The sequence below is a fragment of the Mercenaria mercenaria genome, chromosome 12, assembly GCF_021730395.1.
Source record: "Mercenaria mercenaria strain notata chromosome 12, MADL_Memer_1, whole genome shotgun sequence".
NCBI lineage: Eukaryota > Metazoa > Mollusca > Bivalvia > Venerida > Veneridae > Mercenaria > Mercenaria mercenaria.
The window spans coordinates 26,119,724-26,263,902 of record NC_069372.1 but is presented as its reverse complement, the minus strand read 5'-3'; the positions used below and the strand labels follow the sequence as shown (position 1 = coordinate 26,263,902).

The following is a 144,179-nucleotide window of genomic DNA, read 5'->3' as shown; positions in this document are numbered from 1 at the left end:
ATATTTTAACAGTTATGCATGATTTGGGCCATTTTTGAAAGTATTTGGTTTATAGAAAACTGCAATAAACATATAAACATGTAAGTTTTTCAGTTAAACAAATACGCAGGTTTTCCTACTATTTCCGATAAATGTTACATTAAGGATCAACAAAAAGATAACATTTTGACGCTTAGTGAACCCATGATTTTTATATCATTTGAAAGAGTTGTGGCTGCTAAACAAGAGTAAATAAGGTGATGATAATATACACGATTTACTCCAGTCTTGTTTTCTCACTACGAAATGAAAAATCTTGCATTGTAATAACTGGATTTCTGTTGAAGTATCATTGAAAACTATAAAATGAAAAAAAAGTTAAAAAATTAAAAGCATATTTTTGTCATGTTATATCTATTTTCTTTTTCAAAAGACAACACACTTCCTAATGATATCAAATTTACATGAGCTTACCAGCTTACCAGGCATCAATATTTTGTATACTTTAATAGCACTGTGATATAGAACTTGCTTATTTGTGGACTGGATACCTAAAGCCAATTAGTCTAGTCACCACAGTTATAGAAGTACATCGTTTACAGAACAAAGTGGTTTACTTCATCGAAGTGTATTCAGTCAAATGACATTAATGTTAAAACTTGTTCACTGCATCTTGTCATACCTAATTATTTATGCATAAGCAACTGGGCCGCTTTGATTGGCCGAGAACGTATCATGTCTTAGGTGGTATTTTTGTTTATTCAATTTTAGTAACATGACCGCACGAAACCAATAAAATGTCAGTTGTCAGGTGGTAGCGCCTAATATTTTAACGGCCACATCGTTGAGCCGACCATGATCGTTGACATCGTTTTCCGTATATAAGTATTCCAAAGTATTTGAAACCATTGTTTAATCTATTAGACTCTTCCATACATTTTGCGTACAGTTTTTAAGATCGGTGAAATGTATGAGCATGTTTGTACATTAAATGACGTCACTACGATATTTTTAGAAGACATATGTTATTTTCAAAAATAGTGATTGTTCAGTTTCTTTGATTGTTTTGTTATAATAATTATATACTAAAATAATTATTTGTAAAGTCGTATTTTTGCATGTTTTTTTATCAGCTTTCTTTATAAGCATGAAAATGATACTAGATGTTAGCCAAATTAGATCTACGTGACCTCTTACGTGACATTCGACGCATCTATTTAAGATCCTGCATTCCTTCCTTTTATTTCGTGTTTCAGTATTCCATTTAAGGAAATGTAACTTATCTTATTTAAGGCTATATACGGTAGATAGCAAATTTATGTAAAATTATTAGCAACTACTGATTTATTTTTAAACGTTCATTGATAATTGATAATAAAGCAGCATCACTCATAATGACTTCGGTCTGAATAATATCGGTTTCAGGATAAGATATATGTTTAAATGAAGTTAAAGCACTGAATGTATTGAAACCGTTGAATAAAAATAAGCCTCGCATCATTTTATTCAACACGTTCAAAATATTCAGTACTGAAATTGTATAACTTTGATATATTAACTTAGCAAATTTATGTCGATTGTTTTTTGCAGCTCCCCGCTTCATTTGCTCAGCTTTTCTGCCTGTCCACGCATGTCATAAGTCTTAACAACAAATGTTATCTTGGCCTTTCAGATATGCCATGTGGTCTTGCATGCAACAAACTATCCTAATAAAAGGCAACCATTTTTTTCAGTTATTAATAAATTATTTATTGTCTTATTGTATATTAATGTTACAACCCAGAAGAGATCTGTAAATATGGCATCAAAACGTGGCCATCGCCTTTGGGATAAGATCAATGGTCTTACGTTTAGAAACGGTGTCTCAATAACGCTCAAATCTTAGCTATTCGAATACTCCATGAATGTTAGAATTACATGTAAGATGATATCTGATTCCCCCAGTGTTCTTGTATTTGTCCTTGTTGACCTTTGAGAAAGTCTTGCGTGACACTTCGTCTTTTCAAGGTAATTATTTCTGCCATCTCTTTAAGGCAGTTATAAATTAAAGGAAAATTCAGAAACTTGAAACTTGTTACTAAACTTTAAATCCAAGATCCAAAAACCTCTCCACAACAGCATCATCAAAATTTCCCATAGCTGAAATTTACTATCAATTTAACCTCTGTAGAGCAACAACCTCTCAAGAGAGGTCAATATCTGCTTTTCCCAAAGGGTGTTGCTCTGCAGAGGTTACACTGTACATTCATTAGTTTAAGAGTAAAGGACACTCATAAAGTTGATAAAGAGTTTTAGGATTAGCATTAAAATTTATCATTTGACAATTATAATCATTAGCTATTTGACATTTAACATCTAACAAAGTATATGGCAAATATGTTTGGTATATTTCATTTAGTATCTAGCATTTGGCATTCAGCCTTAAGTAATTAACATTTAGCATTAAATGATTTTTTAGCTTTTGGAAATTAGAAATGTACATCGGCGTTTCATAATTGTGAATATAGGAAAATATGTATGGAGGCTATAGAGACCATTGCGTCATGCTAATGGCAAAATGCTAAATGCCAAATAGTTATTGCTTAATGCTATTTGTCAAACGCTTAATGTCAATAATGGCTGTCAAACGGCACTTGTCAAACGATAAATACTAATTGTTAGTTTCAAAAACGAAGCAATAAATGCCAGTTGCTTATTGCTAAATGCTTACTCAAATATACTGTAAGTCTATGAATTGTATTTTACGGCGAATCGACATAAAAATGTCATGTATCTCCGAGAGGACGTCATATTAAAACGTACATTGAAAACAAATTGATGTATGCAAATACTTGAAACCAGATGCTGATTGTTAAATGCTTCAGATCAAATATCGACATTCAAAAATGGTAATTGTTAAAAGATGAATACCTATTGTTATTTGCAGAATATGGACATTGAATGCTAAATGCTTGCTTACTTGAATATATTGTTGTATCAGGATATAAATACATCGTTTAAATAGATATTGGTCTTCTTTACATTAAACATTACATATCTAAACATTTTATCTTTTCACATGACATGTAGAATATGCATTTGCTTCAATTCAGACAGCTAAACATTATATATTTTCAAACAATTAAAAGTTACATACACATACTGAAGAGATAGAGATCTTTTTATCAGATATTTAAAGAATTTGGCAATCAACGCTTAAGAAATGGCATATAGTATTTAGCATTAACATTAAGCTTTTAGCATTTGGTATATAGCATTTGGCAATTGGCATCACGCACCAACCTTCCTTCCATCAATATGTTTCTCTTAAAAATGAAATTTCGTTATCGTGATAATTATATTCTGTCGGTTTTTAGTAACGATAATGACAGACAGACAGATTATCATTATAGATCCTCGAGCACTTCGTGTGATCTGATGAAGAATCTTGTGTATTCTTTGCACAGTTTGGACCTGACGACAGTCTAAACATTTATTTCATTAATTGAACTCTCATTGTTACGTTTTGAAGGTTTTTCAGGCAGTTAAGAATAAACTTTTGGTTTATAGACGACCCTATCTTATCAAAGTCTTGTATATTCCTGCACCTTACGTGGCGATACAATGTTAAGTGCCAGTCAGATAACAAACACATAGAATACGTCATTTGTAATCTAACCAGTGTCGGATAATGCGGTACAAAGAAAATGGTGAGATTAAGGGCTGAGCTTGTTGGTTTCTCGGTATTTACTGCAGTGCTGTTTTAATTATAATATGGACATAAAGTACACTTTATTTAATAGATAAATATTTCTTTATTGTTTTAGATCGCCAACGCTTTTGTTTCTTCTTGGCAGTGGTTTTATCGACAGTCGAACGTTCAAGTAAGTAGAAACGATCACTTATAAATTTGTATTATTCTTATCTTATTTTGTGAAATGATAAATATATATACCGTGCATCTATATCAGTCTATATTTTATGAAGTAACATAATAGATACAGACAAGAATTCGGAAGCGCATTGTTTAGTAAGAATGACTGTCTGTAGTATGTCAATAACTGATAAATTTTAAGAATATGTCTATCAATTGAATTTTAAACAAGCACATACTTCTCAAGCGGTCATTCTTCATTTTAGCTTAAATACCACGTTCGGTCATAAGGTCGATTGTTTCACTCTGATAAGTCGGTTTGGCGGACTAGTAGTATGTGGATTTTTATTGCAATTACCACATCTTATATCATTATTAATGTTGTGTTTTCTACATCTGTAACACTCTAGTCCGTCAAGTCGTATTAACAAGTCTAGCGAACAGTAGCACAAGGAAAGGAAAACTTTAACAAAAGACAAAACAATGGTTATGAAAAGCTTTTATCTCTTAGTTGTCCCAATTTTGGATTAAAGATAGCCCAGTTCTAAAGATTATCAATATTTCTTAAGGACAAATAATTTATGTTGATCTGGTAGAAAATGTGACCTCCAGAGTATCAATTATTTTCTCTATATTATGACCTTCTGGCTAGTGTTCGACTCCGGATGATCATGTTTCAGACTTTTACCTATACTTATTTAAGTTGGATTTCAGGCAAAGTAGATAGAAAATATAGCCTTTATACTGTTGAAAATATTTTCCTATGACTTAACCACTTGAGCATGTTTTAGACTGAGGAAGGTCAAACTAGACCTCGTAATTATAAAAACAAGTTCTAACCTGATTTAAAGTAGATCAGGTGTTTAAATATGTACTCTAGAGTGTTAACAAGCTTTAACCTTATGAAACTGATTATTCAGTTTCATTCTATGCCTAGACTTCATAAAAACAGTTATTTTGACAGGCTGTCATGTAGATTAAACCAAAGTGGCCTCCAGATTTTTCTCCATCTATGATTTGACTGACTTGGTGACCTGCTATTGACCACAAATAAATCAACTTTAAACTTGACATAGCATTTTTCAAGACAATAACTTTGACCAGGTTTCAAGCAGATTATGTTGCAACTATAGAATCTAGAGTAGCAACAACGTTCTTCAATGATTAACATTATGTAGACAAGAGTTGTTGGAGGACAGCAAAGCTCGTCTACTCAAAAGCCTTGTCACCGAAAAGGATAAAATAATATGAACATAGACATAAACAAGTACAAAAGGGGCAACCGATTTGAGCCACAGAACATTTCCTCTTATGATGTTCATACATCAATAAATAAGCAAAGTTCACAAAGTGAAATAACTTCGAAAAAATGAAAAACAGATTTATTGAACCTGCGCAGTTCATGTTAGACAATCACAGAGAACAAGACTTAAGTGTATGAGGTTTCATTTCTGCCCTATTAAGGACACACTTAGGAGTCAATTGACATTTTTGGCAATTTTGTTTTCTTTTATCGCATATAAATTCACCATATTTTTTTGTATCAGATGCCAAAAGTTTAAATATTAAACCTTTATTCGATGAATTTCGACAGTAGATACTTGGCATGCATTTCCAATAACAACCTTCTGAACAGAACAGACAGACTAAATATTTAGTCACGTATTTCTGGAACATCAGCTTTTGATTTACTGAATCTCAATAAATATAATGGGGTCATTCAAGGCTCTAGTGGGAGCGTTATTGGGAGTTGTATTGCCTGATGTAATCGAAATTATATGGGTGATTTACATCAGGTAAATATAACTGATTTTGATCGGGCTGTCCTGGTGCAGAGGGTTAATTATTTGTGAGTAATTTTCACTTATGTTCATATTGCAGACCTATTTATACATGGAATTGAATAATGATTGTTGTCCATGCTTTTCTGAATGTGGGGCCTAAAGATTTAGTTCTCATTATACATTTTCTTCATTTTCTCAGAACAGAAATTCACAACTTGGTGAAGTGTTTTATGTGATTCAATTCCTTTAGTTATGAAGGATATTGCATAAAACTTGACAGGCTGTTCCCTTGAAGGCTATTCTATTAAAGAGTATAGAGATGGTACCTAAACATTCAATTTGCATCTGATAATACTTTCTGTTGAAAAATTAATACCGGAGTACCTCAATTATATAATGGTTTCATACTTCATTTTTCATGCTGAAAGGCAATATTTATTCCGAAAACTTTGGTCCTACTTAGAAAAGTGAAGCCAGTGACAGATAACTCTTCTAGGACTATTTAGTTATCTGAATAAAGTATGCATAGATTCTGATGTGTTTCCCAAAAATATAGTTTACTTCAAGATTTAAAAATAATTATTCAAACAAAAAAGTTGAGCATGGTCTTTCGTTTTCAAGTAAACTAATTCAAAGACAATTTGTTTCATTTATTAGTGCCGATAGTTTCCAGGTATGGTATGATCATAGGGAAAAAAAACATTATTCGCGAGAAAAACTATAAACAGTCTATATGAACTTTACGACGTAGAATCCCTCAATATTTTACAAAATTCGTTTGCCAAGAATAATCAAGGCCTCAAAATGTATGAGTTAAAAACAGAGCGATAAAGAAATGTATATTCTATCTCATGGTCATACTAAAACCATAGCAAAAACTGTGCCGGAAGAAGTTATTTTACTTTTTATGACACGCACCCTATGTTTACAAATGTATCTAATTTGCATATTGACCGAGGCAAGCAGAAACGCATTTACCTTGCTGAATCTGCCCGTACAGAAACTTCTGTTAATAGAATGTGACATTTTTAGTATAAATAAAACGGTAGAATAAGTTATAAAGAAATGACAATCGCCTTCTTCTGAGAACGAGCTATTGATAGCCTCGTTCTGACGACCCTTTCGCTAGCCAATCAGAGCTTAACTTACAACATGTTGCAAATCTATAGTTAGCCTTTATTTTTGATACTTACAATTCTTATGTCGAAGTATGTCCGATAGCCGATAAGCTCAGTCGGTAAGCCACTTGCTCTGCAACCGAGGGGTCCCGAGTTCGAGCCCTGGATTGACTACATATTTTTCTTACTTTTTGACATTCGAACAAGTTATCTGATTGGTTCAAATAAAAATAGATTTGTGAAAATGAAAATAGCAATATTGGAAATCCAAAATATACAGAAGACGAATGTGAATGGGTCGTTCTCAATCAAGTACTTTAGTCAGATTGCTACTCCACTAAAATAACGAAGCCGATGACGCTGTCAAAAGTTCCCGTATTTGCTGCACGGTGCTATGTTAAAATATTGCTAGTGTGAGATAAGCGATATGCACTTCAGTTTTGTACTTGATTTGTTGTTGTTGTCTCTGAATATGCAGCCTTAGGTACCATCTCCAAAAAAATCACAGTATTTTGATAAATGAACTCATTCTTGCACTATAATATCACTTTTAATTCATCGGAGAAGGAAACAGATATCTCAAATAATTGTTTTGTCTGTAACTATTTTTTCTGGCAATTTAGGGAAACTTTGTGATACATTAAAAGTTTGGCAATTAATGGACCTCCCATACTGCACACAAAATTTTGGCTTATTTTGGCTCTCTGGTGAGAGAGTTGAATCTGTTGGAAGACAACTATTTAGTTCTCTTAAAAGAATTATGATGCATAAAACGTTCTTAAAATAGTATATGGTAAAATGGAATAGTTTAACCTGGTTTGCTAAATAGAAAAAGGGCTTACCTTTGTAAAATACTAATAGAGTTATGGAACCTGTGCACTGCATGTAAAAACATCACAGTGTACAAGTGTGTGAAATCTGAGTCAATTCCAAAAAGGTTGTTACTGAGATACCAGGTTCAGCTTGCATACAAAACTTAACCAAATCGGGACGCGGACGTAGACGCCGACGAATTGGCGAGTACAATATCTCTACCTATTGTTCAAATAGCCGAGGTACAATTGTTGCCTGCCGTTGTAAATTCTGAGAAAGTTTCTTATGTTTTCACCAAGGTCCCTTTTAACCCAAGATTCTGTAAAATGAGGTCAGCCAGGCAGTATTCCGATATTTACAAAACAGCACCCACTTTCTTCAGTCTGCTTTGGTAGTCTTGCATTTGTTTTCAAGGTGGTTTCATTTACGACCAAAGTGCTTCTGTACCAACGCAAACTGGAAATCAACTACAGTTAACAACGACAGTATCCACAGGTATGTAGAAACACTTGTGATAAAAAAGGAAACTACAGTGAATTAAATTTGCTTCCATAACAAGTGAAAAACGGGTCAACGGATGGACCGAAAGCCAGATCTCTTACGAGAAACAAAATAAATAGACGGTGTCTAACCAAATGTCTAGTTATTCACTAGTAAAATACTGTAAGATGTGAACAAACTACAAGATATCCTGAACACGACAGCTCACATGATAACTAGAACGTCCTTATGATGTCACATTACCCGGGTGCTTCAAGGGTTATCAGAGAAACGTACATTCTTGTTAAGAAACCAAGGTAAAATGCCTCTGTCGTTCGTTGTGCTAAAGTCGGAGCTTTGCATACAGGCTATGGAGCTCCCTTTACATTAGGATGACAGATGACTATGTAGTCCATAATTTAATAAAAATAAAGAATATTTTCTTTTGCAGCAAAAATGTGTGAAGACAAGAACGGCATAGATTGCATGATACTTAATTCGTCGGTCAACATATGCGCTGATTTCCAAAAAGCTAAAACGATTTGTAAGGAATATTGTGGTCTGTGTAACGTCAGTAAGTGTCAATTACGAACGATTATGTATGGAACAGATAGTAGATACGGCATGTGTAGAGCATTTTCGAAAGTTACTTCTACCAGTATCATGGCAATTTTTTAGATTATGAATATATTTGCAACACAGCAGAAATGTTTCAGTTTTATGGAAAAAAGAAGAATAACGTATTAATTAACATTAAGGCGGAATTCCAATGAACTGCTGATACATGATTGAAAATCAATGGTAAATCATAATTAATGGATCTTTGTTGCAACATTTTGTATTATGATTGGCTTCTCTTACATTCAAGGAGCCAGGTCCTGAATTATTTGATAATTTCCTCTACCGTGCAATGTTCTCAAGCCAAATTTAGCGTCTGGCCATATCACTGGATCGTAAGCTGGTACAAAAAGGCACACATTGGCTGCTAATTACTACCTGTTCTTCTAAAAATACATATAAACACACGGCTAGTATGCACTAGCGCCACCACCATGAAGTGGTGATAAGGAAAGGAGCTATCAACAGTTTTAAATTGGAAAGATTTACATTCTGTTATATATTTTTATTGATAGAACTTGTTTCAAAAATCGGAGAATGTAGTGCCGTGTAAGGACACTTTTACTACAGGTTGACAGTAATTTCGTTAGAATATTATGTTTCAAAGAACTTTTCTCCTGATTCGTACGTTTTTACATTTTGATATCAGTCTGTATTCAAACTATATTACGATGCATAGACATATTATTAGAACATTATCGCGCATGCAAATTATCTAAATGTGTATGATACTTACACGCACAAATCTTAAAATTAATGAAATTTCCCTTAGAAGAAATATGACAGTACTTTTTAAAAGTAGCAGCGCTATCGTATCAGAGATGGCGCTATTCATTAGTGGTGGCGCTGTGGCTTATGGTTTGCGTTGTCGGTTTGTTGCGACTTTCAAGTTTATTTCTCATAAAACTCCTAAGTCTAACAGTCCACAGCTTATCATATCCAAAATGATAATGTGTTCACCAAATAATATTTTCTGTAACATATTTTTTCGAGAAATATATCATTACCCATACTCTAACTTTGCTGCATTGATTAATTATTTACTTCTAGTAACAGCAAACATACAACATCATCATATGGATTTTTTCAAATATTTCTAAAACACGTCTGCAATGGTTTCCATCCAACATTTCATTTTTCTTAAATAGAAAATTTAGTTTATACTAATTTGTTTTAGCTCGATTGTGATGAAAGCTTCAAGCTTATTGGAACCACTCTCAAGTCCGCTTCCTAGAAAAACCAGTACTGGTGTCATATGAGAAGTCATGGTCGTGACCCCCTTATCTATTTCGCCAGGGGCCTCCGTAGCCGAGTGGTTAAGGTCGTTGACTCAAAATCACTTGCCCCACATCGACGTGGGTTCGAGCCTCACTCGGGGCGTTGAATTCTTCATGTGAGGATGCCATCCAGCTAGCTTACGGAAGGTCGGTGGTTCTACCAAGGTACCCGCTCGTGATGAAATCTGGAAAAGCTGCTGGAAAGTCGCTATATGACCTATAATTGTGTCGGTGCGACGTTAAACCCAACAAAATAAATAAATAAATCTATTTCGCCAACTTGTTCGTACTTATTATCATCATTAGAACCGTCTCGCACCTTAAAATGTTTCTTGATTCGATAGTGAGTGGCTTATCACTTGTTTATTTTGTTTCCAGGGTGATTTCAGTTTTATGACATATCTTTTGACCAGTAAACAAATTTAGCTCTTTTCCATGACGATATTGTATGGAGACTGTTTTCTTGTTGTAGTACACGCCTTCTATGGTATACTTGTGTTTATTGGAAATAATCCTTTCGGAGAAAATGGCTTGGCAAGATATTGTTATTTTTTTTAGTTTCTAGGAGAGGTCAACTTTTCCTTTGTAGCTTAAAAATCTCCATCTTCATTAGATAAACAGTGCATACAGAACTAATATTAGTGATACTTGAGACGGAAATGTTGACAGCTCCTTTCCTTATCACCTCTTTTTGGTGATGGCGCTATGGCTTAGTAGTCGTGAAACTGTAACATTAGCTCACAATGAATCTAAATGGTGTTTTCAAACACATTCAGTTGACGGAAAATGGTGCCCCTGGGAGACATGGTCAGCTTGTGATGCCACTTGTGGAAATGGTTCTCAGGTTCGAAACAGACAGTGCACATGTCCTGCTTCAGCTAATGGAGGATCTTATTGTGCAGGTGATACCAGCATGACAAAGGAATGCCATTTGGAACATTGCCCAGGTGCAAATGTTTAGTAGTATTCATAGAACTATAATAGAACAACTAATGCCTCGATATGTATGCAAATATCAAAAGTATTTTCTTAAGTCAATGAAAATATACAGTCAAGTATTTTCAGTATTTGTTTGAACCTTCAAGGATCGTATAGAAATGTAAATTATTTATATTATCTACCATAGTTCATGGCCACTGGGCAAGGTGGTCGCCTTGGGGTAGCTGCAGCGTCACGTGCGGAATAGGACTCGAACGCCGTGACAGAAGTTGTTCTAATCCATACCCAGGACCAGATGGAGATCCATGCTACGGTGATGCAAGAGATGACCGTATATGCTTCACCAGGGCGTGTGCCGGTACTCCATATTTTTTTAGACTCACTATTTATTTATATTAATGTAAAAATATTTTGAGAAAATAAGCAATTGTGTGAATTAATGTCAGTTACTATGTCTTACATTATTTTATACAGATAGGTGGACGGATAGCTCAGTGGTTTGCACACTGGCTTTCCAATCCTGAGGTCGGTGGTTCGATCCCCGGCAGCTACTCGGGAATTTTCAGAAACGCTTTTCAGTGTTTCCCACCTAACTAGAGGTGTACTGGTCAGGAACCCAGGCAATCATTGCGTGTATCAGTGCTATACACCGGGCACGTTAAAGAACCAGGCTGTCTATTCGCAACGAGCTAGGCTAAGTTAGCCGGACAAGCCTGTATCTGATTTCTGATCTCTCTGTCGTGGGGGCTTTGTCTCACTCTGTCCCTCTGGTCAGATCGCTCTGTGTCTGTACTAGTAGAGGATGAATTATGCGCCCCGTGTGGCTGCATTTGAACTAAAGCGCCTTTGAACGTGAAATTGATCATGAAAAGTGCGCTATATAAATCTGGTATAATAATAATAATAATACGGAAATTTTCTTACGGCAACACTTACTTTATATGTTGTTGTAGCAACATATCTATAAAAAGACAAGTTCTCTTTTGAGCAGAAGGTGCATGGTCTACATGGTCAAGCTGGAGCACGTGCTCTGCCTCATGCCTAGGGGGACTATCAACAAAGACCAGACTGTGCAATAATCCACCGCCATCAGCATTCGGACATGCATGTGTAGGAAATAATGAGGAGACCAATGCTTGCAATACTATTCCATGCCCAGGTAACGTACAAATGTAACTTATACCATAGATGACAGATTCGAAATGCATCAGCAAAAAAGTAATCTTTAACCTTAAAAGTCATCATCATGAAATATGATTTTTATTCATCAAATATGAGTGTTAGTATTTGTACGCACAAGCTTTTTTTTATGTTTGCAACAAAGAAAACACGATTTAGTAGTTCTCTTATTTTTGTATTCGAATGTCCGGCAGCTTGTCCTATGAATCGAGTTTTATTTCTGGGCAATTAAAACACCTAATTCAAGTAAGTAAGAATTTCAACAATATACGTTTTTGGATACACAAACTACCAGTTAATATGACCACCATTTTTAAAATGACTGCCTGAAACTCAATCAAAAATATACATGTAAATAGTAAAGGGTGGTAATATGGCATGTCCTTTTGTCTGCCATGGCGCTGGACAAGGTTGAGCCAGAGGAACCAGACGGGAACCCGGCAAGTCTTATCATTGATGAAAGGTCCACCTGGAATCAGGATGCCGAGCCTCCGGCTTTCACATTCCCAGGCGGTCCTTCCAAAGCGAAATATTTTGGTACTTCCAAACCTGTCGCGACATGCACCAGGTTGGAATTTTCAGACTCTAACCTACCAACGGCCCTATTCAGGGCTACACAGATACTTCAGAAATGAAAGAACCAAAACCTTCATTTTCCGAAACATACTTCGAATCTCTGATGTCTTGTACCTAAAGCATACCGACGCAAGAAAGAAAGTTTGCAAGTTTATATTTGTTTTATGTTTTCAAGTACTCGGAATAACAAAGTGAATTTGTATATAAAACTTGCATATATATTGCACATATTTGCCGTACATTTGATCCCATCGGGCATATATGGTACCTTCTTGGACGCTGGCCATGAAAGCTTTTATGTTATTAACAACAGTCGTGGTCTTACAGTCCTTGTGGAAAAATGATGTTACGTGCAACCGATGCGGTCAAGAATCATTGATTTGACACATAGAAAAGGTGGAAACAATCAGTTTTAAAAATATTTTTATAAAAAAACCCCAGACAACTGAAAGTTTTAAAATTAAGAATTTTAGTTTTGACACCTACGTTTTTATGCTACTTTCTACAGAACAATTACATTTCGCTACAGAAAAACAAATTTTCCACTCTTATGTGAACAAATTATTTTTTCATTTTGAAGCAGTAAAAATATTTGAAATCGGCGTACTTTCAACGAATTTTATGTGAAATACCACGTCACATTCCATTAATAAAAATAGCACATCTATTTTTTGGATGTAAATAACTGTCATAATGTCGGGCCGTAAGAAACCGAGACAGAAACGATTATCAATTATGTGGAATAATAATTAACAGTTCGTAAACAGAAACATAAAGGTTACGGTCAAATCATCTTAGTATACCTAAATCATAGAACTACTGCTTGCGGTCGCCGTTCTTGATTGTTTTCATCCGAGAATTATTTGAAGTATTGGAAAACCGACAAAAAATACTGTACTTTCAATTTCACGTTCTCAAAATAGGTCTCGGTAATCTACGTAAAATTAGCGACTACAAAGTAACAAAAATGGAATTTAATTATAACAGTTGACATCTGCAGTCTGAAACCGTAAATGAAATGCATAAATTCACAATTCCGTGGAAGGTAGCTTTGACGTGGTATAAAACACGTCTTTCAACTTTGATTATTATAAGGGAACACACTGCATCTTGTAGGCAGATATATATCTCATTTTTTCACCAGTTTTTACATCTTTTTACACGAGTTGGTTGTTTGTTCTTCTATCTACTTCATGGTTTTTAGTTATATTCATTGTGCTCGAGGTATAGGCTGCACAATATGAGTCTATGAGGCTACACAAAACTGCTTCATTGTTTAAGACGGATAGGACCACGGACTGGGTGTACAATGAAATTGAAGAGACATATGTTAGTAGACTTTATTTCTAAACGTCTTCTTTGCAATTCGTAGGGTAGAGTGGCCTTGTCCACAGGATGGGATGAAATGAAATGACCTGTACTTAGTTCAAACCCAAACCAGTCGAGCTCAATAATCTATACCCAGACTTGTCTGTGTACTTCATTGAGCTAGAAGATTCAAAAAGCGTTTAGAACGACAGCAAACTACTTCAGAATAGATAATACCTTATATTGGCGGACAACATTATTTATTTTTTCTAAATTTCATTTAAAAGATACGACATTTAAAACAAACATACAACTCGGCAAAAGAATGTTTGTCAATGTCACAGCTTTACGAGAAAACTGAAACAGGGATGACATCATGAGTTTCTGTTAGTATAAAGGGACAGTCATCCAGGATGGTGTATCATTTATGCCTAAAAGTAGTACTTTACTCAGATATTTCGAGTAGCTACAAAGATAAAGAAGAGCAAAAGAAGCATCGTTTAGATTACAAGAAAAAGAAACAAAAATTAGCTACCAGAAACGAACGGCGGGAGCTTTGTGCAGAAAAACGCAAGAGAAAAGAATAACACAAATAAAAACGACACGATCTGACAAGCAATAACAAATTACTTAAACATTAGATCCATATTCTTACGAAAAATCAAGATTGCACAATATAATTCATACATATGACACACCCTATGACTTTACCTAAGATTTATTCAATGTGTTGGTACACCAGATAAAAATTGGGGCTAAACCAAGCCGAGTAATGAATTTCGAGCCTTTGTTGACCATCCCAGCTTGAAACTTGGAATACATGTATCATTTCACAATGTGTCAGCACTAATAAATGCTTTCTTACTTGAAAAAAAATCGAAAATATCTCAACTGCATGCCGGAATTACATTTCCGTGTTTAAAGGAGCTGGCAAAGACAGACGAAAAATATATCATAGGCCTGTACAGAGAACATGACTCAACGCTAAGTTCTGGTCATGCGGTTTAAGAGTATTTTTGTAAGACAAGTGAAACCGGGCGGGGCCATTCCCCATCCCAGAGGCATTATTTGAACAAACTTGTTAAATGACCACATGATAAAGCTACAAGCCAATATTTAATCCCTGGGTGTAATGGTTTTAGAGAAGATTTTTGAAATGTTTTTTATAAATGTCTACATGTGAACTCAAGAACGGGGCCAGTTTTGACCGCATGGGCATGGTTTGAACAAATGTGGTAGAGAACTAGTAGACAATATCACATGTCAAATATCTAAGCTCTGAGCCTTGTGATTTTTGAGAACAATATTTTAAATGTTCTTCTTTTAAATTGCCATGGCAACCAAAATTATGCATGGTTTGGAAATCCTTGAACACGTTTGGTAGAATATAAAAAGAATATCTTTGGCATGTTTCATTAACTTTCGTCGAACAGTTCCAGAAGCGGTGTCATTTGGAGAAATGTGTGGACGGACGGACAGATGATGGACAGTGACTGATCACAATAGCTCACCCTGCTCTGGGCACGTGCTCAGATGACCAAATAATACGCAGACAACATTATCAATTTTCACGCCTAGCAAGCTACAAGTGAACCTTTGTTTACCCAACAAACCATGTGAAAAGGTAAAGGTAAATTAATACATGTTCACAACAGGGTTGGAGATTATAACACCATCACTATGAGAACGTGATTCTCTGGATATAGGTTTGAAGTATTGTTGTAGATACACAGAAATGTCGTGTTTGTCTAAAAGCTCTGAAAGACAGGAGTTGAAATGAAATTGTTGGACGTAAGGATGAATGCCTCATATGCCTGAATCTGAACGTCCTTCAGATAACATCTTTTTAAATTGAGAGTCGGTTTTATACAAGCGAACGCATGCCGAATTTTGTTGCACTTGGCAGTTTTGCGATGAATATATCCGTTCCATGCTATTCCTGCGGTATGTTACCTGAACCCAAAGAAATGTTCGTGGACTAAAATACTACAATTGAATTTTGTACTTGGTTGTTAACAGACATCAATAAGAGATCCAATGTCATAGCTCACAATTTCCAAGGTTATGACGGACAGGCTTCTTTGCGGTTTATTTACAGTAATACCACCCGGATGATTATTGTGAATGGAAGGAAACTCATCTCCCTCAAAACCATGGAATCTGAATAATCGATTTATGGAGCTTTATCAGCCTTTTCCAATAAATTTGTTTTTTACCCAATGGCTAAATGTTATTTTCAAAGTGGAACAACGATACTGAATTCTTTCCAAAACTATGTGGGACCTTGTTTGGTCTTTGAGTACTACCATTTTTTGAGCAATGAAACCCGAAGTCAGTAAAGCCTTTTTGAATGGTGTCAGGAACAATAGTTCCATCTTTGAGGTTTTACAGGTCACCCAAAGCTACAAAAAAGGTATTTTCGATTAAATGCACATCTTGTTAGAAGTGGTCACGGTGATATGCAATATCTGTTGATTGTAAATGATAGCATCAATCTTTGTACCGCTTGCGTCACTTTGGCTTATATCTGTCACCGTGTTCACTGTAAAAAATCATTGCTAAAATGAGATTTGGTATTATCTCAGATGCAGGACATCTAAACACGATAACTTGCCGAGACAACTACCATAGAGACATCAATCCGTCATGCATTGAATTTCTGGGAAGTGCGTAAAGTTCCTATTTCGTTGATGGATACTGTTCCGAGACCAACTCTGTGTATATGAGTTTCTATAGCGTTGGACTTGACTCGTGTCTAATCTAAGTTTTTACCCCAGTTGGGATGTGAGGAATCGTTACTTGTTAAAGACCATGAATGCATTGTATCTAGAAACCTTGAAGTTTCACAAGAACAAGGTTTTCGCATTGGGATAAAAAAAAAAGTTAGACTATATTTCCATAAAGAGCAGATCACTCAAACACAGCCAGGGAGCTATGCATCGTAATGAAGGCTCGCAACAAAGAAAAAACGGAAAAAAAAACACTGAAGCATAAATATTATAGCAGACGGGCTGTTTCATCAAACAACAAGTACATTCTGATTACATGCAAGATGCTCTATTCCCTACACCCATTACCCATTATGGTTACCTGTCCTACTGTATTAGATTTCTTTTAACATGATGAGTTTATTGTCATCTGTTATTCTGAATACCTTTATATGTGTCAACACACCAGTGTTGTACAAAATGTAATTAGTATTTAATCCTGCAACTTTTATTAGATCGGATCTTGTACTTTGATAAAATTAATGTAAATCTATGAGTCTGATAAATACCATTACTGATAGTCGTCTGGGAAAGTGGACGGACGGATAGCATGAAATGAACAAGATATCAAGTATGTAACGCTAGGTTAAAAACTATGGTTATGAGTGAATTTTCGATGTCACACAGCGTGTAAGGTCAAACGTATTATCTTGGATAACAATACATGTACAACTCCAATGGCTGTTTAGAAGATGTCTAGAATATGAAATCCTTTTCCTAATTAAGGATTATCCATACCGTTTCAAAAGGCAAAGAAACAGAAAGGGCACATGAGAATTACAAAGACTTTCAGTTTAAAGCACACCAAACATGTCATTGTAGACCAATATAAGACCGTGTCTTACAGATTTCTTTATTGTAAAACATGTTATCGAACATGGCGACTGAGTTGTCTCTCAAAATCAAAGAGTTGACGGAGTTGTATGTGGGTAACATCACTCCTAAACATATGGATGATAATGAAACATTTAGCTTAGCGTTGATACCAACTGGAGCTCGCTGCCAATTCAACCAATATGCAATGCATTCTTGTTTTGTCGAGCATAACTGAATAAGGAAATCAGACATCAGGTCATGGGCACTGTATCACAGTGTTAGATTCTATTTGTCATTGTCATTTTCATTGGCAGCGAGTCGGAATAATTGTTTCCAATAACAAGTCAGTCCGACAAAAACGTTCTCCTTTGTGAAGTTGGTCAAATGCTAAAACAGAATATAATATGTTTTATTATAACATCTACGTCAAGTTCAGGGTCGGTAAGTATAGTTACTTTGGGCTGGTGTCTTTACAGTTATAGACCTTGAATTATTAAAAATTGCCGAAGTTTAAATCATATGAATCACATGGTAAAAATTTATTTCGAAATCAGCCATTTTGAAATTATTCTCTCCAAAAAATTACAACACAACCACAAAGTTAAAATTCCATATGCATATAAAGGTGCTAGTGTAAATAAATTTGTTATGACGGGCGTATATTGTGACATTCTGACACTCTTGTTTGTTGTTGTAAAAACGTTCCTTAAGCTAGTATAAATAAAAATGTAAAACATAATATCAATTTGTCATTATTACTGAAACAATCATGGAAGAAGGTGGTGTACTTTTTAACTTCTTTGTAATATTTTATCTCCAGACGAAATGAACCTTGGAAAACACGATTTATCAAATAATTGATATAATTGAAATTAAAACGCATGAGTTTCACATTGTACCACAAAAAGTTGTGTGTTGTCACAAAAATGGCAGTCCTCAGGCGCCTTGAAGCATTTTTAGTACACTGAATACAGTTTATACTTTTAGTAAGTAATTTATAAACAGATGAGTTTGTAAAACTTATTCTGAAAATGAATACATTTTGTATTTTTCAGGTGAGCCGACATGATTGGTAAAGTTTAATGTTTTAATTTACAACCGCTTTTTTTACAAAATATTGTAAAATTTATAAGACTTACATTGCATTTTTATCAATAAAAGCAAACTGGCTGCACAATAAATGGATGAAAAATTCTGCCGTAAGACAACCAGCCGATTATGGTTCGTGGTTTGATTCGCGTAATTAGATGAAAAGCGATGAAGGTATGTATAATCCAGTTAATATTCGCGATTTTTCCCTAGTAATATGTATGTTTTAATACAAATAATAGCCACGAGAGTGCCAAGAACTAGAAGTATACATTTTAACAGAATATCTAGATAGTAAACCCAAATTTCATATTTGAAAACGTCAACAATTACTACATATAGTTTTGGCAACATAAAATCAAAATGTTTATCTTTATTAACAGTACTGTGAATTAGGCATAAAATAGTATAACACTGTTAACATGTACAGCTAAACACAGCATAAATGTGTCTAACATAAAGAATGGAAGTTTGTGTTACCGCATGACATTTAATTACGAGTGATGCTCTACATATACAATCAATTTATAAATGAAGTAACATTCAAACATTTGGTGAGTATTTTCTTCATTGATGTAAACATCTAAAGATACAAACAATATTTTAGTGAAAAATGGCCATTGGATGTATCAAAGATTCACATTTTCAGATAATTTTTGGTTAGCCGTATTAACAGTTTTGGGACAATTAGAATACTCTATACTGTGTATCTAGTTTAGATTCGAGTTGTTACTTAATGTGTCAAGTTGTCTAAAAAGCAAATAGATCCAGAAGGCTCCGATCGTCCATTAATTTTGTTTTATTGAAAAGTTGTGCACGGGCATTGGACATCATGGTCCAGCTGGTCGACATGCGACACGCACTGCGTAAAGAAAAGGACAAGATCTTGCACAAATCCAGCTCCATCAACGTTCGGTCATACCTGCAGTGGAAATTCGGAAGATAAAGACAACTGTGACCTGCTCGCGTGCTCAATAAGTATATATTTTAGTAAAAACATTTACACATATATACCTTTTGTACATGAAACGCCAGTAAGTTTACCATAGATTTAATTTTACATACATTTTTACCAATGCATGCTTAAATATTTAAAGGATAGGAACAAAGGTATGGTTAGCCCTTCTAGAAAGTGGCCAGTTTTTTTGTGGGAAACGTTTAAGTGGTAATACAGCTAATATCTAGTTGTGCAAATGAACAGACAAATATGAAGGTAAACCATGTCTTACTGTATGTAGTCATCATATTGTATTATCAGAAGAAATAAACCAAAATATACATAATGATTTCGTTGGTATGGTATACAGACATCATTTGTTCCCTACTGGTTGAAAATCAACATTGGGGACTATAGGATTGTCTTATTCCGTCCGTCCACAGTTTCGTGTCCGGTCTATAGCTGTCATTCATCAAGGGATTTCGATATTGCATGTCACAAATATTTCCTTTGATAAGACGACGTGCCATGCGCAAAACCCAGACCCCTAGCTCAAAGGTCAAGATCACACTTTGAGGTCAAATATCAACAAGGCCTTTTACCTATCCGGTCTGTAACTCAACAACCCATGAACGGATTTTATTTCTTTTTACTTAGCACAAATGTACCCAATAATATGATGTGTCATGCACAATTTTCAGACCCCTAGCTAAAAGGTCAAGTTCACACTTGGCAGTCAAATATTAATACAACATGAACAGGATATGTTTCGTACCCGGTTCAAAACTTTGTCATCTATCAAGGGATTACAATATTGCTTGGCATAAATGTTCCCCAAAATCAGACAATGTGTCATGCGCAACACCCGTAGCCTTAGTTTAAACTTCAGTGTTACAATTGGAGATCAAATGTCAATCGTTTCGGGGTTTTTTACCTGTTCGATCCATAACTTTGCCATTCATCAATGGATTTTAATATTAGTGGGTATAAATATTCTCTTGGATGAGATAACGTGTCAAGTGCAAAAGCCAGACCCTAACCTAAGGTCAAGGTCAGACTTTGAGGTCAAAGTCAAAAGAGTTTTTTTCCTGTCCGTTCTGTTACTAAACAATCTATAAAGATATTTTAATATTATTTGGCACAAATGTACCCATAATAAGATGATGTATAATGCACTTCTTTCAGACCCTTAGCTAAAAGGTCAAGGTCATACTTGGCACACTTTACATGGCATGAACAGGGTCGTTTTCGTGTCCGGTCCAGAACTTTGTCATCCATCAAGGGGTTATAATATTGCTTGGCATACTTTTTCCTATAATCAGGCGACATGTCATGCAAAACACCCAGAGACATTGCTCAAAGGTCAGGGTCACACTTGAAGATCAAAGTTCAATAGCTTTTTCCTGTTCAGACCATAACTTTGTAATTCATGAAAGGATTTTAATAATAACTGAAATAAATATTCTCCTGGATAAGACGATGTGTCAAGCGCAAAACCCAAACCGTTAGCTAAAAGGCCAGGGTCACACTTGAAGGTCAAGTTCAACAAGATTTTTCTTGTCCGGTCTGTTACTCAACAGTCCTTAAAGGGATTTTGTTATAACTTGGCACAAATGTACCCGATAATAAGACGATATGTCAAGCGCAACATCCAGACCAATAGGTCCAAGGTCAAGGTCACATTGCAGTTAAGGCTTTTCCTTCAAGGTCAAAATCTCTGTCATCCGTTAAGAGGTTTCAATGTTACTTTGCAAAAATGTTTCCCATAATGAAACAACGTGTCAACCTTAACCCTCATTCAAATGTCAAGGTCACAGTCAGAGGTCATATGACAATAGGGCATTTGTTTTCTTTCTGATCTATAACTCTGTCATCTATAAAGGGATTTTTATATTACTTGGCACAAATGTTTTCCGTAATGAGACAATGTGGCATGTGCTATACCCAGATCCCTAGCTAAAAGGTCTTGGTTACACTTGAAGTTCAGAAGTTAACACTGCTATTTTCCTGTCCGGTTCGAAAAATATTTCAATAAAAGCTCATGTGCCATATGGACCTAATTCAAAAAAAAATGTTGGTGTATTTCTTCAGAATTACTTCACTCTAATATGATTATTTCTGACATTTTTTCTCATATTTTCCAACAAATTTCAAACTGAAATGTCATAAAAATTGAAATTAAATACTTTTTATATTTACAGATGCTCTAAGCATTAAAAAACTATAGATTTTTGTATATGTAAATTTAAATCCAAATGTTGTGTTGTAATATATTGTATATATAGTATAATATTGTTTCTACATCATTGACAAATATCAGATCATTATTTTATAATGCAGTCTGGAAATTTAGATGCCTCCCAGTAGGGTACTTTGTATTGCATGGCAATACTTTACATGTTTATAAATATGAGGCAAGACATTTAAAATGCAAACTTGAGCGCAAGTTGTTAAAATCCAAGATCAAGTAATAATCAAATATACAAAGATCATGTGCAAATGTAAACAGCCTTCTAATACGGAGCCTCGAATCAATCATTACTGAAATAAAATTGAGTCAAGTAGCCGTGACTGTCACAACTTGTTTAAGGTTACTAAATACCATGGTATTTGCGTATAAGACACGTAGATAAGACGTTGTCTTCGGAAACTTGGCATAGGTCCTAATAAAGTCACAAAACTACAAACCCTTATCCAATTTCCTATTCATTTTGAAGTTTTTGAAAAAGGTTATTGATAGATATCTGTTAAGAGCACCATCTAGATGATAACAAACTTCGGGACAGAAAATTTCATGTTTACTCAAAACTTCAAGTCTTTACACGACCATTGTCCTGCTTATAAAAAGGAAGTGCAAGATATTTACGGATAGTTTAGGAACCTATGATCTATAGACACCATGCCATTAATTGTCCCAACGACTCTAACCGTGGTTTACGGAAAACAGGAGCTTTGGAGCTAGACTATGACATACTCTCCCAATCAAAATTAGAGATCATAGCACTACTTTTAACCGTATGTTAAAGAATTTGGAACTTCATTGAAAATCTCTTTTAGAATATATTTCAGTTTTCAACGTATTCGTATGGTGAAAGCTGTGGACTGAAGATCTTTCTCAGGGGATTAGTTAAATCTCCGCTTGGGTCACTTTTGTTTTAGTTTTTTCTGATTAAGTGCGTTTAAACATTGTTCTAATTGTTTGTTTTACAGAACTCTACTAAAATTCATAAGTTTTACAAATTGATAAGGATATTGAACATTTAACAGAGATCAAGGATGAAAACTCTGGGAATGACCGATTTGAAATATGACTTTTTGACAATCTAGATTAGTTTACTTAATATATGGGTTTCATATAGATTGTATGTGTTTTCTGGTAAATTGTATTAGATATTTCCGTACCTTGTGTTTTTGATAGTATTCTTGTTAGATGTTATTTTCGTTTTGTCGAAAAACTTGAACCGTTTTAACACAAACAATAAATATTAATTTATAAAAGAACAATTGGGATTGATTTTAATTAGATCACGTCATAAGGTATCTATAAACATTTAGTTTATCTAAGTACGATTAATATTAAAGAGAAAACGTATTGTAGGTTGTCTAAATTTGCTGATTTTTGAAACTTAGGAAACATGATAATGGGTCTCTGGTTGGACGAAAATGACTCATATTTTGGGAATTAGTATGTCTATACATATTCTTTTTTATACATGTATAGCTTTTTAGTATTCTTCCTAATGCAAATGATAGTCTCATAACCTGAAAAACCCATTTTGTAAACTGACCGAGTAATCTTGTAACCATGGTTGATATCTCTGTTCGTTAGTTAAGTTTGGTATTATAGCAGAGCTACCGGCGCCGCTTCGCGTCGCATTACGGTTAGGTGTGTTAAAAAGAAAATGAATATCGAGTTGAAAATTCGTGGTACTTTTTGGAATCGGTGTTGTTCGGGTTTCTTCTAGTACACTATGCTCATAGTAATTTATCGGAGACAGTAGACGCTTGCTGTTTACGGATGATAAAAGCGTCTCGCTTACTGCTTTGAACATTGAATAAAAATGTAAATGAGCGTTATATTATAAGAAATTAGCGCTAAATATATTTTCTAAGTAGACAAATAAAATAAAATACAATATTTTCAATGTGAAACGTTTTCGTCACGCTGCCGTGACTGAAATTTATTGTAAATATATGTTTGCAAGATGTAACGTGATAGTTCCATTGTGGCCTAATGGATGGCGTGTTCGCTTTATAACCCAGAGGTCGGGAGTTCGGACCTCGCCAGAACCATACTTTTTTAACTTTCTATTTTTTTTTTTCACTAGCTTTTTATTGTATTTATCATGAATTTTGAAAACATTGTAACAAAAGTTATTCATGTAAAAATTTAGTTTTGTTTTGATGTCAGTTTCCAATGTACTGCCTGTACAGTAGATGTAACTTTTAAAAAAGTCTTTTTGGTTAAACTTAACATGCATTGAACTTTGAAACACACATATTGCTTTTTTCCCCTTTCACATATATTTCATCCTATATCTTAAAAATTACTCACCAGAGTTTAACTCTTGGAAAGAAACTATTGGCTATATGAAATGATGAGAATTATCAATAACATCAAAAAGGTTCCTACTACCATCCCTATTCTATAGAGCTAAAATATTAACCTTAAACTGTTAACTTGGCAGTTCAGTAAATTAAACAGGGCTTTTCAAGCATTTTGGCAAACAGTGTTTTACTCTGAGTAAAATTCTGATCATTAACTTTAAAAAGTGGTTTGTCTTTTGAATTTAATTAAAACAAGCTTGGTACATGTAAATGATTGTTTGTTATTTTGCCATACCAGACGTCTATCATAGCAGTATTTTTGCCTGAAAGTTGGACCCATTCTTCCTTGACGTTCCTAAAAGAACCGTAATTTGACAGTAATGCCATTAAAAATTATAATATTCATTGTCTACGATCCCTAGATTACGTAAATCTTGATCTCTATAAACTTTGGAACTGGAACATAAACTATTTACATTAAGTCCTCATTTCCAAACATTCACACGAAAAGAGACGCAATTTCTTAGGCTTTAGGCCTAATGTGATTATGTTTTGATTGGTTTCTATGATAATAATTTATGTAAAATTGTTGATGCAGTGCGTTTTATAATAAGAGAAATTATTCAAATACGTTTTCCTCTTCATTTTGGTGCAGATGTAAATCAATACCAAACTTTCTTTTGTTTAGAATATTTGTCGAGTTTTCACATGTCGAGATTTAATCTTAGTCTAAGACATAACAAACTTATATTGCATTCATAAATCATGATTTATCATAAAAACAAATAATTGTAATATATTTAATAGAACATAAACTTCCTAAAACGGATCCATAATTCCAGATGTTTGCAGCCACTGCAATAACACCACTCCTTATTTTTTTATGGGGCACTGGCATTTTCCAAGGGAGCTCTGCCTTTTAGGTAGCACTTAATTTTATATTATTTGTTTTTATTATTATTATTATTATTATTATTATTTTAAGATACGTTGGTGCAGTTTTAAGGTCAAATTTAAGCTATTGTTATGTATTATAGTAATAATACTAATACGCTCATTGGTAAGCGAAATCGACTATGGCAGTGCAACATAAGTATAAATGTTATTAAACAAATGTGGAAAACAAAATTATATATATTTATATATTCCAAGAGCAAAGGTTATAAGAGTCATACATGTAAATTTGGAAGAATTTAAAAGCTAATTTAAAGAAAATACGATACTTCTCAAGTGGTACTCAATCATCGTGGGAAATTATGAATAATACTGCTTGATTTAGCGTCCTGAAAGGAAAATTTAAACTTGAGTCTCTATGACATTGTCTTAAACACCGAAAACAATAAGCTATTGTATAAAATTTCAAAATTGAAGTTATAATACTTTATGACTCAGAGTCTGAAAACCAAAGAATTATTGAAAGTTAGTAGGAGCCCCGATATCTTGGCTTTTGAGCCACTGACCTTAAAAAAGCCATATTCATTTACTCTTCCTCAATGGGTACCAACAAATTATTGTGTAAGTAAAATTTGTAAAAAGATCTTTTTAATGTATTATTTGGAACTAAGCAGAATAGTAGATGTCTGAATGAGTCTGTTCTTGAAAGGTAAAGAAATGTGATATACACCCCTCACGCCCCTTAGTGCTGGCGTAAACTGAATTATACTATACAGACTTATACAGAGTTCAGAAACGAAAATAAATCGATTATACAGATTAAGATTTAAATAGGTTCAGGTATCATATCTTTCAACTTATTGTCCAGAAACGGATCCCGTGATATTGATCTCGAAAATACCTACTCCAAAATTAACAGGGATCTTTCTCAAGTAGTACTGTAAGTTATTGTTGTGATAACTATCATGTTTTCTTACTTGGAGTCCAGAAGCGTAAATGTTGACAGACCATAACATAAAACATCCGGTTTCAAAAGGTGGTTATTAAAAAGCTTTCACTACTAGCGTTACTGAAAATTTCATTTATAACATTCATTGAAAACTTTACTTGGCATAGTAGTCTGTTAAAAATATTGAACGTTTAGGATTTAGATTTCAATCTACATATCAAAGTAGATAACTGCTTGTGTTTATTGACCCGAATTTATTTTATGATATCTATTTGAACTATAAAGCCGTTCATTTATTTTCTTTATTACACGGAATCAATACATCTTTGTTTAAATTAGGGACATAGTCAAAGTCTTCTACATAGTAGATTCGAAAGAAATATAGTAAACACCGTGATAACAATGAAATGAAGATAAGGTTACGAATAGAATGGATACTTCATATTTGCCAAGCCGGAATTCAAATAATATTTTGCTATTTCACAGAGCTTCGTGTGAGGCTTAGAGGACTCATCCCTCAATTGGGACGTGTGGAGGTGTCTTTCGATGGCGTTAACTGGGGCACTGTGTGTGATGATAATTTCAATAGCCATGGTGCAAAAGTAGTGTGCAGAATGTTGGGACTTTCTACGTAAATATAAAAACACTTACTTACTGTTCTATATTGAAAAAAAAAACAATAGCTTTGAGTCACAGAGAGTATTGGGTGGAGAGAGCGGCCGAAGGAAAGTATATCCATGAATAATGTTCCAGAATCTCCATAAACTATTCCAATAATTAACATATTCTTAAGACTTCTAACTGAAGTTAGTTTTAAAGAAAATGTAATAATCTCGCTTTAAACCAAATATGCTATAAAATAGAATCTAAAAGTCCTAACTATTCCACATTCGACATATTCCTAATAAAAACTTTGTTTTGAAAAATGTTGCATGTATAATCAGGGTCCTTTTTCAACAAGAGTATCCTAGAATCTTCACAAGGTAAGCTTTGTGTAAAAGCTAGTCTATGCTAATGTTCGGCATAAGATAGACGGCGAGATCTGCGAAGGACATATACAAAATGTACCGAAATACTATCGAAAAGTCACGCAAAAATGAAACAACTTTCATTTACAAATGGGTCTCTCTGGGTTAATATCTTGCAATAGCTAGTTCTCTGCTTGCCATTGTAATTCTATTTGCTGGCACAGAAAGCAAGATGAAGAACCTCCATGGAATTTAAAAGCTTCGGTTTTTTCATTGAATTAAACAACTATGATCCTATCGTAATACGACCCGTTGAGACGGGCCAGGAAAGAAAGTATCTATTACTTCGCTCGTAGTAACCTGGTATTTTGAATGTACTAAAGATCTGAATGTCATTTAAACTTTATACTGTTTTATCAAAAGTCTGCGTTTCTAGCTCCAAGACTATGATATATCTTTTTATATTTTTATGATTGAATATAGTTAACTGAGCCAGTCTGTATCCTATGTCTAATATCATAACATAAGTCCTCTGTAAAAATCTCTAAAACAGACTGCCTTTTGTGTCTATGAAATGGAATTAGACAAAACAGGGGAAAAAATGTTGAAATATATTTATTATCAGTCTAGTGGCTAGTCTAGCGCCGATCGGTCTACGAGCTTATAATTTCTTATTTGGCATAATATATTTCTTTATGCATGGAAGGTGTAAAGGAATTAATAATTGGAAAGTGTGTCTCAAAATTACTTCATCTATGAATTTAAAATTTACCATATTTACATACATTACCTAGCACAAGTAATAACCACTGTGGCATAAAGGTGACATATGAATTCTATTTATTTATTGCAAAACTCGCGAACCAACGAAAATTTTTTTGTTCATTTTTTATCCTCCGCCGAAGATTGAGGGATGTGGATTTGCGTTGATAGTTTTGTCAGTCCGACTGTTCGTCCGTTCGTTCGTGCGTACATGCATCCGTCTTTCCGAAACTAAAATGATTCTAAAAGAATTTAAGCTAGGATCATCAAATCTCTCCAAACCTCAAATGATTATTAATTAGCACATGACCTTTGCTCCCTTGATTTGGTGACAAATAGGGATTTGTGATTGACTCCAAGTAACCCTAAATGGATCTTCATGAAATGTAGATCACTTTCGTCGGGATCGCTTCAGTAATTGCAGAGGTAATGCCCTTTAATCGTTTTACAATCCATAAAAGTATTCCATTGATGGACATTCGTCAAAGTTCACGCAATTATATATATATATATATATATATATATATATATATCTGTGTATGATTTGATTTTGCTTTCTTTTGTTTTGTTTTGTTTCGTTTTATTTTCCTAAAAAAGGAACAGACCTATTTGGTCGTCTCAATATTTTATTAAAGAAAAATCCCGAAACTACTTAAATAATGTGAGATTATTTTTGTTTGTAAATAAACTTTCATTTTTTTGACAATATCTGGAAGAAGTTCGACCTTTTTTGAACATTTAAAGCAAAAGATATACCTAACTAGATATGGACATATAGGTATATAGGTTCTGACTACAATTCAAAACAAAGTTACGATATCTGGTGCGGACTTCTAGATGCCAGGGGAGCTCAAATATGGATGTATGTTAGAGTAATCTTAAGTATATGAAGTCACTATCAGACTTTGACCCTTGTTGCATGTAAGGTACCTACAGATACCATTTATGAATGTGTAGACATTTTAGGAGTTACTGTCACATCGGCACAAGTATATGTCATACAACGGCTTTCAGTTTTAAATTCTTAAATTCATGGACAATATTTAACAATATTGTAATGTATCTACCTACTGCAAGTAAAACTTAATGTTTAATGGAAAAATATATAAAAATAGATTAAATAACTTGAGACATCTTTTTAAAATTTCATTTCACATGAGCAAATACTTATTATCTCAACTTTTCAAAAAGTAAAGCTATTGCACTCGTCCCAGCGTCGGCGTCGGCGTTGCCGTTGGTTAAATTTTTTGATAAAGTCAAATATCTCTGTTACTATCAAAGCTATGGATATGAAACTTAAAACAGTTATTTACTATTAAAGTCTTCATCAGGAAATACAATCCCCATAACTCTGGTTTGTATTTTGACAGAGTTATGCCCCTTTTTAACTTAGAATTTTTAACTTAAAGTTTTTACTGGCAAAGCTCTAATTCAGAGTCAAGCACTGAGAAAAGTCGAGCGCGCTTCATCAGACAGCTCTTGTTATATAACCTCTTTTATGTAAGTTACTCGAACATAACTTCTAACATGTCTTAATCTTTTTAAAATAGCAAATATTCTATGCCAATATATTGTAAACTTAAACATGAGTTTAAAAGTTGTTGTTATAGTATATACTGTACTGTTGCCTTAGGAGCAAGAGTTTTGTTATTTCTCAGACAAAAACAATGTTGAAGAAACAAAGACTTGTGGAACTAAATTAATTATCACTGTATGCCATTATCAGTATGTGGCGGTTAAGCAGAATTGAACATTTGAAGCATTTACATGGATATATAATATGTATATGCCTGATGGTCAATGTAAATTCTCATATAGAAGAATGCTATGTAGATATCAACAATATTAGAAGAAATATTAGTTCATTTTGAACTTAGAACTCGGTTTGGTAATTTCTGTACAAATAATGCTATTTCTAACTCCTGGGGATCATATTGCAATTTATCCAAATCTGTCCAGTTCACTTTTCATGATCAATATCGTTTTAGCAATAAGTATGTGTAATCGGACATGTATTTTCCTTTTTTTTTGCATGTGTTTCCAATATTGAATAGCCCTTTACTGTTAAACACTTTGTTAATCTCAGACAATACAGTGACGTTTTCCGTTTGAAACGTTCCTTATCTGATATCTGACAGCAATATATTATATATCTGCTACATCTCGTTACTCTCTAAATCAATTTTACAGATCTTCAAGTACTTCTTATACAGCCGGCGGAGGCAGCGGGCCAATCTTCCTTGATAATGTCGAATGTAACGGTTCAGAAAGTAGTTTACTTTACTGTAAACATAACCGATGGAATAGCGAAAACTGTGATCATTCCGAAGATGTTGGTGTTTATTGTGTGTAATGAAGTACGTAGGTCAGATGCAATTAAATAACATTACATGATATGTAGAATAAAGATTTCTTTTAAACTGCGCCCTCTTCTTTCTTTTTCATTTTTATTTTTAAGTATGTGCAGAAAATATTTTGTCCGAAATACTGTTTAGACAAATTGTAAATTGTATGTATAACTTATGATTTCAGAAAGTTATAATGTGTCTGTAAGACACAGGATGTGATCCCACTGGTACATTTGTCACAAATGAGGGGCAATAGTTCAAATCTTTGCAGTCTTAAGGGGGTATAGCCTCAACAAAAATATTACATAAAGGATTCATTATTCTAGGCCATGTACGTTTTGAGCTATTAGCATCACAAACAAACAATCCACTATTTTGTCTATTTCAAGGACCGTAATTCTGTAACTAGCGCTAAAATCAGAGGAAGAATGACAAGACTTTAGTGTAGAAAGTCACATCATGATAAAGACTCATTAATGCAAGGTTTCGTGAATTTACATGAAATACTATTTTTAACAAGGCACGTCATTAGATGAAAATGTGCATTTTTTACTATTTCAGTGGACATAACTCTTAAAACAGGTGGCGGACCCAGACAAAAAATAGGATGTGCGCAAGTTTATAACATGTTAGGTTTCATCAATTTATATGAAATACTTCTTGAGCCGTGCGCGTCACAAGGTAAAAATGTGCATTTTTACTATATCAAGGGTCATTACCTTAAAAATATGGGGCGGAGTCAGACGAAAAATAAGAGGTGCGAAAGATCAAATCACGATAAAGTGTTACGGTCGCTCTAGTATAGCCTCACGTTTAAAACCAATCTCTAACAACTGCGCCAGGGAGTCGACACTTTGGCTCAGTGGTTAGAACATTGACCTTCCACCCATGCGACTCGGGTTCGAATCCCAGCAGAGGCATTTTTTATTTTAAAATTCTCTACTCTTTCCTTTCTGTTACGCTTTGAAATGCGTAAGATTTTAAGCACTAGATAGTCCTATCCTGGACCATCTTACGAACATGTGTCCGCAACAGAGTGCAGTGTAAACACATTCCATACCCTTAAGAATATGACACCTTCGACTGAGCAAGGCCATGCCGGTACCTACACAATACGTCAAAAAAAGATGTTTCAACACCGCATATATAGGAGACCTAAACATGGCTGACATTTCAACGGGTTCGAAATCCGCATACACTACACTTTTAAGCGGCTATTAATATTGAGAACATTTGTCTCAATTTCTTGTTTCGTTTTCTTCCTGTAATAGCCACAGACGACCACCGAACAGAAAGAACTTTGCAACCTTTTTCTAAATAATCCCTTAAAGGGAGGTAATTCATCAGAAGAACAGAAGGCGGCCGTTACACATCCCCATTCGAAGGAAGTCATCATAAACTGTATGATGACGTAAAGTTCATGCTGAACAGATAATTCCCACATTCATATGTGGTAACTGATAATTCCCACATTCATATTTGGTACTTCAAATCCCACATTCGTTTGTGGTACAATCTCGGACGAGCCCCCATCTTACGCATAAGAGCGTAACAGAAATGAAAGAAGGGAGAATTTTAGAATGATATATCTTAACTGCTTCTGCTGGGATTCGAACCCGGGTCGCACGGGAACCAATACTTCAGTTGCCCTTCCGATAGTTAAAATTTAATGGGATTTATGAATAAGACATCGAACTCCACTCACACTCCCACCAGGGTTGTGCCTAATTATTTCATAAAATAATTAATTAATTACAATTATTTTGACAATCTTATCAATTAAATTACAATTAATTACTTAGTTTTTGGGGTAAATAATTAATTAATTACAATTATTCAGGAAAAGTAATTAATTATAACTAATTTTCATCAAATCCTGCCTTAAAAGTTTTACTGGTATCTTTTGGCAGAACAAAATGTTTCAGTGCAGGTAAGTGCTTGGTTTGCCTTTTATTAACCCAAAGTGAGACTAAAAATAATGGCGGACAATTGAAAATCTCTGGTAAAATTTAAATCAAATTAGGAACTAAAACAAACAAATTTGGATTAGAATTGCCAAAAATAGTGTTTTCTAAGTGGGACATATCAGTGCTGTGTTAAAAATGCCAAATTCAAATGAGAAAGGAAAAGTTAAGCAGAAACCGGATAAATCTGTAAACAATGGACAAAACAGTTCAGTGGACAGAACCGTGGGTGGGGTAATGACTAAAAATTTGAGTTCAAAGTCAGCCTAATAACATTGAATCCCCACTAACTGAAAATCTTCAGCTACCGATTATAAACAATACTCACGGTTTATTTACACCCAATATGCTCAATTGCCCAATAAGTGATGGTATCCAAGACGCCAACATTCGCTACCACCAGGGTCGTCCATACGTGGTCCCACCCTACCAAGGGCCTTATCCCAATGCTCAATCTTTCCAGCCGCCAAATCAGCAGCATCATTCTCAGATACAGTCACCAACACAAGGTTTGCAAAATAGTGGTATACAGCAGTCTTTCATCGTGGATCTCATAAATAAGTTAGATAATCGCCTTCAATAAATAGAAGAGAGTGTATCGAAGTTGAGCTTAATCCAGAAAGAAATTGGACAAGTAAGATCCGATGTTACAACCTTAAAATGTGAAAACACTGTAAATCATTCAAAACTGAACGAGATGGAGTCTTTTTGCCAATCTGTGAGCAATATTGCTGATGACTTTAATAATCACAAAGTAAATTGTTCATTCACTATATGCGACATCAAATATGAAAACAAATGTCTACATGATACGGTAAATAAACTTCAACAGGAGAATACACAAGTTAAGCAGCAAGTTCTCGATTTACAATGTAGAAGCATGCGTGACAATTTAATTTTCGTTGGTATAAATGAAAATAACGGGGTCGAAAAGGAGGACTGTGAACAGGTATTGCGTGAATTTTTAGAAACCCATGTGGAAAACGACTCAACTGTAAATACAAGGAATGACATAACAGTGAGCGACATACAATTTGACCGGGTGCACCGATTAGGAGACCCCGACAGAAAATCTACAAAACCAAGGCCAATTATTGCAAAATTTACATTTTCTAAACAAAAAGAAATAATTAGAGATGCGGGTGTTAGATTGAACATCAAAAAGGGAACATATTATATAAATGAACAATACCCACAAGAAATAGAAGAAAATCGCCGCAAACTGTTCCCGATTTTGAGAAAATATAAACAGGTTAAATCAAACAAATGCTCGTTAGTAAAAGATAAATCGACTGTAAATGGCTGGGTATATAATTTAGACAAAGAAATTTTCGAAAAACCAATTAATGCAAAACCGCCTCTCGCACCCGATCGTCAAATGGACATAAATTTCCGGCCTGAAAATTCGAACGCCAGCCGTTCAAGAAAACATTTTAATGCATGTATACCAGCATCTAGAAGTCAGTCACCACATATCGACTTCAGGACGCCCAATAGATATGATGCCCTGAACGCAGGCACCATCTTCAGTGCGCAATAATAAACAGAAAGCTGGATCTCCACTGGAGGACGACAATTTCAAGAGACCTCGGGATGAAACGATGAGTAAAACTTTGTTTAATGAGAATGAGGACGAGCCTCATTTTGATTCAACGGTTTCGTGTATTAATAATGACGATTACTAGGACAGGCGGGGAGAGTTACCGTTATATGACAATGTATTATTAGCGAATAGTCAGAGTTCTAATCAATGTGTTAAACGCTGTATAAATAAGACACCGGATTATAATCTGAAATTGCTTTCTTTAAATGTATGTGGCCTCAAATCCAAACATATTGCCCCTGAATTTAATTCATTTATTGAGAGATGATATTGTTGGTTTTCAAGAAACCAAAATGGACTCTTTAGATACGGTCAATTTACCAAATTTTAACATTTATTACAAGCACAGAAAAGTCATCTCTAAAAGAAAGTCCGGTGGTTCAGCTTTAGCTGTCAAACAAAATATTGACAAATACATCACTGTGATTGAAAATGAAAGTAAACTGGTATTATGGTTTGTTATTTCAAAGACATTGATAAATCATAATGATATTTTGTATGGTGTAGTTTATTTGCCACCAGAAAATTCCGAATTTTCCATCGATGATCCATTCACTGAAATTCAAAATGAATTTAACTCATTTTCTGATAAATTTTCTTCAGTGTGTTTATTTGGGGATTGGAAAGCTAGAACAAAAAATTTACAAGACTATATAAATGCTGATTTTGACATTTTTCACGAAATCGACCTAGATGAAGTGTATTATAATTTTCAAATGGAATTAGATAAATTCGATAAAGGCAGTGTTAGACTTGAACGAAAAAATTGTGACAATTCCTGTAACAATTATGGTTACAGGTTTATAGACTTTTTGCAGTATAACAATCTGTACTTACATAATAGTAGAACAAATGGGGACATAGAGGGGAAAACTACGTGTAAAGGGGTCAGTACAGTTGATTATTTTCTATGCACGTCTAGTTTATTTTCACATGTTTGTGAGTTAAAGGTAGCTGATTTTTGTCATTTGTTGTCAGATGTGCACAATCCTTTAGAGCTTTCACTAAACTTTAAAGTAGAAGAACAAAGTGATACAGAATTATATGTAAATAAGGTAAAAAACTTGGACCCTCTTAAGTCAAACTTATATTGTGATAACATTGATGACTCTATTGTACAAAATATATACACAAATCTTTGCCGCATTGAAAACTGTAATAGTGTTACTGAAAAGCAAATCGATGATGTTGTAGAACATCTCTCGAATTTATTTATAGGTAGTGCTAGTAAAATATTTGTTCAGTGTAAACAAAAGCTACATGTAAATGACATACAATACGATAAAGATAAAAAATGGTTTAATAAGGAATGTAAAGTGGCACGAAAGAACTTCCATCGGGCCAAATACTTGTAAAAATTGCGTAAAAATGATGAAAACAAATGAAACCTGCAATGTAAAAGTACATCATACAAGTCATCGTTAAAAAATGCATTTGCTAGTTATAAGAGGACAAATGCCGAAAACCTGAAAAAAATGAAATTTTCAAAACCTAAACAGTACTGGAAGATAGTGAATGGAAGAAAAACAAATAGATCAGGTGCGAAATTAAATGACTTGTATGAATACTTCAGGCAGTGTAATTATGCAAATGTTGATGAAAATAATGTTGATATAGATGTCACTGATGATAACATTAATCAGGATCTAAATCAATCCATTTCTATGGAGGAATAAGAGAAAACAGCAAAAAACTTAAAGAATAACAAATCAAGCAGTGTTGACAATATCTGTAATGAATACATTAAGGCCACTGTTCCGAAACTTAAACATGTACTGGTTAAACTTTTCAATATCATTTTTAAAACTGGAGTTGTGCCGAATTCTTGGACTGTAGGGAAGTTGTTCCAATTTATAAAAACAAAGGAGAAATCACAGATCCTGCAAATTACAGACCAATATCCTTACTAAGCTGTTTAGGAAAACTTTTCACAGCGATATTATATTCAAGACTGGAAAAATTTACATCTGATAATGATATCATAAACAAATTTCAAGCTGGATTTAGAAAGGGCTACTCCACAGTTGATAACATGTTTGTTCTTAGTACTTTAGTTGAATTGTTAAAGCACAGTAAAAAGAATGTATTTTGCGCTTTTGTTGATTTAAAAAGTGCTTTTGATACCATATGGAGAAATGGACTTTGGGCTAAACTTATTGTTGATAATATAAATGGAAATTTTTTACGAGTTATTAAAAATATGTATGACAAAGCAAAATCGTGTATTTTTTCAAATGGCTTTAACTCTGATTATTTCCCTTGTAATATGGAGTCAGACAAGGGGAAAATTTATCGCCCTTGCTTTTTTCCTTGTATCTAAATGATTTGCATGATTACATTAAAAACAGTAATTTAGTAAATGGTGTAAAATGTCATAAACATGGTATAGAAAATGATATTAACAATTATATTAAACAGTTTGTTATTTTATACGCTGATGATACGGTTATAATATCTGACTCAGTAGCAGATTTGCAATCAGCACTGAATGTTTATGAATCATATTGTGATGATAACAAATTAACTTTGAATTCGTCAAAGACAAAAGTTCTTGTTTTTTCAAGAGGTAGACAAAGAGCATATGATTTTAAGTATAAAGATGAAAGTATTGAAACTGTTTCAGAATTCAAGTATTTAGGTATTTTATTTAGCCGAAGTGGTTCATTTTACAATGCTAAATAAGAGATAGCCAAGCAGGCAACGAAAGCAATGTACTGTCTGATTAAAAAATCTAAAGCGTTATGTCTACCGCTTGACATGCAGATTGAACTGTTTTCAAAAACTGTAAAACCTTTACTTTTATATGGTTGTGAGGTATGGGGATATGGAAACTTAGATGTAATTGAAAGGGTGCAGTTGAAAGTTTTAAAGTATATTTTGAATGTGAAAAATTGTACGGCAAATAATATTGTTTACGGTGAAACAGGTGTTACACCAATATCAATTGACATCAAATCGAGGATTGTATCATTCTGGTCAAAACTTGTTAGCTCAAATGAAAGTAAGTTAACAGGGGATATGTATGCCATACTTTTAAGTCATTTCCAGGAAACAAATGTAAATAACGTAAGACATTATTTACGGATTAGAAATGTTAAAGATATATTGATAAGCAGTGGAATGATAAATGTATGGAAAACACAAACATTCCCAAATGGTAAATGGCTTTATATGACTATAAAGCAAAAATTACGTGATTTATTTCTAAATGAATGATATTCAAATATTGAAAATTCAAGTAGTTGTAAAAATTATAGGATATTTAAAACAAAATTTGGTTTTGAAGAATATTTGATCAGTACACAAACAAAATATCTTAAGTATATTGTTAAATTCAGAACGAGAAATCACAGACTGCCTATAGAAACCGGTTGTTGGAATAGAATCCCTTTAGAATTAAGGAAATGTACATTATGTAATCAAAATATTGGCGATGAGTTTCATTATCTCTTAGAATGTTCAGCATTAAATATTGCAAGAAAAAAATTTATTAAACCACAATACATAAGGAACCCTAATATCATATCATTTGAAAAATTAATGACAACCAATTTACACAATCATGTTGAATATAGAAAGCTATGTATGTTTATTAAGGAAATTATTAAAATATTTGAGTGATGTTTTGAATACAGTGATTTATGCTAGTGGTGATATATGTATACTTTTTGTCAGGCATTATTGTCATTACTAAAATTGAAATGTTTTTGGTTATATATATTCTGTTGAAAGGAATATCTCCCTTTGTATAACCATGTTAAATGTATAATATTTAGCCTCACTGATATTATATGTCAATATTGTATTTTGCCTCATATTATCATGTGTATCATGAAATTAGAGTAATAAATTGAATTGAATTGAATTTAGACGCAAACAAGACTAATAATGTGTTTCCTACAAGTTGGCCTCTGTAAAATGTGAGCTGACACTTCTGTATTCACTCAGAAATTCAGAAATCACTTTTCAGTAATATAAAATCAATTTATATTGGTAAACAGTTCTGTACAAAAGCAAAAACTTCTTTCCCTGTTATTTTTTCAACAGATTGAAAAACGGCAAGAGCGAATTACTATCACAACTGTTACATTATTTTATCAGTACAACATTTCAATACAATATTTTCTAAAGAAAAATAAAGCAAATGGCAGCCTTTGTGTAGCAACTACAATTTAAGTTATTACAGACCATAAATGCAACAGTAAGTGATGAAAGAATACAAAAGGTGTTGACACCTTGTTACTTAGAGAACAATAGGTATAAACTTAACAGTGTGAAGTTTCACCTGAGCACTAACAGCTGAAGTACAATAATTAAGAATAATTCGATTTAATTGACAATTATTGGCCAAATTTGAGTCAGTAATTAATTAACTACAATTACTTCAATTGACTTTTGTCTCAATTTTAAGTTACTTTCAATTATTTCAAATTTGTTAATTATAATTAATTATAATTAATTAAATTATAATTATAATTAGGCACAAGCCTGACTCCCACAAGGTCTACTGGAGGCCCACTTGAGTGATACTTACCCACATTTGAGTCAAGTGTGAGTTTGAGCGACGACTATGAATATATGGCCCTAAGCAATACTGTATTTGACAGGCAATGGCAAAAAAGCGAGCAATTTAACAAACTTAAAAAACATACATGTTAGTAAAACACGTACACATATTAACTGGTTCTGATCCTTTCTGTAAACTGAAAGGTTTTCCATAGAAATCAAGGAAAGAAAGAATATATTGAATTATGAATAAAGTTTCTGATTTTTCATATCAGCAGTGCTTGATATTGTTTATGTTATATAGTTTATCACTGTTGCATTTAATGAACATGAGGAGTGTTTAGTCTGCTTTACAGTATTTACCTAGGTAATCTATAGTTAAATACATGTATGAATTTCTTGTATTATATTTGAATTTATATTTTACCATTACCATTACTTTATAAAAACACTTATGTTGAAAGTCAAGTACCTGTTTAATGACTCGCTAACAGCCTATTTGACAGGACATGTAAAAGCTAGCTGCCTTAAGGTCTTCAACATCACTCTCAGTGGTAAGTGTCAAAAGATAACAATAGATTCTGTTATATATTTTGGTTAACAAAACTAATTATGTCACACCTTAATGGTTATTATAAATTTGCACTTTGGACCTGTCCCAGGTTTTAGATGTATAGTTCAATGCATTAATTTGCATTAGATACACTGAATGTTATTAAATATTTAATTGATTACAGACAAATAGTGCTAGTGCTTTAAGTAAAATTGTATTTATTTGTAATGTTTCATAACTAGATGGCCCATATATAAATTAAATTTTATAAGTATTTAGGCAGAATACTGGGCATACTTGAACACTTGGACTGTGTTTTATGTCCTTCTGTTTGAGGTTTGAGGTTTGTGGCATATCTCTGGATCTGATCTGTTTCACACCAAGTTAACTTGAACCTGGGATTTCCAGTGATACAGAAAATAATACCTAAGTAATGCTAAGCATTAGCATTAGCATTTCTACCTTTGGCATTAAATTAGCATTTTTAATGCTAAAATTGTGGCATTAATCATTACTTGGCATTATTTGAAACAATAATGCATTACTAATGCATTAGCATTAGCATTACTACAACCCTGATCAGCATTGGTGTATGTATATCACTGATATCGGAACTGAATTTTATTTTAAATTAGCTCTGATTCACCCTGTCTGCTTATTTACTGTGTCATAGTCGTTACTCAAACTCACACTTGACTCAAACTTAGGTAAGTATCACTGTTGGATAATTAGAATAGCCCAGAAACACTTACCAATCAAACTTACGTGGTGGAATCTGTCTCTATTACATGCAATTCGGGACCATAGCCAATTATTATGTTTTGCAACACCAGCGACGTCTGCACGCTCCAAGGTAAATCACTCTTGCTGTGTTACGTGTTCAGGCTATCGCCCCGTAGGCCATCCCAGACCGTACGCGGGCACTACATCACCTAAGTGGACCTCGATTAGACCTTGCGGGAGTGTGAGTCGAGTTCGAAAGTCATATTCATAAATTTCACTCAATCTTAACTTTCGGAAGGACAGGTCGAGTAATGGTTTCAGTGTACACAGTGGATTAACCGGATTATAACGGTTTATATGACAATAACATCAAGGTATGCAAAAGTGTTGACCATCATTTTTGTAGTCGGAAGTTGTCATCTTATTGCTTGTATGTATGTTTGTCCGTCCACCCGTCTATTTGTTTTATAACACGCCCTACCGTTCATTCGTCCGTCCGTCAGTCAGTCTACTCATCTGCAGTAAAAATAAATTTACACTTAAAAACACGAGTCTTATTTTTGCTATTGCAATCTATTATAATAACAACTGAATATTCAACTCTGTCCACGTATTTTTTTTTTTTGAGGGAGTGTTTGTTCAGTTTAGCAGTATATCACAAAACAACAGAAAATTTTAGTAAACGAACAACATCTTGACATTAAACATCTGTCCAATACATGTTTTACTGTTCTGTCCCATAGAATTGCATATTTAAAATATTCTAAATGAGTTGTCCCCCTTTAAAAAAGAATGTCATTTGTAAAGAAATAAATGTAAAAAATTGTCAAAAACGATGTTTTACCTAGTTATGTTAAGTTTAAACACTGGTACATTGTGGAAATGCATCAATAACGAAGAAATGTAACAGCTTTTCAAAACTGCCGAGTTTTTAAAGGCGCTGAACTGTCCAGAAGTGTGGCCCCTTCATGCAGTCCCTTTCCGGAATACAATACATATATGAGTATATTGACAATGGTTTGTAGAATAATATACATGTTTTATATGCTGTTTAATTTTCATGTAAACAATGCTTTCTTTCTGTGAACTGGTGATGTTCGGACTTTTTTCTCCGAAACATGAATCTAACTCTTAAACTATATCTAGGCTTATGAAATGTAAATATTTGTTACTATGACGTGTGTTTCTGGGAGTGACTGATGAGCCCCGTTAGGCTAGGTTTCGTAGATGTATATTTGATTTCCTATATATATTTTTATTATTTGCATCAATTTACTGTGTTTTAAATTGTTGGGTCTTCTTGCATTTTCGTCGTCCTCAACAACATGTATTAAAAAGGAACATAATGTATTTTACCAAAATACATTGCTCAAATATGAACTTTTACCTTCAAATTAATTACATATTGTAAATTTATCATCTAAACTTGTATTATGAGACCTTGAAAAACACTCTAGTGTCCCCAGGACCTACATCAACATTCACTCTATCTCGGGAGTTTGCTCGACTGTAACTCACCATTATGAATACAAATCGAATCTTTCCTGATTTCCTGAGTAAAGACGTGACCGTTAGGTAATTTATTTGAGTGTACTCAATGAGTGGTGTTGGAGTATTGTCTATGAATATAGCCCTTAGTTTATTTCTTTATTTCATCATGTTTTAAGAGCAAACCTCTAGACTTAAAGTTATATGTACAAGAACATTCAAACAAAATGGGAATATATTCATCTTCACACAATTTTCGTTTTTCACATTAAGGTCAAAGGTCAACATAGCTTTTGCCTGTCCTGTATGTATCTCAACAATCCATGAATATATCTTAATATCATTTGGCACAAATGTACCCCATAATAAGATGCTGTGTCATGCACTTCTTTCAGACAGACCCTTAGCTACAAAGTCAAAGTCACACTTGGCAGTCAAATATTTACATGGCTTGAACTGGGTTCTTTCCATGTCCGGTCCAGAACTTTGTCATTCATCAAGGGATTAGAATATTGCTTGGCAAAAATTTCCTTATAATCAGACGACGTATCATGTGCAACACCCAGAACCCTAGCCTAAAGGTCAAGGTCACCCTTGGAGATCAAAGGTCAATAGGTTTTTTCCTGTCCAGTCCATAACTGTCATTCATCAAGGGATTTTAATATTAGGTGAAACAAATATTCTCTCTTATAAGAAGATGTGTCATGTGCGTGACCCGGACCATTAGCTCAAAGGTCAAGATCACACTTGAGGTCAAGTTCAACAGGGCCCTTTTTATTTATTGTTCGGTCTGTAACTCAAGAGTCCATAAAGGGATAATAAGACGAAATGTCATGCGCAACATCCAAATCAATATTTAAAGGTCAGGGTCACACTGCAGGCAAGGTTGTTTTCATGTAAGGTCAATAATTCTGTCATCCGTTACGGTATTTTGATATTACTTTGCACAAATGTTCCCAAAATACAACGTGTCTTACGAAACACCATTAACCCTCACTCAAAAGTCAAGTTCACAGTCAGAGGTCAAATGTCGAAAGGGTTTTATCCTTTCTGGTCCATAACTCTGTCATCCATACAGGGATTTTAATATTACTTGACACAAATATTCCCCCATAATTAGACAATGTGCTATGTGCCATACCCAGACTTCTTGCTCAAAGTCAAGGTCACAGTTTAAGTTCAGAAGTCAACATGATATTTTCCTATCCAGTCAGTAAAATATTCTATGAAAAGCTCATGTACCATATGGACCTAATTCAAAAAAAAATGTTGATGTATTTTTTTCAGAATTACTTCACCACTTTTTTCTCATATTTCCCCACAAATTTCAAAATGAAATGTCATCAAACTTGAAAGTAAATATGTCCTAAGCAAACAAATCCAAATATTGTGTTATAATACATTGTATATATAGCACAATATTGTTTTTACATCATTGACAAATATCAGATCAATATGTTATACTTTGGTACGGAAATTTACTTGCCTTCCGATAGTGTACATCATTCACTTGTTTATTAATATGAAGCCAAACATATAAAACGAAAACTGAAGCTCAAGTCGTCATCATCAAATGTACAGAGATTAATGTGCAAAGGTATAATAGCTTTCTAATACAAACGCCTCGAAAACATTTATCAACTATCTCTGTAATAAAGTTTAGTCAAGTAGACGTGACTTGTCTAGAACAACTTGTTTAAGGTTACCAGACACCTTGATGTTAGCGTGTAGGACACGCGAATAAGACAGTGACTACAAAAACCTGGCATATATCCTAATACTTTCGCGAAACTATAGACCCATTTCCAATTTCCTATTCATTTTAAAGATTTTAGAAAAGGTTATTGATAGATATCTGTTTTAAGCGCCATCTAGATGATAACAAACTTCGGGACAGAAAATTAAATTTTTACTCAAAATATCAAGATTTTGCAGACCATTGCTCTGCTTATAAGAAGGAAGTGCAAGATGGTTACGGACAGGCTAGGAACCTACGATCTAAAGACACCTTGCCATTAATTGTTCCAACGACTCGAACCGTGGTTTACGTAAAACTGGAGCTTTACACACTCTCCCAATCAAAAATAGATATAGCACTACTTTTAACCGTATGTTAAGGATTTAGATACTTCATTGAAAATCTCGTTTAAAATATTTTTCAGTTGACATTTTAGTCGTATGATGAAGGCTCTGGACTGAAGTTCTTTTCTCAGGGCATTAGTTAAAACTCCGCTTGAATCACTTTGTTTTAGTTTTTTCTCATCTAGTATGTTTAATTGTTTGTTTTACAAAAATTTACAAAAAAAACAAATATTTTACAAATTAACAAGGATATTGAACATTAAACAGAGGTCAGGGATAAAAAGTCTGGGATGGCCGATTTGAAATATGACTTTTTGAAAATATAGATTAGTTTACTTGATATATGGGCTGCATATTAGCCTATATGTATTTTCTGGTAAATTGTATTAGTAACTAGTTTAATCGTTAAAGATTAAACCCATTTATTTTCCACATAGTCACCTACTAGCAGACATATTGTATAATACCGTATAATTCTAGGACCACTAGCAAGTCAGTTGTCTTTGAGTCTGCGAGCTATTTTTAGCGCACTATATAAGCAGGAACTCTTCCATTCTCGGGCCTTTTACGTTTGTGGAACTCAGAGCGAAGGTAGAGGACATATTATTTCACGATTATCCTTAAAACATTAATTACCTTAATAAAATAATAATTTAAAAATAATTTTAATTTTATTTATATATAAGACACCTAATCATCGCTGCTATCTTAACATGGAGGTTTAAAAATTTATTTTAAATCAGTTTTACTACAAGTTTAAATATTTCCATTCGTCCGCCGCGTGGTAGATCTTTCCTCGCGCTATTCAACAATTATGATGAATCCAAGTCAAGATATTCGAAACGCGTAATTCCTCATCTTAAAACTCTTTGCATATATTATGTCTATTAGTTTTTGAAGTTACCTTTCGATAATTTCATTTACATGTTACTGCCGTATAACGAGATGCCACCGAAACGTGCAAAGAGGGCTAGAACCAATATGCAAACATCTCCACTGTCAGAGCAGAGCGGATCAGGTGCTGTAGACCTACATCACAACATGCCGTCACCACCACCGTCAGAACAAGAATCGGGTGTTGTTAATCCACCACAGCCAGAACAAGGAGAATCAGGTGCTGTAAATCCTACATGTTATAATTATAGTTCAAACATTCTTTCCGCACATGTTCCTTTGGCTATTAAATGGGTTGGTCCACATATGATTCGCGTTCAGGTTAAAGAAGTCAGTTAATGAAACATTAAAATGGGAGACAATCGATCCCGTACTTTTGCAACCCATGCTTTCTGTCGGTGTATCGGTTGCGCCCCCTGTCTTGAAAAATTGTTTCACTTTTAATAACACTGAAAGAATACTGTGCGAATAAACAATGTACCTATGCTTATAAATGCATAAAATGCTGTTTTGGCAACCACCCGGCTTTACACTGCTATATAAATCAGGTCCAACAATTTCAGGGGCGTTATTTAAGACCTAACGGTTCTCGTTTCAGGCTCAACAACCCTGCTTCACAAAATTCAACATTTGCACCAAGAGTATCCCAGTCAAACAGAAAGATTATGAGACCTAGGTTTAACGCCAATGAACCTATCAAATTTGGAAAAAAGTTGTCAGATTATAATCAGGAGGATGCAAACTATTTAATGTCTGGGTTTAAATATGGTTTCAAGCTAAATTACTCGGGCCCCAGAATACCGATTTTCTCGTCAAATCTGGTGTCTGCGAAACAAAATCCAAATATTTTACATGGAAAATTAATTGAAGACAAAACACTAGGATGGATTATCGGACCTTATGAAAAACCACCGATTTCAAATCTCGGAGTAAATGCAGTAGGCCTTAACCAAAATTAACAGGTGGCTGGAGGCTTATAACGAATTTATCATTTCCCCCACAACAAAGTGTTAATGATTACATAGACCAGGAATTTCGTCATGTTAAGTTTGATAATGCTGTAAATATTGTACAAAATTTAGGGAAAACAGCCTACTTCTGCAAAGCAGACATTAAATCAGCTTTCAATTTATGCCCTATTTGGCCGGGTGATTTTGATTTACTTGGTATTAAAACAGAACAAGTTTTCTGGATACAGAATATGCTTCCCCAGGGATCAGCCTGTGCGTGCTATATCGATGAGAAGTTCGCTTCTTTTCTTGAACGGCTTGTAAAAACAGAATCTGGAACAAATAACCTAACACATCTCTTAGACGATTTCTTCATGGCACATGTAAATTTTGAATCTTGTTTACAGCTTTTTCATTCCTTCCAAAAGGTATGTTCGAATCTTTGTGTTCCTTTATGTCCTGAAAAACTGATAGGTCCAGTTAAAGTCATAACGTATTTAGGGCTGGATTTAGATGCTGAACACCAAACAATCCATGTCCCGGAAGACAAAATAAATACAGCAAAAAAATGAATTATCTCGTCTATTTACACTGAAAAAGTGCGGTTAAACGAACTACAATCCATTGTTGGGTTACTTAATTTTATAACTAAAGCCATCTCTACCGGTAGGGCATTTTTACATAGATTTTATGATGTCAAGTGCCAAGGAAAAAAGCCGTTTCACTTTATAAGAGTTACAAATGAGATGCGTGAAGATGCGAAAATCTGGCTTACTATTTTTTACCTGATTTTAACGGAGTAGCGATGTTTAATGACAAAGATTGGTTAGAAAACACATACTTCGAATTATATACAGATTCCTCTGGTAATAGAAATTTAGGATGTGGTTGTTACTTTCAAGGTCAATGGAGTGTATTTTAATGGCCAAATCACTGGGAGGCCGACATATTTCTTGATATTACATATCTCGAACTCATACTCATAGTTCTAGCTCTTCAACTTTGGGGAATGTTTATGAAAAACAAAAAGATCATGATAGGATCCGACAATTGGGCTTTAGTAAATATCCTCAACAGTAAATCGTCTAAAAATAAGCGTGTTATGAGCTTGATCCGGCCCTTAATGCTTTTAATATTACAGAATAATATTCAGTTTAAGGGTAAGAATGTGCGCGGGAAGCAAAACAGCATTGCTGATTCTATAAGTCGCTTTCAGTGGTCAAGATTATACCGGGAGTTACCGACAGACGCAGCAAAGCAGCCATGCAACATCCCAGAAACCTTTCTTGAATCTTCAGCCGGAAAAAGATAGACTTGTCACCGCGTCCCTATCTTTAAATACCCAGAAACAGTACAGCGCTGCCATCTCCTCGTTTAAAACTTTTTCTCTCTATCTGGTCAACAGCTTATATGGCCTCTCAATGTACAGCAAATCACTGACAATATAGCGTACATGTCATTACAGCAATATGCATATAAAGCAATAAATAGTTATATTTCCGCAATCAGCTATGTCAATTAACTTTATGACTTTGAAGATAACACGAATAAATTTATAGTTAAACGTATGCTTGAAGCCCTACGTAGAATCAGAGGCACAAATGATACAAGGCAGCCTATAACAATACACATATTACAAAAGCTTATCTCGGCGGCATTGCAATGTATCTGTCGCTCTCAGTATGAGAACATGTTATTTGCAGCTGCCTTTTCGTTGGCCTACGTAGCTTTACTTCGGATAAGTGAGTTTACGTCATCAAATAAACGGTCACGTGACTCTGTGTTAAGAAAACAAGACCTCATTATAGGCTCGAGTAAGATGCGATTGTACTTTAAATCTTCGAAGACTGATCAAACTGTAGTCGGGTCCTTTATCGATATCGATATAGATGAGCAGAACAGGTTCTGTTATGAACATATTCAGATATATCTCAGGTTTCAATCTTCGCGCGATGAAGCTAGTCTATTGTTCTGTCATTTTGACGAAACCCCCTTGACTTCCTTTCAGTTTAATGCTGTTCTTAAAAAAGCCCTCAAGTTCATAGGGTTAAACAACAAGAACATTAAATCACATTCATTTAGGATTGGTGGTGCTTCTGGGATATATCGGGATGGCTGTCTTGTAGATACTATAAAAAGTGCAGGCAGATGGAGGTCAAACGCATACAAGTCATATATTCGCCATTGATATTCTATGAATCCGACGCCGGCTCATATTGCGACTCCGTCGGCGGGTCACTATCATTAGTTTCGAGAGTATAAAAAACTTGTCCTCTGATACCAAAAACCGCTGACAGCGTAACCACTTGCCTTTACCCCATTTAATCAAATGACTTGTTGGAAAATAATAACTAGTTTAATCGTTAAAGATTAAACCCATTTATTTTCCACATAGTCAGCTACTAGCAGACATATTGTATAATACCGTATATAATTCTAGTACCACTAGCAAGTCAGTTGTCTTTGAGTCTGCGAGCTATTTTTAGCGCACTATATAAGCAGGAACTCTTCCATTCTCGGGCCTTTTACGTTTGTGGAACTCAGAGCGAAGGTAGAGGATATATTATTTCACGATTATCCTTAAAACATTAATTTCCCAACCCACCACTCCCTGCTGTTTGTGCGTTTGATTTATAATTTCAGGAATCAAGATCACCCAAACCTTCATCATGGCTGGATTGAGATCCTTCTTGAACAAACGAGGAGTTTACTTTACACTGTGACTGTTTTGCTAACGTTCGGTCATGTAGTTCGAAGGATTCAGATGAAAACACACTCGTGTATTACGTAGCACAGGAAGTGCAGGTTGCAGTAGTAAACTATAAAGACTCGGAGCTGTGCTCGTGTAACCGTTGTCGGTGCACGTGACATGGCTTAAACGAAAAGATAGACTGATTAATATTAAGTTTAATACATCAGTGTGTATTATATTGTATTTGACTGGCGAAAATTTAACATAACGTTGAACTTTTTGCGACCGACGTCGGAGCAAATCAAATTTAATATTTAACATTTTATCTTAATCAATTACCAGTCATGATGGAAATTTTCATGGCAAGCATTCAAAAAAAAAATAATAACGAAAATTGTAGAGCTTTTTATTACATACAGTTTAGTTATGCACCCACGTAATAAGACGTGTGTCAGTTGATTGACCTTGTTTTGAGCTAGTCATGTTTAAAGACTATCTTATGTCCTTCATCTGGGCTCGAACCAAAATCCGCTGACAGCGTAACCACTTGCCTTTACCCATTTAATCAAATGACTTGTTTGAAAATAAATATTTCCGTAACTTGTGTTCTTGATAGTATTCTTGTTAGATGTTATTTTCATTTTGATGAAAAACTTAGAAAAAATGAACAGTTTTAACACAAACAATGAATATTAAAGAACAATTTAGATTGATTTTTATTAGATCACGTCATAAGGTATCTATAAACATTTAGTTTGTCTATGTACGATTAATATTAAAGAGAAAACGTATTTGTACGTAGTTTAAATTTGCTTATTTTCGAACATGATAATTGGTCTTTTGTTGTACGAAAATTACCCGTATCTTGGGAATAAATAGGTTTATACATATGCTTTTCATACATCTGTAGCTTTTTAGTATTCTTACAAACGATAGACTCATAACCTTAAAAGCCCATTTTGTAAACTGATCGAGTAAATTTTGTAATCATGATTAATATCTCTGCTCGTTAGTTAAGGTTGGTTTTATATTTGTAGTTTTGTTCCATTTTAAAATATGTTAGTGCTGTTGTAAGGTCGAAGTTGAGCTATCTAAATTTAGTACAGTACTTACGCTCATTTGGTAAGTGGAATCGACTTCTGCAGTACAACGTTAACCAAATGAGGAAAGCGAGATTATATATATTCATATACTCAAAGAGCAAGGGTTACAGGCGTCATATATGTAAATTTGGAAGAATTTAAAAGCAAATTTAAAGGCAATACGATACTTTTCAAGTCAAACTTACTCATCGTATGAAGTAATAAATAATACTGATTGATTTATTGTCCTGAAACGAATATTTTAACTGGAGTCTCTATGACATTGTCCTTTGAGTCACTGACACCGAAAACAATAAGCCATTGTATAAAATTTCAAAACTGTAGTTATAATACTTAATGACTCAGAGTCTGGAAACCTAAACGAATTATTGAAAGTTAGTAGGAGCCCGATACCTTGGCTTTGAGCCACTGACTCTATAAACCCATATGTCTTTTCCTCAGTAGATACCAACAAATCACTGTGTAAGTAAAACTGTAAAAAGGTCCTTTTAAAACATTATTCGGAACTAAGCAGAAAAGTAGATGTCTGAATGAGTCTGTTGTTGAAAGGTAAAGAAATGTGAGTAAGTGCTGGCTTAAGCAGAATTGTATTATACAGACTTCAGAAACGAAAATAATTGAATTCAATTATACAGTTTAAAATTTAAAAAGATTTAGGTATCATATCTTTCAATTTATTGGCCATAAACGGACCCCGTGATATTGATCCCCAAAATTAATAGGGATCTATCTCAGATAGTACTGTTAGTTATTATAATTGTGAAAACAATCGTGTTTTCTTTCTTGGAGTCCATAAGTGTAAATGTTGACTGTCCATAACATAAAACATCATGTTCCAAAAGGTGCTTACCAGTGTTACAGAAAATATCCTAACATTCTTCAAAAAGTTTACTTTAGAAACTTTTGGCATACCAATCTTATAAAAATATTGAACGTTTTTATTTAGTTTGCAATCTACGGGTCATAGTAGATACACGCTTGTATTTATTGTGCCGAATTTATTATAATAAATATCTATTTGAACCATAAATCCGTTCATTTATTTTCTATAGAAAATCGTAGATTTGAAGGAAATATAGTAAACACCATGATAACAATGAAATAAAAATAAGGCTACGAATAAAATGAATACATCATATTTGCCAAGGCTAATGTTTTGCCATTTCAGTCGTACGGCTTCGGGGAGGCAACACTTCTGAAAGTGGACGCGTGGAAGTGTCTCACGATGGCGCTAACTGGGGCACTGTGTGTGATGATTCTTTTGACGTAAATAACAATGGTGCAAAAGTAGTGTGCAGAATGTTGGGATATCCTACGTAAATATAAAAATTTTACACACTGTTTTTATATTGAAAAAAACAAACAATAGCCCTTTAGAGTTGTATCGACAGACCTCAGTATTTTGAGTTTTGTACAATTCTGTCTTTGTCATAGGGAGTGTGGGGTAGGGAAAGTGGCGGAAGGAAACCATGAATAATGTCCCAGAATCTCAAAAAACTATTCCAAAAATTACCATATCCTTCAGACTTCTAACTAAGATAAAAGTAAGGGTAGATTTCCCGGAAGCACAGAGCATCCCAAACACAACAATAGAGTCATGCATCTCAAAGTAGGCCCGCAACAAAAAGAAGCTGTAAAAATATTGTAGACGGTTTGCTTAAAAACATCCAACAAAAAGTACATTTAATTATATGCAAAATAAAGACAGTTGGAGGGATGTAAGAGGCAGATAAAAAGGTCGGGGAAAGTGGAAAAAAGCAAGGATGAATATTAAACAGGGAAAGCCACGTTCCTAAACCGCAGTCCCCCTACACCGTGAACCACCGTGAACCACACCACCGCAGACACGCAAGTACACAAGAAACACACACACACACACAAACATACGCACGCACAACTAACATACACAGATACACAAACAGACAAATAAAAAAACACAGTAGGTCACCGTCCAAGACACACACACACGCACATAAGCAGAAAAACAACAGCGGGGCACCACCAAAGGACGGCCGGCGTCCAAAATTATGGTGGGCACGATAACTTACTCATAGTAAAAGGAGAGGTTGTGCAAATGCAAGGGGGCGACGCGGAGCAAGTTAGTTTCAAAGAAAATATTATAATCTCGCTTCCGCTTCAAACCAAATACCATGAAATAGAATTGTTAAAGTGCTAACTATTCCATATTTGACATACCAGTCGCACAAAAATGAAACAACTTCCATTTAGAAAGGGTCTCTTTGGGTTGCCACCAATTGTATTTGCATTTTCTCGCACAGAAAGCATGGTAAAAGAACCTCCATGTGATTCAAAAGTGGTTTTTTCATTGTATTAAACAACTATCCTATCGTAATACTAGACAGGCTAGAAAACATAGTATCTATTACTTCGCTCGTAGTAACCTGGTATTTTGTATATTCGGTCTACGATCTTATATAAGTTCTTATTTTGCATAATATATTTCTTTACGCATAGAAGGCGTAAAGGAATTAATACTTGGAAAGTTATGCATAAAAAGCATAAAGGAATTAATAATTGGAAAGTGAGCTCAAAATTACTTCATCTATGAATTCAAAATTTACCATATTTACATGCTTTACTTAGCACCATGCAGTCATAAGCACTGTGGCATAAAAGTGACATGTGAATTCTATTTATTTATTGCAAAAAATCATGAACCAACAAAAGCCGTTTGTGCATTTTTTATCCCTCGCCGAAGGTGGAAGAATATGCATCTGCGTTCATAACTTTGTCCGTCCGGCTATTCGTCCGTCCGTCCGCACGTACGTCCGTCCGTCCATCTGAAACTGAAAATGCTTAAAGATTCAAAATGTATTTAAGCTAGCATCATCAAATCTCGCCAAACCTCAAATAATTACTAACTAATTAGCACATGACCTTTGCTCACATATAGCATTATTCCAATGACCCAGTAAAAGCAGAGAATTCCCCCTTGATTTGGAGATAAGTATGGATTTTTGACTGAGTCTAAGCAACCCTTCGATGGATCTTCATGAAGCGTTGCATAAATGTAGATCACTTTCGTCGGGATCGCTTCAGTAGCTGCAGCGTTAGTGCCCTTTAATTGTTTTACAATCCATAGAGGTAATCCATTGATGGATATTCGTCAAAGTTAACACATTTATCTCTATGATTTGTTTTAGCATAGTTTTGCTTTGCTTCTTTTTCTTTCCCTTTTTTGTAAAAAAAGAAAAATCGCGAACTGACCAAATCGGTTGTGTCAATGATTTTTTAAAGAAAAATTTCGAAACTACCTAAATAATGTGAGACCGTTTTTGTTGGTAAACAAACTTTCAATTTTTGGCCATATCTGGAAGGAGTCCGACCTTTTTTAGCCCTTTAAACCAAAAGATATACCTACCCAAACTAGATATGGACATATACGTAGGTATAGGTCCCGGCTACAATTTAATACAAAGTTTTGGTATCTGGAGTGGAATTCTAAATGTCAGGGTAGCTCATATTTGGATGTACGTATGTTTGAGTAATCTTAAGTGTATGTTGTCACTTTGTTAGACTTTGACCCTTCTTGCATGTTAAGTACCTACATATACCATTATGAGTGTGTAGACATTTTAGGAGTTAACGTCACATCAGCACAAGTATATGTCATACGACAACTTTCCAGCTTTTGATGGTGGAGGAAAACACAAGGTGAACCACCGATCTTCCGTAAGCCAGCTGGATGATTTTCTCACATAAAGAATGCAATACAAAGAGCGAGGATCAAACCTCGAACCGACATCAATAATGGGCAGGAACTTCAAAGTCAGCGACCTTAACCTCTCTGACACGGAAGCCCTTAGTGGGCAGTTGTAATCACTTTATACTTTTTACTATTTCAGAGTCAGCAAAGTGTTTTCCAATTTAGAAGTTTAGAAAAAGTAGCCGTGACATCTTATCCATACAATATATCAAAATATATAAATAGCACCCATCTTGCTCTAATCTTCTTCCATACTTGATTAGTTACTGTAGTAAAGACGTGTGTTTTTTATTTCAAATTACCAAAACAAGAATCGCACGTTGATACTTTCCAGATTTGTTTTTTTTTACATTGACAACGCAGCGATTTTCGCGATATTTTTTATATTTGTTTTTTTTTAGTTTTGCAAAAGGTAAATATAATCCACATGTCACCTCTATATGCCACCGTAAATAGGTGAGAGAGTTTTTTTTTTATAAAGCTTATAGCTTTCTACTCATAGAGAATAACAGGCTACTGTCTTTTGATATCAATGTTATCAGGTCGAGGCTGTTATGGGCTGGAAGGGGTGAGGGAACCGAACCCCTTCCGCCCATATCAGCCGAGACCTGATAACATTGATATCAAAAGACAGTAGCTTGTTATTCTATTTATCATGAAACTCATACAAACTGCCTAGAAAAACATATGTCTTCATCTCTTATTTCGTAAAAAGTATCTTCTGAAGCAAAAAATTAAATTTATATTTTCCGGATTTGAAAATTCATCCGCCCCTGAAACTCTGAACGACACAATACGGCAGCCATATTGAATTCAACTCCGACAATGTTTTTGACTTTCTGATATTCTTATAAAAAATAACAATGAAATAATTTCTTACCTGCGTAAAAATCAAAAATCATCATCTTGAATAAACCAGAACATGCTTTATTTCCATATTATACAACATTTGACTCAGACAACTACAGGTCCAAAGCGCTGAAAATTTCACTTCCAGTTCCAGACTTTAAAGTTTGTAAAATCGCTAAATTTACACTGAACCCAAAATTATAATTAACTGATTCAAGAATAATAAGTAACACAAACACTTTTGCTAATACTTTAGTTAATAAAATGTGCATGCCTTAAATAAGGCATAAATCAAGAATAAGTATATCATACATTATCAAGTGTATTGTAAACCTTTCCAAGAATCAATCCATGTAAACATTGTGATGTCATGATGAACGTTTCACAATGACGTCATTCAGTGCTATTGTCTGTGTGATAAAATTAGAGACAACCATATTCAAGGAAATTTGCTGAGATTACAGAATCTATTTAGAAAAAATATTGTGCACTCTGTAATAAAATTCAGTCTGGAAGGAAACTGATGTAAAAACTAGTCCGTCAATATGGGAGGAGCTTAATTTTGATATCAGGTCAATGACCTGATAACAAAATAAAATATCAGGCAAGTGATATCAGGCGCTTTGCATAGTAGTTGCATGATAAAATCGTATATGTTTGTACATTTAACAATTTACTGTAACAGATGTAATTATGTCAATAAAATACTGTTTAAACCAAATAGGTGAGTCTAATCAAAAACTACCAGCTTCTCTCTCTCTTATATTTCTAACAGTTGTCCCCTTAAGTTAAAATACATTTGTATGTGTCCATTCACTTTTCAAAGAATCAATTATGTGTTTATCTAATAACATTTGTGACATAGTTACAGTTTTATGTACTTTTTCATTATTGATAAAATTCACGAATTGTAGCTTACATTAAGACTTTGTTACAAGTAAGATACTTACTTCCTTTGATATATTACCAGTGATACCACAATGTCTGCTTCGTAATAATCTTCCCACCGGCATAAGCATTTGTCATATCAGCTGCCTTTGGAACTATTTCTTATTATAATGAAAATCAATTAAAGGACCTGAATATTTTTTAAATAACGCGCCTGTACAAAAATATCTTGTACTTTTGAAGTTAAGTTAGAACCTATCTTTCGTAACTTGAATGAAGAGACAAATAGACAAAAGCATACAGACGGACAAAATGAAAAGATTTTCTGAAAGAAGATTCAATTAAGGCAAACATTAATCAGTGTTACGAAAGCTAGGTCATAGATACTATTACTCAAAGATACCTTTGTATCATCAAAATCAAATATGCTGAAATGCATTGTATATTTTTTACATTCATGGACAATGGTGTCATATTTAACAATATTGTAGTGTACCTAACCATTGCAAGTAATACTTTAATGTTTTATGAAAAATATTATAAAAAGAAATTCAATAACTTGGAGAAACTTTTGAAAATTTCATTTCACATGAGCAAATACTTTTTATGTAATATCTTTTATGGTAGTTAATTGAACATAACAGTTACTTCTCACAAGTCTTAATCTTTAAAAAAAATAGCAAATATTTTATGCCATTATATCGTAAACATGAGTTTAAAAATTGATGTGATAATGTATACTATACTGTTGCCTAAGGAGCAAGAGTTTTGATATTTCAGTGAAGAAACATAGACTTGCGGGATTAAATCAATTATCACTGCATGGCATTATTAGTGAATGGCAGTTAAAATTGAACACTTGAAGCATTTACAGAGATATATATATATGTAATATGTATATATGCCTGATCTAGGTCAAGGTCAGTTTTCATACAGAAGAATGCTATGTAGCAAACATCAACAATACTAGAACTATAATGTCAATTCATTTTGAACTTTGAACTCGTTTGGTTATTTCTGTAAAAATATTGCTATTAATTATTAGCAATAATTTTGTTTTACAAACTTTATATGTGTAACCGGTCATGCCTGTTCTTTTTTGCTTTTGTTTTGCTAGTGATTCCAATAGCAGTATATCCATTTACCGTCAAACACTTTGTTGACATCAGACAGTAACAATTTCTGTTTGTAACGTTCATAATCTAATACCTGGATAGCAACATGTTGTATAGCTGCTACCTATCGTAACTCTCTAAATCAATGTTACAGATCTCGAGCTCAGCATTACACAGCCAGCGGAGGCAGCGGGCCGATCTTCCTTGACGGTGTCAACTGTACCGGTTCAGAAAGTAGTTTACTTTATTGTAAACATAACCGATGGAATGACGAAAACTGTTCCCATTCAGAAGATATTGGTGTTAGGTGTGATTGAAGTATTATCGGTCAGATTTCTCCTTCAATTACACTTCCGTTACAATGCCAATCATTACGAATAAAGCTAAAGATATGTCCATTTCGTTCTGTTCAGTATGTGCCGAAAATAAGTTTCACCGAAATATTGTTTAGACGCATTTATAAAATTTATGAACATATAATTTAAAAATGTATCTAACACTGAAGTTTCCTTCATGTACTAATTTGTTTGAATTTGCTTGAATGCACTAGTAGGGTAATTGTGATGTATCTAATTTATAAAGACAGCATTTGTATACAATAAAACAGAATGATAAACACATCACGTGTATACGATTACTTAAAACATCTGGTCTACTTCGAAATAGTACATTTTTAAAGCATGCTTTTGAATAATTAACATTCCTGGGGTACTAATTTTCGTGGATTTATGGTTGCGTCCGTGCACTAGATTTACTTCAAACAAACAAACGAATTTCCAAATTATTGTACATTCACGAATCAATGTCCCCACAAAATAGTCATTTTTGCTGAAACCATGAAATTCTATGACCACAAAATTATTTTACTCAAAAAATGCGTGAGGTCTAATTTTTTCAAATCAGTCCAGCAAAAAATCAAGCAGGTGGCCCATTCTTTTTTATTTACTGAATTTTCTAGGTATGTTCTGAAGTTTTGAAAAATCAGAGTTTAATCAAATTTTACATTGTAGAAAAAGAAACTATCTAAACGTGCAGAACTACATTGATTATATGCTGTGCCTATTTATTCATCATGACTTTTCTATGATATTAAAACATGTCTTATCTTATTTACTCAAATAACTACAGCAATTTCTTGAAAGTTGAATGCTAATATGATAACATAAACTTAGTTTTAAAAAATAAATATCAATTTAAATTCAGTTTGATATTGAAAAAGAATTTAAACACGCTGCAAACATCTCATATGAGTACATTCAGCTTATATACACTAAATCCTTTAATTTGTTTTACCAAATAATTATGTTAATCATAGGAGTGATCCTAGAATTTACTGAATTACCTTGTTTATAGATTTGTACTATTACGTACACAAAATTGGAAGAAAGGTCATAACAAAGGTACGTGAATAAGGCATAGAAACTCATTTCCAAATCGTTTTAGGTCCTCGTCTAGTCTTCATTCTCTTTCTAAAAATTTTACCTTTATAACAGAAATAAGAGGTGGCATGGAAGGAGGGGCGGGGCGGTCATTGCTACACTATTTTTAAACGGTTTCTTTAAAATATAATTAACACTATTCACTGTGATTTATGAGCTGTTTACTAAAATATAGCATTCAATTAATATGTACTAAATACAATTTGACTGTATTAATAGTTGATTAGTGTAATTGGTAGTCAACCTATCTATAGGTATAATATTCGCACAGAATTCAAAATGTTGTCTTTAGTCTTTTCGTAATCGCTTTATAAAATCTGAAAATATTAGAAATTTAATCAAAGTTGGGAAGTTTTTATACACTAAAATAACAGCAACTAAAAGGTAAACATTTCTGAAATGTACTTACAATCGTAAGATTTTATGAATCTCCGTGATAGATCAAGGGGCGTCCAGTTTACATATTGTTTGAGTGATTTAAAGCCGCTGACTTCAAATAACTTGCCCCTCACTGATGTTAGTTCGAAACTCACTTTTAGTGTGGAAGTCTTCATGAGACGAGGCTGACTTACGGACGGTCGGTGTTTCTACCAAGGTGTCAGCCCGTGATGAAGTAATGCCCGGAGGGGGCACCTAGGGTTTTCCTCCACAATCAAAAGCTGGAAAGGCACAGTATGATCTATAACTGTGTTTGTGTGGCGTTACACTCAGCAACGAATACATATTGTTCATAACTCATAATTATTTCAAGCTCTTTCGAAATGCCATCATTAAGACCGGGGTTTAAAGTGTTGGAAGGAGAGATAAAAAAAACTGCCTGCTTCATGATTCGAATCTGACATTCTATTCATTGATCTCACTGACAGGAATAATGTAAAATAAAACAAAACATCTATAAAAGGTCTAGCTTTCATTTAATTGATGTTGACTGGATTATTCCGCAGTATTTATTTTCAATTAATTTCTGCATATCAAATTGCCAATTAAAGCTTTCTCCTGGAATAAGAATATGAACAAAAGTGGAATGTTTTATTAGATATTATATTAAGATATACCGTATTTAACCAGCTTTTAATAAAATATTTATTATTAGGGAATCAAACAATTTGTTATAAACTACAAAACAATCCGAGCTGAGGGGACTCAAGAGAGTGACACAAATCAGCTTCAAATTTTCTTCATATTCGAGTTGAAATGAATTGGTATATATAAACCAAGTTATAATTGAGCCAATAAAATAGTACAGAGATTCTTTTTATGGAATGGCCGTTTTGTTGTGTTTTTCAACCCATTTCATAACATACCATCTCCGATTATTAAAGAAGGAAAAATGGAAACACCATAAGTCGCCAAAAACTACAATGAAACTGTTACAGGCTAATGAAAATGTTGCAGGCTAGTGAAAATGTGGCAGGCTAATGAAAGAGTTGCGGGCGAGTGAAAATGTTGCAGGCTAATGTAAATGTTGCAGGCTAATGAAAATTGCAGCCTAATGAAAATGTTGCGGGCTAATGAAAATTGTAGGCGAATGAAAATGTTGCAGGCCAATGGAAACGTTGCAGGCTAATGAAAATGTAAATGAAATTGTTGCATGCTAATGAAAATGTTGCAGGCCAATGGAAACGTTGCAGGCTAATGAAAATGTAAATGAAATTGTTGCATGCTAATGAAAATGTTGCAGGCCAATGGAAACGTTGCAGGCTAATGAAAATGTAAATGAAATTGTTGCAGGCTAATGAAAATGTAAATGAAATTGTTGCATGCTAATGGAAACGTTGCAGGTTCGGTTTGACTGAGGTTTTTTTTTTTTTTTTTTTTTTTTTTTTTTGTAACATTTGTTAACAAGGAAGGATTGAATGTTATTTCTTTTGCGTTTACACGGGAGTTAACAACGCAAAGACAAATATCCTGCCTTTTTATAGATAACAGTAAAAGTACTCTTTTATCTTATTTTGGATAGTGGAATATACTTCTACTTTTGATAGGAAATCGTTCTGAAATAACATTATCTATTTAACCCATCCCCCATCCAAATCCGCCAATTAAAATTATGAACTTTCATCTTCGTTTTTATCTACCCGGCTCTTATTGCACCGTCTCTCTCCATTTAGATGATATCTTATTTGTAGTTGTACTAGGTCAATAATTTTCACAAACCCTTTATGCAAAACAAATATATTTTCTAACGTTATCTCATTCGGACCGTGAAATGTACTACTCAAAAAATTCCATTTCATAACTTCATAAAAAGTATAATTTACATGTTTATAGATCTTTATGTGGTATTTCTATACCGCAAAAGTGTTTTATTTAGTTTTATTGCGAGCATTTCAGTTAGTTTAATGAAAATATACAATAAAATGTGACAACGTGCAAAATCATTCGTTCTCTCTAATACTGAATGAAGATTTATTAAATAGAAAATATTCGTTTGTGTGTATATCTATTTCTGACAGAATGCGCTTTCCACCCGAAATTTTGTGTCAAACGTTGTTGGGAATGTGGAATTAAATTCCTGCGATAATGTAACACTTTCTTTCCTAGTTTTGAATCATTTACTTCTCAGCAGGGTTTACAGTGAATAGCCAACCGGCGTGGCGCTTACTGTGTCCCTGCATTTGTTCGTTACGTTTGTTCATTAGATACCACTGACTGCCTCAGGGAACATGGAAGATATTACATTCGAAGGTCTGTACACAATTTACGGGTTCATTGACCATTCTAATTCGGTGTCGCACACTGTCCCTCATTTGTTTGTTATATTTTCCGTCACGTAGGGGCACTCTTCGTAACAATAAAAGATGGGAATTATGATAAAGAATATCAAAAATTAACGCACACAATTGAAATTCAAATTAAGATTTAGATTAAAGACTGAATACTGTATTTTAAGAAAACACAGATATTTTTTGAAAATTCCCATCTATTATTGTTACGAAGACCTGCATTTCTCACGGAAAAGTTAGTAACATGTATTCCTTCTATACATACGTAAAGAAAGTTCATTTTGGAAGCTGTGAAATATTCACATATCGATATTTGAACAAATAATTCAACACTCGTCCGCTCGGGGCGGCGAAATGAGAGCTCAAAAGTACATGTTTTTTAGCATATCTCATCACATATCTTTTTTCCCGACGGTTTTTATTCTGTGATATCTTTAATGCATATTCTTTAAATTAATGAAATAAAAAAGGTATGTGTTCACGGTGGATTTTTCGTAAAATAAACTTGTAAGGATGTACGACTGTTTTGTTGTGTGTTTTTTCAGGATATCCGCCATTTTGAAAAATGTTTCTTCGAATATTGTTTTCTAACAAAAATTTTGCCAAAAATTAATGCTAAATAATAAAAATATGCCTAATAATGTATAATGTATTATTTAACCAAATAGATTCTACTTTTACGAAAAACGTTTTTCAACCTTATTTTTGGCTGGCATTTGCCTAAAATTGACGTAAGATTTACAATGGGGTAAGGGTAGGTAATTTCAAATATCTATTAAAGTAGATCAGGTTTGGTTTTATTATTTTCCTGATACATAAAATAATAAGCTATAATTGAAATAAAAGTTTTCCAGGAAGCACTTTATATTATCTAGAAAATATAAATTAAAACAAAAAGAACAAAAATCTCTCAAAACTGACCAGTTCAACAGCTGCAAACTATTTTGAAAATCTTAATGCCAGATTTTTTTTTTTTTTTTTGTAGATCTAAATACGTGTTTTCCATTGAAAATAAAGTGGATGGGATAATTATGTCAACATGTAAAAACGAAAGAGGTTTGTTAGTGACATTTATGCTTATATAATACTGACCACCTTGTATTCATGTTTGACACTTAATATGTGCTGTGATTTTCTGTTTTACTGGAGAAATATTCCGACAATGCTAATATTGCAAAAGTGTGTTTCAGTAGAGAGAGCGTTGGTCTACGGATCGCGGGGTCGCGAGTTCGCTCTTTGGGCGGGACGTATGTTCTCCGATGACGATTTGATAAAAGACATTGTGTCTGAAATCATTTGTCCTCAACCCTCTGATAATTCATGTGGGGAAATTGGCAGTTACTTGCGGAGAACAGGTTTGTACTGATACAGAATCCAGGAACACTGGTTCAGTTAGCTGCCCGCCGTTACATGACTTAAATACTATCAATATAGAAATGGAAACATAGTCATGATTTTAAAAGTAAGTCTGTAAGTTAAACAGACTGCGGTTTCTGTTTAACATGGTAAAATACAGTAGAAATCAAGAAAATGTTCTACTCGCCACTTATGTATTTTTATAATAAAAAAAAAAACTGTATAGGAATTTCTTCAGGTCAATAATGAATAAACTGTATCATCAGGAATGTATCCATTTTCTTATCTTTTTATTTTTTGTCAAAAGAACTACTTTAATTAAACTGACATCTCGGATGAAGATGAACTCGAACAATATTCAACTTTTTTTCTCAATAAATGATGTCAACGGGTGTCCCCTCAAATATTACATGTATGTGCAAAAATCAGTTAAAAATTTCACCTCCGTACACTGGAGGATTTTAGTTTTGTCAGCCCTGCATTGGTAACATTTGGAATGAAAACACCTTTTCAAGGACTTTAAATTTGTCACGGATTCATTCAAATTGTTGAAAAAAACTTCAGTTTTTAATCTTACACAATTTTCTCTTTCTCTAGGCACTATATCAGTACCGAGACAGCAACATAAAACAACACGGATTCAAGCACACATATTTTAATCAATAAAAGATGGACATGAATAACATACAGAGAAACATGAAAAAAAAAGTTTACTCACCCCCCCCCCCCCCCCCCCCCCCCCCCCAACCCCCACGCGCCAATAAAAGAAATATACACAACTCCGTACCCATGCTCGATAACATTGTGAATACAACTGTTTTTACAAGGTCCCTGTGACGTTTAATATCCTAATTCTCACTTTGAGAGACACAGAATTAGTGTTCATCCCCCTTATAGTTGGACGCCACGCTTAAACGTTCTTTTCATAACATCTTATAGCACAATAAGTAGACACAATCAAATGTAGTTTGTCAAGATATTGGAATATGACCCAAAAAAGTGAACAATGAAACGGGTCCAATCGCTAATGTGACTATGTCTTAACTAAATTGACTGTCCTTTTGTTAAAACGCAGAGCTGGTGAGACCTTTCTACTCCGTATTCAATTTTCCTCTGGCTGTTTAGTCTTAATGACTCGTATACAAACGATTTTCAAATAATTTTGATTTTGAGCTCAACAATTTCAGGGCTCAGGTAAATCATTTAGAATTTGAAACTTTTAACGCACAAGTAATTAATAATGTTCAACCTAATATGTCATATGCTCAAACTAGTACTTGACTAGCATTTTGTTGAAGTTTCTGTCAGACGCTGTCTTTGAATCAATCATGCGTGTCTTACCGTATGGATATTCAAATTCCTTAATTTATCTCGTATCTTTGTCCTAATTTCAAATATGCTATCGCTTATAACATTCAACTACAATAAAGGTATATCCACGTTTGCCGCAGTACCACTGACGGACGACGGACACAGCGTGATTACAATACTGGTTCCATTTTATATCATTTTTATGGCGGCTATCTTGGAAGAAAGGAAATTCAAAATGGCCGCCACTTTGCTCATAGACATATATCTTGATCAGAACATTATTTTTGACAACCGTTCAGTGGGAGATTTTCATTTTTATAAGTCTGAACTTATCTAAAAATAATCGTAGAGAAAAAGAACAAAGTTTAGACATTATTTGATTAAACAGTAGCCAATATATCTATCTTTAGAATTGAAATTAGCCATTTTGCTCATATATGTCAATATTTCGAAAGATTTACAATAAAATGCAGACAAAGGTGTTCTGTTTTTATGAATAGCGCCAAACAAATAAAATGTGATAATATTTACATTTTAATCCTTAAATTAATTATTCCGCATAGAGAATTTATAATCACTTAAGTCATTAACTTTCAAATTACAATAATCACTTTTACTAAATTAAGTGTTTACCAAAATCATTGCATGGATAGCTACGAAAATGATAACAATATTAACTTTTTTTTCATTGATTACTCTGAATAAACAGCATGGCAAAAATATAACTATACTCATACGTAGTTCGTGGGGGTGGGACGTAAGGAGTATCGCGTAGTTCATTACCTCCCTTGAACGGACTTGATCAATTCGGGTCTTCTATATTTTTACTTGGGTATACTCTATAATTCCAGAGGATTCTCTGATAGATTTTATTTTCTAAATATCTTCTATGTCCTAATTGACATTACACTGCTTTTCGTTATCCTCACACTTAATAACTTAGTGCATCCCAGGTTGTATATATGTTAGACCGGTTTTTATTCCCAAGTTGACCTGTTCATCGTAACACACCATTGGAGACGCTTAGTTCATTAGCCAAAGGCAAGTTCTTGTCGATATTTGCTAGTCTTAACATAACTACGCACAAAACACAAACTCTGTTTTGCAATGGGCAAGACTTGCGATTGTTTTATTTTGAGCATTTTATGTATAAGTACATGAATATATGATCATATTCTTTATAAACAAAATCAAATAGCATACAATATGCATATCAGCTTCATACAAATAACATTGTCAGATAATTATCTTGTGTACACACTGACTGTACAGTACAGCCGTCAACCTAGATACAATAGGCCAGATTAAAAACCAGAGATTAAAAAATCATTCCCGAACTGGGAATGTAAAAAACTCTGGAAAACTGTGCCTACTGTATCTTGGTAGTATAAAATAATAAAAAGTAATAGCTTTTCTTAAAACTAGACAAATTATTCATTATGTCTTGAGAATTGTTCAACTTTCTACAAAAAGTATATCAACTTTATCAAACCAGATTATAAACTACATAGAGTTTACAGAATCAAAGTTTTCATTATAATCTAACAAAAATTCGAATTTGAATAAAGTAGAAGTGAAACAATCGAAGCCAAGCGTAGAACTGACAAACAACCGCGTTACCCGTACTAATTCCCGCCACGTACCACTTGACCAATCACTGATCACGTGATCCAACGCATCAGTGATTCGCACAAATAGTTGTGCTACACAACGTTAAGACATATGTTCTGCGGCTATACTCCGTAACGCGCAGAACTTTAAAGTCTTAACATAACTACGCACAAAACACAAACTCTGTTTTGCAATGGGCAAGACTTGCGATAGAACTAATACAAATGTTAGAGCCTATGTCATTCAAATTCGAATTTTCCTTAAACAATATATGTACTCATAACTTTAACTGTTTTGTAATAAAAAGCTTTTTCTCTAATGAATCATCTATGTAACCATCTTTGGCCAAATCAGACTTCCAGCGACCGTGTCGCTTTAGACATCTATCTGAAACGCCTTCAGCATTGGCGGCAGTGGTGGCACCACTAGCTCTCAACGAATGTGTTCCTAAACGCAAATTAGGCGCAACTAGCTTTAACTTAGACACAATACATTCTTTTGATCGAGTGTAACTAAGCTTTTTATCTTTATCAATTAAAAAACATTTGTGGCCGGACCTGCATGCAGGTCTAAAAAGATATGAGTCTGATTTTAAATGCATACTTGAACAATGTAAATATCTTTGCAACATAGCAACTGGACAAGCCGACGTTTCACCGCTAGAAATAAGTACTTCTTTACCACCCCTGTATATGTCAGTTTTACTTTTCTTAATAAACAAAGATATGTATCTGTCCTTGATATCAATATCACTACTACGTAATTCACTAACTTCATCAAAACGCAAAAAACCTGCGTAACTTAACAAAATCATTGTCAGATCGCGGAGTACGATAACATCCGTAGATTCTGAAAACATATTACAAAGCTCTATTAAATGTTCTGTAGTAATTACATCCTTTTTCGTTGTGGGTTTAGAGTTCAACCGTTTCGCACATTCTAGCATAGATTTCACCACTACGTTCTCCGTTGGATCCTGGAAGTCGTTAATACTATGGTACCATTTAATTCCATAAAAAGCTGCCATAATTACGCTGTCCGATTTTCCATTGTCTATTAAGTTCGATAAATACATGGCGACGTGAATGGAATGTGCTGGATCACAGGGAAATCCCTTCGAAATACAGAAATCTTTAAAAGTTTTCACTTGATGAGCATATTTATTTACAGTGCTATCAGCTCTAGAGCTCAAAATATGTGTAGCCATTCTGTCTATACATTGTTCTTCGTTATTTATCTGAACGCCAGCCTCGTCAAACTTTCTTTTTAGTATTTGCCTCAAGCCAGTACCTGAAAGACATACATGAGGTCAAACTTCGATCGTACATGTTCAATAAATCTCATAATGTTGAAGATTTTTACCAGCTGCACTTCAATGCTAGCATTCTGAAACTAAAAGGTTCTATATTAAACACTCCGTTGTTCCCTTTTCCCCTTGTGACAGCACCTGTAGAAGGAAAAACATAACTTTCTTTCACAATGCAACTGAAATTACCCTTTTCATCAATTAACAATGGCCAAAATGGCGCCGATTTCCATTCAGGAATAACCAAAGTTCCTAAGCATTTATCGTGTTTTAACTTATTCAAACACTGAACGACTAGATTTGGTGGTGGTACCAACCAATTATTCTCCCCGGTCCATATTTGTGTAAAACAATCAACTGCTTCTGTACCGGGTACCCACCATCTTGAATTAAATCTGTCACATTTGTTATTATAATGTGTGGCAAACCTGTCGACTGTAAAAGGTCCCCACTTCTTATTCAAGTGTTTAAATATGACCTCATTTACAGACCAATCGTCACAATCAAGACACCTACTCAGATAATCTGCTTCTGCGTTCCTACACCTTGGTATCCAAATTACAACAAACTGTATGCTATTTATGTCGCACACTTCGTGAATTTTAAGACAAATTTCATGCAAATCGTCAACATAGCTGCCGGAATTCAAAATAAATTTCACATTCTTATTGTCTGTAAGGAAAATGACATGATTATTCACTAATATATTAATGTTACTTCTTAAAACTCGATGAAGAGCCTCAAGTTCGCGCCATGTTGAACTTCTTTCTCTTTCTACTTCTGTCCAAGACCCATGTACCTCTGTACTGCTAAAAGTAAAAGACATGTGTTTACTGTACAATGCGCTCACTTCCGGGAGCACCAGACCACTAGACCCACTTCCGGGAGTCTTATTCATAGAACCTTGTTCATCATTTATCAAAATATTTTGCTTACATCCGGGAGCAAAACCGGTGAGATATTCCACTTCCGGTGGAAACTTGCTACCTTTACACATACCTTGAAACATTTCCCCGTGGTTCACTTCCGGGAACCCGGTTTCGTAATACGTTATCTTTTCATGTAACGGAACAAGTGAGTACTGATCAAAAATTGACATTTCCTCGGACAAACTACCACAGTTCTCCTTTGTAGAACCTTGTTCTATGTTTGTCGAAACATTTTGCTCACATCCGGGAGCAAAAACTGTGTAATATTCTACTTCCGGTGGAAACTTGCTACACATACCTTGGAACATTTCCTCATGGTTCACTTCCGGGAACCCAGTCACCTTTTCATTTATTTCAACACCTGAGGACTGGTTAATAAATGTCTTTTCCTTGGACAAACTACTATAATATGCATATGACTTTTCGTCTTTTCTCACGTATCCACCGTATCCAACGGCGCTAGCGTCCGTTGCCATACTTAAACTTGCAGAAAATAACTGCTTCAATCGCTTACCTTTTTTGTTCAATTTTCTTGCATTTTCTAGCCAAAACTGTAGCTCAGCCTGAGCCTTTTCGCTTACCTTAACAGGTGCGTTCCAGCTAGCACGCCCTATAATACATTTGTATAAATCTCTGGTCTTCCGGCAGACTATTCTACCTACCACACTTTGTAGGGAAATTATTTGGCCTACAACTGCTGCTAAACATTTTACATGTATCAAGTCTAACTTGTCTTTTGACTGACTTTAGTGACATTTCTAATCGAAGAATTCTTTCTTCCGAAATAAACATACAGTTAGATCTATAATTCAAAATATGGCCTAACCAGCATACTATTTGTGAAGGGTTCCAACAACATTTTTCTTCCGCAAGTAAAAACCCCAGATCTATCAAAGAATTGTGTATAAAATTACTAGACGACATGGCCTTTTTAAATTCAGCATGTCCCCCTACTCCATCATCCAAAAACATAATTACCCTGTGTCCTAATGATCTCCAGTGTTTAATCAACACTCTTAGAGTTTTCGTAAAGATGTGCCCTGCGGAAGCAATTCCAAATGGTAATGAATTATACACATAATATCTTACAACTCCGTCATCAATCCAGGAAAATCCCAAATACGTAGTATGTTCAGGAAAAATATCTATGTGGTGATAAGCACTCTTTAAGTCGAAAGTATAAACAAACGTATTAAGGTCAAACAAACTCTCTGCTGTGTTTATGTCTTCAAATTTTATCTTAAACATATGCAAACAAGGATTTACATGCCTACAATCTAACACCAGTCTGGGCTTTCCAGCCTTGTTATATGCAACTGTGAGTGGATTTACCACAATTGGTTTTTTTAATACTTCCGATATTACCCTCTTTTCTAACAAAGACTTTATCTCCGTTCTAACAAACGTTTTGTTTTCAAGTGCGGATCTATTGTTTTTCAAGTGCGCACTTTCTGGTATGTTCTTAAACGGCAATTTATATCCGTTTTCAACAACGTCTAAAATATATTGATTATAGGACACCCTGCACCATTTGTCTTTATTCTGCCTTAATCGGCCTACAGGTGAAATAGAATTTACTATACCTTTATCCGACATCTGGTCACTGCCTTTTTTCTCGGCCTTAAATAATGTTTCATTTTTACTCAGATAAGACTTATCTTGGCACACAGTACCTTTGGTAAAGTCAGTGACTTTTACTGAGTCTAAAATCTCAAAATAACTACTTAACTTATTGTTCTGGTAAGAACTGTTCTGTGTACATTCATTTTTCCAGTGACCCGCCTTTCCACAGGAAAAACACAACCCGGGACGCTGTCTGATGCCCTGTGACGCCTGCGCAGATCCCGATGCCTCTGGACGCTTGTATGGCCAGTTGTTTTTTCTGGGTTTTTTGGTCTTGTCTGCCTTAGCCTTCCTACTGGCACGAGCCTCCGCCTTATAAATACGTTTTTCGTCGTCGCTATCGCTAGCGATGGGATTTGCCTCGTATTCGCTGACCAATCTCCAACCCAAATCCGACGTATCGGCAAGAAGCACTAATTTTTGTCGGTGCTTCAACATGTCTCTGGCTGAAAAAAATATCACTTTTTGTCAATTTTTACCATATTGATGTAAACAGACGCAAACATTATCCGTTTTCTTAATGTATATCCTGTGAAAACATGAACCGTTATGGCCTACATAAATCAGGTTATCACGGATAAGTGCATATCGTAAAAAATTACCTTGAATAATAGCCTCTTTAGCAGACGATAAATCCTCTGATTCCACGGCTGAATGCGCACCTTCTATCTTCTGTATAACTTTGGCATTTAATTTAAATTGTTCCTCATTACTTTTACGTTTAAATTTTGGAACATCTAAAACAGAAATAGCAGAAGAAGACTTGTCACTTATCTTAGCTATCATGTTGCTGATACTGCTCAGAAGCTCCCTGTTATTCGACTGTATAACATCTTTCACTTTTCCTTCGACGAAATTTGACATTTCTTCCCTATCCATCGTAAGGTTGACCGCTGCTCAAAAGTAGAAGTGAAACAATCGAAGCCAAGCGTAGAACTGACAAACAACCGCGTTACCCGTACTAATTCCCGCCACGTACCACTTGACCAATCACTGATCACGTGATCCAACGCATCAGTGATTCGCACAAATAGTTGTGCTACACAACGTTAAGACATATGTTCTGCGGCTATACTCCGTAACGCGCAGAACTTTAAAATATGTTGTTGTTTGTTGTTGTTGTACTTACGAAGGGCAAATATAAAACATTCTACTATCTTTGAGTGGATTTCACTACTGTCCCGATTGTTACAGTCCAAACAGACTTTCACGACAATGGTGTGAATTAACTGCCCTGTATCAAACTTTTAAAATACAAATACTCTTATCACTTGGTGTTCAGTACAATTTTAGATTTTTAATGATTCTCTTATATTTTGCCTTTAAGGTGGGGTTGCTGGTACCTGGCTCTCCGCTACTTTGTATCTGAAGGTAAGTCTGTCCGCTTGACGATGTTCCTGCGGTAGTGAGAGCTTCAGTTTTTTCTAGCATGTCGATGGCACAAACCTCACTTCTTGATTCATAATTTCGTCACATGTCGTTTACTCCTATGTTGGATTTAAGGTACATGTCTAAAATTACTCTATAGCCGAGGACTGATCTTATTAGCCCCTCATGTTTCGTCGTAAGTGAGTCATGATAAAATCCATCTTTCTTGTTGATTAACTTATATGCAGTGTCCAAGAAAAGGGTTCTTAAAGAGTTAATCCTACCTATGAGTTTACAGTAACAGTTATCCAGAATTCACAGAAATTCCTGGCTTTACCTGCATCTTCTCTACCCGTGTACCACATTTATCAAATATTATGGGCTGACTATTAGCTTCTTTTGCTCCAGTTTATTTGATAATATTAAGGACTGAGTGATGTTCTCCTGCTGACATATATTTGACTTCGAGCATAAATTCAATTTTGAAATAACTGAAATCAGTTTATGTATGTATTATCATGTATATGTAGTTCAAAGTAAAGAACTTTACTCCAGTGTTCTTGTAAAAAGTATGTAAGGTTGTTACCACATTCAGTATTGTAAGTGAATGTAATATTATTACAACTTGCAATGTAATTCTAATTAAATTAATTACATTGCTAAAATTCATGTAATGGTAATTGTAATTTAATTGAATATTCCACGATGTAATTGTAATTTAATTAATTATATTTTAAAGTAATTGACCCCAGGTCTGGGCACAGGACCGTGCCCTTGGAAGCGCCGTAGGAGCATCGCCTTTTATCTTTTGTTCACTCTGCTGTATCTCTTCGTTAAAATGCTTCTAACCACGTGTATGATTGGTTCTTCCGTGACTAAACTTTCAGGTTTGAATAATCATAAGTATCGGATAACTGTATTAAAAGCTTAAATAATATTATGTCAGTTTTGTACCAAGCATCTGAAGATGATAGAAGGTCAATACGTGTTACTAAATGTATTCCACATATGAGAATCCGAAATGAAAGCCATGATTCAAGTTGTTCAGTGTATTGCCTCTTCCAAGATAGTTTAGGAAGTGGGTGTGCTGGAATGTTTTCCACAGCATTGTTGCAAAGGCAACATGCAGATAGCTTTACGCGCCGAGATGTTCATTACCTTATTAAATACAGGTGAAACATTTGCGTTAATCTAAAAAGCACTTCTAGTTACAGATGTTTGAAAGATGAGAACATATTTTTAGAGCCTGGCTGTTAGCTAATATTTTATGGTATTACCATTCTATTGTTACCTTGAAGTGTATGTTTCAGGCTTTTCCTACACCAGGACCTGAAATTGAACGATGGCACTTCGTGTTGGAGTTGAATTGTTTAATTTCCTTGTAAATACGGAACTGAATTGTTTTTCATAAGATTACAGCTTTTTTCTTTACTATCATTAAATAAAGTACTTGTTTTCGCTATCACGATTTTGCTTGTTTTTGGGTTTAACGCCGATTTTCAACAGTATTTCAGTTATGTAACGGCGTGGAGCTACCAGGATGTCCCTCCTTTCAGATTTATGGGAACTTCAAATTTGTTTGATGTTTGTAATTTTCATGCCTTTCCTGAATTGTTTTATTAACATAATTCACTTAACCATTCCTTAATTTCTTATCTATTGAATTCACTTTGTTCAACTGCAGCCATAAAATGTCCTTACACATTTAAACACTCACCCACTTCGTAATAGTATGTCCTTTCTGTGAAGAATATAGGTATCTAGAAACATCGTTGATATGCTAAACGCATTCCTCCTAGGTTCTTTGCCAGGTTTTATCCTTTTTAAGCTTTAACTTGGATCCTGGATTGTCTGTATTATGCCATATACAGCATCATTATTGGCCAAACAAATATATGCATATGAATTTACTCGAAAGCAGATAGTTAGATCTTAACGAAACAAACAAATATTTTCGAAGTACTTTATTGGGTTATGCAATACACTGCGTATTACATTACCCGCTTCTGTTTTGAGGGTAAACACATAAACGATATCTCAACTATTCAATATCATAATGTGTCTCCTTTCTCACCAATTTTGCATTGATTTGAAGTTATGCAAGGTAGTTAATTTCCACTTAATTCTTTTCAAAATAAAATATTAAAACGAACAGAACATCATCCAGACCGTAAAATGTATCATAGTGACTCCAGTATAATAACAGTTAAATGTACTGCATTTCTTCATTATATAATTATGTAAATTACATTTTCTATCTGTTATTTCTTCAGTTGACTGGGCAATTTTAAATGGGTGTTTTAAAAAGTAAGATTATTTATAGTTTGAAGATTTTTGTCTATTTCCACTTCTTTAAAGATGTGCAAATGTTTAGCAGCCTTGCATACAATCCACACAATTTATTAATGCCATAAATTCTTCATAAAATATTTCTTTTATTTGAAGTATTACTGTTCGCTTAGCATTCTCTGTTAAAGCATGTGTTTTATTTCGTGCTGGTAGCATTTCTTTAAGTGCTGATACCTATTTATTTTATTTTTTAAAAGACATATGTAATGCCTGTCTTAAAATTTTTATCTTTTGGTATTTACTCCAAATATAGAAAATGGTATAATATACTATTATCTAATATTCTTCGACTTAGCCAAATTCAAAATTTTGAAATATCTTTCATTTGTTTCAAAGTTAATAGTCTATCCTTTCGTTTATACATTCCCACTAAAACAACCTGGACCTGTCATTCAAAATTGTTTTTCAACAAAAATAAGCGATGTTTAATATTGTCAGTACGATCAATATATCTAGATATCATTTGAATATGCCATATTCACATAGTTTACGTTTCATTTTTATTTATTTATTTATTTATTTGGGTTTTACGGCGCACCAACACAGTATAGGTTATATGGCGCCAAACAGGACTACAAATTTTGGTTTCTCATCTCATTTACATTGAAATAAAAACATGAGGTATGGAGTCAAAATTTGCATACCTACTGGAATCACAGAGTTACTGCAAAACCAAGTGTTAAGACCCTATTAGTCGCCTCTTACGATCATGCAAGGGTAAGGCAGTGGTTCCAATTCTTTTCATTCACAGATCGTCCCAGAACCACATTCATTTTTAATTAAGACATAGAACAATAGGGTAACGAGAAAATACATTCAAAACTGATACATACGTAATCACAGCTTGATGTAGATAATACAATATTAAGTTCCTACTTCGTTACTCCCGCAAGGTCTACTCGAGGTCCACTTGATTGATACATGTACTTACCAAAGTTTTAGGACCATATTCATAGTTGTCACTCAAACTCACACTTGACTCAAAGTTTGGTAAGTATCACTCAAGTGAACCTCGAGTATACCTTGCGGGAGTGTGAGTGGAGTTCGATAGTCATATTCATGAATCCCACTCAATCTTAACTTTCGGGAGGACAGCTCGAGTAATGGTTTCATTGTACACAATGGATTTAGCGGATATAATGGTTCATATCACAAAAACATCAAAGGTATGCAAGTATTCATCATCATTTTTGTAGTCGGAAGTTGTCATCTTATTGTGTGTCTGTATGTGTTTTCATCCTCCCGTCTATTTGTTTTACAAAACGTCCTTCCGTCCGTCCGTCCGTTCGTCTGTCAGTCCATCATCATCATTTATACTTAAAGATACACGCTGAAATTGAAATTTAACAACAGATTTTTTAACTCTGCCATTAATTGTTAATGTTTCCCGAATGCCAGGCTGCATATTAAATTTCAAATATCAAAGACATAATTATTTTTTATAAAATAAAGGTTTCCATTGTCACTTAAACAATGACATATGAAAGATATTGGTTTTCTTCATGACATTAATTTTAAGGGAATGTAAGAATTAACCAGTTTCTAGGCTTGTGAAATGTATTTATTTGTTACTACGATGTGTTTTTCTGAGAGGGACTGACGAGCCCCGTTAGATTAGGTTTCGTAAATGTATATTTGATTTCCTTTATCTATTTTAACCGTTTGCATCGATTTAATGTCTTTTTGCTTTTTTGTCGTCATTAGCAACATGCATTAAAAAAAAAACATACTATCTTTTTTTCCCCAAAATACCTTGCACACATATGAACTTTCGCTTTAGATATATACATGACAATGTTATCTTACCTTCTTGTTAAATAAATATTGTAAATTTATCAATTTTACTTACAGTATGAGACCTTGAGAAACACTCAAGGGTCCCCAGGACCTCCCTCAACATTCACTCACTCTTAGGAGTTGACTCGACTGTCACTCACCTTTATGAATACAAATTTAAATCTTTCCTGAGTAAAGACGTGACCGTTAGGCAATTTATTTGAGTGTACTCAATGAATGGTGTTGGAGTATTGTCTATGAATATAGCCCTAAGTCAAGTTTGAGATTAACTACTATGAATATAGCCCATAGTCATTTCTGACAAACCATTAAGATATCACCAATACCGCTATATGTAGTGGAAGTAAACACACTATAAAGCTGCATTTCCTCGGGGCAATTATACCTAAACAAACGAGCAAGAGAGACATGTACTTGTAATTTACCGAAAGTTATCAAATTTTGATTGTCCCTGAAAATAGTATCAATGGAACTCAATCATTTGGCCTCGATTTCCACATGACAATTGAGAACAGTTACTGATATATGATATTGGAAATTTTGATATGAAAACTGCATGTACATTTCGTATCATTTGGCGCTATTCAGGCGCCGAGAATGATATATGCTACTTTATTTGATCTACTATTTTATATATAAAAGATGTTTTAGAATCGAAATGATATAAGAAAATGATGTTACACTTATTAACACACTGTATAGGCTGTTAGGCGTGAAAAATAATTCATTAGACGTCTACGCACTTCTAAGTCAATCCGCATGACGTAATATTTCACGTATTAAACAGTTACGTGTTGACATCACGCCGACCTGCTACATTTGGTGTCATGAATGCGTCAAGAAATTGTGCTTCCCCATTTTATATTAAAAACACAGTTCTTCTAAATAATTATTATTTCTTAATTAAAGTATTAATCATTCATATGGGTACATTATTCTTCGATTGCCCAGCACCATATTTAGCTATACGAGTGCAAAAGAGGGAATACAATAAAATGTACAGTTCACTTATCTGGTTTAATCTCATATTGTAAATATATGATTAAATACAATAAAAGTACGTGCATTTTCTTATATCATCCATAGGCATATTTATGTATCTTTTATATTACTGCTACAGTCTAACGATAATTAAGATTCATTTAAAAACAAATGGATATAAATGAAAATATTACATTAACAGTTTGACTGACACATAGTGGCTTAAATTCATGTAGAAATATATCTAAACGAGATACATTTGTAAAAACAAACATATACGACTCGTTAGAGTCCTTAAAAACAAATATCTCTACCATACAATTCTCTTTAATAGCATTTTCTTGAAAAATTTACAATATCTCCTTTCTCTGACTCTAAATCTCTGTTGAGATGAGCCTAAAGATGAAACGGTTTTCTAAGAAAATATCCGTGTCAGTGTGAAGAAAGAAATGAATATTAATACAGAGTATTTGATCTCAACTTATATTTGATATACTGTACGCATATATTGCAATTGTACGACTATAAGCTGCAAAACTAGAGCATAATTTTCAAAATTAAAATATAAAACTAAAATATTATAAGCTTACGAGTTACTATTTCTAAATTATATCACACAACATGACCTACTTAAAGCCAGAATGTCAAAATAAAGACTATCATTTATGACTTTAATAAGTGTGGATTTTAAATACCTATTTTGATTTAGATTTCTCATTTAGTTCGGGATAAATGCTTTATCTGCTTTCGTAAACTGATAACATATTTTGACACTGTGTAATTTATTATCCTTTCAAATATTTAAGCAGTGCGGAAGCCATCCAGCTGGCTTACGGAAGGTCGATGGTTCTACCCAGGTGCCCGCTCGTAATGAAATAATGCACGGAGGGGCACCTGGGGTCTTCCTCCACCATTAAAGCTGGAAAGTCGCCATATGACCTATCATGTGTCGGTGCGACGTTAAATCTAACAATAAAAAAAACAACATTTAAGCAACACTTAAGTTCTCTTAGATAATATTCTACTCTGTGATTTTATTAGAAACTATCTGAACAAAAAGTCTAATGCTTTAATTAGACTGCAATTTACTAGCGAGACTCTTGCATTAATTAAATAAATACACACGTACAGACAATTAGTGGATGGTAACAACTATAAAACGTACGCATATAAAACAATCTAAACAATATCATAATTCCTGAATACCATACAATGTCATGTTATATGGCAGAACTGAACATTGTTATAAATGGACATTAAATGAATAACTCTTAATTTTACTGTTCCTACAAGCGGTTTATTCATGTCTGTGTCTCACTACAAAACATTACCAAATAGAAAGAACTATTTTACGACGTATGCTTACACATATGTTCAGGTATCACCACAAGTATTGTAAATGCAGAAGTAACTACTATGCAACACGCAACACAGAAAACCTGGACAGAGCCAGACATAAACAATATCGGTTGTATACGGACTTTTGTTTGACATCATATCAAACCGCATATGGTTGACCAAAATGACGTACCTTTTTATCACAGAGACACACACTATTGTCATACTTTTATATGATGCTTGACATTGCCACTGTTAAGAAGGACATGTCTGAGTAATTCTTTATGACGTCAAGTACGTAGACACAACTTGGCGATCAAAGTGTCATATTGTGGTACCTAATATAAAACGAATCATTGTCACAGTCGTTCAATGTTGATATTTTCTGTTACCAATGAGAAAATAAATTGCTAGATTTTTGTACTCTCCATCACATTTGCAACATCAGTGTTAACTGAATCTTGAGAAGTAAAATGATTCTTCATAATCTCGTTAGAGTACCCGTCAAGACTTTCGCGGTTTTTTTCTCGACTCACTTCTTCCATTGGCAAATGGTTTCCAATCATAAGCTGGTAAGTAGAGACAAATGCTAGGGTACCACAAACACAGGCTACAGGTGGGACCCAGAACCAGTAATCCCCTCGACTGTAAGTAAAACATTATTATTAGCAACTGATGAAGCTGATGAAATACTACACTGAGAACATGCCTTCTTAGTCTTCACGAATATGCTTTTCTTAGGAAAGTATTCTGATAAAGGTTTGGTAACTGTCATTAATTCTTTTTGTCCATCGCAGTTTCATTAAATATAATGAAATAGATAAATCTTAGGCTAGAACATATTTTTATCGACCCGAGATACAGACACGAAACTATAATATGATTATTTGATCTGTCACCTTATAAATTTGCTACATTTTTTGTTTATGCAGTAGCTCTAGGTTTTCTACATTTGTTTTATTATTCCTTTCTAGACAGCGTTAAACTGTATACGGCAATTGTATAAGTTAGTAGTAAGTGACAACAAAGAGTATTTACCTAAATACCTCTGAGCCGTAGCCAGCACAGTACGCGAAAAACCTTCCTGAGAAATCTATGGTGAGATTAATTGGAGCACCTGTTTGCCATCCAAATGACATGAGGATTCCGTATAGAAGGAATACAAGAGATAGGGGAATCACACCGGAAGCAGTTTTCGCATTATTTGGATCTATCAACATACACGTTGTACCTGTCAGGAGGCCACATCCGGTAAACTGGAAACAAACATAGATATATCCATGAACATAAAAAGACAAGGACGTATTTAAGAAATCAATGAGAGTGGAAGAGATAATTAACACAGTAAATGCACTGAGAATATATTTCCAAGTGTGACCCGAATGCACCATTGCAATTGCTGCTCAAAATTATAAGCCAAGACTTGGACAAGCTTCGTGAGAATCAACTTTGTATTATCCTTCTGGTACAGTTTGGCAAAGTTAGACGTATATGCTGTTGGATCCGGGGAAGTAATTAGATATAAATATAATTATATTCAACAACCCTATTTCTCTTTGGTTTCTGTCATGGCATAATGACCACATCGCCAATATACTTACAATATCAAAAAATCCTGTTCTTTTTGAAAGGTTGTCTCTCGGAAATGACGTAAATATTTGGGCTGTTGCATTTTCACCGTACATTTGTCTTGTGCCACCATCAAAATTACTTATTGATTCTGTAAAATAAAATGCTCACGTTTAATTGTACCAACAGAAATAAATGGAGGTAGTCATGATAAAATACTTTTCAGCTCTTATTAGAATGCACTTTCTTAGTGTTTAGTTTATACTAATTTGTTTTAGCTCGATTGTGATGAAAGCTTCAAGCTTATTGAAACCACTCTCGAGTCCGCTTCCTGGAAAAACCAGTACTGGTGTCAAATGAGAAGTCATGGTCGTGACCCCAGTGGGGCTCGAACCCACGATCCCTGGATTGAGCGGCCGACACCTTATCCACTAGACCACCGCTCCGCTTCTTAGTGTTTAAGCACCTTTTGGGTGAAAATTCTGACTACGATAGTCATTCATGGGTAGAATTAATTTTAGCGAGATGTTCTATGATATCTGCATACAGCTTCGCATTAATAATAGGCCAAAGCAGTATGATGCCTCTGGAATGGTACAGTTTGCTGTCATGCAGAGGTTTACTGATTTTGTTGTTGAAACATGTGCGAAAAGATTTTTCATGTCACAAAATGATGAATCCAATCTCTGTGTCTTATTAATAAGACTCAAAAAATATTTTGATAGTCTTGCGTCTTTGCTACTGACCTTGCTACTGGCCGTTCGGAGGTGTTGTAAGTCTAAATTTTTCTGTTTGTCGTATAAAAATATCATCTTCTATTTTGTCCACGAAATTTTGTGTATATGTTAATAATGTAAACATCTATAAACCTTTGAGGATGATGCGTTATTCGAATGTTTTATTTTCTGCAATGATTGAACTTGAAAGAAACTTTATTGTATCTCTATCAGCGGAAAATTCTGAAGTACTAGTAACGAAGCTGATCTTAAAATCAACCGTATCCGAAAGTGTTTTCTTTTATTTGCATAACTCATTTTTCTCTCACACCTCATTTAATTAATATCTCAGTTTTGTAGCTGTAAGTATGTTGGGTTATTTCGTTTTATCATGATATCTTTACAAATGATAACGTCGACCATTACTAAAGTAAGGTAGACATTCATTATAGTAAAGTAATTACTTCATGAAAAGTGAAATATACACGAGGACGGATTTATTGACTGATTTACATGATATTTCAGTTTCTAAAGATTCAGAAACAGATACAGAGTTATTCATATCTTCTATATGTCTATGTCATTAACACATATTTTTTCATAAACACATTTCATCTTACGTTGTCACTCAACTTTTATAATGTAAGAGACACTGTGGCCAAGAGGTTAAGATGGTTGATACCGAATAACTTGACCTTACAACTTTGAGCTGGAATCCTCTGCTGAGGTGTAGAATCAGCCGGCTTGTGGATGGTCTGTGGTTCTACCGAGTATCCGTCCGTGCAAAAGTAATGCCCGGAGGGCTAAGAAGGAGAGTCGCCGTATTATCTAAATTTGTATGTGACTTTAAACCTAAGGAAACAAATAAATACTAGACTTGCTTTTGAGAAAAGCGAATGTCTCTCACAACTGCCTAATCATCTAAATAGAAAATCAGTCTTTATATACTGTTTACTCACTACAATTCAAGGGCAAGAACTCCAAAATGCCTTGACCGATTTGGCTCATTATCTAACCTGTCTGGGTTCTCATGGTCAAACACATTTTGTTCAAGTTTGGTGAAGATCGGATGAGAAATGTTCGACTTAGAGTACGGACAAGAGTAAAAAGGCCGATTTTCCGGTAATTCAAGGGCCGTAACTCCAAAATGCCTAGACCGATTTGGCTAGTTATCAAACATGGCCGAGGTATCATGGTCAAACACATTTTGTTCACGTTTGGTGAAGATCGGATGATCGGATGAGAAATGTTTGACTTAGAGTGCGGGCAAGAGTAAAAAGGCCGATTCGATTTTTCGGTAATTCAAGGGCCGTAACTCCAAAATGCCTAGACCGATTTGGCTAGTTATCGAACTTGGCTGAGCTCTCATGATCAAACACATTTTGTTTAAGTTTGGTAATGATCGGTTGAGAAATGTTCGACTTAGAGTGCGGACAAGCTTTGTGACAGACAGACAGACACACAGACATACGGACAGACACAAAGACTGGAGTAAATCAAAAATGTCTCCCACACCACTGTGTGATTGGAGACATAATTAAACAGAGCGGACGCAGTGGTCCAGTAGTAACACTGTCTGACTATGAAACCAGGGGTCGTGAGTTCGAGACCCCGCTCCTCCAACTAAAATTACTAATATTGGAATAAGAGTCCCGTGTATGGCTGCTTTACACCTGGCACGCTAAAAACCAGGGAAGCTTCTGTAATTGGAGCGTCTTCTGTATCTTGCACTATCCTCCTATTAATATTGTTCTGCCGGCACTCCTGCCTAGGACCGGGAACGGTTGTTGAGTTGGGTTCGGACAAAGAGTGATGACATTGTACCTATATCTCTAGCAAAGAGGCAAAATCAGTGTTCAGTCACACATCTTTTATTCAGATAGAAAGTTCTAGCAGTTCCAAGTATAAAATATTCAGTAGTTTACAAAGTATTCATAAATTCCACATATCTCCAGAAGTTAATGTTCTATGACTCTTATACAGTATGCTTATGTCAGGATAAATTGATATTTGTGGAGCCGATTTTTATGCATTTAACATAGGGGTTACTGTCTTTAGGGTGGAGGAAAGATTGACAAATGGGGAGCCGAAAAACAGGCCTTTTATAGTTTTAGCACAGCTCCGCATACGACAACGGTACGTGAACGGTACGTGACGTACGTGGAGATAGCTAATGTCCAATCGGAAACGACGTTACATAAAACGTACGGTGACACCGGAGCAACCGGAAATAAACAAATGTCGCGGAGCGAAAGACCGATATAGCGATATATTTCTCGCATATCTTTCTAAATAACAGCATTCCAAGCGGATCACCGATATAGATTGATCAAGAACAGGTAGGGCTATCGATTAATACCGTGTTTTAGGTCTGACATAAAATACGTGCGTCGAAATCGTTAATGTAACTTCTGGTTCTATGCGATCAAAAATATACATGTACAAGTCTAATGTTACTAATCGTGTTTAGATCAGTTGGACGGCCTAACAATATTACTAACAGTCTTCTAGAAGAGTCGCTCATATGGAATACCGGCGGCGACTATAAATAAGCTTATATATATATATATATATATATATATATATATATATATATATATATATATATATATATATATATATATATATATATATATATATATATATATATATACAAATATTAAAGAATGTAACTGTATTTGAAAACCTGACTACAGAAATATTCACGTTTGTACGATAGAAAATCTCGGAAATTGTTTTCCAAACCAGCGTAACTAAATATTAATATAACAGCTCTTGGGATTTTTATACTGATACATACATTTCATGTATAAGTATTCGTCCTATATCGTATATTTATACCCGGTATTCCGTGGGTATTTGATGTTAATCGGTAATGCAAGGAACAAACATGGTTCAGTCTTTCAATCCGTTCAGAAACAAACATTCGCACACACCACCTATCACATAATATAGAAACTCCTGATCACACATGTCATATGAAAACAAGAGCACCTCATTGCGGGAGCAGACGCTCATCTGATCTTTTTTGTCTCTGTATAATAAAAATATTAACCAACCCATAATTTTCTAAGTCCAAAAGGGGCCATAATTTTTGCAAGAATCAATGCAGAGTTACGCCACTTGCTGTGCAGTGTCAGCTTTTAGTGGCGAATAACTGCTCCAAGTTTTAAAGCAATAGCTTTGGTTGTAAAGGAGAAAATTTGACCTAAACGCAAAGCTTAACCAAGAAATCTGATATTTTCTAAGTCCATAGGGGCCAGATTTCTTGCAAAAAGCATGATGGAGTAATGTTTCTTGCTGTACAGAGTCAGCTTTTGATGGTAAACAAGTGTTGCAAGTTTCAAAGCAATAGCTTTAATAGTTTAGGAGAAAAGTTGACCTAAACATAAAACTTAACCAAGAAATCTTATATTTTCGAAGTCCAAAACTTAAACAGGCAACGCCGACGCCGATCAAGTACTTTTAAGTGATGGCAATAACTCATCATTTTGTTGTTTGCTTTTTTCTCAAAAAAATCAGATGAGCTAAAAAGAACTCATTTTGTTTTAGAAAAAAGGAAGTAAACTTAATTATGTACATAAATATTTGTGTTGGTATTGAGACATTTTTTAAACATGTCAAGTTTATAGTCTGGCACAGGTGTCTTACAGTAATTCCTACAAACTTTTGGATCGCTGACTGCGGAAGATTATAGAAATCGTAAAAGATAGAATGTAAACAGTATTAGATGATTTTTACGTCTATGCACGCAATATGTCAACTGTCAAACTTCAAGGCAGACGTTCGATTCGGGTAAATAATTGGCCATGGTTGGGACATTATAAATTTGAACACACTTTGAGACATGTACTAGCTCCTTCGTGTATTCACTGATTAGTCAAAAGTAATTGAGGTGTCTTTGTTGTTTCATTTGTTGCAAAAGTGTTCAAAAATATAAGTGAAATCTTGACCCGCTGCTACAAACGTGTTCTAATAACATTTGGATTTCAAAAGACATGCACTTTGGTCTTTAAAACAATACTGCACAATATTTTTGTCTTGAATTCAGTCTTCTGTGACATAAGTTAAAAGTGAATATTTAATTTTTTGTCCTTTCAATACTAATAATTTATAATGGCTCATTCCTGCAACAAGTTTTAACTTTACCACACTTGTTCAACAATTGTTCTTTATATCAAAGCAGGTCATCAAAAAAAAGGATATCATTGATCCTGTCAATGTTCCTATTAAAAAAAAAGATAAGGAGAATGGTTTAATATTGACCTGTTATACTAAGTTAAGTTAAGTGAAATTAATATAGCAAAAAAGTAAATGTTTCAGTAGGTGATGTTTGCAATGATAACTTCATTTTATTTGAGCTTTTTCCTCAAGATTCATTGACGAAACGTCGTATTTCGTAAGTATTTTTTTTTTCTAAAAACTAATGCATTTTCGTTAACTCGGTCACAGACAAGTTGAATTTTTTTTAAAGGCGTATGAGCTATTAAGAGTTGTGAATACAGTATATTTGTATGATAAAATCTTGGATGTCTTTACCGATATATGATTCACCAGAACTACATGTATATGTACTTGCTGTTTTAGTTAGCCAGTCACACTTTTCTTCTGATTTCTGCTTGCAGTAAATACTTTTAGCACTTCCAGTTTTTACACTTTTTACACTATCTTGTGCTTATTGAGCGTGCAGTTTTATCTCACAAACAAGTCGACTAAATCACAGATATGACAAAAGTTAACATTCCATAAAACTGGTTGCTCTTATCAATTACATGAATATCAATATTACAACTTGAGAGATACGTGGGCTTTATACGGCCTTTTTTCTGAAATTGATAGTTATATATGAAAAAGTGAACGGTTACAATTTATCTGTGTAACTTTCTGATTCATCAAGTGGATTTTGTCAGACCTGAATCAAGTGAGGTGCTTGAATATAGTGTTATCTAGCCTGACAAAAGCCGGGAGAGCCAAATGTTTGTAATTATATACCTCTTTTTGAGGGTTATTTTTATATTACTGATGACGCCCAGTAAAACTTGTGAGCATTTTTCACTTATGTTCCTGAAGAAAAAAAATACTTTGTGTATTCATAAGAAGCTTATTTTACATATTTTATCAAGAAAATGTTAAATTACCTGAATAAATGCCGTATGTAAAGCAGGCTGCTAGGAAAGCGCCTGTAAACTCACAGATAACGTAGACTGGATACCTCTTCCACTGCAGCTTACCAGTGAGACAAAACATCAGTGCAATGCAAGGATTTACACAAGCACCTGGTCACCAAAAAATAGAAAGTAATATTAACTTACAAAGCTATAACAAATAGAGCAGACTAATGCGCGCCACCAATTACAGGGACATAAATGATTCTGAGACAAAACACCATAGACAAATTAAGAAATTTCTAAACATTGCTGAAATATTTCAAAGACAAGAAGATGGTGCGCGCCACCCATAACAGGGATGTTAATGATCCTGATATAAATTAAAATCTTGCTAAAATATTGCTGAAATATTTCATCATTTAATACAACGAAGTATGATATTGATCTTCGGTATTTTCAAGCCGCTGTTAGTCGTTAAAACCTTGGATTAACATAAAAACAAGTTGGCCACATTCTATGTTTCCAAATATTATTAACTACCACGAAATTAGTCTTTATGTTCCGTATGGTAGTCATAAATCTCTCCTCTTGCTTGGACTTAAGAGTTGTTACATTTACTGGTTCTTATGAACCATGGAGTATATTTAATGTATATTCATAATAAAATCTCCTTCAGCTGGTGCTAGTAGGCTGGCGTGTGTTCTCTGCATATTAATTACTAGTACCGCTCATTAACAGATTCGATCGAACCAAGTCTGCAATTATCTTGTCTGGTTGCGTTTTAATTAAATTTTTAACATATCTTAAAAAGATTTTATTATATGTAATAATGGACTTTAATTGGTAAAACTATAACAAAACTATAAAGTAAAATACCTGAAGCATTAAATCCACAGTAAACGGCTAACATAAGTCCAACTCCGGCCGCTAGGGCCCGGCCGGTCGGGGAACTTGCAGCCCCACGGGTCAGCACATCTTGTGCTCCAGACGCGTACACAAACAACTGATATGGAAAAGAAAAACAACATTACTGATCTAAAATGTACGTAAGAAAATTGAAAAAAAATATATGAAAATACAGACATAGATGAAATTCAATTTATGTAAATCTAGTAATCAAAAATTCGTGCTCTTCTTCCAGTGCGACGCAAAAAGATTACTAAGTAAAATAATTTCTTCCTTTTCAGTCATACAAGCTCAGCAGCTAAACTAAGAGAAATGAATTCAGTATTATCGATGAAGTGAAATATTTCTTCAAGTGTCCGTGGTATTTTACTTTAGAATACGTTAAGTCTAAAGAATGGGTATAGTGATTTGAGTCGATAGTCATCATATTTGTTACATGATCACATCTCTATGCTACGGAAGGTCGGTGGTTCTACCCAGGTGCCCGCTCGTGATGAAATAATGCACGGAGGGGCACCTGGGGTCTTCCTCCACCATTAAAGCTGGAAAGTCGCCATATGACCTATCATATGTCGGTGCGACGTTAAATCCACCAAAAAAAAAAAACAACATCTCTATGCCTATTACCTTTTCACTAAACTTCAGTAACTTGATGCATGATGATGTATTGATACAAATGCGTAAACGAAATTTTTGATATAATAGAATTTTGCCTTTTGAATAAAGTTTTAATGATAAAACACGCTTTCTTTTATTTATTACACGGAGAAATCATCTTAAGATGTAATTGTAAAATTAGAAATTAATGATTGAATACTTCTATCTAAGTAACTACGCCTTAATAAAAACAAACGGTATTTTCATGTATGTCTTATTCAAATAAAAACAATTTTCTAGATTAAAGCAAATTCACTTAAAACTTTCCTTATTTTCTTTTGTGATATATATTTCTATGTTATACAAAAATGTCATGTCGTATTGACACGTATGATTATGTGATACTCACACATTTTCCTTAACTTTTTCTTTTTCATATGTAAATTTTGCCGTCGTTTTAATGTAAAATTTTATCTACCAGATATGCAGATATTAAATCTCACAAATATAAGCCGCGCCATGAGAAAACCAACATAGTGCATTTGCGACCAGCATTGATCCAGACCAGCCCGCGCATCCATACTGTTCGCTGCGCGGATGCGCAGGCTGGTCTGGATCCATGCTGGTCGCAAATGCACTATGTTGGTTTTCTCACGGTGCAACTCGTATGTCCTTTAAAAAAAAGTTATTGTCTACATGTTGGTGAAAATGTTTTCAAATTTCTAAGGGAACCTGTTAAAGAGCCCTTCCTATTTCGTAGAGTTTAAAATAACTTACAGCCAACATGAATGTACTCATTATTTCCGAAAGCCCATCTGTAATCCATTTATTCTTTATACGTCCAAGACGGTAAAGTGTAAATGCCTTCATCTCGGCCTTCAAGACAAACAAAAAAAAAGATTACATATGAATAATACCTCTCAAACATATCATCTATAAAACCTTTCTGTAAAACAGCTGCTCAAAAGGTGAAAACAAAAAGAATACTATATATCTTCTTTCATCTCCATCTATAATTTTAAAAGGAAATGCATACTCTTTAATTACAGTGGGACAATGGTCATCCCGAACCTGCAGCAACAAAACAATAAGATCCGATAGGAAACACCATATGTTAAGAACATTTCTCACTTATCGGACAGAAAAATTTCTATATTTAGAAATGCTGGAAAATCTTATCGAATGTTTCTTATTGCAGAGTAGGTGCAGCCGTTCTGCGCCTGCGCGGAATTATTATCCATTGGAGCGCACGGCAAAATTACTCATTTTTTGCATGTCCGCACGCATTTGGAGTACCAAATGCATAATATACTGACTAGAGGTTAGGGTTAGTATCACCATGGTTACAAAATATATACATTTAAGATATTTTCTTTCAAATTTAGTTAATCCGGTATATACCGGAGTATGTAATTTATATCGGCACTCATTGAAGTCTTGGAGCGGTCTTCTGCGCATGCCCGAAAGTGATTATCAGTTGTAGGTAGCAGGGTACACTTTCGAATTTTGGCCCCCGTCAATATTTGTTATAAAGAGAACATCGTGATTTTGGATGTCTGTAAATTAAGGTGAGAGATAATGATTATTAATTCTTTAGAAAATTTATACAGCCGATACATGTAAAATTCTGATGTCAGTTGGAAAACTAACTGCTGGTAGCTTTGTATGATCAATGAGACACCATTTCGCGGAAAAATTCAATTCACGGAAGGGTTCTGTGCTTGTTGATTGATACTCAGGAACATTTTCGTTATTTTCCGAAAAAACGAGCTGGATGGGCCCCCATTCCGTTTATGTCCTGACGTTCAGTAAGGACTATTAAATTAAGAAATGCAATAAAATTGGACAGTGTTCTTGCAGCGGGATCATTGTAGACTGTTCAAAAGGTGCAAAATTGATGATTTTGGCACGCTATTTTTCATGGATGATGTAAACCTTTCGCTTTGATAACTTTCTTTATTCTTGTATGAGAATCCTGATCTTGCCATTAATTAAAAGCACAAAACATGCACGCAATTTATAAAATAGCCACCCAATTTTGCTCATAGGGGAAGTGCAATATTGCGACTCGCTACATGTAAGACCGTCCGTGCCCAAACTTTTCGCATCTAAGTGTACCTTGCTACCTTAAGGAAAATCTGCCAAAATTAAATTTTGAAAGAACTCTTAAATTTGTGCGGTTTCAAATAGTTTAGAACCTCTTCTTCGATATTCTAAACATGCTGGGCACTTAAAACGCTACCTGACGGCACAGCAGCTCAAAAATGTTACGGTGAGGACACATAAAAGCATAAAAGTCAATATACACGCATACGATTTTTTTGGATTCTAGCTCCAGTAACAAGGTTCTGGTACAGTAAAAACATCATTTTTATCGTTATTAACCCATACAGCGCATATTTGGCCACAGCTATGCAGTTCGTCAATCAGGGGGATGGTCGGACGGTGGGGACCCATAAAATAACAAAATAAGGGGAAGGAGACATTCTATTTCGCAAAATGGTGCAGAATTGCCCTTATATCATTCCTAATGACAAAATACGTTAAATCATGTCAGAAATGGTAAAAACGGATGTATTGTACGTTCTTTGTCTCGTAGCGACGATTTTTAAATTTTGGCTAAATTTGTGCATTAGGGGTGGGCAAGTTTAGAGTCTCTCATACAGACTTCTTTTCATGCTGTTGAAAACATATTTATTTGGTTGAATTGGCGAAAGACATATAAAAGTTTAGAACAAGTAAAACCCTCTTTTGTTCATTAACTGAAAAATCTTAAGGTAGCAGGGTACACTTTCGAATTTTGGCCCCCGTCAATATTTGTTATAAAGAGAACATCGTGATTTTGGATGTCTGTAAATTAAGGTGAGAGATAATGATTATTAATTCTTTAGAAAATTTATACAGCCGATACATGTAAAATTCTGATGTCAGTTGGAAAACTAACTGCTGGTAGCTTTGTATGATCAATGAGACACCATTTCGCGGAAAAATTCAATTCACGGAAGGGTTCTGTGCTTGTTGATTGATACCCAGGAACATTTTCGTTATTTTCCGAAAAAACGAACTGGATGGGCCCCCATTCCGTTTATGTCCTGACGTTCAGTAAGGACTATTAAATTAAGAAATGCAATAAAATTGGACAGTGTTCTTGCAGCGGGATCATTGTAGACTGTTCAAAAGGTGCAAAATTGATGATTTTGGCACGCTATTTTTCATGGATGATGTAAACCTTTCGCTTTGATAACTTTCTTTATTCTTGTATGAGAATCCTGATCTTGCCATTAATTAAAAGCACAAAACATGCACGCAATTTATAAAATAGCCACCCAAATTTTGCTCATAGGGGAAGTGCAATATTGCGACTCGCTACATATAAGACCGTCCGTGCCCAAACTTTTCGCATCTAAGTGTACCTTGCTACCTTAAGGAAAATCTGCCAAAATTAAATTTTGAAAGAACTCTTAAATTTGTGCGGTTTCAAATAGTTTAGAACCTCTTCTTCGATATTCTAAACATGCTGGGCACTTAAAACGCTACCTGACGGCACAGCAGCTCAAAAATGTTACGGTGAGGACACATAAAAGCATAAAAGTCAATATACACGCATACGATTTTTTTGGATTCTAGCTCCAGTAACAAGGTTCTGGTACAGTAAAAACATCATTTTTATCGTTATTAACCCATACAGCGCATATTTGGCCCACCAGCTATGCAGTTCGTCAATCAGGGGGATGGTCGGACGGTGGGGACCCCATAAAATAACAAAATAAGGGGAGGAGACATTTTATTTTCGCAAAATGGTGCAGAATTGCCCTTATATCATTCCTAATGACAAAATACGTTAAATCATGTCAGAAAATGGTAAAAACGGATGTATTGTACGTTCTTTGTCTCGTAGCGACGATTTTTAAATTTTGGCTAAATTTGTGCATTAGGGGTGGGCAAGTTTAGAGTCTCTCATACCGACTTCTTTTCATGCTATTGAAAACATATTTATTTGGTTGAATTGGCGAAAGACATATAAAAGTTTAGAACAAGTAAAACCCTCTTTTGTTCATTAACTGAAAAATCTTAAGGTAGCAGGGTACACTTTCGAATTTTGGCCCCCGTCAATATTTGTTATAAAGAGAACATCGTGATTTTGGATGTCTGTAAATTAAGGTGAGAGATAATGATTATTAATTCTTTAGAAAATTTATACAGCCGATACATGTAAAATTCTGATGTCAGTTGGAAAACTAACTGCTGGTAGCTTTGTATGATCAATGAGACACCATTTCGCGGAAAAATTCAAATCACGGAAGGGTTCTGTGCTTGTTGATTGATACTCAGGAACATTTTCGTTATTTTCCGAAAAAACGAACTGGATGGGCCCCCATTCCGTTTATGTCCTGACGTTCAGTAAGGACTATTAAATTAAGAAATGCAATAAAATTGGACAGTGTTCTTGCAGCGGGATCATTGTAGACTGTTCAAAAGGTGCAAAATTGATGATTTTGGCACGCTATTTTTCATGGATGATGTAAACCTTTCGCTTTGATAACTTTCTTTATTCTTGTATGAGAATCCTGATCTTGCCATTAATTAAAAGCACAAAACATGCACGCAATTTATAAAATAGCCACCCAAATTTTGCTCATAGGGGAAGTGCAATATTGCGACTCGCTACATGTAAGACCGTCCGTGCCCAAACTTTTCGCATCTAAGTGTACCTTGCTACCTGTAGCGCACGGCAAAAATATGCATATTTTTGCATGTCCGCATGCATTTAGTGTACAATATGCATAAAATACTGACTAAAGGTTAGGGTTAGTATCACCATGGTTACAAAATATATACATTTAAGATATTTTCGTTCAAATTTAGTTAATCCGGTATGTACCGGAGCCTGTAATTTATACCGGCGCTCCAAGTCTGCATTGAGTCACACTCAATCTTATCTCACATGGGTTATCCCACACTCCTGTGACGGACTACTTCATGCACTGAATATACATATTATTTATGTAAAATAATTAAAAACCAGGTACCTTTATCTTTTCTCTCCATTCCTTATAGTGTATTTCTCGATTCAAAATTCATTACTTTATGATAAGAACGTACCGTTACGCTACAAACGACAAAACTAAAGCGGAACTTTGTTATTGTGCGTCACTGAAATGTCATGACGTCACTTCTGCTTACGGACGTCAATTTACCGCGATTTAAATAGTTTCATATTTTCATGTTTGTTTTTATTGTTTCTGTTGTGGTAAGTGAGAAATAGAATCCATCATTGGTGTTCGGTGAAGATCGGAAATCCCAACCCTCGGGCGCACCGCTCAAGTCTTAAACTCGGCACAGCCTCGTTTAAGACTTGAGCGGTGTGCCCTCGGGTTGGGATTTTCTGATCTTAACCGAAGACCAATGACAGATTCTCTATATCTCCTAAATAAGGATAGGTTACAAAAGTGTATGAAATGATGCATATTTTCTTTGTATATACATAAATTAATAGAAAAGGTTAAACATTCGAGGAAAAAACAAACAAATAAAGAAACAGAAAATTGGAATTGCAGTCTTGGAAGTGTAAAGTTGCAAACGGTTCATCGCACAGTAAACGCTGCATTCATGATAGCTGATACCTAAAATACTGCAAACTTCACACTTATTCTATATTTAACTAGAAGCAAGATACGGTATAAATCAAATATATCGTTCTCATAGCGACAGAATACCCTTTATGTAAAATAAAAAATAAGTTTTGTGATAATTTCACACATGATAAGCTTCTAAAGTGATATTTGCTTGACTTCTAGCCATTTCTTAATACTTGCAAAGGTGGTATGTTTTCTAATTATACATCATCGAGTACATCTCAGCAGTCTTAACGTGTGTCCTCATTGTATTTTTGTAGTAAAAGTTTATTTGAGCCATGCCATGGGAAAACCAACATAGTGGCTTTGCGACCAGCATGGATCCAGACCAGCCTGCGCATCCGCGCAGTCTGGTCAGGATCCATGCTATTGCTATTAGAGAAACTGTTAGCGAACAGCATGGATCCTGACCAGACTGCGCGGATGCGCAGGCTGGTCTGGATCCATGCTGGTCGCAAAGCCACTATGTTGGTTTTCCCATGGCACGGCTCATTTAATGTTTTCGCATTTAAATGTACTAAATGTACTGATTTTGTTTACAGCCCTTTTACATTTGTTATATCCGACTGTAAGTGTTGTCCATAGTCGGATAAAAAGCTCATTCAGAGTACATGTTGTTCTGTTAAATAACTTGCCGACTACTATAGAAAACTTATCTTATTATACATTGTTTACATTAAATTTTATGAAAATATTTCTTGAAGTGCAAAATGTATCAAGTAAAACAAAAGTTCAACAGAATTGAACAACATGCCTACCTATCTTTTACGTTTTCACGTGTCCAAATACGAAAAGCAATCTCTCCAATTTGATAATAAATGTTGCATATCACTTTAAGAAATATCTATATAAACAGTATGCAGACGAAATATCATTACTAAACTTTTGAAAAATAATTTTTGTCTTGTCAATTTTATTTCATCTCCTGAAACTTGAAACTTATGTATTACTTTAATGCACTTAAACGAAGTGTTAAATTATCTTCCGTATCGGGACATGTCAAATATACGAAAGACCCATGGTGACATTTCAACTTCATTATTTCACGATTTCTGCTTCCTGATTTCACGATTTCCACGTCATGAATTCACGATTTCACGATTTCTGCTTCCTGAATTCACGATTTCCACTTCATGAATTCACGATTTCACGATTTCCACTTCATGAATTCACGATTTCACGAATTCACGATTTCACGAAAAAACTTCACGACATCTTGATTTTACGATTTCATGATTTCACGATTTCCACTTCATGAATTCATGATTTCACGATTTCTGCTTCCTGAATTCACGATTTCCACTTCATGAATTCACGATTTCACGATTTCCACTTCATGAATTCACGATTTCCACTTCACGAATTCTCGATTTCACAATTTCCACTTCATGAATTCACGAATTCACAATTTCCACTTCACGAATTCACGAATTCACAATGGTGAAATCGTGAATTCATGAAGTTGAAATTGTGAAATCGTGAATTCGTGAAGTGGAAATCGTGAATTCGTGAAGTGGAAATCGTGAAATCGTGAATTCATGAAGTGGAAATCGCGAATTCGTGAAGTGGAAATCGTGAAATCGTGAAGTAGAAATCGTGAAATCGTGAATTCGTGAAGTGGAAATCGTGAATTCATGAAGTGGAAATCGTGAAATTGTGAATTCGTGAAGTGGAAATCATGAATTCAGGAAGCAGAAATCGTGAAATCGTGAATTCATAAAGTGGAAATCGTGAAATCAAGAAATCGTGAAGTTTTTTCGTGAAATCGTGAATTCGTGAAATCGTGATTTCATGAAGTGGAAATCGTGAAATTGTGAATTCAAGAAGTGGAAATCGTGAATTCAGGAAGCAGAAATCGTGAAATCGTGAATTCATGAAGTGGAAATCGTGAAATCAAGAAATCGTGAAATCATGAAATCGTGAAATCAAGAAATCGTGAAGTTTTTTCGTGAATTCGTGAAATCGTGAATTCATGAAGTGGAAATCGCGAAATCGTGAATTCATAAAGTGGAAATCGTGAATTCAGGAAACAGAAATCGTGAATTTGTGAATTCATGAAGTGGAAATCGTGAAATCAGGAAGCAGAAATCGTAAAATAATGAAGTTGAAATGTCACCATGGGTCTTTCGTACAAACCTACCCTGCTTTTACAGTGTTTGACAGCACAGGTAAAGTGTTCTGACTGATCATTTTAACATAATTATGCGAATGTTGTTATATACAGAAAACTTTGTTTATTTTCACTTTGGTTTTGCATTTTAATTAACCAACATACTGTCAGTACAAGTCTTTGTTCAAAGGAGGTCGTGAATAACGAAGAAGTGTAATCGGAAGTTACTAATTTATTAAAAGTATCTGACTTAGTGTGGACTAATGCTACATGAAAGGGAAATTTAATGTTAATAAACAATACAATACAATGTCTCACTGTGTACTCAAAAGAAATGCTTTTTCACAGAATTTCAGTATCGATGTCTTCTTCAGGGTAATGACTACGCTAAATCTTGCATAACATGTTTCAAATATAATATTTTGATCTTGCAAATAGTTCTGTACATGCTTGTTAAAAACGAACATCGCAAGCATTTTTTTTTTCAGACGTAATATTTAGTACTTCGTCTGTAACTTTAAGCGCTGATTACTGACCATGTTTTAAACGACATATGCCTCATAAATGTAAACTGCACATTATCTTTATGGGATACATGTAAATTGTGCATTATCTTTAAAGTATCTAGTAACATTGTACACAACAGACAGAAGACATGGACCTTAAAGGGAGCAAAATATAATAGAATAAAAAATATATTAAAAGGAAGGGTGTCGTGCATTTTTTAATATATTTTTTATGTTTTATAGACTTTGGATCAAACACGTTGTTTTACTTTAACGTATTTTTAAATATGCGATCCAATATTACTGCCACTGGTATCCTAACATTTATGTGTACACAAACTGCAACAGTATTCATTATGACACCGGTTTATTTCACGAAGTATTTCACTTACCACATGCGATAGTTCCTTAGTTTTATTATGTGACACAGTTAATGTACCTGCTATACTGTGCGTCTGTTTGGCGCCATATAACCTATACTGTGTTGGTGCGCCGTAAAACCCAAATAAATAAATAAGTATACTGTGCGTATATGTTCCTTCTAAATGATTACAATTAAATGTACAACAATTGTTTCTTGTTTTGTATATCGCATTTTGCTATAACCCGGTGCAGCATCAGCTGTACGCGTAAATTCCCAGTAACAACAAAATAACAACCACCGCGGTCCATATAATTAACGTCAAAGTTAATAGGCGCATGACTGTGCCATCTCTTAATATACTTTAAACAATTTCATAAAATGCATCCTCCTCACGAAATCCTTACTTATTAACACTATATCATAATGTAAGATACTCAAAAAGTAATCAGTGAATACGTCTTTATAATACATTTGAAAAGATGGCGGATTTAATCTATTAATTAACAAGTATATACCAATCAGATATGATGGGCAAAAATAAATTTTTGAAATTCATCATCTAAGTTATCTGATGTACTTCACTTTTCAAGCAAGCATTTTGATAACCTTTCGAAAAAACGTTTCATAACTCTCACGTACTGCAAACATTTGAACTATTGCAAGATTAAAATAAACGCTTTCGTGCTGTTTAATGCGATTAGAGCACTGTAGGAAAATTTATAACATCGCAATTCAAAATATAAACACTCCCTAATACGACAACAAAATATTTTCATCTACTTGTATTATTTTCATTTAACTGAAACATGTCTATCTAAACAGCTTTTCACATCAGATTTAAATGTAAAATTTTGAAAATAATGACGAATTATTCTGATATCTTAAAATAATATTTTCACACAATAATGTTCTTAAAGCATTTAATCGAAGGAACGAGATACTAGTAATGTGCTCATAGCGTTCGCCAATAGTTGAAAGGTCTCAATTTAGCAAAAATAAAAAGAACATAGCGTTAAACTCAGGATCATGTTCTGACAAAATTTGTGCACAAGAACGCACAAAGTTTGGAATTAGACTTGGTTTGAAGTGATATAAACCTTTCGACATCATTTTACAACAGTTCACAAAGCTTAACTTATTTTCTTACCATAAGAATCGTAAATGAAATGAAAATATTTGCATTTTATATCAGGGTTAAACAATACGACCAAGCAATCGTTGCTATCTAATACAACTGAAAAAAAAATCAAATAAAAAATTGAAAAAGACAATTTTCGACAATAGAAAACTGTATTTACCTGAGAAATAGATAGGTAAATTTAGTCCGTAGAAAGAGTAAGCTAGTATGTGCAACCGATCAGTAGCGCCAAATGAAATCATTTGGTATACATATTGTATATACAGTATACAGTATATAAACATAATTATAATGAAGTTTTATACCGTGTCATATATAGAATCTGTTATATACACCATCGATCAAATTGATATCATCTTCTCGCTTATAACTTCTGATAAAATATAATAGGGTTATTATAACAGTAGCTCGATCTGGGATGCTGTATTCGGCTAGAGTGGATTTTTGCCAGATCGGATCTCACGAGGCGTGCAAGCGCCGAGTATGATCCGACCTTGCAAAATCCACGAGAGCCGAAAACAAAATCCAAGGTCGAGCTACTGTTATAAAGACCTTTTTATTATATACCTCTACCTTTTTGTTTGTTGTTTTGTTATTGAATGAAATCTTCAATGTTTATCAATATTAAAATGGAACTAAGTTGAGTTTCTATGTGCGCTATTTATAGAACTGTGTCAGGTCATGCATATTAATGAAAGTAGTCCGGCAGCATACAATACGGAAGGTACAATACGGAATTTAAAAGGTACCATACGGATTTTTTTACTGCCTGTTCATATTTAATTGTGAAATACAGACCGATCTTTTTACAGAATTTATATAGGTATATAATAAAAACCGTTCTCTTTTAGAAGGTAAAGCGCCCTGACTATAGAATTTGCGTGAAACAGTAACTTTCTAAAACTGGTTCGTCTACTCCTGACAAAGATGTTACGTTTTCTCTTACCTAAAAATACTATTCTTTAAAAAATATCCAAGAAGATTAAACCCTGCAGGCATGCCGTAAAATCGAAACTATGTCAGAAACCTAATAATACCATTCAGTCAAGGTACAATTAACTTGGTTAGCATACCTTTGAGCTATTGACACCAAATTGTATCTGTCCAAGGATAAGAAACCTATAAAGTTTGAAGATGATGTGTTCTGATTATGGAATGGCAAACCAATATACCAGGGCCAATGACCTAACTGTTAAGCTCATTTCTGCAACTAAGGAGAAGCGATTGATACAATATTCTACTTCTTCTTTGGGCTCGTTTTTTTCATTAAAGATGGCCACGGCCTTATGGGGCAGTATGGCTTTTGTAAGCCAGCTTTCGATTGGTTCCTTTTCATAAATTAGCAACCATTTTGTTTTAGGTTGCTGTTTTAGGTTTGTAATTGAAGGAAAAAGCTGGAAGCTAAGGCGAGTCAGCATTATCTCTCAAGTACACTGTTACAATGAGTTTCGATTTTAAAGGCTATGTTTGAGCGCGGTTTTTGCTGTTGTATATTTGCTCTTTACTTTTGTGCATTTCATTTCCTGTCATGAACGGAATCAATCAAACTAAGTCTGCTGTTGTACTTTTCAGTATATCTCATGAGCATGTCCAATCAAAACGAGTCTGTTAGAATGCTAGAATTTTCTTTGTTGCATTCTATGCTCCCGAACGATTACCTTATAAAATAGCCGCAGTTTTTAAGTATTTGCCTTGTTCTTTAACTAAGTATGGGTAATAGTTCTGTTACTTTGGATTATAATGATTATTCAATTATCTGAACAATACAGTTCAAGTTACACCGGTGCTAGGGTGAATGGCAGCTGTTGCACTTTTAATTGCCTCTCAAGGATGAACTCAATCAAACCGAGTCTGCTACTTTTCACTAAAAAAATATGCCCACATACGGTTCTTATATAAAATTAAACAACTATAAAATATTGCATTACCATTCCCTTCACTGATGCTTAAACGTCATGAACAAGGAAGTCAGATCTGAAGCTCTGTGAAGTTTGTTATTAGTAACAGATATTTTGTCTTCATGTTGCCGTAATTTTATTGCAAGGAAAATTGTCTGGTGGTCTATAGTGTTAGGGCGTCTAGCGCTCAATCAAAATGTTGTGGGCTCCTCACAATCTAGTTATAAATAAATAAAAACAAACCGAAGTAAATTGGATATATATCAGTAAAAGATATGGAAAATTACAGATTGGAAAGAACAATTCACCTAAAAGATTTTACCGCATATGCTGGCCGTGACCCTAGCTATATGTATGTTCAGCTCGCTCATTACAAATCGGGGACCAGCCAATCTTGCATCGGTGCAGAATTAGCTTTGAGAAAGGTATAACTTGTAGCTAACTCACAAATATCTAGCGTAAATGTCAAAATGCGATTTTGTGTAAACGATATTCAAATAACTTGGCAATAATATTTATCTTAAAAAGACAATGTGTCACTTGCTAAAGTCTGACCCTCACAGGTCAAGGTCACATTGAGAGGTCAAGTATATTCTTTGTAAGGTTTGTAACTGTCTCTGTAAGGATGAATATTATAATGCATTACCATGAGCATGCATCCTAAAAAGACAGAAGTTGCACGCAAGGTTCAAGCACTCATGAAAACAATTTGTCGCCACAGAATTAAATATTTTGAATGAATTCTTAAATATTTCAGTATAAAAATATCTAAGTCGACTAAATATTTTATATGTGGCAGAAAAATAGAAATATTCAGTTGAACTCGGGGTACGTCCGATCTTGTTATGGATAAGATCTATCGTAATCGCTAAAAACCGCTTTAAGGTGAGAAATGTTTGTGTCAATTTATATGAAACTCATTCACGCTTGAAAAATCATTCACGGGACGACAATGGACGAAAAACGGATAAATAGACTGATTGGCTGAACTCATATATCAGTAGGGCAGTAGGAGACTATTATATAAATTACTTACAGGTTCCCACTGAGTATATAAGTGTCTGAAAATCTCCAAATCTTAAAAATGCACATCGTATCACAGGGAGGTAAACGAAATTAGATCAGTACAGCATACGAAGATTTATGCTTTGAAAATTAATTAAAGCATCGCGTTTGAAAACTGTACACCTTTATGCAGTGATAAATGCATTACATGTATAACAATTTAAGAGGGTCATAAGAGGGTCATTGACCCTAAAGCGCTCACCTGTGCAAAAGGTTTCAAGTGTGTTTGTATAACGTTTGTATAACGTAACGGTACAAGTACGAGTTAGGTTTATTTAAATATCAGTATTGAAAAATGAAATAAAAATACTATGTCACCAGCTTTGTTTCAATCTAATTTGCCCCTAGATATGGTGCTATTTTTAACATTTTTCAAAATTTCTATACTACTAAAATATATTTCAGTAAAGTACAATAACCATCATAAATTTGATATCTAAGCATTTGTATTACGGAAAACAATATATCTATTTGAAACAGGCTCAGAGAAATCAAAAGAAAATGATTTTGTAAAGAAAGGAATACTTGTTCAGCAGACCCAATGGCTATTTTTGCATATTTTTGTCAATTTTAAGTTGGCACTTCTGCTATTTTATCGAGTTTCACATAATAGAATTTAATCAAACTCTGCACATACCTTTATGTCCTTTATGTTATGTCTACCTAATCTAAAACAAAAAGAAAATTGATAGGTCACCTTATTAGATTTCGCTTAAATCAAATTACAACGAGGTGGGATGTGGCGGGCATTTATACAACGCAGGTTGGTACGAAATTCTCTTTCAGTGTTTGAGCAAATGACTTAGAGATATATCAAATTATCAAACGGCAGATTTCTTAATAAGCGGATTTTAACGTGTTTCTGAAGTATTTTGATGTCATAGAACGATGTAAGTTTCAGCCTTTCTCCGAACAAAACCTATAGTTTACGAATACGGATGTACGGTATGGGTACGGTACGGGATTAGAAACAGCTGTGACTCAATGCAGAGTTGGAGTGCCGGTATAGATTACAGACTCCAATATATGCCGGATTGAAGCAATTTGAACTAAAACTTAAAGTACTTAAAATGTATATATTTTGTAACCATGGTGATACTAACCCTAACCTCTAGTCAGTATATCATATATATTATACACTAAATGCATGCGAACATGCAATAATGTGCGCATTTTTGCCGTACGCTACATCAGTAATCATTTCCGGGCATGCGCAGAGGACCGCTCCAACTCTGCAATGAGCTACATCGATTAGAAACACAACCAAATTGACACGGTGTTGGGGTAAATATCGACCCGTCCGAAAAACTATCGCGAGCGCCTTTAAGTTATGTGTAAGTGTGGATAAAGTCAAATGTAAAATGTCACTTCTATTGTATTCACAAGTTAAAAATAAATTTTGGCTCTTTCAGGGGTCAATCAAGGACCGTAACTCAGGAACCTGTAATTGGATCTGACGGATTTTATCATAGAAAGTAAGATTTATTGTTGTTAAGCTATTTTGCAAGTTTGTATCAAATCAAACTATACATGAAGTCTCCATATGGCTGCAAAAGCCAAATAGCAAGTTTTGGCCCTTTAAGGTATTAGATCACTAATAGAGAACCTCCTTTTTGAAGAGTATTCAATTCCTACCATAAACCTACTTTTACTGCAATTCTTAGGGGGGCGTAGGTTCAAACCCTACTGGGTCCAAATTTTTTCCCCTTATTTTCCTTTTTTTCTTGTAAGTTTTTACTTCTTTCAAGACTTATTATTGATTTCTTGTACCAAAAATGGAAAAAAAGATGAATCTTATAAGCGATTTCTTGGTGTTCAAAGTGAATTTACTACTTAAACAGAAGGGGTAGAGTTACACATTTTTAAAAATATCGAGTTACACACGGTGAAAGTTCTCTATTTTGCTTTCGCTCTTAGATTATATATTGTGGAAGAAATTTAGGTACAGATCGGCTCACGCGGAAAACCCACTTTCCGTTTTTCCTCGAAGGAAAAATCTTGCATAGCGAGGAATTTCTCCGAGTACTGCCTAATTCTGACTCGGAGTACCGACTGATATAGTTTTATTACTTTAGCGGAATTTCGTCGAGTCACTCCGAGAAATTACTTGACGGAACTCCGAGTCGAAATATACAGGTAACACTTTAATGATTTCCGGTATTTTATGGCCACTCCGCGCGACTCCGAGTCTGTAATAAACAATAAATCGGTCATTTCGAGTGCCGCGAAATGATTTGACGAAACTTCGAGGCAGTATTTCCTTACTTACGGATTGTTTTTACATAATTAGCTTTTTTTTTTTATTTGAATGTATGAAACTGTTGTGAATTTTGATATTGAAATAGTTTCTGACCATGCGAATTAGATTAAGAAGTATATCTATTTAATATGATAAACTAAATTATTAATCAAACGAAATTAAACAAACTTTGAAATCAACGCCGTTAAAGGAAAGTGATTTGTTAAATTTTGATATTTAAATAATTTCTGACTTTGCAAATTAAATCAAACAGCTATAAAAATAAACTTTAAAATAACACCCGCTAAAAGTAAATTGTTTAGTATGATATTGAAATACATGCGAATTAGATTTAAAAGTAAATTTATGTAGAACGGGATAAATGATCAATCATATATAATAAAAGAAATTTCCAAATGAGCGCCGTTAAAGGAAACTGCTTTGTTGTATGATGGTATAGAAATAATTTCTGACTTTGCGAATTTAATTTAGAAATAAAGTCATAAAAATGCACTAAATTATGAATACTTTATAACTAGATAAACTTTAAAATTACGCCCGCTAGAAAAGTAAATTAAACGTAAACAGAATTTCAAATAACTGCTGTTAAAGAATAGAGATTTGTTAAATATAATATTGAAATAGTTTCTGACAGTGCAAATTAAATTTAGAAATAAACTGATGTAAAATGGACTAAACTACAAACTATATGATACTAGATAAACGCTAAGATAATGGCCATGAAAGAAAAGTGACTTTTATTAATTCATGGAAATTATTGGAGAAATGATTAATTTTCATCATGAAAGCGGTCTTTCTTTTATTCATTTGGAAGGAATTATAAATAGGATAAAAATACTACTGCCGTATCACTCAAAAAGTAATAAAATATCATAAGTAAACAGAAAAATTTGGTTTATCTTAAAGTAAGATAAAAATACTTCAGTATTATTTTTATTTACAATTCAGTATTATTTTTATTTACAAATATTGTGTTATGTCGCGTACCACTATGTAAAATATAACCACCCTGCTTCGAGTAATCTGAAATCTGTCCTCGAAGTTACTCGAAGGCTCATTTGAATTTGTATACTAGGTAATAAATTATTCCGTCAAGCGACTCGGAAACAAAAGAAACCAATATACAAATGTAGGTGTGTATTCTGCTAATTGGATTTCATCTCGAGTCACTTCGAGGACTTCCTTCGAGCGACTTCGCATAAATCCTCGGAGTCAGATAGCGAAAATCCTTGACGGAAAATGACTGACTCGAAGAAACTTCGAGTCGGAGCCTTGATACTCGTTTTGGCCATCCTCCGAGGATCGAGTAGAATGGGTTTTCCGCGTGAGCTGATCTGTACGTTTTACGTCTGTCCTAAGGTTATTTTTAAACGGAGTAAGCAAAATTCAAAACAGAAACACAGCATCCGACCTTATTTTTTTAATGTTGAAGTATGAATTCTGTCTCATTAAATCCGTTTACTTGAGGCACCGTGGAAAAAATGATATTGACATTTCTATTTTGTGTTTTATAATTGTTTACCAATAGTTTGATGTTTCTTTTATTAAAATTAATGGTAAAATGAATTCTCTGCAAACATTTTGGATAGTAGCTATCACTCTGAAATTTGTCTCTATTTGAGCTTGAGGAGATACCATAAATTATACAAAATTTATAAAAAAAAACGGCACGGTAAAAGTTGTTTAAAAATTGCAAAATAGTGCAGAACACTGTTACCTTTCAGAATATACCAAGCAAAGGCCATTTTGTAAACATTACTATTAGTGATCTAACACCTTAAGGAATGCAAAACCTGGTATCTTTTATGTTCACAAGAAATTGTGGACGGACAACGACGACGGACGAAGGGCGATCACAAACGATCTCACCTTGTCAGTACGCGACAGGTGAGCTAAAAAGTTCAAAAATAGCGATAGGGGAACGAGAGTGCAATAATATTTACCTTTAGGCGAATCCCATCCTGTCGTTGAGAAGATCAAGTCTATATTGATAAAATAATCATTATTTCAGATTTTAAACGAGTTCGGAATACTGAGATTAAAGTTATAGCTCTCGAGAGTCGGAAGGCGTTCTTACATCAACCGAATATGAATTTCATTTTATAAACACTAGCGCTAGAAGAGCATAGGGATAATGTATAATAATAATTTAATGTGTATTCTAAACTTAATATAGGCAAGTTTAATTAGAAACTGAATATAATGACAAAATGTTCACATTGTCCTGAAAGTGCAATATGTGGATCTTGTAGTTAAGAAATATGCTGATGATGTAACAAAAACTTTCGTGATCTTTGTCTCCCTTCCGGCTAGTACATTTTATATATCGAAGTTTGTTAATGTCCACCAGACATGAAACTTTCTGCGTGTTTTTCTTTTTCGATTGTTAAAATTGATAACAACAATTAGTTTACAAATGTTCACGCATTCCATTCCATTATATGCACTATATTACCACACACTTCTACAACGATCTGTATAAATCATATGCTCAGTATAAAACAAGAATCAATTGTACATTGCATGTTTCTTCAACATGTCGTACCTTTCAGTGCTGTATGTCTAAACACGTTGTAGGAAACGTTTATTTTACTCTACTTGGGTGCAGCAAATTTACTGAGTATTTTCTGAAGCATATTTGTTTGTTCCTGCATACGATGTTCAATCACGTTATGTGACTGCTGTATTTCTTGCTTAAGATCAGCTTTGATCGCAGCTAATTTTTCATCAATACTTTTACTAAGTTCAGCTTTGATTTCTGATGCTTGTTTAGCTACTTCTTGTGTGATTTCTTCATCAGTGACTTTAAGCTTTTCCTCAACGAGCGACAGTAGTGAAGCGGATTCGTCACTTATTGACATACTCATAGATATGGCGGAGTCGCTCCTGGATGTTCCCGCATATCTAGATAACGATAACTGAGGGGAGGAACATCTAAATGTAACACGAGGAGCTTGAAGACGATCGGGAGATGGCGAAGATGGAACGAGTTCTTTGCTAAATGTCTTGAAAGTTGATTCTGGAGGTAGACCTAATGCTTCAAAGACATCTTGTATTGGGGTAACAATATATCTTCCATCACCCATCCCACCTTCTAGTAAACCTATGACAATTAACTCTTCATTTTCTTCAATAAATACTAAAGCTCCTGAATCACCTTCCTCAGCAAAATGGCCTTCACCCGCAGAAAGTATTTCGATCTGATTCTGAAGAAGAAATCCAAGACCTTGGTGTTGTCCGACTGGGTGCGAGGTTCGCACTGCACCGCACTGCAAACGGAAGACACCGCGTGTTATCGCTGTGCAGCAGCCGTATTTGATAACCACTGAACCTTTCTTCAACCTTTCTCGATCACAGAGTTTGCCAGTGTAGTAATTCATTGGTCTGTCTGTTGAAATCCCTGATAAAGACGCAAATGCGATAAAATTCATATAGTATATCAATTTAACAGACTGATTATGGAAACTTATTTCGTGATAAGATTTATCTTTATATAAATTAGATATATTGTCTAGAAGATTGCTGTTTCATATTATCTCAAACCTCTGGACTTTGTGTTCTCCGTAGCCGACTGCGTAAGTTCGCCGTTTACCGATTTGGGTTCGAATCCTCGCTTGGTTGAAGAATTCTCCAAGTGAGCAAGCGTCAAGCTGGCTTACGGAAGATTGGTACTTTACTAAGGTGTCCACCCATGCCTGAAACAATGTCCAGAGGGGCATCTGGGGTCTTTTTCCACCATAAAAAGCTGCAAAGTCGCCATATGACCTGCATTTTGTAGATATAAACTTAAACAAAACAAAATCACTGGAACATACCTGTCTGGTCACTTTTTTCTGTGTCTGGCAAAAATACCCATCAACTGGATCACGAGAATCAATCTTTATAAGTGCAACGTCGACACCTGCCTTGCCGAAACCACCTTGGTTGTAAATTGCGCAAACAAGATGTCCAAATAGAGGCGAGCCAAAGCAACAGGGTTGGAATACTTCTTTAGGCTGATCATTTCCTGTCCAGTGTCTGACCCCATTTTGACAATGCTGAAAATTATTAAGGTCATCGCAGAGGACATGCGCACATGTTATGCAGCACAAGCCATAGTGTGGGTGTTCTGGAAATCCACCGAGTGTGCCTGCGGAACAATTTCTAAGTTGATCGATTTTGCTGTTTCTTATTGCACAACCCATTCGTAAATTTTCATGATATTCATTTGGTCGTCCACCGAGGAATAATTTGAAGACAGCTTCTCGCACATCGACAAAGTACTGTCCTATTTGTTCAGGAAACGGTTCCTCCTTGAGCGGTATAAGACCCTTTACATGAGTATACAAAACTACTGTTGGTTTATTTTGTATAGTTCTTGCACTTGTATTGAAACCTTTAGATGTTTTACAACTAGCTGACACCATTGTCAAATTGCTATGAACACCCATTAATGATACTGAGTTTTCACTGACACAGTTGGTCAGATCTGCCAAGTCTTCCGCAGCTAGGTCAGTATCGTACTCAAGTTTGTTGATCTCTGAGCTCTCCGAACTGCAATTAAACGCTTCTCTTTCGTATGTTATGTACACATCTCCGAGACCTAAATCATTCTGATTTTCTTTAATTACAACAAAAATGATTTTATTTTTGTCTGTATCAGCACATAACTTACTGTACTCATAAGCTGGCCAAATATCTATGATACTTTCGGATGACTTTTCTCTCATATACGAGCAAATCGAAGAACATATAGCCGATACTATCGGTGAAGTTCTTCCAAACACAATACACGCTTTGTCAAGCAATTCTTGATCAGGCAATTTTCTTTCTTTCAGCAAATCCTCTGCCATCTGCTTATCACCGTCGTTGACACAGAGAAGCCAATCAGTAGGCTCTGAAAGAAAATAACAAAACAGCGGTTAAAAGTAAAAGTTTGATTGTTTCATTTTTCACATATAATATCGTTTTCGATAGCATGTTCTTTCCCCGACATTTCATAGTCGGATAAAATTTGATATTTGCATTTTCGAAACATATGTAAGTACATGTATCTACTTTAACTACACATTCTTTGATACTTCAATATAACTTTTTCGTTACGTTTCTGGAAAATTGATAGTTCATTCATAATGCCCAGAAACTAGAATTACTTAGATAATAATTGAACACGGAATAAAAAACAATTGAAAAACTCCTAAACATTACACAAAATTGAAAGCTTTTGGAATCAATTGTCTTATTACCCTGGACTCAAAGAATAATGACGGCTGAATACAGAATTATTATACTGGCCTCAAAGCAAGCAGTTAGTTTTCAATCTGTGCTAAAGAACCGGCCACTTTCTTTTCCGCACAAATACATAAAACTGCCATATAATATTATATATTCATAAGAATATTTTGTATGTTTGATGTTACCATATTTATTTTGTCATTGATATATGCGGCTTGGTGTTGGGGTAACTATTAGTAATTTGACTCTCCTAATAACTTCTTGAAATAAGTATTTTACCTTATCCATATTCAGGGTTTCGGGTAATTACTTAGAAAACTTAAATATCGATGGGGAAATAGTGAACACCAGCATTTGTGAATATGTCAAAACTGCTGTGAAAACTTAATATTCCCTACTAACTGTCGAACATATTTTAGACTTCTCAAATGAGGTTATACATTATTACCAGTGTCTGCACCAAACACTTATCTAAGGGCATATATCGACTAGTATTACGTTTCTGTTGCTTACATTACTGTCTGCCATTCTTTTATTACTGAGAAATCCGAGTTTCCTAACCTCACTCTATTAGTCTAGTCCAGATTTCAATAAATGTGAGAGGTACAGGCATTTTGTTAGTATTTGATCCCATATACTTTTTTAGTATAATTTGGGTATGCTGAATTCAAAAATATATGTTGGCCATCTGACAAATGATTTTTTGTAGGTCAAAATGGCGGAAAACAGGATGGCCGCCGAATTAAGATATTTCTAATAGAAATATGTAATAGTATAACAACTATCCCAAAATATGTGGGATTCTTTATCAAAGTTATGTGTAACATAGTAACAGATTAAATTTACAACACTTTTTTCAAAAATAAAGAACTTTTAATCCAAATGTGTGCTGCGTTAGGAGAAAAAATCATTTAAAAAACCCACTCTAACTTGACTATTTCGCCAAAAAGATGATTATTAAATAATTTATGTTGGTTATAATTGCAAAACTATTGCTGAATACAGTACACTTATTTTATGTTTGGAATCACTTTACAGGACAGAAGCTAAATCCATAAACTGTTTATCATATAATTGTTTCAAAATAATATAGATTGAAATATTTGCTTTATTTCATGTTAATTTACTGCCTCGAGTTCATATAGCTGGTAATGCTTTTACCTCATATACATCATCTATATCTGTGCATAAGAGCCCAGTCTTTTTACATTCACATCTGAGGGCCCTACATCCAGATGTACACTTGCAAGCAATGAACTCAATACAAGCTTGAGGAATTGGATCACGGGTAATAAGAACTAGCTTTAGTGTGTCATCTGCCACTTTCCATCCCATGTCGGAAGGCGCAGGCAGGTCTGCATTGAAAACAGTTGATTGGTTCCATACCAGGGCTTGATAATGAGCTCTTCTAATGTGAAATGAGCAAGCATCACTGGTTGGGGGTATGTGTTGAGGATTTGTAGACCTGCCAAACATAACATTTTGAGCACTGTCAGTACTTACAGCATCTTGGCCATACATTTTGCAAATAAGATATTCACCGTTTTTCATTACTTCGTCACACAGTTGTCCATAACCAAGACCTTCTATCAGTTTTGCACTGGCTGTAAACACTTTAAATACAGATCCTTAGAGATTCCACAGAAATTTGATGTTGTGTCTCAGCCAGTGAGTGCATGAAAGGCAAGTAGATTTCTACGCAACTCTTATTGAGGATTTATTTAACACTGTGTTGACATGAATGTATTTTCGTTTTTTCACTGTTCCAGCCATCATCCATACTGTTGCATTTATTTCTTGCAAGTGGCATAGTAAGAGCAAATACGTCAATATCTCTGGCAGAAACAACAACAGTGACACAATTCGATCGTTTACTGCAGTGAACAGAATGGAGAATGATTCTTGTGTCAGCTTCCTTGCGTTTAGCCTTTAATTCATCCAAATTAAGTTCAATGACAGTGTTTTCAACATTTTCTTCATCTAAAAGCCGACGCCAACAACCATCGTCTTTTCTGTAGGCAATTGCATGATCAGTTTCTGATAAAAATCTACTACGTCAATTTTATTTGCTGGAAGAGCCAAAAAGTTACACCAGATTTCAAATAATTCATTGATATTTGCAAACCACCCATTCTGGGGCACTGCCCATTTCAAATCCACAAGCTTAAAGTAAAGAGCCTGGTCAACAGTTATAATTGAATGCGACTGTCCCAGTCTTTCTGATATATGCATACACTTCTGAACAACAGTGTTTAATGTGTCGATATCTCATTCTCAGTAAGATTCAGCGGAATAACAGTTTCAGGATCCATTGATTCCAGGTTTTGTTTTTCAGCTTAAGATGTGTCTACAATTAGTATGTCTCTGTAGCTCAATGTGTGTCCTGCTCTATGAAATAGGTTAACTAAATGTTTTAACCTAGTCATCTAGTGCTTATGTACTTGCATGTCCTATGTGTTTAGGGGTCCATTTTTTAACATCACTCTACTCCATAAACAAATATCTTGTGCTACACTTAATAATTTTGTTTACCTATCAGATTCAGTATCTTTATAGTCAAATTCTTCATCCAGAAGCTCTTGGCAACCATATGTTGAATTCAGAAACATGAACAGACGTACACTCCGGAACACAATTTACTGAATCATTTTCAGTCACACTCAGTCCAGAATGTCCTTCCAGAGAGAACATATCAGCCCTTAATTTTAGTGCTACGTGTTCAATTGACAAGAAGTCGTCACTGGAGTTATATTTCTGTATTGTCAGCCGTTCATCACTTTTACCAGTAGCAGTATAATGGGCATCTCTAAGCATTGGCGCAGCACATTCATATGGAACAAGGAGTATTCCTTTGATCAGAAGATATATGTAGTGGAGTTACAAACTAAAATTGGTTTCTCAGTTTACATTGTAGGGCTTCTTTGAAAGATAATATTCTAGAATTAAATGAATGACAAAGAATTGTTGAAGAAGTCTCTTCAGTACGTATGCGGTAGCTGTTCCAACTGTCTGAAAGCTGCAGTATTTGCGATTTCATTGCAGCATACCCACGTTCATGTAAAAGAAAGATCATGGCAAGATCTGTATTTGAGTTGTCCGACTTGGTTTTGCGAACTCCGTATTTAAAAGAATTTAAACATTTTTATGATATTTGCCCTCCGTTGCCATCAGAGAGTCATAATTGCATTGTGTTGTCAATTTTAGCATCCTTAAAAATACTATCAGTGACTAGTTATGTTAAAGAGGTTTTTTTATGTTTTTTTGTCTTGACAGAACATACACAGTTCTTAATTTAGTAGGAGTATATGATAAGTTTGATGAGGATACAGCTTAATCTTATGTTTTTTCTATATTAAACTTAGCTTTGACTGAATAGTATGTATTAGTTCTTGTGGACAAAATTAGAACAACACTTTCTATGGCAACGTATTTTGTCATTTTTATCTATTTTTTCAATTCTACTAAGGCTTCATATTTAGAAAAAATCTCAAAACAAATCTTGATTCAGCACACTCTTTTGGAGATGTTATGCGTTGAGGCTCTTTAGTTTAAAGTTTTGTCAGATTTTGCCTCCTGACAAATGATGCACTTTTCTGTGCTATCTTGAAATGGTATCTTGAGATGCAAAGTCTTGTCCATTCTTACTTTGGAATATTTTAACACCTATTAAACAAAATAATATTTATTACTCATCATTCACAAGCAATTATAGTATATAAAAAGCTAGCATTAACAGATTCTTATAAATGAACTTATCACAGATACTAAAAGTTAAAATAAATACAATTTCACCAAAATCTTAAAATACAACGAAGAGTATAAAGCGAAGCATCTCTAAAAAAAGTTTAGAAATAAAATATACATGTAGATTTGGCCTACCTGTAAAAAAGCCTTCGAAAAGTCCTGATTCCATGAAGTATTCTTGACATCTCTAAAACCTTAATGATCATGAAAGAGTGTGTTCTTGTCAGAGTTAATGTACATTAAACAACAGGTAAAACACTCCAAAGAGTTTAGATAAGGACTTTAAAAACATGATTTGACTCGAATTGTTATTGTGATAGAGACCTGGATTGTTTATACTAATTAAGTTTACATTAGCCTTAATTTTAATCCCGGTCACACTTAATTTTCATCAATTATTATGATGCTAAGGTATTAAAAAGTTGATTATCAAATAAAATGATCTTACCAGGATAAAATACGTTCTACATGGTATTCTGTTCATTACAAATAATGTCATGTTAATCAAGTTTTAACTCCCCCATTGTTTATTTTTTCTTAAATGACTATTTTAAAACTGCAAATCTGCAAATCCATTTCATCAAAATATCTTCTTTTTTTTGACATAAAATTCCAGCGGCAGTTTTCAATCTTAATATTTAGTCTCATTTTTCTATTCTATAAATAATGTTGGATATTTTTTTTAATTGTCTTCAAATTCCCCTTTTTGAACCCCGTAAAGTTCACATTTTTAACTTGTGATATATTTTATTGATAAATATTTACTCAATTATACTAATAACATAAAATAATTTGTTGAAACATATCTAAAGATAAAGATTTGTATTATAAAGTAATATCGATAGAATTTTTTTTGTTAAAAACAGTGGTCATTTTTGCCCCCATTTTATACCCTTTCAGAGGCATTTGCCAGATGGCCAACATATATTTTTGGATTCAGCATACCCAAAATATGTTAAAAAAGTATGTTGGACCAAATACTAACAAAATGCTTGTAACTTCTTAAATAAGCTTATATCTGCAAAATCGGACTAGACTATATGACTAGTTTTAAGTCATCACCGTATCATTGCAGTTTTTCCATACAATTTCCTCAGTCTTAGACTTATTCATAAATTATCAAAGTCATTTATGGTTGAAGAAAAATAATTCGTTTCATTGTTTTATTTTTATTTCTGAAAACCATAATTTCCGGTATGACTCCCTGTCAAGGGAACGGTCGCTTCATCCTGAATGCTCGCTAGAATATTAATCATTGATATTTTTCAATAAAGTACTAATATAATTTGCAACTGGATTAAGAGCTAACAGAAATACCTATTTTCCAAGGCAGAACGGTTTTGTTTCCAGTATGTTGTATAAACGTGGTCGTTTCAAAGAATTTATCACTGGTAATATCATTCATGTCCTCCTTTGCTGTTACAAATTCGCCTCCCATTTTTCTGTTTGAGAAAACACGTGCTCCCTTGCGATTATAGCTTTTAGATCTGTCATCTGTTTCTGCGAACACTTGATTTGTTTCTACATCTGTTAGATCCGGATATTCAATTTCTTCTTGAGAGAGTGTGAATTCTTGTGTTGAATTTCGGTGAAATGGCTTGTTTTCATCTGTAAAGTGTATGCGGAGTTAGACACGGCTAGATTATGGACTTAAAATCAGATTTCATAGTCACATATTTTATTATTATCAGAACAACTGATAAATAATGAAAAGAACTGATGCGCATTTCACTATTTTTGTTATCATATCGTTCTTTTATAAAATAGAAACGTTTCTTCATACTTCCGTCCGTCTAGCTCATTCGTACAAAATGATGATCGATAGATATATAATTTTGTACATGTATATCATTATTTTTGCTTTGTAGTACTTACCACTAGTCATATTGAAAGGAACAGCTGGAACTATGTCCGTCTGAAAGAACAAAAGTATGGTTGCTTCTAACCATATTCAAAAGTGTAAATCACAAAATGTATTTACGAAGTAATTGAAAACTTTTTATTATTGTAGAACTAGAACAGGAAAAAATGACAAAGAAATGTTTGGGTGTCATTGTATTCAGTTATTGTGTCATTTAACATTATTCTTGTACATAATGGTTTCATTTTTCATTCTACTGGAGTTTAACACAGATTTGAAAAAAAAATGTTTTAATGTCTACTTTTTAGACTCTAAAACTATAAATCATTTGTTTCGCGACTTGTCTTTTAATGAATCGTGTTGATGCGTGAATTTGTTTGTTCATTAATCTTTTAATTCAACTTTTATTTTCTACCTGAGTTTCATCATCTTTTGATTCTCCAATGTCATTTTCTGTGATTTTGGAACAGGTTTCGTCAACTCTTTCAACAACCTCACGGAGTTGTCTTACACTCTGGTTTAACTGAGACATGGTATAGTCCATTTGATTCTCCGTTTCATCAAATCGCCCTTGTATTCGTGTATCCATTACAGCAAGCGTGTCTTGAATTCTTTTTATAACTTTGACCATAAATCCCATTTTCTGAGCATCAGAACATTGTATAGCTCCGACGGCATAAGCAATATGTTCATCTGTCATCAAGCCCAACCCCTGTTTTACAAACAGAAGTAATTAAAGAGCAAAACAATATAAAGAAAATGTTCAGATCCTTTTAATAAATTATTATATCATCGTTTTGTTGTTATGCCTACTTTCGTGTAGTTTTCATTAATAGGATGAAAACCCAAGACAATAGACTATTAAATAACATCTTAATTAAGTCCAATATTTTTGTGAATCATTTTTGAAAAGACTTAATCTTTTATATTCGTAATGCAAATTAATTTTAAAATGTTATATGACTTTTTAATGATAGTTTGACGTTACTGGTACACAATTTTATCAGTATCCAAACCTGCTCTGGCGGCGGACGGCAAACTACAGCTATGTCATCTCCTTGATCAAAGCTGTCCCCATCGTTTTCCTCACTAATTTCAATGTGAAATCTTCGCTCTGATGTAGTTCGTTGGTCTTTGTCGCCGACTGCTTCAGTATCTAATTGCATTGGTAGTAATTAGTTATGTTATTAAAATTGTTATATCATTACATAATTTGTTATTTGTGTGTGGTGTGCATTTCCATCACTGCAACAAGAGATTCGAAACAGACCACAACTTTGCTTTTATTTGTCTCTAAAGTAATATGTGTGTTATTATAGAAGGATGCAAACTATTGTTAATTCTTTTCATCATAATGTGCGAATACTTTCTGTCGATGGTTAACGCTCTTGTTCTGACGTAAAAGCCGTATAAATTGTATGATAGTCCTTAGTGTGTTAGAAAAATAAAAAGACACGTAGTAAGAAGTGTTCCATACAGAAAGAAACGTTTTGTTTAAACGTTTTCATTGAAGTCATTACACAGTCTTTGGTCCACTATTATAGTAATGAAATATAAGAGGCGAGTACAATTTTTCAAACCTTTTCTGGAGTACAATATGCAAGGTAAGCTAATGTTGTGTAAGTGTTGTTTTTCTTGATTTCTATTTCCTCTGTAATTGTTGTTCATTACATCGGTACCTGTCCCGTCGTCATTTCCACTTTCATTCATATCTTCATCTTCGTTAGTCCACATTTTTAACTTTTATCACTGTAAAATAACTGAAACAAAAACTGTAAAATTATCACGAAAATAGAAATTAAAAGTTTTACTATGCTATAGTACTTATCGCTTGTCTGTTATACGAAATATTCTATCAGGCTAAAGAACATATAATAAAACCACATCTAATAGGACACAACTAAATTGCCATGTCCATATAACGTTGTGACAAAGCCTCACTTTGGATGAGATTTCAATATCGAAATTAAAGATACATTCACTTTATGTCACACACTGATTAAAAATTTACAGAAGTGAGTATCCGTGATTGGGTCATCATGTTAAATTTCATTCCTGCAGGCCCTAATTCATTTTCTTATTAATAAAGAGGACTGAAATTATGTGTTATCATTGCAAATCATCACAATTTGTTTGTCACAGCGTCAAACTTCACTGCGGCAGCCATACAAAACAGGCAAATATTCGGTGGACGTTGTCAAGAATGTAGATAATAAACACTGATATAGTGTTAAAATTGAAATTCAAACAGTGATTTTCTCGAGCCATTGTTGTTTAGATGCATATCATTACAAATGTATATCACTCGGGCTGCGCATCTGAACTCCAAACAATGATTTTATTCAATATGGGATCTATAATTTCTGAATTATTTAACAAATTACGGTTACAAGTAAAATATTATCGATGTTTGTTAATAAAACGTGCTTTGTAAGATTACTTAATGCTGAAATATAGCAGGGCAGTGCAGTGCATTTCATTATTTCAAAATAAAGTTTAGGAGCCTCATTGGCCAACAGTGTCGGTGGGATGTTAAACCCGACAAAAACAAAAAAGAACAGTGTTCATGGTAATATCATAATGTTATAATATTTGATATGAACTAATACATTTTTCATTCAAACACTTTATATCGTCTAATGACAGCTTTAAAAGATATGTTGCATATGACATACATGTCAGCACTTATCTCTGGGGTTTTGACATATCTACCAAAAACATCGAAATCGAAAATAAATATCTAAATGTTGAGAAGACGATAGACTACATGCTATGTCAAGCTACATGCTTGTTTTCTTAAGAAGAAAAAAATTAATATTATCAACAAACGTTGACTTACCAGTATGATTTTCGCCTGAGATTAGCGTGAAGGAAAATTTCATGATATATAGTCTTGTAACTTCCTCGTTTGTTTGATATTATATAAATACCATATGGCAGCGTGTGTGACATTGATATTGTCAAAACGAGGGCAGAATGTCACCCGAGGCGATAGCCGAGTGGTGACATTCTGTTCCGAGGGTTGACAATATCAATGTCACACACGCTGCCATATGGTATTTATTTTATTATACCGAACAAAACTAAACACATAAAAAAGTTTTAAAAATGTTTCTGGTTCATTTAATTCAACAGTTTCATCTTTAGCGTGGTAATCAGTTGTGTACACACTGAATAGCGACGTCATTACAATATGACACTGTGTACAAGGGACGCAATCATATGGCTAAAAACCTGAAGCAGTTATTTGCCTTTATATGACATTCAAAATATCAGCGCGGTCACATGACCTGACAGTCACTTTCGCTTGGTCACGTGTCAAAAAGACTGAAAATGTTTCTGATAGTCAAAATATCTCCTTTTCGGGTAATGGGATTTTACCATTGTAGACAAAAGTGAGGCATAATAAATGCATTTAGCAGTAAAACAAATGTATAAACACAATTTAAGTTAAATTATTCTTTAGCCGTAATGAAAGTAATCCCTTAAGCATTTAACGTCTGCTAAAGTGACAGTTATTGAATACAACAAATTGGGAGGGAAAAAAACACTTCGAGTTCCAGGGGCTTACTCAGATTTATAAATAACCTATATTACGCAGTGTGTCAACTGCGCATGTGTGATATGCAATCGATATTCCACAAGCGCCAGGTGCCAGCACCCTAAAGTGCACGTGCCCCTAACCGTATGTTATGCATTGTAACTCATAAAAAAGCTGAAACGTCAACAAATCTCTCGTTTGAAAATTACCAAATTTTCCCCTGTTACTTTTTTCAAAAACAAATTAAGTTAAAATAAATACATCTAACAGGAGTAATTTCGAGAGATTTGTGTGCTTTTCAAGCCGAGTTACAGTGCATGACATGGTACGGCATATGTCGGCGCTCGTGCACTCTGCAGTGCAGGAGCTGGCTCTTGTAATTAAATCATCATTATATGAACTGCAAAACATTAGTGTTTTTACATGAAATAAACGGTAGCTTAAGAATATTATCAACTTAGAATACATAAAGCAGTAAGTGTGCTTCGTACACACAAGCAATAAGTGTGTTTTGTAAAATCAACCGCCATATACTAAATGGTTGAGCAGAATATTGGAACTAATGGGGTGGAGCGGAGTGGAGTGGAATGGAAGTATGGAGTTGAGTGGAGTCTTGGAATGATATTAAATGCATTGTTATGGTAAAGCATGTGCAAAGTTGTTACCAAATGGGCCATCAATTGTTATAAGACCTTAGGGTAGAATTAGTATTTAGTATCAGTGGCTGCAGAGGACATATTAACCTGAAACTGATTAATTTGATTAAACGTCTATTTCTATACAAAGACATATTCAATGGCGTTGTACATAATAATAATAATACATTATTTAAACAAACAGTCATGACCGCACCCTATCTCTTGAGGCCATTTTACCCGAAGTTATTGCCGAATACCAGTACTTAAAGCCTTACATGATATGCCCAGACGGGCTGCATATAAAGATTTAATCCCCCTGGTTAATTGTGCCATCACTTATTATTCAAAAAAAAGAGAAATACTACACACTACCCTACCCATAGAGCATGTATCAGCAAGAACATTTAATTTAACAAACCTTGAAAATATAAATGTTGAAATGTAAAAACCTTTTACAAAAAATTAAAAACTATCGCCTGCTGTTATCGCATATAAAACAATTACCGAAAAAAAATTAAAACAATGCCACGAAATCTCTGCAATACAGTGTCTTAAGAATTTTTTAATGTATCAAGTGATTTACTTTTGCGTAGTTCTAACGTCAGTACATTTCACACTGAGTTTTTGGAACAATAGTACAGAAACTTATATCATTAAATGTGTTGCTCTTAATTGTTGTACGGAACAACATAACGACATTTAGAATTTTCTGACGATCTCAAACCTTTTCTTCTAGGAATATACGCTGTAAGCAATTCTGTTAAATACATAGGTGCTCTGCCAATGTGACAGCTACACATGAAAGAAAGTATCTTTAACTCAATCCTTGCTTTCACGGGCAACCAATGTAAGTCATACAATGCTTGTTTGGAACTGTCAAATTTCCTTCTGTTAAAGACAAGTTTTGCGCATATGATTTGAATACGTTGCATCTTATATACCTCACCGTTAGCTACACCATACAGTATGACATTGCAGTAATCCAGATGTGAAATAACTAGAGACAAAACCAACATTTCAGCGGCTGCTTTTGTTAAATATTTTCGGATGTTCTTATTTCCTATGTAATTCAACATGACTGTACGACATTTGTGATTTACATGATCTTTAAAGTTCAAGGTTCAAGAAATGCACCAAGACATCTAATTGTGATTTCATGTTTGATATCATCATCAGTTTGTAAAAAATACATTTGTTCAATTGAGGTCTGCTACCAAACATAATAAATCCAGTTTTTGAAGTGTTCATTTTCAGTCTGTTCCTATGCATCCAGTCATTGATTATAACTGCGCACCGTTCGGGGTCTCCGATCGCTTGTGAATTTACGGAAACATGTGGGACGAAAGCTTTTATTTGCTATGTGATTATCAGCAAAACCGTAGACTGATATTGATTTGGAAATAGCATCAAAGAAAGTTCCAGCATAGATCAGATATAGCCACGGACCAAGGCAACTGCCTTGAAGCACACTGCATTCAAGATGGCGGTCTGATGAATATGCATTGTAAATTGATATTAGTCTTACATGTACGAGGCCTTAAGTAGGAGTCTACCCATTGAAAAGCTGTTTCACAGACACCATACTTTGCTTTTAGGACATTAGCAGAATGTCATGGCCGACAGTGTCAAATGCCGCACTTCATAATTAAATCAATTGTAATAAGGGCCGTGACTTCCTGTTTCTCTATACCACTTAGAAAATCATTAACCAACCGAAGCAGCGCAGATTCACATGAGTGATATTTCCTATATGCAGACTGGTTTGCGATTTTTATGTTTTGTTTAATCTGTAAAGAACAGCTTTCTCAATAAGTTTTGACAGAAATGATAAATTACTCACAGGGCTTTAGTTCAAGGCCTGCTTTTTTAGCAAAGATCTAACAACTGCTTGTTTGTATTTCACAGGAAAGAGCGTGGCTGATAATGGTGGAATTTCTTAGTTAGATGGATGAGATAGCATTTCATGAGAATTGCAACTAGATCGTTTGTAATTTTATACTTGGGAGAATATGAGCCGGAAATCTAGCCTGTGCAATATTAATAAGACTTTGTACTAGAAGATCTATATAGCATTTCTGAGACACTAGATAATGTGCGGAACATCAATTAATGTTAAGAAATCCTTCAGGTACGAGACCACACAGATTTGGACCAGTCTGCCAAACCATGTTAGACAACTACAAAGAATTCAGCAGACTGATCCGGGTCTGGAGTGGTCCAGTCTGTAAGTGTGTAATGTGTTCATAGTTTCGGCTCTCTGTTTGCTTTATGTTTTCGTGATTTCAGGTTTTTATGCCCCCGCATCTATGTTCGGGGCATATAGCGTTGCTGCTGTCAGTTTGTCCGTCTGTACGTCCAAAAGTCTTGTGTGTCCGACTCCACTCACACATTTAGCCTGATTCGCTTCAGTCTTTCACAGATGAACAAACTTGACTATTTAACCGCACTTTATAGCCCTTTGATAGTTTTGTTGTAAAGAATATAGACAAAAATCTTTAGTGTCCAACTCTTTAGATATGCTTGAAGTTTTACAGATGAAGGAATTAGATGCGAAGATGACCGTAAATAATGGACCTTTTCTGTGGCCATTTTCTGCTAGAAATATGGCCAAAATATGCCATAGTGAAGGAATTTGTCGTATTCAACTCCTCATACACTTTTTGAAGGAATTGATTCAAAGTTGCAATGTTTTCTGAATATGACCATAAAGGATGGGTTGTGACCATTTTGACCAGTACTATGGCACTTTGTTAATTTTACTACTCGTAAATAGGGTATAGTGAAGAAACTCCTCGTACTCTTTAAGGAATGGGCTCGAAGTTGCATAGGTGAAGAACCTTGATACAAGATTGCGCAGTATGTTAAGTGTGGTATCCGTGACCAATGAACACAATTCTAGTTGTGCTTTTAGTTTTGTGTTTATGTTACTTTCACTATCTTGTATCTACTAATGTTTAAGTTTTTCTGTATTATGTTAGTCAGTAAAGTCAGACTGAGCTTAGTGCTTATATGTGAGGGTAAATCACATACTTAGAATCGGTCATCTTTGAAGGGGACTCTGAACCAGGCAGGACCAAAAATTATGTAGTTTTATAAAGCATCATAAATCAGAAAATTGTGGAGTGTCTCCGCTAAAGAGTGAGGGTATCACACATACTGATCCTGCACAAAAGACCAACATCTTAAATAACCAATTTGAATCGGTCTTCTCACGTCCCCAACCCCTAAGCATCAAACAGATCTGCAGAAGTTTAGTGAATCCTCCAAGTGTTTCCATGCCTCCAGTCAGCATAACAGTTGAGGGTATAGACAAACTCCTTAGTGGTCTCAGCCCAAACAAAGTTCCAGCATACCCAGAAATCTAAGCCAATTTGCTGGCTTATTGGCGAAATTGTCTCCCTTGAAAACAGGTAATCGGGTGTATCGATTAGCCATTATCGGTCAATTTACGCCTATTGAAATATAGAAGGAGAAAAACTTTAACACATCAAATGACATCAAAAGCATCATCTGACAATATTTATTAAGTTATTGAAGTAATCTGCAATATTTGCACTTTCTTTCAATATAATTTTTAATAAAATAAAATATGATCTTCTTGCTTCCCTAAGCATTTGAAATAAGTAACTGATTTTGATCCCGAGTCCCATTGATTTCTATAGAAAATGACAGATTATAAGCTTTACATGGTCTTTTAGAATGATTTATTCTTATATTTATAATCATCTCACAACATTTATTAAGTTATTGAAGTAAACTAGAAAAGTTAATCTTTCTTTCAATGAGTTTATTTTTAAATTATTTTTATGTCTTCTTGCTTCCCTAAACGTTTGAATATCACTGATTTTACTAATTTGGAAAATTTTGCCCGTCACAGTACACGTGTACTGATGACACCGGATAAACTGAATTAGACTAGACATGTGTGCCAATCTAATTCCGTGTTTAATGTCATTACATTGTCAGATTAAATAAAAATAAAGTTATTTTAAATTACATGTTTAAATAAAAATATTCCATTTTTTAATTCATTTAATACCATTTTCACAACTAGAATTATTTATTGCATTAAAACGTAACATAACATAAAATTGATCAACATATAGAACTACATGTTCATATTTAAACTTGAATATTGTACATGTCAATATAACAAGTCCATTGGGTCGGGTGTAAATTTCATGTTTCTTGTTTGTAAGTATTATAATATTGTTGTTAAAAATTTCTTATCTTATTTTTTTGTAATGATTATATATGTATGATAAAGTCAAATAACGTGTTTGACAATAAGTTAACCGAATGCTGACATATTTCTGTTTATTACCGTTACTAATTGGATTAGTATCTGTTTGTCTGACATGCCCCGCGGCATAAAGGGACAATTATTACGGCTCTTGCATAAACACGTTAAAGTTAAATCTAAATTATGGATATGGAGTTATAAATTTTGATAATTTATCTTACCGTTCAAAATCAAAATTCACATCATTGTTAAGTAAAATGCATTTATAGGCCATGGATCCATAATATTTAAGAACTTTTTTAAATTGAAAAGACACATTTTCAAGGAGACCCGAAATCAAAGAGCTATAAAAATAAATAGATTGGCAACTTGAAAGGCATATAGAGCAAATCTCGCCAACCTCCCGTGACAAAAAAAACGAGATCTCGTTTCTCCACGCGCCATTTTGTATGCGAAAGCAATTATTCATCTGTAAAATAATTATCACCGTATGACCACGCGTCTTTCGGTGGCAAAACAAAAACGTGTACTTCGTGTCTTAATTAAGACCATTTCACATTAAACTAATTTTGTTTTAGAAGCTAACATGTTTTTAAATGTTGTTTTAAAGGTACAAATTGTAACTCCATGCTCGCCGATGTTTGTTTTTAGTAAGATAACGCCGAATCACGCTGTGACACGAGCTCACGCGAGATTACAGCCAGTTGCCATTCTGTGTATTTTATACTTCTTTGCCGAAATACACATATATTTCGCCCTCATAAAATTTTTTTAAAAAATTAAAGGGACTATCCTCCAGATCGTTCGACAACAAGAAAAAAATACTTTTATAGATATCTGGAAATAAATGCTATATTTCTTAAGAAGGCTTTAAAACTTAATTACTGACAAAGTTTAACTATATATTACGGAAATACTTGAGAATTTGCTGTTTTTTTTTTACTTTATATGATGAAAATCGAAAATCGAAAAGCGATTGTAACGCTTTACTCAGGGTAAACTGTCTCGATTATAAAAAAAAATCTATATTTTGAAGTCATAATTCACTTATTCCGCTATAGCGCTATTGGTTTCGACGAAATGTTTTAGACACAAAAAACACATCTTCTAGTATTAACAAACTTCAATTTGAGAGAAAGATTATTTTTAGCCAAATCTGAAGGTCATTAAATACATATTTTAATTATATGCTTCCTGACAATTTTTAAACAAATTCCAGATTATTATTCAAAATCACCAATTTGAAGAAATAAGAATGTTATGCATATCTGGTAATAAACATGTACGTCGATCTAATTCCGTCTTTATCAAATTAGGTTAAAACTGTTATTTCAAATTACATGTTTGAATAAAAATATTTAAATTTCAAAAATTATTTTTTAATTAATTAACTTTTAATTTATGATTCAGACATATTTTGCCCTTAAAAGATATAATCAAAAGTTTAAATACATATCTAAAATGGGAATATCCTTCCCGGCTCTCAATTTTGAAACAAAAACCCGATTATCATTCAAAATCACCAATTTGAGGAATACACTGCAAATTGCCTCGGGCACGGTATAAACTCCGCTTGTGTAAAAAGTTTCACAATGTTGTCGCAATACCCCTAATTACAAAACCAGTGCAAGGTCAAGATTATCAAGATAAGAGAGATTAACAAAAGTCGATACTCGCGTTAAGATGGTATAAAGGGAAACAACCAAATTTAACCGATCTGGCTTAAAAATCAAGGGACAATACTCTTCAAAACACGGTCTCATTTCTGGACATGACCCAGATCAGATAACACCTTGTGTCCTCGAAGAACCTTTACCCTATCACTTCGCACAGACATTGTCCCCCTAGATTGGAAAAGGGCAACTATTACCTCTGTCTATAAGAAAGGTCCAAAGGCTAAACCTAGAAGTTACCGACCAATATCTCTGACCTGCATTTCATCAAAGATTATGGAGCACATTATAGTCTCAAACCTGATGACTTTCTTTGATAGAAATGAGATACTTACTCACTTACAACATGGATTCAGGTCAAAACACAGCTGCGAGACCCAGCTGATTAGTTTCACGCAAGAGGTTTTTGACAATTTAGGGCAGCAGACAGACGTGAGAGTCATGGACTTCTCGAAAGCTTTTGATAAAGTTGACCATCATAGCTTATATACAAACTTAAAAGTTTAGGTTAGAGACCACCAACTGTTTTCCCATAGACTTACATTGTAACATTATGGCGTGTACGGCCTTCCATACATCGAAACATGTATATCTAATTTCAAGTTTTTTAAGAACTATCTTAGTTCTACCAAAATATCGGACGAAAAACATATGAATAGTGATACTTTATTTAAGTAATTTTCGTGTGAATGAGATGACCCCCTGTTTACATCATTGACATGGCGGGAGAAATTCGTTTGATAAAACTTTTTTTCAATACACATAAAATGTAGCAAATTTTGTCAGAATGTAAATAAAATACTGTAAATGCAGTGAAAAAAATATCAATTTTGAAAAAATAATCACTTCCTGGTTTTTACATGACTGATCCAATCAGACGCATCAGATTGGTTACCTTATTCCAGGTTATACATTTACCTCATTCCCAGTAAATTCCTGTACTTTTTTGAATTGGTGTCTCTGACCTATAGATGAATGTTTCGTGTCACATTTTCCAATTTTAATAGTGATATTGTAAACATGAATGTCTTACAAAGTTTCATACAAGAAATGTTCAGTTTTAAGAAAATTGACATTTACTGAGGTCACTCCCTTGTCGATTTATAGCCCAATGCTCATCCATGTCGTCGTCAGTTGCAATTTTTCTGAAAATTACAGTTGTCTGCTATGATTAGACTTAGATGCTTAAATATCATTCATTCCGTAAAAAATAGAAATAAGGTCTAATAATTTTGATCATTCACTCAAACATTACAGAGATAAAAATGATCCTTTTTGTCAAAAAGCTCAGATAAAAAATGGCACACCTGTTCAAAAAAGAAGGCACAAATTAAAAAAAAATCAATTTTCGCCTTATTTTGCAGAAAAACGTCTTTCACATCATTTACACAGAGTTTTGGCCATTTACATACCTGTGATGACTTCCGACGAAAGTCATGTTTAGCTCTTTAAGGTTAGAGACCACCAATTGTTTTCCCATAGGCTTACATTGTAACATTATGGCGTGTACGGCCTTCCATACATCGAAACATGTATATCTAATTTCAAGTTTTTCAAGAACTATCTTAGTTCTACCAAAATATCGGACGAAAAACATATGAATAGTGATACTTTATTTAAGTAATTTTCGTGTGAATGAGGTAACCCCCTGTTTACATCATTGACATGGCGGGAGAAATTCGTTTGATAAACCTTTTTTTCAATACACATAAAATGTAGCAAATTTTGTCAGAATGTATAATAAAATACTGTAAATGCAGTGAATAAATATCAGTTTTGAAAAAATAATCACTTCCTGGGTTTGTTTACATGACTGACCAATCAGAACGCACAGATGTTACCTTATTCCCAGGTATACATTTACCTCATTCCCAGTAAGTTTCCTGTACTTTTTTGAATTGGTGGTTTCTGACCTATAGGTGTAAATCCGGAAATTGCGACATGGATTAGGTCATTCCTACAGTACCGCTCTCAAAGAGTAGCGGTCGATGGTCACCTTTCAGAGGAGCTCCCTGTTTTATCAGGGGTTCCACAGGGCTCTGTACTCGCGGCCCTGTTTATTCCTGACTTACATAAATGATCTCCCCGATACTATAAAAGGTAAATCCGCCTTTTTGCCGACGACACAATTGTCTACCTTACCGTTGACTCACAGACAGAAGCAGAACAGCTACAAAATGATCTGAAATTCTCTCCTCTCTGGAATCTTGGGAAAAAGACTGGGCCATGGAATTTAATCCAGATAAATGTGAGGTGCTGAGGATCACCCGAAAGAAAAATCCAGTTATCCACCCTTACATCCTCCACAGTACAGAACTAAAAACAGCCAACTCTTGAAACTTTCTCATACCCTGAAGTGACGCACCAGTATCACTCAAATCCTTTCTTCCTCAGAACCATCAGATACTGGAAAGCTCTTCCAATATATGTATTCAGTCAAGCCCTAGTCTAAATGTCTTCTCTGACAGGCTGGCGGTGGTCACATACTAGAGCTCAGTCTCCCCTTGTTTTTATCCTTCTTTTAGCACACCTTATACTGTTCGGTATCTTTTAAACCTAACTGTTTTAACTTTGCACAATTGTAAACTAACACACTGTATTTCCAGACTCGTGCCTCCCAATCATAATCGTGAACGATTGCCCGGGAGTAACATGTAGATGTACATGTAAACTTACTCAGTTCCCAGGTTTGATTTGAGTGGATAACAGATCTCTTACAAACATTTCTTAACACAGAACACTTTTGTGAATCTTTTCCATGTCAAATTTTAAAACTTTAATTTTATGGCAGTTCTTAGGCTTATTTAGTCAAGAGTAGGTTAGATCTACCACCACATGGTCTTAAAGCAAATACTTTTATTTTTCTGTGAATATTTTTATCACAAATGTTTGTTCTTTATGAAACTTTGGGCCAATACAATACTTTGTTTTAGTGCATTATATTTGCATGCTTTCTATGTTGTGTTTTCTTTCCTTTACATTGTATAAAGTATACACATGCTTCCTTGTGCTCTTACCATATTGTATTTTGAATATTCCAATATGCTGCTTAAGCTCTTAGAATAATGTAACACAATTTTCGGTATGACTGAATAGCGAAATCTAGTAGATTTCGCGAAATCTAATCAAATCAGCGAAATCTAGACATAAAATGTAAACTAATGAATATTTTTAAAAATCCTTTTAAGCTTTTATTAAAAGTATAAATCTACGTGTGCATGTCAATTTTCAAGAAAAAATATTTATATTTAGGGTGGTTTTGAAGCGAAAAACTTATACGGGTCTAGATTTCGCCCGATTCTACATGCGTGGAAATCTCAAGTGACAGGTAAAATCAAGACATAAACTTAAAGTGATGAAGTTTCTTTTTAAATCTTTCTAGGCTTTTATAACGAATATATTTCTAAGTTTGCATGTCAATTTTCAAGAAAAAAAAATATATATAAGGTGGTTTTGAAACGAAAAACGTTTACGGGTGTTGATTTCGCAGAAATTTCAAGTGACAGGCGAAATCAAGATATAAAATTTAAAGTGATGATTTTTTAAAAAAAAAAATATCCTTTTAAGCTTTTATTTTGAATATATTTCTTAGTATGCATGTTAATTTTCAAGAAAAAACTATTTATATATAGTTTGGTTTTAAAACGAAAAACGTATACGGGTGTTGATTTCGCCAGATTTTATATGCGAAGAAATCTCAAGTGACAGGCAAAATCAAGACATAAAATCTAAAGTGATGAGTACTTTTTAAAATCATTTTAAGCTTTTATTAAGAATATATTTTTACGTGTGCATGTTAATTTTCAAGAAAAAATATTTATACTAAGTATTAATTAGAAACGAAAAATATATACGGGTGTTGATTTTGCCAGATGGTCAGTGATATGCAAAATCAAGTCATAAAATTTAAAGTGATGAATAATTTTTAAAAATCCTTTTAAGCTTTTATCGGGAATATATTTCTACTTGTGCATATCAATTTCAAGGAAAAAATATTTATATTTAGTATGATTAATAAACGAAAAACTTATACGGATGTTGATTTCGCCAGATTCTATATGCGCTGAAATCTCAACTGAGAGGCAAAATCAAATCTTAAAATTTTAAGGAAAGAAATTTCAGTCGTGTAATTTAAATATTATTAAAAATATCGCAGTTATAGTCGTGACCGATTTTAAAAGTCTATGAGTGTATAATCAGTACACTAATATTTAAACATCACTTGGATTTGATATTAAGATTTTATCATGACGAAAATAATCCCAGATGTATCTAGACAATACAATTTTGATATACCATGGCATAAAATACTTTTGTTTTACTGTTTTACAGGTACAAACATTTTAAGCTTAATAGCGTTGAGCTAATGTTTATTTGTTGTTGTTTGTTTGTTTTTTCTTGTTTAACAAACGAGAATGTAAATAAACTTTCTTGTATCTTGCGGCTAAACGTGTTCCAATTTAAGTCTATAACGATACAGTCGTATATTCGCCAATAGTATTATTGTCACGTGACATTTTCAAAATGGCGCTTTGCTGTGCGAGTGCGTGTTGAAGTTTTCTTTTATTTTTAACCCACTTTACACTTTTAATACAGTAAAACAGAGTGACGTTTTAGATTCTGATATTTACACTTCATATCTGAAACTTTCAGAATATCTTTTTTCTGTTTGCACTTGTCTGGTTATCTCAATAATTTGTAAAGTAGCAAACCGAAAACGAACCGGTAAAAAAACTGAATAAAATTATACAGTTCGACACTAATGCTCCCACTGTACGTAAACACGCATTGAATGTACAATGCTAGAGCAGATCTTTTTTGTGAAGAGAAAATCATTTTCATTTACTCAGTGTACAATTCTTCCTATGACCCCTGCTTGTCCGGTGCATCAACTGGGTTAACCAGGCCTCCAGCTAACAGAAGCCTCAAATCACTAAACTCGACCTCACTTTATTTTTGATGGCTTACATGTTACCATGGAAACAGAGCAAGGCATGAACTTTTCAGCTTCAAACAGTAAAGTGCCTGCAAACCACATGCTCTACATAAACGAGCCACATTAGCCGGCAAATTCCAATTTACTTTTTTGTCTGTGTAATTTTACAGCCGAGGCCAATATTTATGCCGATAATTTTTGTTATCCGCATAACTGTCGTGCCGATTACTTTCATTATTTGCACGACGTCCTGCCGATTGTTTTCGTTACTCGCACTTATGTCGGTCAAAAGCTATACATAGCTTACGTTTATAATGTTCTTTTATCTACTGACAATAACTAAATATTGACTTGACTTGACAACGATCTTGTCTGCAAAGTCGTGCTGATTATTTTGTTATTGATTATAATACAACTAAAAATATTGATGGTATATCCCGACGACTTCAGTTTTCGACGGACATATGTTTTCAACGATGTTGGTATTTCCGGTTAATTTGCATATCCCGCGCATGTCAAGTGGTGATCACATGGTATTTTGGTAGAATAAACAAAGTTCTACACGTGTCCACATTTCATGACTTAATCAATTAAAAATGGGAAGTAAAATGATAAATTAATATCATTCAACATACCGTTTTATACATCTTTTATTTAATACCAAAACTGGTACTTCAGTGACACTCTCATTTAATCACTTAGAAGCATGGAAATAGTTTAGATGTTCGTCTGCAAACATGGCCATCTTTGTTGTTATTGGTAGTGTAATGCTTTTTAAAAACCTATACCATACAGTAAGAATATCGCAATCTGATTTAGATGACTCCCTTGCAGAATAAATTAAGAACATTAAAGCCATTCTTTAATATGTACTTACATTGCACATGCTAATTGTTAAGAATTCAGGCAGAAATTGATAAAAAAAATCCCATCTCGATTGTAAAATCATATACATTAAATGGGTGTTACTTAATAAATGTTATGGTTGGGTGCAAATGTTTACATGAGTAACTCAGAGCAGAGCCGATTTATGTAAGGTGCCCAAAGTTTAACAATCAATAATATTTAATAAATGCAAATTTGAATCAGAATAGGACTTACCACTAACTCACTGAAAATATATTAGAGTGGTGGAACCTATGCTCGCGGTATTCCTATGCTCGCGGTATTTCGATGAATACGCTCTCTGCAGAAGCACAGATAAAAATATTTCATCATGCTATGTTCAACACCGACCAGTGGTGAAATGCCTTTACAACAAACGTAGCGATAGCCACGCGTGCCGCTCACGTGACGTATACAGCAGCCGATACATTTTATGCAATCTGTATCTGTCGCACAAATCTCAGACAAATATGTCAAAATAACCCAACTAAAGTTAGTTTTTTAGAAATCATGGTTACAGTCAGATGTAAGATACATTTAAGAGCAAGATGTGATGAATGTGACGCCTGGCTACACTACGAGTGCCTGTCGAACCATGAAAAGATCGATGTTATCTTAGTATTTTGACAAAGTCCAAATGGCTTTTTCAGAGATGTAGGGAGGAGCAATTTTCCTACACACAAAAGAAGTGTCGGAAACATTAGTGAGTTATTCACGGTCGTTGTTTGAATCATTAATACTTGAACATTCTGTTTTCATATAACATTATTATACGTTTTTAAGCTTTGTTCTAATAGTGACTCCATTTCTGTAAGGGAAATATACACATTGAGGCACATACTAAATTTTATCCTCATTTCTTACGTTTTTCACATAATAAATCAGAAATGTTCTAAATATTATATTCGCATATGCTTGTTTGTTCATTTTTAGCCTGCTGAATTTTTTTTTCGCCCTTAGTTTAATAGATATAACATACCGCCAGCATAGGTTCCCTTCAGGGCGAATTTTCACCTTTTCACTTATGCCGTGTCGATAGCTCACGAGACGACTAAGTCACGTGATGACGCACATCAACAATATGTTTCGATAATAGGAGGATAACTTTATGTTTTTGTATAGGCAAATCGAAATAATATTTTGCTTGTTTCTTAAAAAGATAATATATGTACAAAATACCGCGAGCATAGGTTCCACCACTCTAAATACTGTTTTATACGGTTAAAACGTTGATAAGATGCAAAACAATAACTGTTTCTTGTGATAGGTGATGATTTGTACTAAATTCAATGTACGGTATAGATTTTTAGCGTGATTTGCTGGAACCGTCGAATACATAAGTCGTAATGTGCATGCAGGTGCTTTAAACAAACTTCCATTTTTATCCGAATTGAACTTGCAAAAATCAGATTTCCAGATGCTTACCACACACAAAGTGAAGGTCTTGTATTGTTTTGTTGCTTGTCAAGTAGGCAATTTAATTATTCTCCTTTCCAATTTTTGGCAGTCATATGATTCCTTGCGTCATCGAAAACCAATGTCACTGGGATACATATGTAGCATTTAAATCTTTTCTGAAGTCAGATCTCCATAAAGTGCTGATCATATTATTTGACAATTTTAACATGCACCTGCCCACATTTATATGTTGAATTACGTGTATGCACAATTTATTGAATTAAAAACACTATAAAAAGTAATATCATGGCATTAACAGGAATATAAATTAGCAGGGACCCAATTGCCATGACCCCTAGATTTTGGGCTGGGCCCCTAAAGTGTTGAAGAAAATGCCCATATACCTAAGGCATAAAAAAAATAATTTTTGTTTCCGGTATCCTGACCTACCCTTAATTTTTGGCCCGACCCTAAATGTTTTTATGGCCTTGGAGAATATTTTTTTCAACTTTTTAACAAAAAGATGCATAACTGCACTTTTTATGCTTTAAACATGACCAGTGATGTTAGAAATCAACTTACTGATGCTCTAAAGGCATAACCCCCTTATTTGTAATAATTTCTTGACAAAAAAAAATAATTTCTGCAAAGTCTCCCTTAATTAAAAAAATTTCCAAAAAAAACCCCCTACCTACCCTAATTTTTTTGAGCATGTTACTGGAAACAAAGAATTTTTTTTTTAGGCCTAATGTTAAACATTTATTTTTGACAGTCTGGGCCCCTAAATAAAAATAGCTAGTTTATTTTCCTGCATAAAGGTATGATATAGTGCATATTTTCTCACCTGGCGGAGATATTTATAGAAAGGTCATAAATGGGCCATTCTATCATTTAGTTTAGGGTAATCGGCTACATCGTTAGATTTGGTTTCATTCCGTACGAATAATTCCGATATGCACCAAGTTACCTATTGTTTTTAATGGTAAAGTATGTACTAAAAATATCTTCGCCAGGTCAGAAAATACGCACTATAACTAACTATTATTATTAATGTATACAGGAATATGTTTTCTGTGCATTCTTTTGAACTATTTGTAACTAACTGATGAATTATTCAATTAATTTTATTAAATTATTAATAGAATGACGGTATTTTTTGTTGGGTTGTTTTAATATGTAATTAAAGTCTATTGATTTAATATCTTAAACAATGAACATGATGCTTTAATAGCTAATTTTTTTATAGACCTAAGATATTATGCAAAAAAAATAGAAACGCTACAGAAACAACCATCATACTTATAAGAATACTAATCGGCATGACTGTCTTGCAAGTAAGAAAAATAATCAGCACAACGTGCTGATAGACACTTCCTGTACAGCAAAAATCATCTTAACCAGTGTAGGACTCAAATCTATGACCCCCTATAAAACAGGGAATAAATTTATAAATGCACACATTTTCATCACAAAATATAACAAAATGAAATAGTGTAAAGTTGGTGGTAACTGGTAAATCGGGAATTCGCCAATATTTCTGCACGCCAAATGTCTGGAATTCCAAATTTGATAACTTTTCGCCCCGCGGAAATATCCACAGCACTTATACAGTAATTTGCCCACAAAAAAAGCAGTGGGGATCTACATGTAAATTGTGTCTGCCTCAAGCTGGTCTTGATGTGGAGATTGTCTAAAGATTGGGTCTTACTCAACTAAAGTATCAATGCCATCAGCACTTGGTACATAACTACAGCCTCAGTATAGCCCTCAGTACACAGTTGCTAGTAATTGTGCATCTGCTTATGTTTTCTTCATTTTTTCTTTTCCAAATCTGTAATTTATGATGCATTTTCCCTTTTTTACTGGAACTAATACTAACCTTAAAATCTTGAGAGAGAAAACCTTGTCCATAAAATTTTGCTTTATTATTACGCATTAATTTTATTGTTCTACTTTCAGTCAGTAACGAGGTACCAGAGCACCCTGTGTTGAGCCCTATATCTGGTCACATATTTGAGAAGCGTCTGATTGAAAAGTATGTCAAAGAAAATGGAACAGACCCAATCACTGGTGATAAATTGGCTCTGGAAATGCTTATTGATGTTAAAGGTATATCATAGTGAAAGATTTTTTTTGTTTTAGCAGGAACAGAGTAATATTAATGGCAGTTAGACTTCATGATTGCACAATTTTCAATTGTATTCGTACATAAAATTTTAGGACTTACCAACAGACCTTTATATTACTGTTACTAGTGTTTAGAGGAAAGAACAGCTTAGTTTAATCCTTAACTATTGGTTTTATCATTAAGTTAAACTTGATTTATAGGAGAAAAACATCTGAACAATGCGTTGCGTGAGAATATATAGATCTATGGAGCATATTTGCTCATTTTAGGGAAGTACATGTATCTATTACAGACATACAGTGTACTTCTAAACCACCAGGTGTGGTTAATATTTATACAATTTTCTACAAAGTAAATTGTGCCAATAGTAAAATTCAATGAAAATGAAATTCAGTTATTATTTGGTGCAACTGTTAACCAATATTGATTTTATAAGCTTTGCATTGCTGCTAAAAGTATTTTTGCCTATAGTAGAATTTTGTTTTACTTTACAGCTTCTCCGTTAGTGAAGCCTCGTCCCCCATCATTCACAAGTATACCAGCTATATTGAAGGCATTGCAAGATGAGTGGGTGAGTAAATATTCCTTGACACAGTCATTAAGATACTTTTGGTCCATAAACATATTTCCAGCTTTTTTTTTTATTTAATGTCGCATTGACAGTTACAGGTTATATGGCGACTTTTGATATGGTGGAGGAAGACTCCAGGTGCCCATCATGAGCTGGAACCTAAGTAGAACCATCTACCTTCTGTAAACCAGCTGGATGGCTTCCTCACATGAAGAATTCAATGCCCCGAGGCTTAAACCCACATCAGTGAGGGGCAACGGATTCAGTTAGCGACCTTAACCACTCGGCCACAGAGACCTAGTTTTAGCTTTGTATTGGTGCCAAGAGAAACAGTATACATTGATAAAAATGTTTTCCTTTCTTGAAAGTTTTATTATGCATTTTTAGTTGGAGGAATTTTTATAGAATGTGTTGCTCCAGATCAGATAATACTGGGTTTATCGACAGGAAGACTTGGTAACTCAGTATTTCATTACAGTCAATTTATCAAAACTTAATTTGATGCATTAAACTGATTTTCAAGTAACATGATGGCATCATAGTTAGTTGTAAAATTGAGAAGGACTATAGTTTTCATGATTGAATAGATATTTTATGTTGCACATTGGTACAATGTAAGTCTAAAAAATATTGCTACATGAGTACTGAAGTTTATATAGACAAGGGGTTAATTCTGAAACCTGAAAAAGTTTGTAAAATAGCATAATTATAGAAGTTTAAATGCAAATTATTTCGACATGCAGATGTCTGCAATAAAACAGTGGAACTCAAAACTGGATTTTAAAAGTAATGTTACTGTTACCCTTAAGCAGTCCATGTTATATTGTTTACCAGATAAGAATTACATGTTTTATGATATTTTGTTTTCAGGATGCTGTTATGTTACATAGTTTTACATTGAGACAGCAGCTTCAGACTGCCAGGCAAGGTACATGCATAGACATATCTGGCTGTCTCTTACTTTCAATCTTTCCTGTTTGTTCTGTCATAATATATTTGATATCATGCCTTCTGATTTATAGGATTAATGTTGTTAATTTTGTCTGGAATCTGTACAGCATTATAGCATTATTATGTACATAAGTAATTCTGTGTAAGTTATAAACAACAGTTTACATTGTATATACATGAAGTGAAACAGTACAGAATGTATCACAAATCTTAGAAAGGTCATCAATCACAGCACTGTTCTCTGAGCATATATTCTGTAAAAGTAATCAAAGTCAAACTAATCTAGCTCATATTTAGGAGCATTACGTAAAAAGCTGAATTTGTATATTGACTGTATCCGTTGTTTGATTTTAGAATTGTCTCACGCTCTGTACCAGCACGATGCTGCTTGTCGTGTCATAGCTCGTCTCACCAAGGAAGTGACAGCTGCCAGAGAAGGTATGTTTCTATTGTTAACTTTATATGATCTAATGGGCAGTCTGAATTAGAAGTAATTCTATATCTGACACGTAATGGAAATGTCGAAACAAAAACACATTTGGTTTGACCAAAAAAATCATTCCAAAACAGATGAATATGGAGAGAAAATTTAATAATTTCTCTTAAGTCTGACTGAACCATTGGCCATTACCAATCGGCAGCTGGGATCAGTATTGTTAAGTTTGTTACAGTGGCAGACAATTGTGCCAATTGAACGCGCCTGCTTAGCACAACAGAGGGAGCGCAGATCTACAGATTGTGGGGTCGTGAGTTTGATACCCAGGCGACGCATTATGTTCTCTGTGACAGTTCGATAAAAGACATTGTGTCTAAAATCATTTGTCCTCCACCTCTGAATTATGGGAAGTAGGCATTTACTTGCGGAGTACAAGTTTGTACTAGTACAGAATCCAGGAACACTGAGCTTCCGGGGAGCTTCGCCCCCCCTGGTCCCCCTACCAGGGCTTCGCCCTGGACCCACCAGGGGCCCTAGCAGCACCCTGGACCCCCAGCAAAATTTTCAGGTTTTTCAGTTTTGCTCACTTTAACCCATGTGATTAGGTTAACTGAAATACTATTGAAAAATGGCGTGAAACCCAAAAACAAAAACAAAGTAGTGCCAGTTAGATAAATTCTGTTATACGAAGGGGAGTATTTTGCATAAACTTTCATACATTTCCAAGATGTTTTAGATACTATTTCTTTTAAATAGTGAGTGACTTAAAAAAAAAAGATAGAATGTCTGTTTGAAAAGCAGTTGTTTTGAATGATGGCTGTAAGTGAACAGCTGGTCAGGTACATCAAGGTAAAGTCTTCCCATCTCCAATATGCATAAATGTTACCTCTTTGATTCACAAGATAAAAGGTGATTTTAATAGTAAATTAGTATTAAGTTTGTAAATTTGTTGATTCCTATAAAATACATGTCAGAATGAGATCAAATTAATATTTTTTCAGCTTTGGCCACCCTCAAGCCACAAGCTGGTATTACAGCTGGAAGTTACGCCGCTCCTGCTGCTCCACAGCCAGTAAGTACATGTTTGTCCTTGACCTTAACAGTTGTCCAGCAAAACAGCTCAGAGCACCTGCACACCCCTTAAGAAATATTACCTTTTTCATTCGGAAACCTGTGGAGTTTTTAGCTCGACTGTTCATAGAATAGTAGAGCTATTGGACTCGCCCATGCGTCGGCGTCCGCGTCCCGATTTGGTTAAGTTTTTGTATGTAAGCTGGTATCTCAGCAACCACTTGTGGGAATGGATTGAAACTTCACCACTTATTCACTGTGTAAACTGACTTACATTGCACAGGTTCCATAACTCTATTTTGCTTTTTTAACAAATTATGCCCTTTTTTTACTTAGAAATTTTTGGTTAAGGTTTTGTATGTAAGCTGGTATTCTAGTAACCCACTGTGTGGAATGGATTGAAACTTCACACATTTATTAACTGTGATAAACTGACTTACACCTGCACAGGTTCCATAACTTATTTTGCTTTTTTACAAAATAATCCCTTTTTACTTAGGAAATTTTTTGTGTTAAGTTTTGTTATGTAAGTGGTATCTCAGTACTCACTATTGGATGGTTGACTTCATACTGTTCACTGTCATGAATCTGACATGCACAAAGCAGGTCCCATAACTTGATTATATTGCTTTTTACAAAATATGCCCCTTTTTCAACATTAAAATATTTTGGTTTAAATTTTGTATGTAAGCTGGTATCTCAGTATCCATAATGGGAAAGGATTGACTTCACATACTTGTTCACTGTCCATGATATGACATGCAGTGCAAAGGGTCAATAACTCACTTTGCATTTTACCAAAATTATGCCCCTTTTAAATTAATGTTTTTGGGTTAAAATTCTATATGTAAGCTGTATCTCAGTACCCTCTAATGGAATGGATTGAAACTTCACAACATTGTCCACTGTCTGAGCTGATAAGCACTATGCAGGTTCCATAACCCTATTTTGCTTTTTTTAAATTATGCCCCTTTTCGACTCGATTCATTCAATCGACAAGGCTGTTGAATAGTCGAGCGTTGCTGTCCTCCGACAGCTCTTGTTTATCCACCAGTCAAAATGTACAATTTTAATCAGTTGTTAAATGACCTTCGCCCCAGATATAAACTGGAAGTAAAGATGAAATCAATATTGGCCTGTGGCCGAAAAAAAATCCTTATATTTGCACAGAATGTATATTCTTGTAGTGAGGATACATGTAAGGTCCGATTAAATCTATAGGAATTAGGTGTGTCACAGATTTTAATAAATTGATTTATGTAACTTGTTTTGTCACGAACAGTCGTACGCAGCAGAGGCAGGTCCTGAGGCAGCAGAGCAGCCAATGGAGGAGGCTGGAATGTCTGACGAGGTGTTACAGAAACTACAAGACAAAGCTACACTTCTTACAGCAGAGAGAAAGAAGGTTAGTATATGCTGATCTATATGTGTGTAGATACATCTTCGTCATGTCATTCTTTCATGAAGTTCCTTTTCTCTTCTACTTGCCTGTAAAATTGTACATTGTAATCTTCGATTAAAAAACCATCCCCATTTTAGCAATATTACTGTAACAATTCTGTACAAATGTCAGCTTATATTTTCAGAAATTTTTATTTTTCTGTCACACATGATTGTATAAAAAAAACAGTAGAAGTATAAAGATAAAAGCAATGATCGAAATTTAATTTTAAGGTTAGTATATTAAGTTGTTTAAATGTTACTGCATATGGTATCATATGTAAGATGGGTATAAAACGGGGGAAAATAGACAGTGGATCCAATAATTATATAGAGAAGGAATAATTGTGTTTTTATTGTGTTAATGATTTGAATACTGTTTATAGAGAGGCAAGACAGTTCCGGAAGGGCTTGCTACCAGTGAGGATATCCGATCTTACAGACAACTCGCTTCACATACTGTAAGTATAACAAACTGCTGTAATGTCAAGAATTGTTTTAGGGCCTCATACTGTCATCCCATTTTGTCAGATTTTTTTTAGCAGAAGGACTTAATGCCAAAAATTCAGACTCTAATTCACCTTAAGCCCAAAGATTCACCTCGTAACTGTGTGTGTAGGCAAATAATGGCAAAATATTTTAAGATTAAGGCAAATTCCTTCTACACATATGAGTTAAAAGAACAGAAAAGTTTATTTTAACATTTTGGTATTCTTACATTTAGTAGTTATCGTGATATGTGTGTTCAGTTGTGTTTGGGTTATCAGTGCTCCCTGTATCATCTACTCAACGCGTTTAACGTTAAAACAGAACTAGAAAGAGTACTGTTGAAAATTTAGCTATTACCTATTGAAGATAAATCAGATATATATTGTTTTTGTGGCCAGAACAGAACAATAGACATAAGTAATATATAATTATATATATTTAACGTTTCAGGGATTACACAGTGCTAGTGTTCCAGGCATTCTGTCACTGGATATATGCTTGAAGGACACATCTAAGATTGTAACAGGTTGGAATCTTCTTTATTTTTCCCTTGATTTCACAAACAGATGCACATCACAAGAATGAACTGCAGTTTTAGTTATCATTAGGGCCTACATACAACAATGTATAACATACCTACATGAAAGTTCCCAAGTTTTAATTACAATATTATTATTGGATAACAATGTTTTTGTGTTATAACATCCGCAGAATCCCAAGGGATTTAATGTTGCCCTAGCCCTTTAGTGCGAGGGTACCTTTATATCCTGAGGTTCTGAAGATGTTATAACACAAAATAAACATGCACTAACACTTTCCTAGCATAAAACATGTAAGAACTAATAAATGAATATGTTTGCATTCAGCGTCATTAAATTTCCATGAAATATACAGGAATGTCTGCATTGTTTTATCACGTTTACGTCATTTCCTTTTGAGATATCCATTTTGGAAATACATGTGTACTTTTGCACTTTGCCGGGAAGCACACGTATTTAAAAAGGTGTTTTTAAAAGCATTGTAAGCGCAAGGATCTCTCTGTTGACACACTTGTTTACTCTCCTGTTAAATCACCTTACGAAAAGTGACAAGAACAGTAGTTTTATGCTAGAATAATAAATTCTAACACTTTTAAGATTTTCTTTTATATGTACAAAGAAGGATTTTACCTGTATTGTCTTGTCGATTAGAACATGTTTCACAAAATGACTTACCGGTTTACTCACTCGTATTTAAAATCGCATTTTATTCCAGATAAGTATTCCTTCCTGGTGTAATTTGAACGTGTTAGAATGGAAATAGATTTTAGTTTTGCATGCTTTGTTGGCAAATAAAATACGCTTTTTCATTCAGATACATCATAATTAATCACTCAGGCCTTTGGCCTTCATGATTAATTACAACGCATTTGAACTCAGAACCGGCCTGAGTGATTAATTTCGACGCATCTGAAAGAAAAAGCACGTTTTATTTGCCAACAAAGCATGCAAAACTAAAATCTATTTCCCGAATAGACATGATTAGTCTTTCATTTTTATGTGTGATTTATTCTGTGATATACTTGCATATCTTATAACCAATGCAGTCTGATAATGGTGATATCTCACAAAGAAGGACTACAATTTTAATCCTGTTTTACAAACACAGTAAATTTAGAAAATAATTTATCATGTGCCAGTATATCAACAAAACTATATCACTTGAGTGTTAATGAGACAGATTATATCTCACTGATATTTCCTAGTGTTTCACCAAATAGCATCAATTATATATTCCGTATAGACTCAAAACAAACAAGGTTTTTATGCTAATTTACTTTTGAATACACATTTTGCAACAAATTTCAGTGTCTGTGCAGATGAAAATGACATCGGACGAGATGTCTTGAAACTGATCAAAGAAGATGTATAAAGTTGCATTGACAGCAGTGCATTCATTAACCACAGTGAAGTTTGAAGTCTGTGGGCTCACAAAAATTGTTTGACAGAACTCAGAAATTTGTGTGAAAATTTGTATCTAAAAAAGTTGTAGGACTGAAACACACATTACACAACAGAAATGAAACATTTAAGTTCTCTTAAATTTGCCTCAGCATGTGAGACTTTGTGTCTGGCGTTTGATCTATTACTTAAATTGTTACACACCTGTTTCTTTTATGCTTTTTTCCCCGGAGGAGATTTTTGCAGTTTGTAAACATTGAGCTTGATTTTTGGCATGCATGTGTTCAAAAAGAGGATCCATAGTATAAGTTTTTGTTTGAATCAAGCTGAATATTTTTTGCAGAGTTATGGCCTGTTGTCTTTTACATAGCTGTAAGTGCATTTTTTGCCCTTGTACACTGCAACAGTCTGTAATCAGCATCATTATTTCATTTCAGGTGGAAATGACAAGAATGCCGTTGTATTTAACAAGGACACACAGCAAGTGATGGCTATACTGAAAGGTCACACAAAGAAGGTCACAAGTGTCATCTATCATCCAGAAGAGGTCAGACCAACTGTTCTCATAATTTATTGAAACTTTTTTCCCCCACACAAAACTTTTTACGCTAAGAAAAAGATAAAATTATATTTACAATATTCATTGAATTGCCAGCTTGGTCAATATTCATTACCTTTTTGGGTCTAAAATTAACCTTCAGTTTAGTGTTACCATATATTCATTTTGCTGTAAAACTTCGTTGAAAATGCACCAGTAGCAATAAATGTTTTCCTGCTGTTTGTCGTATTCATGTAGATTTATTAGAGAAATTATAACATATAATTTATTTCTTACAGGAATTGGTATTTACAGCCTCACCTGATTCTACAATACGTGTATGGGGTGTACAGACGGCACAGTGTGCACAGATTATCCGAGCCCATGAGTCACCTGTCACTGGTGTTAGCTTACACGCTACAGGAGACTACCTGCTTAGTTCCTCTGTTGACATGGTGGGTAACGATGAGTACTTATCCAATGTTGTGTTGTACATTAACATTGTGCTGCATCATACCATTGTGCTATTTAGGTCATTGTTAATGACATATATTTCCATTCAATTCAACATGTTCAAGGTCTTTGGCTAGAAATTTTCTGGATCAAAGATTTTAATGTTTTCAATGTCTTTGCATAGAAATTTTCTGAATCAGCAAAGATTTGAATGTAAGTATCTTTTTTGGGGACTTCCATTTATGGCATGTCATCTGAATACTATTTAACTTTGAAAGGTTTTAAGTGTTGTAAAACCTGTTAGGAAGTGTGCTGTATTTTATGCATAAAGCTGTTGAACTAAATTATGAAGAATTAGTTTCAAAACTCACGATTATACTTAACTTAAAACAGAAGTCTGTTGATATTGAAAATTGATGGCATTTCAGAGAGAACAATTTTTGAGTTGGGATACGATGCTAGTGCATTAAAGACAGCAATAATTAAATGAAAACTTTCAATGATTGTCAAATGAGAGTTTAATTTGTAAGGACAAATAATTGTTTTTACACTTTGGATAAATAAAGCTCCAAGAAGAAACCTGGGGTATTCAGTTGAGTTCAGTGTATTTCATTTGAAAGCATTATTTGTCCAACTTACTTTAGTCAGGTGGTTTCAGTTTGATATGGTGTCTATATTTCAGCATTGGGCATTTTCTGATATAAGAACAGGACAGGTGTTGTGTAAAGTCTCAGATGCCTCGTCACAGAATGGTAAGTCTGTATATCCTGACAAAGGGGAGTAACTGTTGGAAATATATAATAAATAGATGCTTCTGTAAAAAGTACTTTAATAGAAGATTTTTTTTTTTTGCAAAATGGATATTCATAGATGAATTGATAATAACTTGCAGTATAGCAATAACCTAACTTGGGTATTGTTTCATTAGAGTTGCTAGGGTCAAAGTCAAGGTCGCAGTTGTAAAAATATAGTGAAATGTAAATCCAAACAAAACAAGGAAAACAATAAATACTGTCGATAAATGCCACCAAAACCATGTTCCACAAACAGGTTGTTTCTGCAAATTGTTTTATAGATTTTGAAGTGCATTTACCTTAAGACTAGTTGATGATGAAGGCGTTCATCTTAATATCTTATGTGGCAATGGAGAAACACGTAGACATCTGCCAGTCTCTACAGTTAACATTTTAAAGTATGGTAAATTTTGTCTTCCACACCACTTTGGTGGGAGACATATTGATTTACTCCTCTGTGTGTGTGTGGCCGTCTGTCTGTCACAAATCTTGTCCGCACTCTAATCAAACATTTCTCATCCGATATTCAACAAACTTGAACAAAATATGTTTGACAATAAGTCCTCAACCAAGTTCGATAACTAGTCAAATCGACCCAGGCACTTCGGAATTTTGGCCCTTGAATTACCAAAAATACTGATGCCAGTGATAAAGGTGTTGGTGCATGGTGGACTTATATACATAATGGAGAAGAAATGCCAATCCAGATGATTAGGCAGTTGTGGGAGGCATGCGCTTTTCTCAAAAGCATCTCTAGTTTGATCATGATATAAAATTTATATTAAAAATTTGTCCAGTTTGAGATAAACTGAATAGGCTATACTGTGTGATTGTGTTTTCCAGCTCTGACGTGTGCCCAGTTCCATCCCGATGGTTTGATTTTTGGTACGGGAACTGAAGATTCCATGATCAAAGTATGGGATTTGAAGGAAAGAATTAACGTGGCCAATTTCCCAGGACATCAAGGACCCATTACTAGTATTGCTTTCTCAGAAAACGGTAGGTTTACAGAACAGTTATTTGTGTTAAAAGTATAGTCCAGCTTCCAGAAACATTTTAGGTTGTGAAGTTAAAAATAAAGGGTCATAATGCCTTTATAATGTGGCTGCTGCATTTTTTTTTTTTTTGTTATGAACATAAAATATATGTCTGTTTCTAGTTAAATCCTATTTTCAGTAATTGTTTTCTCATATATTTGCCAAAGGCTTGAATGCGAATTGATACAGAAAAAAATATTGTTGAGTCCAATGTTTATGATTACCTCCCTTTATGGTTTTAGCTATGAGTTCATGTGTTATATTGAAAGCTGAGATTTTGTTACCATGTTATTATGCATAACTTAACAAAAAATTTAAAGACTTATGAAACTTTTAACTGTAAAACTAGTAGGCATATTTTATTGTATATGACAGTTGATGCTTATGTGATAAAAATGGATGCTTACTAAGTCTAAAAATGTAATCTTTATCAGCATGCCCACTCATTTTTAATGTTGAGGGTACATGTACCACCTGCTTTTGCAAAATAGGGGTACACTTCAAAATTTGGGGGTACACTTCATGGCAGATCTGAAAATTTTCTATTTAACTACTGAAATTTGTATATTACATGTTTTTTTTTGTTTGTTTGTTTTTTTTTCATACAGAACTCTCGTGGGTGGGGTATAACAAATGAGATAATTTTAGAAAATGTAAAATGTTTTTCCAAATTTAAGATAGGAAATTCTGAATGAAAACACCCCTCCCTATATTATACTAAATATAAATAAGTTTTCAGCAAGGTTCATGTATTCCCAATTTCGTGAACGGAACACGATTCGTCCGAAATAACATACAGTCAACTGAAGACTGGTAAAATTCGTCCATCAATAATAAATGCCCAAACTATTACAGATATGCAATGTGTATCAAAATTGCAGTTAAATATCGAGAAATAAAATACTGTTAACCTTTTGCTGAGTTTATTAAAGCTAAAATGCCTTTTTGCGTTTCGTATCCATTCTTTTTTTGCACACGACCCGTGTGACGTCCGACTAAAACATTTACCAAACCCCTCTATACAGCTGACAATTACGCCGAGAATTCGGTGATGGAAACGAAATTATAACGTTCGTGGACCGGATCTGCGTTTTAGACCATACCAAACAATTGGCAAGTGCGCGATGAAATAAACAGCGATTTTGCAGCTGAACTGGAGTTCCGAATCTCTGCGTGCATGTACCCCCAACAAGTGATTTTTATGCGTGCATTTGATATTTTGTACGTGATTCACGTACTGCAGTGCGTGAATGGGCATGCTGTTTATGAGACAAAAGATATCTGTTTTTCAGATTGCATACCAAGTTTTGTTCAAGTTTGGTAAATGTGTTACAAGGATTTATGTCAGAACACATGTACTAAGGATTTCCTTGTTTTACAGGTTATTTCTTGGCAACATCTGCTGAAGATTCTGTAGTGAAACTCTGGGATTTACGTAAACTCAAGAATTTCAAAACCATACAACTGGATGATAAATATGAGGTAAAAGAAATGTAACCTTTAAAATAAACCTTTCAGCATATCGTACAGCTTACTATATTAATGCTATAGTTGAATATACAACATTTAAAACATATGAATAACATTTTACCCAATGCTTTTTCGCGGTTCCTGTCGTGGTATATGTTCTGACAACCCAGACAGTTATTGAACCAATTAATGAAATGCTACAGACATGTACAAAACTTGAAAGTTTCAAGTCGAAATATCCTGGATGACAAATGTTATAATGTAGGGATAACGCATGTTTTTTCGTGTTATCTGCAGAATCCCGAGGGATTGGTTGGTGCCCGAGCCCGGTAGGGCGAGGTTACCAACGATTACCAAGGGATTCTGAAGGTGTTGTAACACGAAAAGAACATGTGCTAACGCTATTCTAGCATAAAACGCGTAAAAATCAAGTAAATGAATATATTGTCCCTCAACGTCATTAGATTTCCATGAAATGCGCGGGAATGTCTACGTTGTTTTTTCACGTTGACATCATTTCGTTTTGAATTATCTGTTTTGGAGCAGTAATACGTTTAAGCTTTGCCACATAACGTGCATATATAAAAAGGTGTTTTAACAGCACGTGAGCGCGAGAATTTCTCAGTTAACACACGTTTTCTCTCCTGTTAAAACACCCCCGAAAAGTGACAAGAACAGCAGTTTTATGCTAGAATGTATAAAAAATATATTTATTTTTACAGGTGCGGTCTTTGTCGTTTGATCAAAGTGGAACATATTTGGCAGTAGCTGGTAGTGATGTCAGGTAAGCTTAATTATACAGGAACTATTTTATAGGAGTACATCCATGCATTAACCCTTATCATGCTAGGCACGATTGATTCTGCCTTTGCGACCAGTGTAGATCATGATCAGTCTGCACATCCATGCAGTCTGATCAAGATCTGCACTGTTCGCCATTCAGTCAGTATCTTTTTAGAAGGCACCCCTTTTAACGGCTAATGGTACTGTCCAAATTGAAAGACGGACAAGTTCATTATAGAAATTTAGCAGGGTTAATAAAGATATGACTTGTTAAGATCATCAGAAATTCTAAACTCCACATGTTTTCAAAGCCATGTATTTCTGAGTAGTTCTAGAATCAGGATGATATGAATGGAAAGTCCTACATCATTTTTACTGTCAGATGTACTTTCAAGTGGATCTGTTATTTTATTTAAGTTAGGTGTTTAAACGCAAAATGATCCAGTATGCAAGAAAAATCATCTAAATGAAATTATCTGAATTTTTATTTTGGATTTGGGGAAAGTCAGAACTTATTTTCATTCTTATGAAAACAAATTTGACTGTACTAGATGATAGCTAATATGTTTTGGTTTTTGTTCTGCAGAGTGTATCTATGTAAACAGTGGCAGGAGTTAGCAGTGTTCAATGATCATACTGCCATGGCAACAGGAGTCAAGTTTGGTCACAACAGTCAGTTTGTCGCCTCTGCCAGCATGGATAGATCTGTGAAATTCTTCGGAACCATGTGATCATAGTGAACCAATTCTGATTTCATATACCACAACATTGTGTACATTCATCTTAAAGTTTCCAAAACTTCATATCTTAGGCCATAATTAAAAAAATGTTCATTTGTGGAAATGCGACCCAAAGGTTTTTGTGGGTAGGTATGTAGGAAATATTTTTTTGCATATAATCAAATAGGGAAAGAAAAAAATTTTGGGGTAGCAGAAGTTTTCACAAGTAGGTCGTGTTACTGCAAACAAATGTTTTTTTAATGATAGCCATACAATAAAAATGTTTGTGTAGTCACATGTTTCATTTCTCTCTACTTTTGTTAAACATTTTTACCTACTTTAGCAAAAAAAAAAATCATATTTTCATTGTAATGTACATGGATCTCATGAATGCTCCAAGTCATTGTTACATAAAATGTCCATACTAAACTGGAGCTTTGATAGAAAATGTTTCTTTACCTGATAAATGATCAGGTACTATAGATTTACAAAATTAGCATGTGTGGAAAAAAGAAAATTTTAAGAGTTAACATTTAATGAGAGTTATATACTGATGTACTTCACTGCTTGAAAAAAAAAAAGGCTCCTTAAAGTCATGAAATCTTAGAAGTCAGGGAGTTGGTAAGTGGTGGGGGGGGGGGCACTATATTGTACTATTCAGTTGTCATTAACTCTTGGAGATGAAGTTGTTTACAGTGGCTACGTAACAGTATCCCACGTAAACTGATTAGCTACCTAATTGGAAGCTTGTGTCGACATAACTGCGACAAAGTGTCAAATCCTGGTAAAACATCATTGTATACATACTAGTGATATACCAGTGATACTTAGGTACTAAACAATGCAGTTGAGGACTAATATTTTCTACATATGAACCGCACCATGAGGAAACCAACATAGTGCATTTGCGACCAGCATGGATCCAGACCAGCCTGCGCATCTGCACAGCTAGTCATGTGCAGGCTGGTCAGAATCCATGCTGTTCACTTTCAAAGCCTATTGTAATTAGAGAAACCATTAGCAAACAGCATGGATCCTGACCAGACTTTTCTTATGGTGCAGCTCATATATGGGTTAATTTGAGTGTCCTAAGTCTTAAGGTCCAGTTAGGTATGTTTCTAATACTTCTTGTTTGTATTTTTGTATTTTAAATTTTGTCATGCATTTAATGTATGTAATGAAAAAATTGTTTTGACTTTTCATTCAGATGTTTAGAAGTAGTTTATTAATAAATGGATTGAGGCGGAGTTAAGATGGTTTGCTACAGTTGATATCAAAGTTGCCGATTATCATTGTATCCAAAGGAAATTCTGTCCACAAAAAAGTATGACAAATACTTGCAGGAAATGATATATATAACCAATTGTCATGCTTTAATGTACGTCAGAGGACTTAAAAGATATATAGACATTTGTTAGTAGTTTAGTATTTGTGCAATGCTGATGGTTTTGTATAGACAATAGATGTTGGAAAGAAAACTGTTTAGTAAATATGGACGATTTGATTAAAAGGTTAAAACTGCTCTTAATGTTTATATTGTATATTTCAGTAAGTTTTATTATTGTATTAAACATTTGGACTTACATTGCTGTAAATAACTGTCATTTAAAGTGAATGATAGAAATAAATTGTAACAAGTGTAATACTGTTGTTTTCTTTCTCCATCAGAAGTGCTTTATATGTCAGTGTCCTGTAATACTACACCGTTTGTTAGTCCACTTGTTTTTGCTCTGTCCTTGTAGTTTAACCTTACCCTGCTATATTTCTAAAATGGACTAGTCCATCATTCAATCTGGGTAGTACCACTTATCATTCAGAAGTGTGTTCACTGAAAATTTACTGACGGAATAGCAAACAGTGCAGACCATTATCAGACTCAATGGATGTGAACTGGCTACAGTTGAAAGTGGCTTCAAGAATTTTATTAAAATGGCCAAATTTCAGAATTCAGATTCAATTTGGCACTTTCTCTCAAGAAATGGCTTTAAGGCCCAGGGGAGGCCCTGCAGTTAACCTACCAAGAGTTGCTGGATTCCTTACTTGGTAAATACAAGCAAAGACCACTTCAGAACAGGCATC

The 144,179-nt window shown here is 34.3% G+C and overlaps 5 protein-coding genes across 11 annotated transcripts; 2 read left to right on the top strand and 3 right to left on the bottom strand.

The window, feature by feature from the left end:
• The first annotated feature begins 3,573 nt into the window (after positions 1–3,573).
• Positions 3,574–30,080, top strand: LOC123535107 (deleted in malignant brain tumors 1 protein-like). The gene is made up of 10 exons (XM_053519500.1): positions 3,574–3,668; positions 3,786–3,842; positions 7,962–8,042; positions 8,479–8,601; positions 10,699–10,869; positions 11,049–11,219; positions 11,853–12,020; positions 19,408–19,575; positions 26,412–26,556; positions 29,846–30,080. Exons 1-10 carry the CDS (start codon positions 3,650–3,652, stop codon positions 30,006–30,008), a joined length of 1,266 nt encoding a protein of 421 aa, XP_053375475.1. The 5' UTR covers positions 3,574–3,649; the 3' UTR covers positions 30,009–30,080.
• A 32,963-nt stretch (positions 30,081–63,043) lies between these two features.
• On the bottom strand, positions 63,044–68,256 carry LOC123557092 (integrase/recombinase xerD homolog). 2 transcript variants are annotated; one of them, XM_045348321.2, is made up of 3 exons: positions 68,044–68,256; positions 67,492–67,887; positions 63,044–64,873 (listed from the first exon to the last, which is right to left on the bottom strand). In XM_045348321.2, the coding sequence occupies exons 1-3, from the start codon at positions 68,225–68,227 to the stop codon at positions 63,861–63,863; spliced, it is 1,593 nt and encodes a 530-aa protein (XP_045204256.2). In that variant the 5' UTR covers positions 68,228–68,256; the 3' UTR covers positions 63,044–63,860. The 2 variants fall into 2 exon arrangements, with proteins under 2 accessions (XP_045204256.2, XP_053375474.1); XM_053519499.1 differs by lacking the exon at positions 63,044–64,873 and having other exon boundaries at positions 64,883–67,887.
• Positions 68,257–74,403: 6,147 nt separating this feature from the next.
• Positions 74,404–96,121, bottom strand: LOC123534921 (aquaporin-10-like). 4 transcript variants are annotated; one of them, XM_053519495.1, is made up of 7 exons: positions 95,853–96,121; positions 84,948–85,046; positions 83,544–83,670; positions 82,698–82,835; positions 76,876–76,994; positions 76,313–76,530; positions 74,404–75,919 (listed from the first exon to the last, which is right to left on the bottom strand). In XM_053519495.1, the coding sequence occupies exons 1-7, from the start codon at positions 95,853–95,855 to the stop codon at positions 75,685–75,687; spliced, it is 939 nt and encodes a 312-aa protein (XP_053375470.1). In that variant the 5' UTR covers positions 95,856–96,121; the 3' UTR covers positions 74,404–75,684. The 4 variants fall into 4 exon arrangements, with proteins under 4 accessions (XP_053375470.1, XP_053375472.1, XP_053375473.1 ...); XM_053519497.1 differs by lacking the exon at positions 95,853–96,121 and adding an exon at positions 94,085–94,214; XM_053519498.1 differs by lacking the exon at positions 95,853–96,121 and adding an exon at positions 92,815–93,419.
• Positions 96,122–102,409: 6,288 nt separating this feature from the next.
• On the bottom strand, positions 102,410–112,885 carry LOC123534679 (uncharacterized). 3 transcript variants are annotated; one of them, XM_045317024.2, is made up of 8 exons: positions 112,806–112,885; positions 111,547–111,726; positions 110,983–111,122; positions 110,382–110,678; positions 109,981–110,020; positions 109,423–109,713; positions 102,963–104,023; positions 102,410–102,547 (listed from the first exon to the last, which is right to left on the bottom strand). In XM_045317024.2, exons 2-8 carry the CDS (start codon positions 111,698–111,700, stop codon positions 102,524–102,526), a joined length of 2,007 nt encoding a protein of 668 aa, XP_045172959.2. In that variant the 5' UTR covers positions 111,701–111,726; positions 112,806–112,885; the 3' UTR covers positions 102,410–102,523. The 3 variants fall into 3 exon arrangements, with proteins under 3 accessions (XP_045172959.2, XP_053375468.1, XP_053375469.1); XM_053519493.1 differs by lacking the exon at positions 112,806–112,885 and having other exon boundaries at positions 111,547–111,880; XM_053519494.1 differs by lacking the exons at positions 110,983–111,122; positions 112,806–112,885 and having other exon boundaries at positions 111,547–111,682.
• An 11,675-nt stretch (positions 112,886–124,560) lies between these two features.
• On the top strand, positions 124,561–142,727 carry LOC123533814 (pre-mRNA-processing factor 19-like). The gene is made up of 16 exons (XM_045315696.2): positions 124,561–124,604; positions 129,240–129,389; positions 129,903–129,979; positions 130,850–130,907; positions 131,285–131,368; positions 132,368–132,438; positions 133,720–133,842; positions 134,264–134,338; positions 134,817–134,892; positions 136,744–136,853; positions 137,144–137,299; positions 137,980–138,049; positions 138,935–139,090; positions 140,510–140,610; positions 141,321–141,382; positions 141,968–142,727. The coding sequence occupies exons 1-16, from the start codon at positions 124,586–124,588 to the stop codon at positions 142,110–142,112; spliced, it is 1,533 nt and encodes a 510-aa protein (XP_045171631.2). The 5' UTR covers positions 124,561–124,585; the 3' UTR covers positions 142,113–142,727.
• Positions 142,728–144,179: the final 1,452 nt, after the last annotated feature.

Coding starts and splice junctions, on each gene's coding strand:
- LOC123534679 (XM_045317024.2), bottom strand. CDS start 111,700: ATGTGGACTAACGAAGATGAAGATATGAATGAAAGTGGAAATGACGAC. Junction 111,123..111,546: donor CATATTGTACTCCAGAAAAG/GTTTGAAAAATT, acceptor CAATGCAATTAG/ATACTGAAGCAGTCGGCGAC. Junction 110,679..110,982: donor GCCGTCCGCCGCCAGAGCAG/GTTTGGATACTG, acceptor TTTGTAAAACAG/GGGTTGGGCTTGATGACAGA.
- LOC123557092 (XM_053519499.1), bottom strand. CDS start 68,227: ATGATAGCTAAGATAAGTGACAAGTCTTCTTCTGCTATTTCTGTTTTA. Junction 67,888..68,043: donor TAAAGAGGCTATTATTCAAG/GTAATTTTTTAC, acceptor TATTTTTTTCAG/CCAGAGACATGTTGAAGCAC.
- LOC123533814 (XM_045315696.2), top strand. Junction 131,369..132,367: donor AGTGACAGCTGCCAGAGAAG/GTATGTTTCTAT, acceptor ATATTTTTTCAG/CTTTGGCCACCCTCAAGCCA. Junction 132,439..133,719: donor CTCCTGCTGCTCCACAGCCA/GTAAGTACATGT, acceptor TGTCACGAACAG/TCGTACGCAGCAGAGGCAGG.
- LOC123534921 (XM_053519495.1), bottom strand. Junction 83,671..84,947: donor TGAGTACATTCATGTTGGCT/GTAAGTTATTTT, acceptor TTTCCATATCAG/TTGTTTGTGTACGCGTCTGG. Junction 76,995..82,697: donor TACATACGGCATTTATTCAG/GTAATTTAACAT, acceptor TTTATTTTACAG/AATCAATAAGTAATTTTGAT.
- LOC123535107 (XM_053519500.1), top strand. Junction 3,843..7,961: donor ATCGACAGTCGAACGTTCAA/GTAAGTAGAAAC, acceptor TTTGTTTTCAAG/GTGGTTTCATTTACGACCAA. Junction 10,870..11,048: donor CCATTTGGAACATTGCCCAG/GTGCAAATGTTT, acceptor TATCTACCATAG/TTCATGGCCACTGGGCAAGG.